At 35.6% G+C, this 144,179-nt stretch overlaps 9 protein-coding genes, 3 long non-coding RNA genes, 2 other non-coding genes and 1 pseudogene across 18 annotated transcripts; 7 read left to right on the top strand and 8 right to left on the bottom strand.

The window, feature by feature from the left end:
• The first annotated feature begins 5,267 nt into the window (after positions 1–5,267).
• On the top strand, positions 5,268–7,931 carry LOC123884249 (protein BPS1, chloroplastic-like). The gene is made up of 2 exons (XM_045933316.1): positions 5,268–5,553; positions 6,632–7,931. The coding sequence occupies exon 2, from the start codon at positions 6,635–6,637 to the stop codon at positions 7,706–7,708; it is 1,074 nt and encodes a 357-aa protein (XP_045789272.1). The 5' UTR covers positions 5,268–5,553; positions 6,632–6,634; the 3' UTR covers positions 7,709–7,931.
• Positions 7,932–35,250: 27,319 nt separating this feature from the next.
• LOC123886338 lies at positions 35,251–41,589 on the bottom strand. The gene is made up of 9 exons (XM_045935666.1): positions 41,580–41,589; positions 40,476–40,759; positions 39,539–39,686; positions 39,319–39,411; positions 38,893–38,967; positions 37,427–37,516; positions 37,199–37,234; positions 37,002–37,096; positions 35,251–35,490 (listed from the first exon to the last, which is right to left on the bottom strand). Exons 1-6 carry the CDS (start codon positions 41,587–41,589, stop codon positions 37,512–37,514), a joined length of 615 nt encoding a protein of 204 aa, XP_045791622.1. The 3' UTR covers positions 35,251–35,490; positions 37,002–37,096; positions 37,199–37,234; positions 37,427–37,511.
• Positions 41,540–46,030, top strand: LOC123884149 (mitogen-activated protein kinase homolog MMK2). Its single transcript, XM_045933169.1, has 6 exons — positions 41,540–41,927; positions 43,072–43,201; positions 43,316–43,453; positions 44,049–44,381; positions 45,075–45,258; positions 45,678–46,030. The coding sequence occupies exons 1-6, from the start codon at positions 41,773–41,775 to the stop codon at positions 45,851–45,853; spliced, it is 1,116 nt and encodes a 371-aa protein (XP_045789125.1). The 5' UTR covers positions 41,540–41,772; the 3' UTR covers positions 45,854–46,030.
• A 239-nt stretch (positions 46,031–46,269) lies between these two features.
• On the bottom strand, positions 46,270–51,954 carry LOC123884148 (probable polygalacturonase). The gene is made up of 6 exons (XM_045933168.1): positions 51,506–51,954; positions 50,839–51,174; positions 49,168–49,288; positions 48,152–48,326; positions 47,599–47,669; positions 46,270–47,167 (listed from the first exon to the last, which is right to left on the bottom strand). The coding sequence occupies exons 1-6, from the start codon at positions 51,539–51,541 to the stop codon at positions 46,467–46,469; spliced, it is 1,440 nt and encodes a 479-aa protein (XP_045789124.1). The 5' UTR covers positions 51,542–51,954; the 3' UTR covers positions 46,270–46,466.
• A 3,852-nt stretch (positions 51,955–55,806) lies between these two features.
• On the bottom strand, positions 55,807–60,951 carry LOC123885426 (mechanosensitive ion channel protein 1, mitochondrial-like). Its single transcript, XM_045934708.1, has 7 exons — positions 60,818–60,951; positions 59,824–60,676; positions 59,244–59,521; positions 58,510–58,610; positions 57,929–58,036; positions 56,736–56,957; positions 55,807–56,121 (listed from the first exon to the last, which is right to left on the bottom strand). Exons 2-7 carry the CDS (start codon positions 60,618–60,620, stop codon positions 56,014–56,016), a joined length of 1,614 nt encoding a protein of 537 aa, XP_045790664.1. The 5' UTR covers positions 60,621–60,676; positions 60,818–60,951; the 3' UTR covers positions 55,807–56,013.
• A 3,166-nt stretch (positions 60,952–64,117) lies between these two features.
• On the top strand, positions 64,118–67,007 carry LOC123887024. Of its 2 annotated transcripts, XR_006801322.1 has the most exons (3): positions 64,118–64,478; positions 65,076–66,097; positions 66,636–67,007. It is a non-coding gene; the product is annotated as an uncharacterized LOC123887024 (long non-coding RNA). The 2 variants fall into 2 exon arrangements; XR_006801321.1 differs by lacking the exon at positions 65,076–66,097.
• A 477-nt stretch (positions 67,008–67,484) lies between these two features.
• TRNAF-GAA lies at positions 67,485–67,557 on the bottom strand. Its single transcript has one exon. It is a non-coding gene; the product is annotated as a tRNA-Phe (tRNA).
• Positions 67,558–69,670: 2,113 nt separating this feature from the next.
• Positions 69,671–73,510, top strand: LOC123887023 (conserved oligomeric Golgi complex subunit 8-like). 3 transcript variants are annotated; one of them, XM_045936295.1, is made up of 2 exons: positions 69,671–70,228; positions 71,320–71,473. In XM_045936295.1, exons 1-2 carry the CDS (start codon positions 69,944–69,946, stop codon positions 71,389–71,391), a joined length of 357 nt encoding a protein of 118 aa, XP_045792251.1. In that variant the 5' UTR covers positions 69,671–69,943; the 3' UTR covers positions 71,392–71,473. The 3 variants fall into 3 exon arrangements, with proteins under 3 accessions (XP_045792251.1, XP_045792252.1, XP_045792253.1); XM_045936296.1 differs by having other exon boundaries at positions 71,336–71,472; XM_045936297.1 differs by lacking the exon at positions 71,320–71,473 and adding an exon at positions 73,197–73,510 and having other exon boundaries at positions 69,672–70,228.
• A 1,479-nt stretch (positions 73,511–74,989) lies between these two features.
• Positions 74,990–75,062, bottom strand: TRNAF-GAA. The gene has a single exon. It is a non-coding gene; the product is annotated as a tRNA-Phe (tRNA).
• A 395-nt stretch (positions 75,063–75,457) lies between these two features.
• LOC123884221 (conserved oligomeric Golgi complex subunit 8-like) lies at positions 75,458–85,663 on the top strand. Its single transcript, XM_045933282.1, has 11 exons — positions 75,458–76,173; positions 78,127–78,275; positions 78,418–78,495; positions 78,647–78,740; positions 78,819–78,893; positions 78,999–79,295; positions 79,851–79,918; positions 80,001–80,055; positions 80,228–80,363; positions 81,023–81,207; positions 85,025–85,663. Exons 1-11 carry the CDS (start codon positions 75,889–75,891, stop codon positions 85,397–85,399), a joined length of 1,797 nt encoding a protein of 598 aa, XP_045789238.1. The 5' UTR covers positions 75,458–75,888; the 3' UTR covers positions 85,400–85,663.
• A 4,365-nt stretch (positions 85,664–90,028) lies between these two features.
• Positions 90,029–92,367, bottom strand: LOC123887214 (GDSL esterase/lipase At4g28780-like). The gene is made up of 5 exons (XM_045936496.1): positions 91,959–92,367; positions 91,706–91,851; positions 91,265–91,498; positions 90,668–90,914; positions 90,029–90,375 (listed from the first exon to the last, which is right to left on the bottom strand). The coding sequence occupies exons 1-5, from the start codon at positions 92,239–92,241 to the stop codon at positions 90,029–90,031; spliced, it is 1,257 nt and encodes a 418-aa protein (XP_045792452.1). The 5' UTR covers positions 92,242–92,367.
• Positions 92,368–99,982: 7,615 nt separating this feature from the next.
• LOC123884831 lies at positions 99,983–106,113 on the top strand. The gene is made up of 3 exons (XM_045934064.1): positions 99,983–100,977; positions 104,972–105,511; positions 105,621–106,113. Exons 1-3 carry the CDS (start codon positions 100,159–100,161, stop codon positions 105,720–105,722), a joined length of 1,461 nt encoding a protein of 486 aa, XP_045790020.1. The 5' UTR covers positions 99,983–100,158; the 3' UTR covers positions 105,723–106,113.
• On the bottom strand, positions 102,776–103,949 carry LOC123883022 (annotated as a pseudogene).
• Positions 106,114–108,808: 2,695 nt separating the features above from the next.
• LOC123885320 lies at positions 108,809–134,272 on the top strand. Of its 2 annotated transcripts, XR_006801129.1 has the most exons (5): positions 108,809–113,991; positions 114,090–116,649; positions 116,745–116,826; positions 131,320–131,443; positions 131,873–134,272. It is a non-coding gene; the product is annotated as an uncharacterized LOC123885320 (long non-coding RNA). The 2 variants fall into 2 exon arrangements; XR_006801128.1 differs by lacking the exon at positions 131,873–134,272 and having other exon boundaries at positions 131,320–131,670.
• An 8,023-nt stretch (positions 134,273–142,295) lies between these two features.
• On the bottom strand, positions 142,296–143,812 carry LOC123885618. The gene is made up of 2 exons (XR_006801198.1): positions 142,902–143,812; positions 142,296–142,549 (listed from the first exon to the last, which is right to left on the bottom strand). It is a non-coding gene; the product is annotated as an uncharacterized LOC123885618 (long non-coding RNA).
• Positions 143,813–144,179: the final 367 nt, after the last annotated feature.

Here is a 144,179-nt window from a genome sequence, read left to right as displayed (position 1 = left end):
ACCGGATTCAATGTGAGTATTCCCTCACCGGATTCAAATTTCAAATTGTGAGTATTCCCTCACCGGATTCAATGTGAGTATTCCCTCACCGGATTCAATGTGAGTATTCCCTCACCGGATTCAAATTTCAAATTGTGAGTATTCCCTCATCGGATTCAATGTGAGTATTCCCTCACCGGATTCAATGTGATTATTCCCTCACCGGATTCAATGTGAGTATTCCCTCACGAGACAGACAGATTGCGAGGAATTGTGAGCTTTCGCTCACCAGACAGACAGATTTTGAGCTTTTGCTCACCATATTCAGATATTCAAACGTAATCAAATATAACAAAACAAAACCAACTTAGTCGGAACCAAATCAAATCAAAAGGAACTGAACTAAACCGATCAAACCAGGACCAAACAAAATGGAATCAAAGAAACACAAGAGCAGCAACACCACCATACACCATGTTAAAGTTCAGATCCCACCTTGCTCACTAACGATTCAAAAGACAGACCCCGTACGAGTGGCAGCGGTAGATACAAAATCACAAAATCAATCTCACTATGTCCGCAATTCAGAAGTTTTTTTTCTTTTTCAATAAACTAACCATCAAAGAAGAAATCCACAAAATCAAATCAAACTAATTTAGACAACTAACCTTAACTCAAAATTCCACAAACTCAATTCACAATTTCGTTCCCAAATTTTTGAGAACTCGACAGCGGAAACCAACAGGTGGTTCAAGGCGGATCGAACCTTGCTCTAGATACCATGTTAAAGTTCAGAGAGAAACACAAAGTGACGGCTAGGGTTTCAATAATATTATAATAGCATTACTTAACAAAATAAGGATTACAATACAATTTATAATAATTTCTAATGGACTACTAAACTACTAACATATAAAGCCCAATACTTAAAGCCCTAATAATATTATTATCTAACAGAAAGAACGGGCGTACATGCTGTCGTGGATGAATGTATAGATGTTGGAGCATCGTGATACTTTTTTCAATGGAGAGTTGCACTTTTGGTTTCAATCGAATACCAAAGGTGTGATTCAGCGGATTGGTGATATTAGGTCGAAAGATTTTTGGGCTACGGCGCATAAGGAAAATAAAATCATATCAGAGGTGCCCTATGTGGTTAGCTGGATTGCGTGGAAGCTGCCAACAGAGGGGTGGGTGAAAATCAATACAAATGTTAAAGATAGCTGCAGCTGAAACTATATATGCTATATGGAGAGCAAGGAATGAAATGATATTTTCTCAAAAGTGCATAGACCCTTGCTTGAAAGACACTATCATATATAGCATAGTCATGAGATGCACTTTGCGCAGGAAACTTAATATCCATGTTAACGTTACTACCTTGTGCCTAGAGTAGCATAGTAAATTTTGATCTTGTAATAGTGGACTAGTTTGATAGAAACTCACCTGGATCCTTTGGATCGGTTGTACTTATTGTTTTTTTGGAAATAAGATAGTAATGCTTTGCTTCAAAAAAAAAGAAAATCAATACAAATGGAGCTTGTAGAAGGGGAGCGGTAGTGCTATTGGTTGTGGTGGTATACTTCGAATCTTGAGATTTGTAGTGCTTTTTGATTGAATGCATATATAATTTTATTTTGTCAACTAATTTAGTGGTTAATAATTCACCCCTTAATAGTTAATACTAGAGCTGTCAAAATGGCTAGTCCGAATGGGCCGGCCCGCCTAGCCCAATTTTTTCCCGGGCTCGGGGTCTTGAAAATTCTAGCCGAATTATTTCTGGGCATTTTAGTCCGGCCCGACAAAGCCCGATTAAAATATGGGCTAGCCCGAACGGGCCGCAAGCTCGAAAAAATTAAAATTAAAAAAATTAAAATTAAAAATAAATATAAATAATTTGTTTTGGATGATTTGAACTTAGTTTGTAATATAAATTATAAAACACCGTCCGCTACTTAAGTAGCAGATGAGTAAAAATAGGGCACCCAAGAAACTCGTAGGTAGCGGATGAGTAAAAATAGGACGCGCGAGAAACTCGTACGTAGCGGATGAATAAAAATAGGGCGCGCGAGAAACTCGTACGTAGCGAATGAGTAAAAATAGGGCGCGCGAGAAAGCCGTAGGTAGCGGATGAGTAAAAATATGACGCGCGAGAAACTCGTAAGTAGCAGATGTGTAAAAATAGGGCGCGAGAAACTCATAGGTAGAGGATGAGTAAAAATAGGGCACGCTAGAAATTCGTAGATAGCGGACGAGTAAAAATACGGCGTGCGAGAATTATTAATCCTATTTATATGGTTGAGTTTGAGCACTAGAAGTAAAAAATAAATAAAAAAATAAAAAACCGGCCCGAAAGCCCGATAACCCGTACCGGGCCGGACTCTGGCACTAATTTTGGTAGCCTGTTTTTTATCCGGGTTTTTTAGTCCGGCCCGACGAAACCCGAAGCCCGACCGGGCCGGCCCGAAATTGGCCGGGTCGCCCGTTTTGACAACTCTAGCTAATACAAGTGAATGGATATCTATAATCTATATCTATAACATTAATAAAGGGAAAACATTTCTTTTGGTGTAGCCTATTTTCTTTCCAATTTTACCCTTCATTTATTGCAAAAATTTCAAAAAAATAAATATAATTAAAGGGTGGAAGTTGAAGTCGGTTATATCATTTCAAAAAGAAAATATAACTACTCTTTGAAATTAAAACACAAAAACAAAAGAAAGGAAAATCTAAGAACCCAAAATATATAGAACAAATTGGTTAAACATATTACATTTTTTTTTATAATGTTTTTGTGTGTTTTCAATTCCGTGGCACATATGTTCTGTTATCAATTATTTGACAGGGCTGGAATCAAGGCATTTGGATTACATAGATCAACATAATTTTAGAGTCTTGCTGAAATTTAATTTCCATTTGGTGAATTGCAATGATATTGCATCATATCGATATATGTAACGGTTTAGAGTAAACAAAATTCTATTATACGACTTATAATGTACATTGTATGGATTGAAATTGTTTGTATTCTTTATTGTTTTTATTTCATCATGTCTTTTCTTTTGAAAAAACTTTTCTTTTGAAAAAAGAAAGATGAACATGTGTTAAATGGTTTTCAACCATGCATATTGTAGTGTTTGTACAAATGAAATGAAAAACTTTTGATGAAAACAAATAAGTTAACGTCTGAAAAATATCACATGCATGAAAATTGTAGTGGTTTTTTAATTTAAACTGTGAACATGTGACTAATAGATTATAATTTGCCCGGTAACAAATTGGATTTTTATGTGTTGTTGATGGTAGAGAGTGCAAGCCATTATGCCAATTGTGGGTTCAATGGTGAAGAAACTTAATCTCACACTGCCACCCGAGAGATGGTCTAGAAAAGGAAATGTGAGAACCCTTTAAAGGTTTGTTGTCTCAATTTTTCATCTTCTATATTTTAAATATTTGAATTGACTTTGAAGCATAATAGTGTTAAATTGCTTCTTCTGTTTTCCATTTAATAGGGTGTAGGATATCCATTATTCTCAATTTTGAAAGAACTATTTGGCATCTAATGATTTCTTAAATTAAATCTCACATCATTTTGATAGCCCAATAAATAATACCAAGGTATGATAAATTATATATGCATGTCATGATATTAATTCTCCTTCCGGAAAAAAAAATGATATTAATTCTCCTAATGCTTTTTTTTTCAATATGGTGAATCACTCTTAAAATATTTGTTAACTCGGTATTGTTTTATTTAATTTTTATTTGTATGTGTTTTATTTAGGTTGAAAAGATTATAACTTAACTCTATTCTTCACCATGACTATTGATGGTTACTAAATTGCTTTTGCCATTGTGACATAATTAAAGAATATCGTGTTTTTATACATAAAGGTTAGATTATATACTTCACTTTTGATGTGTTCAAATTCGGAGTATTTTCACTCAATAGTTAAAAAATTTGACATCCTTTTAATTATTCGAATCTTACCATTTCATTGTTAAAAAATTGTTATATAAGAAAATGATATTGGAAGTTAATTAATCATTAAATAGATATATATTATTAGTGTTGTTTTAATTTTTCTTTCTCTGATGATTTTTTATTTTTTTTCATTTATAATTTGATATGGAAGAGGGGTGGGTGGGGTAGCTCAGTTGGCACTTGCTGACTGAGCGGGTGTAGGCTCTTGGTCAGGGGTTCGATCCTTGGCAGCAGCAATTGTAGTATTTTCTTTGTAAATAAGTTGGTGGTACTTATAAACCATCAACTTTGAAAAAAAAAAAAAAAAAATTTGATATGGAAGATGTGCAGATTAGTGCAAGGAGAATACGGATATGGTGGCACTACATATATGTTTGTTATTGGAGGGGATATTAAAAAATAACATATTTTGTTTCATGTCTCTTCCTCTCCTAGCCTTTTTGATTTTATTCAAAAGGTTGGAAAGATTGTGCTACAATATCAAAATAGAGTGATATTATTTACTGAGATTGGTTGTTTTGATTATCTCTTTTGGTACTTTTTTGCTCAATTTCTTCATCCAAATTTAATCTTCTTCAACATTTTAATGAGTGGAAAAGTTCAATACAGTTTAATTAAGTTATCATGTTAATTTTCATTATTTCATTATTAATCTGTATTTTTTTCTTATTGTTTTTTAATTAGTTTTTCTTTATTTCAATTCATAGATACTCCTATGGAGTATAAACATGGAGAGAAATAATAGTACGAAAATAGAACAAATTGGTTGATAAAGTAATTGCATATTAGAAGAAAAACTAGATTGAAAAAAATAAAAAATAAAAAGTTAGCGCAATAGAAAAAGCGGATTACACCCGTTTGGCCACTAGTATAAATAAAAGGGAAAATCCAAATTGAACGGCATCTTCTGTATGAATAATGTGATGTCCGTCAACTATATTCACAATGACATACATAAAAATATTTTACACTATAAAAATATATTTAACCCTAAAAATATTAAAGTTTGTCAAAAAAATTCTAGAATATAATAATTTGAAGTATGATTTTTTTTTTTTTGCATTTAATTTTATGATAATAAATAAAATGATTTTTTTTTTACGAAAAATCAAATATTTTTTGACAATGGTAAAAGATAATTTTTTTTATTTATAATTCAGAAGAAAAAAAAGTGACTATTTTTGTTATAAATTGAGACGTATGTATATTTAATTACACGTGTTAAATTAAATATTTATTTTTTTACGAAATTGTTAAATATTTATTAATGGTCCGCGTAAAATGAGAATCAGAAAAATGAAGTTTCTCCGAAATGAACCCGGCCGGCTTCATATAATAATTAACGAGTAGTCAAAAAGTAGAAACAATAGGAGACACATAATTTCATAACAGACAAATAACACATCTCCACGTGTCCTCCCGTAACCTAAAATTCCAACAACCACCGTTGATTTATCACAAACCCCCTTTCCTATCTACAAGAAATGAAAAACTTCACCAACCACAAAAACTAAACGTTTCATACAAAGAAAAATTCTTTAGCACTAAATCTCTCTCTAACTTTTTCCCTTTTCATTCTCTCCTCTCAGGTAAATCATCTTCCACTCTTTGATTCTATGTTTCTGTTTATGGAAATTAAATCGAATTTTTGGGGGTTTTATTAATTTTTAATTTTTAAAATTGATTTTTATGTCTTTTTGTGAATTAATTTGATGATCGGTGATGATGTTTCTTTTAATTGGTTAATTATTTGACGATCTAACTATAGTTCATGAGATTTAGATTGTTTGACTTTTTTTTTTTGGTTGAGTAATTTTAATTTTTTTGATGTTTTTTTTTTTTATGTTTGTTTTAATTTGATGATTCTTTATTTTTTGGTGAATATTTAATTTGATGATTCTATGCTTGAATTTGAGTTGTGTTGTTTTAATTTTTGATGTTTTTGTTTTAGATCTGAATAGGATTATAGTAAATTTAAGGTCAACGGTTGTTGTTGTTGTTGTTGTTGTTTTGAAGAAATTAAGGTAGATTTTGGTCTCTGGTTCTAGATGTGTGGTTAATTTATGATTCCCTTGCGAGTTTCAGTTTTTTAGAAGAACCTACTTGAATTGAAATAATTTGCTGAGAACATGGTATCAAAAGCTATGTTGTCAAAGCGGAAAATTGATGCGACGCTGTAACACGGAGAATCGCGGGCGCTATTTTAGTGACGCGACGCTGACTCGGTGACCTCCATTTTTGTCGCGTCGCGCCACTATGGCAGTTGTACCATTTTTGTCGCGTCGCGCCACTATGGCAGTTGTAGTGGCCGCTATTGACAACAGAGATCAAAAGCTGATCTGAACTTGTTTTAATCTTATGACAATAACCAACCTAGACTGGATTTATGGTTTGGAACTGGAAATTTGCATGTACAACAATTAATTAATAGTGTTTATAGGAACATGTATGTACTCGTTTTTATGTTATCGAATGTAATAGCGTGTGTCTCTATGCTCTAGTGAATCAGTTATGGACGATTAAACAAAGGGTTTTGGTTTATAAGTTAAGTTCATTGCGTACAAGTTTCATTGGAAACTGCATTTTGTGATGATTTACTATCAACCTATGGGTTTTCCGGAATATTGTAATTATAAGATATCTTATGTTCTAATCTTGTTGATGCAGTAAATGAGTCGTTCACAGGATCCACACCCATCTCGTTCTATCTTCCCTTTTGGAAACCCTTTTCGGATGAAATCACATAAAGGCTCTCACTTGTCTCCACAATTACTTGGAGTACTACAAGGTTTCGAGACAACATTAGCAGAGAGGCTAAGGAAGCTTATGCCTAAAAGCAAGGATGAAATCCTCAGCTTGTCTTGGATGACTTTTGCTATCAAGTCACTTTGTGAATCTCACAATGACATCCGAACTCTTATAACAGATCTTGATCTACCTGTGAGTGTTTGGGATGACAAATGGGTTGATGTCTACTTTGACATAAGTACAAAGTTACTAGACATTTGCAACGCATTTAGTTCTGAGCTTTCACGTTTGAATCAAGGCAACCTTCCTCTTAAGTGTGCCCTGCACCATTTAGGTCCAGCCTCATCAAAGTCGTTTATTCGGGCCTGTTCTTTGCTCGATGATTGGAGGCGACACATCAATGCTAAGAATCCTAGAATTGAGAAATGTAGCGCCGTTTTAGATGGTCTTGTCGGATCACTTGATCTTCCTAAGGTCAAAAATTCTGCTAAGGGTAAGGTTTTGATGCAAGCTATGTATGGAGTCAAGGTGGAGACTGTATTTGTTTGCAGTGTGTTTTCTGCAGCATTCTCTGGCACTTCAAAGAAATTGTTAGACTTGGATGTGGCTGACGTTTATGCATGGGCACCAGCTTTTAAAAGTTTACAGAATCTTGTAAATGAAGAAATTAGGATTAGGTTTTCCAGTGGGAAATTTTCTGTATTGAACGAGTTGGAAGCAGTTGATGCCGTTGTGAAGGAATTATATCCTACTATCCAAGGTGATGTAAATACCGAAGACAAAGTTGAGCAAGAATCGCATCTGAAGACTGTTGAGGAATTAGGCGTGGCTGCAGAGAAGCTTTCCCAAGGAATGGATCTCCTTGCAAAGGGCGTAGATGAGTTCTTCCAAGCTGTTTTGACTAGTCGTGATACTTTGCTATCGTCTCTGAGGTTCGACAAAACTGTAAATGATCGTGTTGTTGGCCGTAACATGGATCAGCAAGTAGTCTACTGACTATACACTAGTCTAATTCTGTTTCTGGTAGATGTTGATGTGTCGTGGGGTTTTCTGTTTGTATCGGTAGTATTTGGTCCTATTTGGTTTGTTATATTAAATGGTAGTATGGGTTGTAGGTTTTTTTATTATAGTATGGTTGAGCTTAAATGTATATGTGTGAGTGGGGTGTTATCTATTATGTTGAACAATATAAAATATATAAGAAATTTTATTATGGCTAGTGTACCTTGTTAATTAGGCTTTTTTTAATGTGAAAGACCTTCACATGTCTTTCATGGTGCAACACTTGTTAAAATTGTTGGATTAAACCATCCCATAAGATTCTAATCATGGACCCTCAGCACTATAACAACTCTCACATTGTTTTTTAAAAAATAGTAATTTTTATGGCTTTGTCTAGTATGAATAAGTCCATCAAGTTGTGCATGGTGCACTTATATCAATGTTTTAAAAACCGGACCGGATGTCGAACCGTTGTGGCCTCCGGTTCATGGTTCAATCGGTTTGACCGTTTTAGAACCGGATAATAAATAAATATATAATAAAATATAAAATATATATTTCAACATCAAACTCAAATTTCAATAGTAAAAAAAAAAAAAAATACAAATGTCTATTTCACTAGCCCACATTTCAAGAAGACATGGTCCAAGCTCATTACACTAACCCTAGATATAAAAGAAAGTTGCAAACTCACATACATATGCCAAAAGAATGAAAACACAGTGAAAACAGCCAGCACTATCTATCTCTTCTCAAATTCATCTCTTCTTCTTCCTCTCCCTCTTCTCTCTCTAACCATTAACATGAATTAAAAAACAACAACACAAATAAATGGTTTCTTCATCTTCACTTCTATCAAAAACTTCTTTCAATTTCATTCAAAAACATCTTCCAATTTCATTTCTTCTTTCACTTCCATCAAATACTTTTGGGATTCTTGGATCTTATGAGAGAGTGAAAAAGGAATTAAAGATTTCAAATCAATAAATATGAAAAAAGAAAAAAACAATAAAGATTGGAATTTTAGTGGAAAATAGAAAATGAAACAAAGAAAAATATTTCTTTGAAAGGACAAAGATGATGTTTCAGTGTTTTCACGCGTGTTCAGTTTCAGCAAAAAGAAAAATAAAAATGGATTTTTTAATGGAGTTAAAAACCGGCCGGTTTTTCCGGGTTCCCGGTTCATCGGTTTTGCCGGTTCTCATCAGTTCATACCGGTTCACACCGGTTTTTTATCGGTTCCACTGACTAGCGGTTCTGGCTAGTCATCCGGACCGCTGAGGTGCTCGGTTCACGGGCGAACCGGTCGGACCGGCCGGTCCGGTCCGGTTTTAAAAACATTGATTTATATTATAACGAATACGAATTTTACAAAATCTACCGTTGGATTGAAAGTTTATATCATATAGATCATTTATAAAAATTTTGAATTTTTTTAAAAATCATTTCATATGTTATTGAGACCCATCAAAATTAACGGTTTATGGGTTTTTATTGAATACCGTTAATTTTGATGAGTTTCAATAACATAGCAAATGATTTTCAAAAAAATTCAAAATTTTTATAGGTAATCTATATAATATAAACTTTCAATCCAACGGTGAATTTTGTAAAATTCGTATCGATTATAACATAAATCACTACTTGTGACTTATGCATCATGCACAACTTGATGGACTTATTCATATTAGAATTGACCAATTTTTATTCCCACACAAGTGAACTAAAAGTTATACCAAAAAAAAAAGTGAAATCATTTCACACTTCAAAATTTACTATCCCCAATTATCAGATTAGATTTTTTTTCGTACATAGAATGATTCAAAATCTTCAGAGTTAATTTTTCCATCAAATGCATGGTTTGCAATTGAAAATTTGCTTAACCCATTTCACTACTGATTATCTCTTGTTCTCTCTCCCTGTTCAATCTATTTTAAGTTTCACTATACCTTCACCTCTTTGACTTATTGTTATGTAATACAAAGAAACAAGATGTCAGAACTGTTTCCGAACCAGATTAAACTGGTAGCGAAAGCAAAAAGTAATACAAAGATACAAGATTAACACAAAAGAAAAGGAAGTAGAAAGAAATTAGAAACAGAGAATGTAAGATCTGGGAAAAAAGAAAATGAGAAGCAATAATGCGGTGCTGCAAACCTTTTATTGACAGCGAAATATGATTAATTTTTAATTAAAAAACCTTTTATTACAAATTTAATTCAAAATTATCATCAACAAAGGGTGTTACAAAGCATTTTTAGTTGACTTAAAAATTGATAAAAGGACAAATTAAAAATTGGATTTTATATTTCTTCCCCTTTGTTGTTAGATGGTTTCTCTTCCGACCCCGTGTTTCTTTTATACTCCTGAATTTCAAATTTTGCCCTTGCAAAAAAAATTCGGTTTCTAGAAACCGAATTTTACTCTGAATTTACACTAGAAAAAATTCGGTTTCTGCGTGCAATGGCAAAATTGAAATATTGGGGATATAAATGAATCATAGGGTCGGAAGCCATCTTGTTGTTAAATCTCAATATGTTGATGTTTGTTCTTACCAAAAAATTATGTTGTTGTTTGTTGGGTGAAAAATAAAATTGTTTAGCGGTTCATTGTTGAAGACGAGAGAATGATTACGTACAGCCAGACCACTGTATTATTTTATGGAACATTATAATCCAACAATGAAAATAAGTATTTCACCGTGAAAGACATATGGACTGGGCAATGGGCTTAAGGACATATCCAGTAAGCCCAATTAATGTAAGAAGGAGAATAGGCCCAAATCAAGCAAAACCTAAATATCCATTAGGCGACGAGTGGCCAAGGCGTGGCTAAACAACAACGTGGCAACGCCCAGAAGGGTAATCCCATATCGTATAAATATCTTCCTCTTCCCAGTGTTAACTGATTGACTTGAAAAGGAAGAAATTAACTTCTCATAACCGCCATAGCTTGGAGACCAAGGTTACTATCCCTGTTTTCACGCTGTACCACCGAAGAAGGTGCTGAAGACCGAATTTCTAGGAATCCTTGCTTGGAGAAGAAGACTAGAGGCTCTATAAATAGCTCCATACTTTCATTTGGAGGGGTCTCTTCTTAACTGACTAAAAAAAACTCCCAGGGTTGTTGGGATTGAACCAAGTGTAACCATACCATTTAGTCAATAATACAACCCCCTTTGAGTTTTTACCAGAACATTTTGGCGCCCACCGTGGGGCTGCGGTAAAATCATTTGATCCCAGCCTATCACAGCAACTAGACGGAAAATCAAACATCTTCACATGGCTGGAGAGCATGGAAACAACGATAACTCTAGCGTTAACACCTTGCAAGCCGCCGTCGTAGAAATACAGCGCTTACAAACTCAGATTGCGGCCATCGAAGCCGAAAGAACTAATGAGAAAGAAAAAGCGAAATTGATTTCGGAGGAGGAGGAGGGAGAGGGCGTCATGGACGTACAGCCTTTAGCACAACACTTATGGGATTCCCAAGTGGTGGAAACAATCAAGGTTCCCCACCTTCCTACCTTCGACGGAAAGACGGATCCAAGGGAGCACCTGATGGCAATTGGAACACAAACCGCCATAATCAATGCTCCGGAGCATCTAAAGTGCAAACTACTAGCCGGCACCTTCAAGGATGTCGCTCTACGTTGGTACATGAACCTTCCAAAGAATTCAATTGAGAGTTATGCTGACTTTCATAAAAAATTTATCCACCAGTTCGCTGGATCGAAACACGTGAAAGTCACATCAACCAGTCTTTTCTCCATCCGCCAAAACCATGGCGAGTCATTGCGTAGTTTCCTCGCCAGATTTAGCGAAGCCACCATCAAGGTCTCAAATCCAAACCAAGAGATGTTCGTGGCAGCCTTCCACAATGGGCTAAGAGCAGGACATTTCAATGAGTCCTTAGCCCAAAAGCCAGCCTCGTCAATGCAAGAGGTAAACAAGAGGGCGGAATGTTATATAAAGGGCGAAGAAAGTAACGCCGAGAAAAGACAAAGAGACGTTAAGGAGAAGGAATACATGGGCCGCGCCACTAGAACGCCTGAACACCCACGACCAAAAGCGGGAGGCCACCAAGGAGACCCATGGCAGAGGCATCACGGTAAGCCCTACCGCCAACCGCCCAGAAGAGAATTCAGGAATCATCCCGCCAATGAAGACCTCACGCCATTAAATGCCTCAAAAGTTTACGTCTTAAACGAAATTCTGGCCACTGGTTTGGCAAGCCTCCCCCCAAGGAGAACCAATAACATTCCCATGGGGCTTGACGATAACGCCTGGTGCGCATATCACAGGTGTAGAGGTCACTCCACAGAAAAATGCTTCCACTTAAGAGATTTAATCGAAGAGCTAATAAAAAGCGGACACCTCCGCAAATTCATTGACGATGCCGCCCAAGGGCGGGTTGTCGTGCCAAAAGTCCACCGACAGGAGCCACGGGACCCTCCTGGGCCAAATAGAGAGCCTCCCGAGGGGAGAATCTCCGTGAACACAATAGCGGGAGGATTCTCAGGCGGGGGTGAATCAAGCTCAGCAAGGAAAAGGTATGTACGCCGAGCCATCTCGGAAATATACCTCGTAAGACAACCCCAGCCATTAGACGTACCCGACTTGGCGTTCACTGCAAAGGATGGGCTGGAGGTAGCACCTCATGACGATGATCCTTTAGTGATACAAGTCCAAATTTTGAACTGCGATGTAAAAAGAGTACTGATAGACTCAGGGAGTTCAGCGGACATTATGTACTGGGAAGCTTTCAAGGCCATGCAATTAGCAGAAGAGCAATTGCAACCATACTCAGGAACCCTGGTTGGTTTCTCTGGCGAACAAGTGGATGTAATGGGCTATGCCTCTCTTCTTACCACATTTGGAGAAGGCAGCAACGCCAAAACTATCAAGGTGCGATATCTGGTAGTTAAAACTCCTTTTACCTCCTATAATATTATTATAGGTAGGCCCGCCTTTAACACATTGGGGGCGGCCATGTCCACTCTGTACCTAGCAATAAAATACCCCCTTGATAATGGGGGAGTAGGAACAGTAAGGGGCGATCAGATTCTCGCCAAGAAATGCTACGAGTCCAGCTTAAAGATACGGCACCGAACTTCCAGCGCAAGTGGAAAATTCGAAAGAAGACAAGCCGCAGTTCCAGGCGGCATAAACATCATAGAAAACGCAGATATGGATCCAAGGGAAGAATTTCAAGACCGAAGGGTAAGCCCTATAGAAGACCTGGAGCAGGTTCAAATCGGCGATCACCCACACCAGACAACCAGCTTGGGAACAGCGTTGCCCAGCGAGGAGAGGAAACGAATCATCAAAATCTTGAAGGATAACGCTGATCTATTCGCATGGAAACCTTCAGATATGCCAGGGATTGATGAAGGGGTCATAACACATAAACTTTCAATATCACCCAGCACAAAACCAGTCTCCCAAAGAAAAAGGAAGGTGGGAGAAGAAAGACGAGTCGCTATAGCGGAAGAAGTAGAGAAGCTAAAGGAGGCCGGATTCATCGAAGAAATCAAATACCCCTCATGGTTGGCAAATGTCGTCATGGTGAAAAAAGCCAATGGAAAGTGGAGAATGTGCGTGGACTTCACAGATTTAAACAAGGCATGTCCCAAAGATCCATATCCTCTGCCCAACATAGACAGGTTAATTGATGGCGCCTCGGGGTGCAAGATGCTGAGTTTCATGGACGCCTACTCCGGATACAATCAAATAAGGATGAACCCCTCCGACGCCTGCCATACAACTTTTATGTCGAATACCTGCAATTATTTTTACAACGTCATGCCTTTTGGATTGAAGAATGCGGGAGCAACATACCAAAGGTTGATGGACAGGGTTTTTGCCGAGCAAATAGGGAAGAACTTAGAGGTATATATCGATGACATGGTAGTAAAAACTTCCGAGGGAAATCACCATGATGATGATCTGTTGGACATCATGGGATCAGTAAGAAAGTACAACATGAGACTAAACCCAGCAAAGTGTTCCTTTGGAGTACAAGCCGGGAAATTCCTAGGGTTTATGCTCACCAGCAGAGGAATAGAAGCTAACCCCGAAAAATGCCAAGCCATCATAGACATGAGAAGCCCTACATCCGTGAAAGAAGTCCAAACTTTGACAGGTAGAATAGCGGCACTATCCAGATTTCTATCATGTGCGGGCGAAAAGGGTTTCCACTTCTTCGCATCCCTTAGAAAAAATGAGAGGTTCTCCTGGACACCAGAATGTGAAGAAGCCTTCAGACAACTAAAAGAATTCCTAGCATCACCGCCCATCTTGACGCGCCCGTTACCAGGTAACACCCTTTACCTGTATCTCGCAGTCTCGGATAGAGCCTTAAGTTCAGCTCTAGTTCAGGAAATAGAGGGCGAAGAAAAACCTATATATTTTGTAAGTAGAACCCTAAGGGGAGCAGAAACAAGGTATCAAAGGATAGAGAGGTTATCTCTCGCGGTAGTTGTCACAGCCAGAAAATTAAGGCAGTACTTTCAAAGCCACAAGATAGTTGTTAGAACAGATTATCCTATCAAAAACGTCCTCCGAAAGCCAGACTTAGCAGGAAGGATGGTAGCGTGGTCCGTCGAATTATCAGAATTTGACATCACCTTCTCACCAAGAGGGGCCATTAAGTCACAAAGATTAGCTGATTTTATATTGGAAATGTCTACTCCGCCAACAACAGAAAAAACTGCGTCTTGGACACTCTCAGTTGACGGGGCCTCCAACGTACGAGGAAGTGGAGCCGGAATAGTATTGGAAGGACCAGATGGCGTTATGATAGAACAATCACTACGTTTCGCCTTCAAAGCCAGCAACAACCAGGCGGAATACGAAGCTTTGATAGCAGGAATGAAGTTAGCAAAAGATATGGAGGTAAAAGAGTTAAGGGCCATGAGTGATTCCCAACTGGTAACCAACCAAGTATCAGGAAAGTTTCAAACGAAGGAGCCGCAGTTAATCAAATACGTGGAGAAAGTGCAAAACCTAGCTAAGCATTTCGATTCGTTCGAAGTAGTTTACGTTCCCCGCGAACAAAACATGAGAGCAGATCTATTGTCAAAACTGGCGAGCACCAAAAAACCAGGAAGCCATAGAACCGTTATCCAAGAGACTATAAAAACTCCCAGCATCAGCGGGGAAGAGGTGATGATGGTAATAGAAGAAGAAGACTGGAGATCGCCCATTATCCGATACCTCCAAAAAGATGAGCTCCCGAAAGAAAGGGAAAAGGCTTTCAAATTAAAAAAAATGGCGGCATGGTATTCAATGGTAGGGGATAAGCTATACAAAAGAGGATTTGCGTCCCCCCTCCTTTTATGCGTCAGTACCGAAGAAGCAAAGCGCATCATGTCCGAAGTACACGAGGGATCGTGTGGTAGCCATATCGGTTCAAGAGCATTAGCAGGAAAGATATTAAGAGCAGGATTTTATTGGCCAGATATACATGATGATACCGCCATGTATGTAAGAAACTGTGATAAGTGCCAAAGACACGCCAATCTGCATCACGTTCCAGGGGAACCGTTAAAGTCGGTATTATCCCCATGGCCCTTTTTCATGTGGGGTGTAGATATCGTTGGTCCATTTCCGGTTGGCTACAAACAAGCGCGATGGATCATCGTCGCCGTTGACTATTTTACAAAATGGATTGAAGCAGAACCGGTATCCAGCATCTCAGCAGAACAGGTCAAAATCTTTTATTGGAAAAAAATCATCTGCAGATTTGGACTGCCCAAGTATATCGTATCCGACAACGGTACACAGTTCGCCAGCGAAAAGGTCGTAGAGTTCTGTCGAAGAAAAGGAATCAAAAACACCTTTATATCAGTGGAGCATCCGCAAGCTAACGGACAAGTAGAGTCAGCAAATAAGGTGATACTAAGAGCCTTAAAAAGGAGGCTAGATAGCAAAGGCGAGGCTTGGGTAGCCCACATTGAAATTCTGGTATAGCAGAACCAGATGTTGTACAAAATGTCGAGACATCTGGTCTGACATGAATAACACGGCAAGGCATATAACATTAAAACGGATACTGAGGAATAATGTTTGATCAGATGTTCCAACATTCAACTTAAAGAGAATGTCGTACTTAATGTTGGAACATCTTACGAAACATAATAAAATCAACAAGTAAATAAACTGCACAGGAAATTGTTAACCCAGTTCAGCCAATCTGCCTACTCTGGGGGATACCAATCCAGGAAGGAAATTCACTAATAGCTCTAGTCACTAAGACCTCCAGCAAACCCTTTGAATTTACGTCTTACACTAAGACCTCCAGCAAACCCTCGGTTTACGTCTTACACTAAGACCTCCAGCAAATCCTAGGTTTACGCCTTATGACCTCGACACTACTCATGTAACTTCTGCCTAGGAACTCCTAGACATGAGATCCCATCTCACTTCCACACAACCAACACAACCTGTGTTGTTCATATAATGTTGAATAAAATGTGGTGACAATCACCGTGACATATTTTACTCTTGCTTAAAAGCTTCGAGTAAATCACACACAGTTACCTCCGTACTTCAAAGCTTGGGAGTAACCTTAAAACATTACAACTCAATAAAACACCGTCCTACTCAAGTATTAAACCAATACGTGAGAGGCTCACAAACACTATCTCCTTGCTTAAAAGCTTTAGAGATATTACAAAACTCTACTCATTACCTAAAGGTTTCTGAGTGAGGACATAGTGACCATCTCACAACCCGAGTGGTTCACTTACACCAACTCTCCTAGAGAGTGGCTTAAAGACACGAAACCCTAAAGACTACATCTTTGATGAACAATGGTTTCGGTTCCATAAAATCTTGGCCTTGAGTCTTCTTTATATAGACAGAGCTAGCACGCTCCTGATCTTCCAAGATAACCTTCAGAACACAGCTGGTCTTTGAGTCACGTCCAGCTAAGCAAATCAGACCTTAATAAAAACTTTTCTAAAATAGTTTATCCTCTTTAGGAAATAAACAATGTGTTGAATCATTCTATTAAGTCTTGATAAGAACATATCTGCACTAATAACGTCTTGATCAGATCAAATCTTGATATACACGTTCGTAGAGTGGATTTCCATATATAGCAGATACGTGTAATAAATGCGCGAGATTTGGGCAATCTGACTGTCGTACCCAAACATGTTACAACATTTGGTCCAACATCTTTTGTACCTAACATGTTGAAACATTTGGTCCAACATCTTGCTTGTATATTTGTTTTAGCAAAATGAGGCCAACACACAAATATCCAACAATCTCCCCCTTTGGCAATTTTTGGCTAAAACAACTTCAGCCCATTAATTAGCATAGAGAGATTTTAAAAAAAAAAATACAATCCTTCAAGTCAACATGAACACACAAATATGAAGGAAGGTAGAACATCTTCTATGTTACTTCCAAAAGAATTCCTCAAATGAAAATAACGCACAGGGTAAAGAAATAAACTTTACCATAAACCATCAGAGGCATACACAGCAGCGGAATCATAACATACTTAGCTTCATCCTTCAGTAGAGAGAAATAAACTCTCACAAGCACACTTGGGAAAAATAAATTCCCACATCAGCATCAAGATGTTTCAACATTTTGTAGCGCATCATAACATCCATACATTAAGCACACATAGGCAGAGAACTTGATATTGCATTACTCCCACTTAATATCAGATCAGAGAAAAACATACTTTTGCTCCCCCTGAATACATCAGCTCATGCATCTCATCAGGTCATCAGAAAAAAAACGGTTCTTACTCCCCCTGAATTTATGCATGTCACAACACACACTACTACTTCTTCATAGAAAGGCTAGACTAGCATGTCACAACATCAGATACAACATTGTAAAGTAGCAGACAAACACAAACATACTACTCCCCCTTTTTAGCCACAAAATATGCCCAACAAAAACTTCGTGCATTAAGAGCAATAGTAATGAAAATCACAGAAATCCATAGTGCAGAATATCAGAGCATAACAGATCCATATATTAGTATCTAGCAATCCATAGTCTTGAAACAGTAAAAGCATTACATCACGTACCAACAGAATAGGCAAATGTCCTCAACATTATGCTCCACATCATATAATCATCAGATACCATACATCACATACTGCTACCGCACACAAAACACATCACAGATCACAACTCCTTAAGCAAACCACAAAATAGCAGTTGGGAAGAGTAGATTCCCACAAAGCTGAGAAAAATAAGTTCTCATGCAACCAGGATGTTCCAACATATGACAGGACATCATCCAGAGCAAACAAATAGATCATTGCACAACAGAATAGTAACTACTTACTGCATTATGCTACTTCCCTCATCAGATATAAATCAGCAGTGGAGTCATCATCAAATAGCCTAAAGCAGATCACACTTCATCAGCACAAAATTTTCAACATGATGACCAAGATGTTTCACCATCTAGTAGCACATCAGATAGCACAGGTTCCTCCGGTATGGTATCAGAGCATTGACAACAAAGATGTTTCAACACATGTTAGCACAACACATAGCACATGTTAGCAAAGATGTTTCCACATGTTTATCTAGCGTGGTATCAGAGCGAATAGGAGTAATCACAAAATACGTCACATGTTAGCAAAGATGTTGCAACATATGGTAGCACAGCTTCTAGCACAGGTTCTTCCAGCATGGTATCAAAGCACGTGGTCTTCCAATCAGGGCATGGAGCATCCATCTAACAAAAACTCCCCTTGTACACATGATCCCATCTTTGTGCAAAGGAAGCACGATGAAAGGAAACATTGTCACAGAGAGCAACAAGCACATTCTGAGGGATCTTTTTCCCACCAGACTTTTTCTTTGAGGCAAAGGGTGTGATGTCTGGCACATCCTCCTCAACATTATACTTAGAGTCACTTGAAGATGCTTCATTTCTTTTCAGACTTTGTTTCTTCTTAGTAGTAGGCACATTAACCTCATACATATTCTTTTCAGAATCAACCACTTCTTCATTAAGTGGCACAGTTTGATGACTTTCTTTAGACTGAGAGACCCTTCTTCAACCTCAGTAGAATTTTCTTCATCAGATCCTGTTTCTTCATCATATGAGTCAGATGGGTCAACAGATGTCCCAACAACTTTCACCACAACAGTTTCTTGAACAGGTTTCTGGACAATAGTAACATCAGCCTTAGGTTGGACCACAGATGTGTCAACGTCTGGCACAACATCATTTTCAGAGACAGATCCTTTGAGAGACTCATCAACAAACTCACTTGTAACCTTAGTGGAAGCATTAAATACATCAGATGGATTTTCCTTGATCAGTGTGCACCAGACAATGGAGAGAAGGATGCAACATATACTTCCTTTCACTTCAACACAAGCATACATCTTGAAGGGAAGTAAAAACTTCGTCAATCTTAATTCAAAAGATATCTTTAATGCACAAGGTAAAGAATTAACTTCACCAAAAATACCAGAGAACCATAATCCTTTAGTCCCAAAAAAAATAAATCCTCCTTGTTTAATCATGCATTCATGCAACTAGATATTATCACAAGAATATAACATGCATGGTTAAAACATCATATAACACATCAACACTGCACACAACTTTAACTACCACTTACTTGGATCAGACATGAACTAACCCAAGAGGTCAACCATATGTTGATCGTGTCCCAAGAAACTTATCTAAGACATGTTTCTAGCGTAGAAACCATCTCAGACACAGATGCCTCCTCTTCCAGGTCAGGAGAAGGTTCCAAACATATGTAACCAACACACACTTGTTTAGCACCCAAGCATCTGTCATGCCCTACTGTCATCCAACAAAATTCTGTAGAATCTGCTCTTCAGATGTTCCATCAGATGTTCCAACATCTGATAAGACATCAGTTCCCTTCTAACGGAACACACCAAGAAATCCTTTATCAAAGCCAATGGAGGTTAGCTTTTGAGAGTTGGAAGCAAAAATAAATTGCTCATAACTTCCCTTAGATTCCTATTCAACAAACTCATACATGAGTGCCTTTATGAGTGGACTTAAGATCACCCCCAAGTATCTTTGGCATCTCTAACAAGTTAATAAAAAAAAACTCTCCTCGAGCATCACCACACCAGGGCTTACATCATAGAACGGAGTGGTGCATCCTCAACAAACAAAACCACCAGGAGTTTTCCATCAGATATGTATGCAGCGGAATTCAAACCACAAAACTCCTCAACAAACTTCAGGCACACTACAATAACACATGTTTGAAAATAAATCAAACCATACAGCAACTCATCACAAGATCTACACGCCTGAACAACAAAAGATAGGTCTAATACACACCATATCATGAATAGTCCATCCTCCACTTCTAGGGACCATTCAATCAATGTGAACTTCTCCAAGTTCAAACAAATTTTCAGTATTCCTTACTTGCCCATAACCAGAAAGTATCTTCCCTAAGATCTCATCCAGAAAACAGAACAGGATGCCTGCTCTGATACCAATTGAAATTCTGGTATAGCAGAACCAGATGTTGTACAAAATGTCGAGACATCTGGTCTGACATGAATAACACGGCAAGGCATATAACATCAAAACGGATACTGAGGAATAATGTTTGATCAGATGTTCCAACATTCAACTTAAAGAGAATGTCGTACTTAATGTTGGAACATCTTACGAAACATAATAAAATCAACAAGTAAATAAACTGCACATGAAATTGTTAACCCAGTTCAGCCAATCTGCCTACTCTGGGGGATACCAATCCAGGAAGGAAATCCACTAATAGCTCTAGTCACTAAGACCTCCAGCAAACCCTTTGAATTTACGTCTTACACTAAGACCTCCAGCAAACCCTCGGTTTACGTCTTACACTAAGACCTCCAGCAAATCCTAGGTTTACGCCTTATGACCTCGACACTACTCATGTAACTTCTGCCTAGGAACTCCTAGACATGAGATCCCATCTCACTTCCACACAACCAACACAACCTGTGTTGTTCATATAATGTTGAATAAAATGTGGTGACAATCACCGTGACATATTTTACTCTTGCTTAAAAGCTTCGAGTAAATCACACACAGTTACCTCCGTACTTCAAAGCTTGGGAGTAACCTTAAAACATTACAACTCAATAAAACACCGTCCTACTCAAGTATTAAACCAATACGTGAGAGGCTCACAAACACTATCTCCTTGCTTAAAAGCTTTAGAGATATTACAAAACTCTACTCATTACCTAAAGGTTTCTGAGTGAGGACATAGTGACCATCTCACAACCCGAGTGGTTCACTTACACCAACTCTCCTAGAGAGTGGCTTAAAGACACGAAACCCTAAAGACTACATCTTTGATGAACAATGGTTTCGGTTCCATAAAATCTTGGCCTTGAGTCTTCTTTATATAGACAGAGCTAGCACGCTCCTGATCTTCCAAGATAACCTTCAGAACACAGCTGGTCTTTGAGTCACGTCCAGCTAAGCAAATCAGACCTTAATAAAAACTTTCCTAAAATAGTTTATCCTCTTTAGGAAATAAACAATGTGTTGAATCATTCTATTAAGTCTTGATAAGAACATATCTGCACTAATAACGTCTTGATCAGATCAAATCTTGATATACACGTTCGTAGAGTGGATTTCCATATATAGCAGATACGTGTAATAAATGCGCGAGATTTGGGCAATCTGACTGTCGTACCCAAACATGTTACAACATTTGGTCCAACATCTTTTGTACCTAACATGTTGAAACATTTGGTCCAACATCTTGCTTGTATATTTGTTTTAGCAAAATGAGGCCAACACACAAATATCCAACACACATCTCACCCATCCTCTGGTCGTATCACACCACTCCCCAATCCTCGACAGGAGAAGCGCCATTTACAATGGTTTATGGTTCAGACGCGATGATCCCGGTGGAAATAAATCCTCCTAGTTGGCGCAGAGAAACCACAACGCAGGAGGAGAACGACAGAGCTTTGGAAGAAAACCTAGACATGATCGAGGAAAGAAGAGAAAAAGCGCATTTCAGAGAATTCGCCATAAAGCAAAGGGCCGCTAGGCGTTATAATACAAGAGTCAAACAAAGGAGTTTTCAAGAAGGCGATCTAGTGTTGAAAAGACCTATGGGAAAGGATAAAGGAGGAAAGTTCGCGGCAAACTGGGAAGGCCCTTTTCGGGTGCAAGAAGCTTTCGAAGGAGGAGCATATCGTCTAGAGACCATGGAAGGAAGAACCCTCCCAGGACGTGGAACGTAGCAAATTTAAAGTTCTACTACAGCTAGTCGTGGGGCATCACGTTACTGGTGGAAGAATAAGTAAAATCATCCTCTTCTTTTAGCAATATTTTTAATGATGTATAAGAACCATTTTCATAAATGAATAAAAAGACAATGAGACACTCTTTTCCCCTGTTTCAACTGGGGATTTTATCGAGGCTCATTGAATTTCAAAATTCTAGTAGTTTATATCTTCTTGCATATGTCAAAATATTTGCGTCAACCTGATTAAGTTACGGGCTCTGAACCAACAAAAATGGTTATCTCAAACTTGAGCTCTGAATCTTTATTAAAGATCAACTCAGATGTGAGCGCTGAACCATAAAACAAGGTTGCAAGGCCTTGGCGTTACCTGTAAGTCTTACGAGTTGGGTACGTCAGAAAAAGAAAAATTAAACAAGGTTGCAAGGCCTTGGCGTTACCTGTAAGTCTTACGAGTTGGGTACGTCAGAAAAAGAAAAATTAAACAAGGTTGCAAGGCCTTGGCGTTACCTGTAAGTCTTACGAGTTGGGTACGTCAGAAAAAGAAAAATTAAACAAGGTTGCAAGGCCTTGGCGTTACCTGTAAGTCTTACGAGTTGGGTACGTCAGAAAAAGAAAAATTAAACAAGGTTGCAAGGCCTTGGCGTTACCTGTAAGTCTTACGAGTTGGGTACGTCAGAAAAAGAAAAATTAAACAAGGTTGCAAGGCCTTGGCGTTACCTGTAAGTCTTACGAGTTGGGTACGTCAGAAAAAGAAAAATTAAACAAGGTTGCAAGGCCTTGGCGTTACCTGTAAGTCTTACGAGTTGGGTACGTCAGAAAAAGAAAAATTAAACAAGGTTGCAAGGCCTTGGCGTTACCTATAAGTCTTACGAGTTGGGTGCGTCAGAAAAAGATACAGCAAAAAAAGGCGAGATTATCAACACCGCCAGAAGAAGCGTACACACAACCAAAGCAAGGCGATTCATTATAACGCCAAATGACAACAGGTATAAAGTTATTTTCTATCGATTCACAATTATTATAGAATGTTGAAGATATAACTGGTGTAGGGACAAAGTTTCCAAGGTGAGAATGACAGAAGGCGTTACCTCACAACGTAATGCAAAATTCATCCGCAAAATTATGAAGAAAGAGGATCATTGCAAATAAAGGAATTAATAGAAACCCAATAAAGGGTAAATTGTTCAAGCCACGAAGGGGCATACAAATAGCTACAAAAGCCACATAAGGGCAAGATTTAATCTATTACAACAGGAGAATAAAGCATTCATTGGGGAGGAACGTAAGGAACGAGCTTGCCATCAACTATCTGCTTCATTGCATCAGCCTCGCCTAGGCGCTCAGCATCTAAATCAGGAAAGAGCAGCTTAACCTGCTCGATCGCAAAGGCGAAACCCTCATCATATTGATTGGCTGCACAGAGTTGAAGCTCGTTGATGTCGTTCTCCAACCTAACCTTCTCATCAGCCAGGGTCCCAATAGACAGTACCGCCTCATTCTTCTCCTTGGATAGCTTAGAGAGTTTCTCATCCTGGGCAGCAGCATTCTCTTTAAGCTTGGTCTCAGAAGCGGCGTAGCTTTCCTTAATCTTGGCCAGCTTCTCCTCGTACTCTTTCCTCAACCTCTCCGCCTCGCCTTCCTGCTCTTCCTTCAGCTTCTTAATATCTGCCTCCAGCTTAGTCTTGGTCTCAGTATACCTCTTCTCAATATCAGCCAGATTATCATCAACGGTCTTCACCTTTTGCTTCGCCTCTTGGACCTCTTGTTCTTGGTGATTAGTCAGCAAATAGTTGAGAAGAGTGCCCTTAACCTCATACTCCAAAGCCTTTTTCCTCAGGGCCTCAGTAGGAGTGTTGGTGAAGCGAGTCATATCGCCAACCATAGTCACTCCTCTTTCAATGAATTCGAAAGGGTCAAAAGAGCTCCAAGTAAGGGAAGCACCGGCATCGGCGTCTGGAGAGGGAGGCTGAGAAGAACTGGAAGCCACGCCTTTGCCTTTGGAGGCGTCCTTGACAGTTTGAGTAGTACTCTCGACCCTCTGCTTTTTAGGAGGAGGAGGAGCGACACCCTCGGCTTCCTTGGCCCCAGGAGCTGCTTTCCCCGGGATCTCGATACAGATCCGCCCATCATGTTTCTTTTTGCTCCGCCCCTCTTTAATAACAGCTTCCTCCACTTGCAGCTGTTTCAGTGGGTCAATCACGGCGACAGCAGGATTGGCTTTTTGCTGGCGAGCCTTAGCCAAGAATGCCAGTCTCTCCTCATTAGAGATAGTCCTCATTCTCTCTGCAAAAATAAAGAGACAAAAAAAAAAAACACAAGTTAGTAATAAGGCGAGATCAACATTAAACAGAAGTAGAAAAATACCAAATGCATTACTTACGTAAATACTCTGTCAGGGCTTCACTATTACCCTCACACCTAAGAATGTCGGCGGTATCCATAAGAGCATAGGAGTCAAGGAAGTTGACGGTATCTTGTTCAAAATCACTCAAGGCCTCAAAGACGGCTCCCTTGATAAGCCTAGGGTTATCGGTCCAGTAGAAGGGAAATAGAGGATCTTCTACTTCATCATACATCAAATCCGGGAGTTGATCGCCACAGCGAACCCGAAAGAAAGAGTTCTTAAAGTTCTTGAAGTTGGAAGCGTACAAACTCAGGAGGCGGCGATTAGGTTGACTGCTAAGGGAGACTAATGCTTGAGGTTTTAAGTTTTTAATGTGGTAGAAAGAGAAAAAGACGCCAATTGAGGGTTTCAGTTCGAAGCCTAAGCACATCACCTCGAAGGCTTTGACAAAGGCCCAACTATTGGGATGAAGTTGGGTAGGGGCGACGTTGAGAACCTTCAACATCTCCGCCTCAAAAGGGGTAAAGGGCAGCCAAATATTGAGGGGTTGGATCACGCCAGTATAAAGGTAGAAATAATGCGGCGGTGTGTCATTCTTAGAAAATACAAACTCGTCCTCTCTGACAGGCTCGGTAATAATAGAATCTTCATGTCGAGAGTCAGAAAGTTTGACGGCTTTCCTAAAGCTCCTCACCATTTCCACACTAGTATACTTCGAAGGAACTTCCATGGTGACTGGAGTGTAATCAGCAACGACCAGATCTCGACAAGAATTCTTCCGCTTTCCTGTGAAAGAGGAAGGGGAGATTATGACACAATCACTGTCATTACCACTATCACTACTGCTATCACTATCACTATTACTACTCCCAACATCAAAACCCCATAATTCCGAGTAAAACCCTCGGCTATTAAGGACGCCGTTAGCCCTAGTATAGTGGGCGCGAACTTGTTGCGCCCATTCGAGATAACTAGGAGAAGAAATAGGAACCCTCCCCTCATTATCATCTAACTCCCTCAAAATAACCATCTATCCAAACCTAATCAGAAAACTAGGGTTCCTACTCAAGACAGACCAAATCGGCGAAAAGGAGTAAGGTATAAAAGAAAGAATACCTCAAAGAAATTGATAAAGCTTGGAGAAATAAACTGGAAGCGTCCTAACACGAAGCGTTGAACAAAGGCTTGCTGGAAGATCGAAGAAGGATATGCGAAAAAGAATACTGATTCGCGAGAAGAAATAAGTAAAGGGAAAGAAGAAACGGAGATACTACTTATAACGAGGGAAACCTTTTTCGACCGGTTGAAGTCCAGAAGTCGAAGTAAGAAGTATCGCATGCGTCGTCGGATTAAATACGTGTCAAAAAGCGTGTATCCCGAGAGTAAGTTTTGGAAGATTTATCGTCAAATAGTTATTATCCTAAAGGCGAACTTGAAGTCGCCTCGAAGCACAACGCGCCTCTGGAATGACCACGCCAAAAGTACGAGCCTCGCCTTTTTTAGGCATAACAGAAGTTAAAAGGAAAAAAAAAAAACGCCCAAAAGGAAAAAGATTCAAGATTAAGGAGAAAGCAAAACACAGGAACAATAAATTCAGTCCTAGACCAAAAAAGAGATCTTTATTAATTTCGAAAAATAAAGGTACAATGATATAAAACAAAGTTACAAAGAAAAACTAGTCCTAAAAATCCCATCACTCGGACTCCGAATCCCTCTGCACAGGCTCAGGAAGCGTCATCTTGGATTCCACGGTAATCCGGGATCCATCTTCTTCACCCGACGAAGAAGCTCGAGAAGAAAGTTCGGGAGGAACATACGTCTCCAGAAACGAAACATAATCCTCATCACCACTACCAGAATCGGAGGTATCTGAGGAAAGAACGATAACCTCCACCTTTTTGACCTCTTTGGACCTTCGGGAGCGAGTGGAGTTAGAGGTAGGTTCCTCTACCCTTTTCTTCCTTCGCTGAGTTTGAGACTTCTCAGCAGCAGGTATTTTGCCATTGTTCTTTCCCATTGAGAGGATTCAAAACAAGTTAATAGAAATTCGAGTTTTAGCGGGTGATATTTATAGCCAATTTTTTAACATCGTTATTAACGGTAGTCATAAATGCTTGGACGGTTGCAACCACCAAACTTTGACTGTCTCGGGAAATATCACTCTTATGTTTCCAAGGAGTCAAAATTTGACCCACTTAAGTTATCGAGAAACTGCAAAAAAAAGGAGGCGATACGAGCAGAAATAAAAAGAGCAGCGCATAAGGAAAAGAAACTGCTTAAAATTCAAATCTTGATACAACGGAAACGAAAGTACAGAAAGAAAAACAACAAAGATCCCAAAAGGCGAAGCAAATTACAAATACTAGAAAGAAAAGCACAAAACGGAAAGATGAGCAAACAAAAGACTTCATGGCACGGTAGAGCTCCCTAATTCACCAGCATCGGCAACGGCGATACGGTGCATTTCCTCAAATGCCCGTTTCACCCTCTTCGCCTTCACCATGTTTTCTTCAATAGGCTTCAGGTCCTCTCTCAGCTCGCTCTGCTTGTCCAAAAGGTCCACCAAAGAATGGCGCCTGGAAATCAACTTAGCAACATCATCCCTAATCTCGCCTTGAAGAGCCCTCTTCCTCTTCACAAGCGGCTTCATCTCCTTGTTCAGCAGCGCCAAACGATCGTCCACTCTCCGCTCCTCATTAAAGCATATTCCTAAGATCTCCTCCTGCACGCCCATGGTCTCTTTCGTGATTTCTATCTGGCTATCAACAGCTTCAGTAACCTCGGAATGGCATTCCTTGACATTCTCCACAACAATCACGAAAGATGCATTATCCTTCAGCTCTTTCTCCAAACGCAACACACTGTCAAGAAAACGCTTCTCCTCCTTGGTCAGCCTCCAACAGTAATCATTAAGCTCTTTGACAAATTCCGAGAACTCACCAAAATCGTCCATTAAATCCTCCGTACTCAGGGTCAACATACGGCGGAGTCGCTTAATGACGGGGGAAGCAGGAGACTGACCACATTCAAAGGGAAGGTTTTTAGGAGACATATTGTAGAAAGAAAACTTTTATGCAAGCAAGTGAGAATGTGATGAGTTGATCCTATCATCGAATGATCCTTTTTATAGAGAAAATATCCAATCGTGGCATCAGTAAATGGAGAGACGGTTGATAGATATGGTACAGGAGAACGAGAACGTGCATCAGAGAGTGGGAAAGAACGTGATGAAATTTTCCCGCGCCACAAGTTTTAGAGGGAAAATTCGAATCATATTCAAGCACTTCACTCCTTTGGACTTCGTGCTTGGGGGGCTGTGGACTGGGCAATGGGCTTAAGGACATATCCAGTAAGCCCAATTAATGTAAGAAGGAGAATAGGCCCAAATCAAGCAAAACCTAAATATCCATTAGGCGACGAGTGGCCAAGGCGTGGCTAAACAACAACGTGGCAACGCCCAGAAGGGTAATCCCATATCGTATAAATATCTTCCTCTTCCCAGTGTTAACTGATTGACTTGAAAAGGAAGAAATTAACTTCTCATAACCGCCATAGCTTGGAGACCAAGGTTACTATCCCTGTTTTCACGCTGTACCACCGAAGAAGGTGCTGAAGACCGAATTTCTAGGAATCCTTGCTTGGAGAAGAAGACTAGAGGCTCTATAAATAGCTCCATACTTTCATTTGGAGGGGTCTCTTCTTAACTGACTAAAAAAAACTCCCAGGGTTGTTGGGATTGAACCAAGTGTAACCATACCATTTAGTCAATAATACAACCCCCTTTGAGTTTTTACCAGAACAACATAAAAGACTTTTGCACCATAGCATTTGTCTGTTAATTAATTCTGCTCCTATGATCTTCATCATTTAAATGTTGCATAGTGAATGTCAAATAACCAATTATCTCAAAACCTTAAGATGTTAGGATAGAGTCATATCAATGATTTTATATTATTTCTAACACTCCTCCTCACACAAGAGCCCATTTGAGCTTGAAGCGTGGATAATGCATAGACTCATCTACCATATGCTTAAATTCCACTTTTTTTAATTAGAAAGTGAGGGGAGCGGGGATCGAACTCTAGACCACTTAGTCATAGAAGCTCTGATACCATGTCAAATAACCGATTATCCCAAAACCTTAAGATGTTAGGATAGAGCCATATCAATATTATTTCTAACAGTGCATACATATGTTTATCTTGTTATATAATTTGTCATCTCTTTTAATGTGAATTAGATAAAGGAAACTATTGATTTACTTTACTGAAAAGGTCACTGGTTAAGTCCATTCCTCTTATATATCAGGAAAAGTCAATGCATGTTTACACTTCACTATAGAAAAAGTGGAAGGAGTGTATAAAAAAAAAAGAATAACTATTCAAAGTTGATTAAAAAAAATAAAATAAATAATTATTCAAAGTAAATTTTCAATTTGAAGCTTTTATAAAAAGTTTCTTTTGTAATTTTTTTTACACAAAATTATGTAACACTATAAAATCCTCTTTTTTTTTGTCAAGTAGTCTAGTGACAAGAAAATTCACCTTAAACGTGAATAAGTGGAATGTACCGAATTCGAACACGGGCTGCCGTACACTAGTGTGATATCCCTACCAACTGAGCTAAGCTCATGGGAACATAAAATTCATTTTTAAAAAAGCCAAAACAAGCCGTCCTTAAAATTAGCAATAAATGACAATAATTAGTAATTATATGTCCACATAATTTATTTTTTCTACAGTAAAAAGTTTATAGCATTTCATTATTTAGTATGTTAACAATACAATTGGGTATATCAATGAAAAAGTGGAAACTAGCTATAGAAGTGGCCACCCTTGCTAGAGCATGAGCAACCTCATTGGCTTGTCTCATAATAAACTCAACACTAGAGTTTCTAAAACAAGTTTTATGCAAACGACACAATCTCTAATAACATCACAAAGCTGAGACACATTATTGCGCTTATTATGAAAGCTTGTAACAACATTCTTGGAGTCTAGTTCAAAGTCCACATTTTCTAGTTGCAAATCATGAACTCATTTCAGAGCGCTAAGCAAACCAAGAGCTTCACCGATATCAGTATCTGTGATGGGTGACATCCATTCAGTTTTGGCTAGAACAAATTGTCCTTGATCATCTCGTATACACATTCCTATTCCAACTTTATTCTGCCAAACAGAGAACGAAGCATCTATGTTACACTTGTACCGCCCTGTATGTGGCTTTGCCAACGAGTTTCAATTACTTGTTGTTGCTGCATACAGTTCCGTTGCTTGTATTGTTGCGCATTTCTCCAGTCCAATAATAAGTTGGTGGTTCTGTCACAAACTACATGAGTTGGTTTAATTTTATTCCTCCACACCTTATTGTTTTTTTGTGCCAAACGCTCCATAGTGTCACCATGAACAACGTTGAATGCTCCGAGTTAAAGACCTGCAAAAGAGAAAAAATGATCTCTGCTATATGATTGTTAGCATGCAAGTGTTGTTGAATAATATCTCTTCATCCAAGCTTTTGCCATATATTCTTTGCATTATTACATAAGAAAAATAGATGAATATTATCTCCAAGCTCATCATCACAATGAACACAATTACCAGGACAATTAACACCATTTTGGTTCAGTCGAAATCTAGTCGAAATGCAATTACGACATAACCGCCAAATAAAGTTCTTAATTTTTGGTGGAGCCGTCGCTTTCTAGATATAATGCCACTGACCTGGAACCTTTAGATGTTTAGTATCGATGGCCTCGCCAATGCAATAACGATATGCACTCTTAACTGAATAGTGCACATCCTTTTCTAATCTCCAAATAACTTTGTCGACTGGAACTGAGTCTAACAGAGGAGTTTTCAAAATTTTCCTTGCACTACTATCATCAAACGAGGAGCAAATAAGAGGCACATTCTACCTCTTTGAATCAGTCATCAACAAATCTTAGACTGTCATAGTGTCCATCACATGATTCATATGTACAGGTCGTGTAAAAATATCACCATCCAAGCTCCATTTATGATTCCAAACCGGGATATGGTTACCAACCACGAACAATAAATTTAGCACTCCAAATGCTTCGCCAAACATAGCTCGGATTATGCCCAATGCTCGAATCAAGAAAATCACTTTTAGGAAAGTATTTAACTTTGAATAATTTTGTGATTAAATTGCTTGGATCTGATAACAACTTCCAAGCTTGTTTTCCAAGCATTGCATAATTAAAAGCTTCAATGCTTTTAAAACTCAAGCCACCCGCATTTTTGTGCATAGAAAAACGCTCCCAAGAGAGCCATGTATTCCTTTAGATTGATCTCTATTATGGTCCCACCAAAATGAGTTCATCATTTTTTCAATTTCATCACAAAGGGAGGATGAAATTAAAAATATACTCATAACATATGAGGGTATAGATTGAAGAACCGATTTAATCATAATTTCTTGACCTGCTTGAGAGAGGCATCTACTGCTCTAAGAATTAATCTTCTTCCAAATTTTGTCCTTTATAAATCGGAATGTTGATTTTCTACTCCGGCCCACCATAGACGACAATCCGAGATATTTACCAGTCCCAAGAACATGTTGCACTCCTAAAATATTGGTGACAAAATTTTGAATAGCGTTTACCCCTGGTTTTTACCTTCATGAAATGCACCAACTCAATTGCAGACATAGCGTTTATCCAGAATTGATCTTCCAGGTACAAATGCAGATTGATTGTCAGAAATGCATTTGTGAAACACACCTTTTAATCTGTTAGCAAGACCTTTAGCGGTATAATGTTATAAGAGAAAAATGAATATACATTCACACAAATACTCCTTGGCGGTATAATGTTTTTCAATGATAAATTATTACTCCCTCCGGTCCTAAATATAAGAGAAGATATACTTTTTATATTCATTGAGAATCTAATGTATTTAGTCAATATTATAGGCTAGATACATTGAATTCTCAATGTACCTAAAAAATATATGTTCTCTTATATTTATGACCGAAAAGAGTAGTATGTTAATTGATATGTTAGTTTCTTACACCATGACACTTGAATTATGAACCTTCAATTTTTTTAACCTATAACTAATTCAACCAATTAAACTACTGATCCTACCAAATGGTCGAAATTGTCTACCGATCCTACCAATACTGCAGACAATCTTGGTCCTCCAAGAAAGAGGAAATTTGTGTTTATGCATTTGATTGGACTTTCCTAAGAAATCACGAGGAAACCAATGTGGAGATTTTTCAGGAAAGTTGTAGAATGGTTTGTTTATTTTCGCGTTGAAATCTGGTCAAACAAAATTTGTCTCATTTTCATTTATTTTTCTGTAAAAAACCATGTTAAGTTCCACCGAGATAATCTTAGGATATATATCTAGAATTAGGATTAACATAATGCATGGTTGCACCCTAAATAATAAAATGCTTTTTATCTTTTGGAAATTTTGTGGAAATTTTGTTAAGCTTGATTCGACTTATTAAATTCTTGTGGTCATGGTTTAAGTTGTATTTTTGTCAAGTTTGTGATTGAATTTTTATTTGAAAAAACTAAAGTATCTTCACGCGCACTACAGAGGCAAAGTAAAATTGATCATGTTGATTTTTGAGTGAACGACTTGTTGACTCATGTATACATATTTCATCTTTATATAAGAAAAAATATATATGTATTAGAATACATCTGTTATATGTATTTAGAATTCAAAATTCATATGCACTTTAAATTGTATATGCTAATAAAGCGAGTTTGAAAGGTCAAAGACAAGCGTGTCAAATAGAGTTTTTTCATCAAAATTCAAATTAAAACAAAAAATGAAGATTGGAGTGAATGATTTTCGAAGGACATCTTTTCCACACGTCACAGACATGACGGTTATTGAATTTTCAAATTTTCTTCTAAATAGAAATAACTTGGTTGTTTTAGACAGCTAGTTCATTTCCTAAAACAGAAACACGTTACACACTAACACGGAAAAATGTATATGGATAAACTTTTTAGAAAGTTATAAATTCTGGATTGATGTATGAAACTCAATTTACTTTTATGCAATTTACTTTTTTTGTTCATAACATTTAAGATTAGAATTACTCAAAACCGACACCAAATAACCACTAAATTCAAATCAATCGTAAACCTATTAACCGAATAACACACTAATGCAAATCCTAAATTGTCTCGTTGGAGTAAAAATATACCACTTCGTAATAATAAAAAAACCACCGTCAACAACATCATAATCAAATATTAGGAAGTTGAAATTATTTTGGTTTTCTTTGCAAGTTTGAAGGAGAGGGGAGCAGCCACGGGTTAAAAGAAAAAAAAAAAGAAAAGAAGGAATAAATGAAAGAAATAAAGGAGTTTAGGAGGAGAGGACTTTGACCAGATCATTGTTTTTTTTTATAATACAAAATCTTTTTAATTTGGTGGAACTAAAATATTGTACTAGAGATAAATTTTTAAGGTTTTGAAGAGTTTATGTGAATTCTTCATGTGATGTTCTAATACTCTCAAAATTTAAAAAATATTGATCACAAATATTGTTTTATGATTTTCTATAAAATCACTCTCAATTGAGTCAAAAGAAAAATAAAAACACTCTAAAAAAAGAAAAAATTTCCCTATTTTTCTCTCTATTTCTTCCACTAAAGTCCTCTTAACCCCTACAAACTTACAAAGTCTTAGACTTAGAGTTTGGACCGAAAGTGAGTGAAGGGTTTTGGAAAAAAAAATGAATGAGCAAGTGAGAAAAATAGGAGAAGACTTTGGAGTAGAAGAGAATTTCGAGAATGCACTTTTTTTTATGATACAAAATTCTTTTTAATTTGGAGAAACTAAAAAAGTGTATTAGACGAGTTTTTTGGAGTGTTGATAATTTCTTTAAATTAAAAATATATTAATAAAAAATATTTATTTATCATTTTCTATAAAAATACCCTCTCATTTATCAAAAGAAAAAACCCACTAAAAAAATATAGAAGATTTCTCTATTTTTTTTCTTCTCTTCTTTCAATCCTTAAAAATCATTGTATCCTCTTCTTCAAATCTTGGAGTATGATAGCATTTTTTTTGGTTCATTTTTTGTGGGTGTGGTTGGCATTTACATTAAATTTTGTACAACAATAATAATAATTGAATGAATGATGGGGTCAATTATACAAAAGTACTATCATAGAAATTTCAAAGGAGCGTGACACAATTAAGGAGACAACCTATAAATTTCCAAGGCATGATGGAAATTATTTGTATGCATTGTTGGGAGTACATGTGGAAGTTTTTATTCAAAGGTCAATGTTGAGATCATGGATCAAAAGAATTAATTAATATAATTAAGACAAGGAAAGAAATGAAGATTGACTAAGAAACATAAGAAAAACACAGATTTTGATTGAAATGAAAAATGAGTTTTTTTTTTTTTTTTACGAGCTAAAATGATATATATATATTAATAAAATAGTCTCCCCAGTACAAGGTGTACCGAGATCGACCACAAGTATTTACAAAGAGTCAGGGAAAAAAACCATAAACAATCATACAAGGCCCAAAGAAAGTAAAGGATTAGACCACCAGCTATGGTAGTTTGAGACTAAAGTCACACTCGTCGTGTTCAACCACTTATATGAGAACAACTTGATCTTATCCAACAATTGATGAGAAGTACTTGTTGAGCCTCTGAATAATCTATGATTTCTTTCCGTCCACACAACCCAAACACAAGCTAGCCAAATGAGCTGTAGAAAAGACCGACGTGATCGAGAACCATCTGCTGAAGAAGTGAACAGGACAAAATGACCACCTAAAGTAAAGGAGTCCACCATAGGAATGTCAATCCACGAGCGAATCATTGCCCAAAGAGAACCAAAAGTGCTGCAAGAAAGGAACAAGTGATAGGCCGACTCGATCTCTCCACATCCAGAAACACAAAACTGAGTTGTAGACAATAAGATGCCTCGAGTAACCAGGTTAGCCTTTGTGTGCAGCCGATCTCGCAATAAACGCCATGCAAAAAAAAAAAAGAGTATTGACTAGAAAACACCATTTGCCCAAGTAAAAGATAGAACTAATCTCATTGTTCTAATATGAAGAAATTTTTTTGATACTACTATTGCATCGGATTTTTGAACTAATCATGTTCAACTTTGCACATGTTAAGAAATTCAAAATAGTAAATTTGTATCAAAACTTGTGTATTTCATATTAAATATTTGATTTTATAATAAATAATTATTATTTTTCATTAAATAGTTATTATTTTTGGTTACTTTAACATGTGCAATATTGCACATATTAGACAAACCCTTATCTTATTACCACTACAAGAAAAAATGGTATTAGCTACGATGGCGTTTTTAGCTAATGCGTAGCTAATCTCTAGTAAAACAGAGTTAGCTACAGATTTGTTATGAATTAGCTGTCATATGGGCGTAGCATGGATTGGGCGGCAAATCATCTATAAAAACATTTCCTAGCTAACTTGCAACTAATATATTGAGAATCCTAGCTAATTCCCAATAAATACATAGTTAAATATTGTTAAAAAATTTATGTTTCCTAGCGATTTCGAAGCTAAATTCAAGCTTTTTAGAAAAAAAATTATAATTATAAAATGCTACTCCCTCCGTCCCAAAAAGAATGACCCATTTTGAATATATGCACTATTCATATATATTGTTTTGACCATATTTTTCTACTAATAAATAAAAATAAATATTAACATATAAGATGTTGTTAGATTCGTCTCGATGAGTATTTTCAAAATATCAATTTTTTATAATTTTTACTATTATACAATTAAAGATATTAGTCGCCAAAGTTATGCATTGGCATGCGTGTTTCGGTCAACTGGGTCATTCTTTTTGGGACGGAGGGAGTAATTATGAAGCCATGCCCAAAACAGAGCTAATTATAAATTAATTATCATCCGTTACAAATTTGAAAAAAGCTAAATTAAATGAAGCAAATATGCATGTTATACTTGGAAATTTTCAAAGATTTTAAGGGTTAAAGGAAATACCAATATTTCCCCCTTTCCATTAATTGACCCAAGTCATAAATGAACTCCATTGCTGAATACAGACACACACAAAAACATCATAAAGAAACTCCATTGTTGAATATACCTTAACCAAGTGCACAGGGATGTCTATGATTTTGATGTCGTCCTTAACCAAGTCAACTTCCTGCAAATCAAAACAAGGAACATAAGCATTGTTTAAATAGATTTTCAAAAAAAGCACGGAGAAGAAACTCAAGTATTGTGCAAATATATAGTTGTGAAGCATAAGTCAAGATAAGATGTGTTACTTTGAATTTATTAACAGGAAAATCCCAAGATAACTCAACCACATCAAACAAAAACATGAGTGAAGTAATAAAAAGGCTTAAATGTAATTTTGGCCCCCAAAGTTTCACAATTGCTTGATTTTAGCCCCCCACGTTTCAATTGTTTGATTTTAATCCCCTAAGTTTCACAATTGCTTGATTTTAGCCCTCAAAGTTTCAATTGCTCGATTTTGGCCCTCCAAGTTTACCCCTTTTTGCATTTGCTAGCCCCTCGTTGAATTTTTTGATTAAAAATTGGTTATGTGGCATTTTAAAATTAAATAAGTATTTAAAAATATATAAATACATTACAAATTGTTTTTTAAAAACTAAATTATAATTTTTTTTTATTATATGTAGTTTATAAAATAATTTTGTTATATAAAAAAGTAAAAAAAATTATGAACTATTTTTTAAAAACTTTGTAAACTTTTTTTTAAATAAAAAAGAATTATTAAACCTTTTATTAAAAAAACAATTTTTAATACATTTTTATAAAAGCAAATATTATTATTTTTAAATTTTTTTAATTAAAACATATTTAAATTTTTTAAAAAAATGTCACATAAGCAATTTTTAATCAAAAAAGTCAACGGGGGGCTAACAAATGCAAAATGAGGTAAATATGGGGGGCCAAAATCGAGCAATTGAAACTTGGAGGGCTAAAATCAAGCAATTGTGAAACTTAGGGGTTGAAATCAAGCAATTGAAATGTGGGGGGCCAAAATCAAGCAATTGTGAAACTTTGGGGACCAAAACTACATTTAAGCCTAATAAAAAAGACTAGCAGAAAGATAAGAGTGAAAAGAAAAAATTAAATCACAAAGTACCAGACAAAAAATAAATCATTCAGTTGGATCCAATGATCATCCAACAAAAACTAAAACACCAAGTACCAGACGAGTTTTGTGAAAAGAATGTGAAAAGAACTTAAACCTTTGAGTTTTGTGTAGCATGTAAGATTTTCAAGCTAGGGATCAGTCTATATATAGTTACCATATGATGAACTATGTATAGTGCGAGATCAACGAAAAGTAATAAATTCGTTCAATTCAATTGAGTATAATTACAGATCTGAGAACTATACAAGTATGTATAGTTGTATAGTCCCTAGCTAGACTGTATTTTTAAATTGTGTCGTGTTTCATATAAATTTCAATGAGACTATATAATTTTCCCTCATAAGTAAAGAGTGGAACATCAAAATAATTGTTTCCTATAGCTCCATGAAGAATGATAATGACCTCTTCTTCTTGGGTAACTAACAAATATAAACATGGTTGTATGCTTAACTCTACCTTACTTCAAGAAAATAAACCATATTTGCAGATGCAAGTTCCAAGTTTTTTCAATAAATTTAAAACCATACCTTTCTGCGACGTGGAGGCAGAATGGTTCAGTATTATTATGCAGTAGATTGACAATATCCAGAGTCTTTGGAGAAGAATCTTGACGGATTCCTTGCTGACAAACACAATATGCAAAGATGGTTCATAAGTAATATATACACATTAATGAGAAGATTAGTAATTAAATAGTAAACCAAAGCAAGCAAACACTAATTACCTGGATCAATAACAGATACAAATTAAGCAACCTACCCTGTTCAAGAAACAATTAAAAGCGCATGAGTTTTTTTCCTTTTAAAAGCGCACGCGTGCGTGCACACACACACACAATAATTCAACCAGTTAACAAACCAAATTCCAATTATAGGAATCAACAAGCCTAACTGAATCTCAAGGTTAACTAATAATGAATTCATAAAGACCAAGCATGTGTTTGAAGGAGTACCTTGTCAACATCCATATGGCTGGTAAGAGCTGAACCAGAAGTTGGACCAAAACCAGACACAATATTAAGAACCTCCAGTAGAAGGTCAACCTATCACAAAACAAGAATTTTAAGATATCTCCTTGGACCACATTTAGTTTCTCTAACAAGGATAACATTGCATATGTCATGCTAACAACAAAATCTACATTATTATCATAGTGACATTAAGGTAGTAACAACCTGCATATGATATAATCGCATTCCAACAAAATTATGCCACCATTTTGAGTTATTGTAAAGGAAAACATGAAGCCACAATATCTGCTATAGCCATATTTGTAGGCAAGTTGAGCATAAACATTAAAAGCATAAGACACTAACCTTCCCTATAAGCATTTCAAAATAGTCACAAAAATATAGCATTGTGTACTGCGTTTATACAAGGAACCTAAACAAGACAAGGTTGTAGTGTTAAGGTAAACAGAAGTAAACAAACAGAAATAAATTCACTATTGTACTTGATCACACCTATCCTTCCCTAGGTACTAGACATTTTATGTGTTTGCACAGATTCACAAAACCATAAACAAATAAAAGAAGAAACAAGCAATTCAACCGAGTACCATTACATATATATGAAGTGTGACAAATATTACTAGCGTAATCCAAAGGTTGCACAAGATATATCACAGATCCAAAGAGAAGGAAAGTTCATATATAACTTAATCTAATAAAATCTTGACACATAGTACCTTAAAAGTCACAACACATCAATTTCTACTGTGAAAAATCACAACACATCAAGGAGAAACTGATTTCCAGAGTTAACTTTCACACATAGATACACAGATGATCGACATGAAATAAGTATGAGAGAGACCATTAAGTATGACAGATACTACAGAACACCATTAAAAACTGTGATATCCTGATCATCAATTTATAAAGAAAACATGACATCAGCCAAGTATGAGAGAGACCAATTCATCTTTTAAAAGATAAAACAACATGAGCAAACCAGATTGATTGAGGCAGAGGACAGGGATTCATCATCTACAAAGAAAATTAAGGTAAACTTTGTAATATCAATATAGTGATAAAACCTATTAACTTGCTTGGAAGAGATATAAGTATTCAAAACAATATAAAGATAGGACCAGCAGAAAATAAACGAATGACCATAACGGCCATACTACTACTAATATCCCCAGCATGGCAGAAAAAGAAAGGAACTTAATGATTTTATTTTATTTCATGTTACAGTATTACAACCTCTCCTTGTCCAAACATACAATCTACAATATAATGCAAACAAATTATTGTGGAGTATTGTATACAAAACCAGATCTGCATTTTATTCCTGCACCTTAATCATCATCATACTCGACTAACAACCCCTTTATGGAGAACATAGAAGCAGAGTTTTTATAATTTGACAGGCCACTAGCTCATAAAATGATAAGAAATTTCAAAATGTCATTCACCTGAAATCCTCTGAAGAGTCTGCCTGGAAGGATCCATTATGTAGCGAACTGAACCAACACGAAATATACGTTCTCCTACACAATCAACCGCTACTTCCAATGTCAGAGTAACGGACAATAGTAACTAACACAAAAGATGTTTTAATAATAACAAAAACAAAAGATAGTCTTCCGCATTTTGATATGACAAAAACTCATGGAAAGAATTCTTCATACTCTTTGTCTGAGGACCAATACAAGTTATTTTGGAATAATCTGGTCAAACAAGTAAAACAAAAGTAACTTTATCACCTAAATCTAAATTTAGAAGTTAGAAGCAGTCAACTTTCAACAAACATCTTACAATGATTAAACAGATTAAGGAAGCAAATTAGCAGAAGATAAATGTGGCATCCACAATCAAGAAACACCAGTAAATGAACTTACCAGCTTTCTCTACTTTGGTATCTGACCACTGAAGTAAAGTATCTGTCTCTTGTTGTAGACTTACCGGCATCTGGATAGTCCGTTCATCAACCACTGAGGTCAAGTTTGGTTGGAGGAATGGTGATTAGATGCATTCCTTTTGATTTTAGAGAAATTAATTTGGTAGAATTAATACCTAAAATACTAGCAAGAATGTTTAATGGAGCGGATGAAGATATACCAGAGCGTGAAGTAATTGATGTCATTGCCACGTTCCTGAGCCTAGTAATCTCGCTGATAGTAGTAGCCTTCAAATTTTCAGGAAAAACACTTCTTCCAAGCTTTTGAACATCATTATTACCAATGCACCGCAATGCATTTTCACATGCCTATTTGCCAAACAGTAATTAAGCATACAAAAACAAAAGAAACTCAAATTTCAAATTGAAAGTATCAAAGACTACAAGCACCGTACACTACTCATTACAATCCATCAAATATAAATAATCCCTTCACAATAAGTATAGCTATAAAGTAGTTTGCAATGAAGACTTGACTGAAGAAGTGTTATTTTGAACGCTGAAAATTATACATTGGATAGCTATCTATATACTGTCATAAGTTATAACTACATAAGTATATTCATACTAAGGCATGCATACCTCTAAGCTATGTAAGACTTTCGTCTAACTTTCAATTCATTTTTGAAATGGTTCATTGTTAGTGATGAGTTTGAAAACGTGGAGTCCTTCCAAGAGGAGAATCTGCTGCCACCAACTCTTGAGAATCTGCTGCCACCTTGGAAATCATTATGAACACATATAAAGAAAGTGACAATCAATATACAGAGGGATTATTATCTCAACACAAAGTTTTTTTGTAAGAATAAGAATTATGTATCATCTAAATACCAGCCACCGGAAATGTGAATTATAGAACCAATCCAATAAGTATCATCTAATTCTATCGCATAAAGTAAAGTGAATTCAGTAACCTGAATTCAAATTTTGCAAAACCTAATTGTCAATTTGGTGAACAAATTCAGTAACCTAAATTCAATTTTTGCAAAACCTAATGAATTCAATTTATGCAAAACCTAAACATGAAATTCATAGGGTTCAAATCCAAAGCACAATTAGTGAAAAGGAACTAAATTAGAGTGTTGAAATTTAACATACACTACAATCGGAGAAGAAACAGAGGAGAACATCAAATTTCAACGAAGAATAACAACCACGAGAGGGATAGAAAACGAACAACAATTTATAGAGAGAAGGAGAAATAGAACGAAGAGAATCGAGTCCATGTCGGAGCGAGATCGTGAACGGAGCAAGACCGGAGCGAGATTGCAGTGAGAATGAGATCGGAGCGAGGTCGCAGTGTGGAGGAGATCGGAGCGAGATCGGAGCGAGGTCGGGAGCGGTTTCACTTTCACCATAGAGAGTAAAAGCGGTGTCGTGTTCTGAGATAACAATGAGATAAAGCCTTAAAACATAAATAAATAAGAATAGTAATAATTTGTTAAAAAAAGTAATATAAAATAAATTTAAGTCGAATGGTGGCTAATATACTTGAAATTAACTAGTAAAACGTTTCGTAGCAAACTTTTGGTAGCAAATCACGTATTTTCTTGTAGTGTACGATGGTCGGAGCTGGTCGGAGCATAAAGTGGCCAAAACCTTGTTTTAAACACTAAAAAAATACAAATTTTTATAGAGAATTTAGGCCCCAATAGTAACAAAGAGTTTTATCGTCCATTATTGTTCTATCTAACTCGATAAAAGATTAATCCTTGTAATTGCATATTTAATTTCAGAAAGACTAACAAAAATGGAAGAATATATTTCATGAAAAACTAATAAAAAAAGAAAGATGAAAAGAAAAATCCATTGGAATTGGAAGAAGAAATTGAAAGACACAGCACACCAAAGTTGATTAAAAAGTAAACCAAAACCAACAACATTTCTCACAGATAATAATAGATACTTAATTCAATTTCTAATCGATCAATATAAAAAAAATATGCACAATTTTTTTTTGTCTGGTAATCCACTGAAGTGAAATCCGGGTTCAAACCCGGGTCACGACATCCAACCTAATAATTTTGATATTTTTTACAGTTGAACTAACATTTATAAAACACAAAAAAATATTTATTCAAATATGTTAATATTATTCGAAAATCAGGATTAGCCTATTCAGTTGCGATATATAAACAACAAGTGAAAGAGAAAAGTGAATTTGATCACGAGTTGACACAAGTAAGTCCACTTGTACTAAACCCTCATTCATTCATACTATATAATCATAGCCACCTCTCTCTCTCTCTCTCATAGTTGAAATGTCAACAACCTTAAAGTTAGATCCTTTTCTATTCTAAAACATCCTTTCTTTATTGGGTCACTCCCCTTTCTTTCTTTCTTTCTTTCTTTCTTGTTGGTTTTGAATTGAGAACTTCATTTCAACTTTGAAGACATGTCTGTTGAATCAGCTGAGAATAACATCAGAGGAATACCAACTCATGGTGGACACTACTTGCAGTACAATATCTATGGTAACCTCTTTGAGGTTTCTAGGAAATATGTCCCTCCTATTCGTCCTGTCGGTAGAGGTGCTTATGGTATTGTTTGGTAAGCAAAAAATCATTTTTTTGTTGTTTCTTTCAATTTTGCTTAATTAGTTGTTTTGTTTTTGCATTTTTGTGTAAAGGGTAGTCATTAATTAAATTATGTTGTACTTCTTTTCAATTCTGATACTTTTGGATTATCTAAATTTTAAAGCATGAAAGTTGTAATTTTTGTACAAATTAGGCCCTTTTTGTTACTTTGGATTTAGATTTGAAGTGGGATTGCTGCTTCATTTAGGTATTGTTTAGATTGACTTATTTGAGCTTATCTGGTACAAGCAATTACTTGTTAGATTGTTTGAGAGAGCTTATGAAAACAGCTTATGACATGTCGTCCATAAGCTGATTTCGACATAATTCTGTAAGCTTTTCAGATAGCTTATGAAAACAGTTTGACTTTATTTTATCTTTTGTTATAGAGATAGCTTGTACATAAAGACTTATGCAATTTGAGTTTAGAAGCACTTAACTAACCTGTTTATCTAAAAAGGGCCTTAGTGGTTAATTTGTCCATTTGTCTTTTGCCTTTTTGTGAGGATGTTTAGCTTGATTGGCAATATCTGTTTTTTGAGTGAATGAAGATTGAATTGGATGTTTTGGTTTTAGTGTGACAATGAAGAAACTTTTCGCCAGTATTCTTGAGCTTAATCATTGTGTGGTTATTTTGCTAAGTTTATTATCGTGATTTCTGACTCTAAAATGTAAGATCCACTGTTTCTACCATGGTTTCAATTATATTGGGATATCTTAAATGAATGAGAATCAAAATTTAGTCCTGTGTAATTTATATACTCGTAAAAAAAAGTTCATAACTATAAGTTTCTTGGCCAATTATTTTACACATTCATATTTCATTCAATTTTTGTTGTTATCCAATTGAAAGTGGTCATGCTATGATTCTTCTCGAGTCAATGGTGGGTCAATCTTCTGGTATCTCTGAGTGATTAGTGATATTGATACTTTGAAACTGTTGACAGCACATTTCTTTGTATGTTTAGACTCATTAAACCGAGCGCCATGTGTATGTTGCAGATGGTTTCTTATTATTTAGGGTTGAAAGGAAGTTCGGTTTTCTTATCCGCGTAATGTGACATAGATTTATGTTATCAACAATTTAACAGACAATATTAATTTTTCATTTCTTTCAGTGCTGCTGTAAATGCTGAGACACGCGAGGAAGTTGCCATTAAGAAGATTGGCAATGCATTTGACAACAGAATAGATGCTAAAAGGACCTTACGGGAAATCAAACTTCTTCGGCATATGGACCATGAAAATGTAATTTTTGATAAAATTTTGAGCTTGGATTTCGATTCTAATATCTTTGTTGGTGTTCAATTTGCAAAAATGTAGGCTTTTAGTGCTTAATTATCAGTTATTTCTCCAATGCAGGTGATGTCGATTAAAGATATTATAAGACCTCCACAGAAGGAGAACTTCAATGATGTGTACATTGTTTCTGAGTTGATGGATACAGATCTACATCAAATAATACGTTCCAATCAACCAATGACAGATGATCATTGTCGGGTTAGAACTTTAACTATTTATCTTAGCATATGAATTTTAACCTACCTTGTTGACCCTTATAGTTAATGTCATGATTAATGTATTTTCCTTTGGTTTTATTGGAACACAAACCGGTGATAAAGGCAAAAGCATTTGTCAAGCTTTTTCTTGTCAAATCCATAAATGTCTCGGAGTTTGTTATGCCGACAAACATTGTATTTTAAGTGAAGAAAACCACCACCAACACATAAGTAAATGCACTTAAATTTTATTCTTCTTAAAACAAAGTCCTAGGTTTCTTAGAATGTGCCTTCTAAACCACGGGTCTATGTTAACTCGGGTCTGCAGCCTCATCATCACCTACCTTAACTTTTTCTTGTCAAACTAGTTTGTATCGAGTCAAGTTTTACGAGTCTACAGGTTGAGCCCAGACCATTGGAGACCAGATGGAGCTCAATCTGTTTATAGGTGGAGGTTCCACCTCACTTGTGGGGCTCACACCATCCATTACACAGTATGGGCACCATGTGGTCTCCGAGGCTATAGGCACTGTTGCATAATTCTTATACTTTATGTCTTACAGCTGTTAATAATATCTTTATTTTTTTCTTTCCAGTATTTTGTGTATCAGCTGTTACGAGGGCTCAAATACGTACATTCAGCAAATGTTTTGCACCGGGACCTCAAGCCTAGCAATTTGCTACTGAATGCTAACTGTGACCTTAAGATCGGAGACTTTGGTCTCGCTAGAACTACATCAGAAACAGATTTTATGACTGAGTATGTGGTTACTCGGTGGTATCGAGCTCCCGAACTGCTTCTTAATTGTTCAGAATATACAGCAGCCATTGATATTTGGTCTGTTGGTTGCATACTTGGTGAAATCGTAACAAGGCAACCCCTCTTTCCTGGAAGAGATTATGTTCATCAGCTGAGACTGGTCACAGAGGTATTATTAGCTAGATAACTTAAACCAAATTTTCTGCTAGACTCCTTAATTGCTAAAAGTGAACGTAGACTCGTTATATTTTCATTTGTTTGTATTTCTTTTGCTCCTTTAGGTCCATATGTTGTATCTAGGACCGTTCATGGGTTTGGTTCAGGAACTGAAATGTTAATGGCTCGTCCCGAACCATACTGGTATAAAAGTTAGGTGCACTAATTCTGTGTTTCTGAACCAAACCAGAGCTACCTTTACAGAAAAAAGAACTATACCTTTCTGAGCAAAACCGAATTTTTTGTGAACCAAGCTGTACCAAATTATTATTATTATTATTATTATTATTATTATTATTAACTGATATTAGGAATGTTTAAAAAAAAACAAAAAAGAATCGAATATTAGGACTGTTGAAAAAGCCAAAATCAAACTGCACTGAAAAGAACATGAACCAAACTGGTTCAGTTCAGGTCGTGAACTGCCTGTCACAGTTCGGTTCTTTTCGGTACACTTGGATTTATAAGTTCAGTTTGGGTCTACTTGTATTTCTACCTTTGCTCCTTTGGTTTCCTTTTGTTTTGTTGGGAATGTGTAGAGGCCATATATATACATGATAAATTACAACCAGTAAATTAAGAGTGCTTATAGATTCAGATTTTGTGGTTTCTTTATAACATGGAAATTGTCCTTTCTGTTTAACAGCTGATAGGTTCACCTGATGATGCCAGCCTTGGATTCCTACGCAGCGAAAATGCTCGTAGATACGTAAGACAGCTTCCACAATATCCAAAACAGAATTTTTCTGCTAGGTTTCCCAACATGTCTCCAGGTGCTGTTGATTTGCTAGAGAAGATGCTTATCTTTGATCCGAGCAAGCGAATTAAAGGTAAAATAGCTTAAATTTGAACCCTTCACCACTTAGGCCATTGTGTAATAACATTACTGTACGTTATACAACAATGTTTTAAAAACCACCAGAGATCAAACCAGTGCAACCTCCAGGTTATAGTTCAATCGATTGAACGGGATGAATAATAAAGAAAAAAATATTTAGAAAAAAAAAATTGAAGGAAAAATCTGAAAAGTGAACTGGTTGAACCAATTGTGGTTCAACCCAGTTCTAACAGACAGAAACCGGTCGGTTCCCTGTTCAACTTGAACCGACCGATCCCGTCTGTTTCTGAGAACACTGTTGTAAACTTTTTCCATTTTTTTTGTCAATCTATATCGATAGACTTTTATATATATGACAGGATTCGTTATCTTATTTTGATTAATTGTGCCTTACATCATGATGCTTTGCAGTTGATGAGGCGTTGTGCCATCCATACATGGCACCTCTTCATGATATCAATGAGGAACCTGTATGTGCCAGACCTTTCAATTTTGATTTTGAGGAACCAATGTTCACTGAAGAAGATATCAAGGAACTCATCTGGAAAGAAGCTGTGAGATTCAATCCTGATCCACCAATTCACTGAGATTTTTGTATTTACTCTTTGTATATGTTTAGCGAAATATTTGATGACTAATTTATGAGTTTTGACGGTACTCGAGAAGTTGCAGCTCTCCATAAGAGAAGATATGTAACTTATTGGAAATACTAAGTTTGTTGTAAGGTGTCTTTTATTTTAATGTCATTTCTGATTCTTATATTATCTTATGATGAGCATAATTTCTTAAAGGCTTCTGCACTTAGAAAATCCAAGAACTTCCACTTCTTTCTGGTGTACTGAACCGAGGATTAGTCTCATAGCCGGTCCAAAGAGACGATGTTGTCGAAATACCCTGGACTGACTATAGTGCCAAAGATCCTAATTACAGCGAGTTGCAAAGTAAAAGAAACAAACAAAAAAGCCAAATTTGATTAAGATCGGCGTTGTAACGCTTAAGTGTCTTAGCAGCTTAATATCAAGCCATATAATCAACTTATAGAGAAAAAGAAAGCTGTTTCATTTCATAGCTATAATTTGACATTGACATTAACATACAATACATTTCTAAGCTTGAGCAATGATTTGTAAATAACATGATAAAACACTAACAGTAAATAAAGAACTAAATATTACATCTTAATAATTGACTCATGCATGTTTAAATGCTGTAAGTACATTTCTTCAGCTCCAACATATCAATAGGTAGATAATCAGATGGAAAATCACATGATTTGATATTCTCTGATCCTTGATCAGGTAACAAATCACAAGGCTTAGGAGTAACACCACTTGTGATTCCTGCAATATCACTACATGTCCATGGCTGTTTCTTAGCTTTAGCAGCTATACTAATTGTCACATTGGAAATGCATATTCCAGTAAAAGGGTCATTAGAAATTCCTGCTAAATTACCAGCCATGCTGACTTCTTCAGCTACCATATCTCTATAGTTGATGTTTTTGATCTCAGGTAAAGCATTATGATCATATTTTTTATCAGCATGTGAACCATAGTTACCTGTTATCCAAAACGCCCATTTCATTGTATGCATTGTCATTTTCTTTACATATATGTCTTTCACATACCCTCCTCTCCCTACAGCTGTTTTGATTCTGATTCCTGATTCGGTATTGACGGCTGTTATGTCTTCGGCTCTGACGTCTTGTATTCCGCCTGACATTTCGCTTCCCAAGGCAATAGTTGCACTGTATGGTGAAATGCATGTTAACCTTCTGATCACTAGTTGTTTTGTTGGCCATCCAAATTTTATGCCATACTCATCCCATCCACTTTTCACTGCTACACAATCATCTCCAGAAACTATGTAGCAATCTTCAATTTTTGTGTTTGTACATGAATCTAATGCAAAAAACAAAGGATAAATTGTTGTAATCCACTCAATGACAAGATATATATATATAAATGCTTGTTTGTTTCTTTTGGTGGAAGCAAACACAAAAATTTATCTTTTCAATACAACTTTTCTTGAAGCAACATTTTTTTTTGTCCTTCCCTCAACTTGTGTTCATTGAAAAGCCGAGTCACGACAATCTTGTTCAATAAAAATCAGACGATTACATCGTGACTTTGAGATATCAGAAACGCAAAATTTGTTTCCATATGGATTCGGACGGTGCTGATTTTAACGTCATAATTTTCATATTTTAAAAAATGAAACTAAACTAAAATTTGAACTGTCTAATTTTGACATTAAATTAAATTCCTTGTTTGGGTTAACTAGTGTTATGACATTAAATACATTATTCTAAAATTAATCTTCAAATACTGACCTGGGTTGATTCCATCAGTGTTTGGAGATCTTATAGGAGCAATGATGGTTATGCCTTTAATTATAATATTGCTGCATAGTGTTAAAAATTTTGTTATGATCATTAAAATTGAAATTGAATTCACATGTGTAATAATCTAGTGGCAAAATGGTCTAATATGATGTAAAGGCTTTTAGAAACATCAAGATTAAATTAAACTGTAAGTCCCCTAACTTTCACAATTTTATGATTTTAACCTCCTGAACATTTATAATAACATTTTTGGCCCACTTTGCAAAAAGTTGGCCCCGCAATGCTTTGACCAAGTTAACGCAAACGTAGACAGTGACTCAAATGCCAAGTCAGCATGTTATGTGAGTCACTGTCCATATGTGCGATGACTTGATCAAAATTAGTGGAGTCGGCGTTTCACAAAGGGGGCTAAAGTTAGGGGCCAAAAATACTATTATAAAAGTTAGGGACCAAAATCGTAAAGTTGTTTAAAGTTAGAGGCAAAAAAAATACAATTTAGCTAAACATGTATGTAAGTGACATGTGATAAGGTCATGATTACCTGCTATAAACAGGATGAATATTCCATGATGGAGAATCAAGGAGGGTTAGATTGGAGATTTGAATGTTGTCTGAGAACATTAATTCAATCAAGTAAGGACGAGTGTATTTCAACTTTTTGCTGTGAAATTGTTGCCACCAAAATGATCCTTGACCATCTATAGTGCCATTATCCCCTGTTGCCATTACCACAATGTCATAATTTCATTTATATAAAGTTAATCCACAAATACTAACAGATATTCAAATCATCCATCATTAGTCACAAAATAATTAACTGACTTTTTCTAACATGAACAAGTGGTTCACATGGTGCACCATGTACACGTCTCGAATAATATTATAACGAATACGAATTTTACAAAATTGACCGTTGGATTGAAAGACTATATCACATAGATCATTCATAGAAATTTTTAGAAAATTGAAAATCATTTGATATGTTATTGAGATCCATCAAAATTAACGGTTTATGAGTTTTATTAAATACCGTTAATTTTGACGGGTCTCAATAACATATCAAATCATTTTCAATTTTTCTAAAAGTTTCCATGGATGATCTATATGATATAATCTTTCAATCCAACGGTCGATTTTGTAAAATTCGTATTCGTTATAATGTTATCCGAAACTTGTGCATGGTGCACCACATGAACCACTTATTCATGTTAGACTTGGCCATAATTAACTAGATAGATGCATAATAAAATGTAATGATAGAGAAAGTAAACAAAACTTATTTTTAGAGAAGAATCATCGCCAAACATCTCTATTTTGATTTGATCTATATTATAGGCTTATATACCTAAATTATTCAAAAAATCTCAAATGTAGAATTTTGCTCATAATCATGTCCTGATACATAGCTAGAAAGATGCATAATATATTCCACTAGAGTTAGTAAATTTTGGGAATTGAAATTCAAAGTTTTGATGGGTAGCACATGTTTGCTGAAAATGTTACACCAACCCTAAACTACTAGTTTGATAATTGTTCCCTACAACATTTTTTCCATACCTGTGACAATAACATCAGTGAGATTTGTTCCAAAAATGAGGCTGGTGTACCTTCCAGCTGCTGCATCTCTTCCTCTACCATAGGATGGTAGTGGTTTGATCACTGGCCATTCATTTACATCCTAAACAATTATATGTTTTGTCAATACAAAGAAAATATTATGCCACATACATGAAAGTGCCAAAAATGTGTCACACCCCTTAAACAAAAGTTCATTGGACCACATAATGATTACTATTCACAAAGTTAGTGTGTATGGTTTGGTTTTGGTGAATATTTGTCAAACTTGTTTTTTTTTTGAATAAATGTGATTATGTAAAATTTATATGATTGAGTACTATGAATATAGTTCAGTATTTCAGTTGACAGATACATTGTATGTAATATGCAGGGGCTGAAGTTCGAACTCAAACACTCTCACTTGTTCATCTTAAAAAAGTGAAATTCTAGCAACTATGCTACTTGAGATTAAAGTTTAAAATAAAGTGATTCATTTTTTGACGAAAAAATAAAGTGATTCATATTTGTATGGTTTTACTCTAAAAATAAATGTGATGTAAAATTTAATATAAAATTTTCAACTTAGTGTTAAAATAGTTTAGAGTTGATCAAAGGTTTAGGAGTTTGTATATTGCTTTCAATAGTTAATTAACAATTATGCTTTGATAGCTTAGTTTTCTACTCTTGTAAAAGAATAAAGCAATGAACCTTGTGACAAATTTGCATATTATTTATTGGACATGTAGCATGTTACCTCAATTTTAATTCAAGTGAATGAATCCTCTTAAACACTTTCATGAATTCTAGCTAGAGTACTAAACCAGGAATATATTATTAATTTTCCATTAATTAAGTCCACTCATACAAGTTTTCCACAATACATAGAGCATCACTTCATAAAGGAAATGTGCCAAAAAGGGTAAATGAGTCCAATTGATTGGAACAACAAGCATTAGTTAAAACACTACAATCAATGGATTATCTTTATCCAATAGTTTTAATGGTTATGGAGGAACAAGAACATCACTTCCAAAATTAAAAGTAGGATAGTTATGTAAGAAAGTATAGTGAAAATTGTGAAAGATTATAACTTGATTTAAAATATAATTTTTGTCCCTATAAAATTGAAAAGAAATTCATTTTGCTTCCTAAAAAAATTAATTCATTTATATAGTCTCTAAAATATACAAAGTTTGTATGTTAATCTTGATAAGAAACTAAAGAGTGAAAAAAAAAAATTGGTAAGAGTATGGACTGAAAGAATGATTATTTTTTTAAAAAAAATATTTATAGAGAGGTAAAACATAATTAACCATTTTCAATTTAGCCTTCATAAAATAAAAAAAAAAATATTTGAGGATGAAATATTATAATTCTTTGTCTTCGGAGAAAAGGACTATGATATTCGGGTAAATTCTAATATGGTGGACCAGTCATGAATAACATTATAACAAATACGAAATTTACAAAATCCACCGTTGGATTGGAAATTTATATCATATGGATCATCCATAAAAAAATTTAGAAAATTGAAAATCATTTGATAACTAATATTTTGGTAACATATAGTAATCAATAATGAAAGAGTTAACAAAATGAATCATAAAAATCAGTTATTAGATCTCAATTTATGGTTACTTAGTCATCAAAGAACATAAATGAGACAAATACCTGAGAAGCAAGAAGAACAGCATCTTTGTGTAAATATAATGTAAAATGACTTATAAGATTAAAGCTTCCAGTAAGCCATTTTCCAGCAGGAACATACAACTGAGAACCTTCTTCAGAAGCATATTGACTAAAATGACTTATTGCAGATTGAAAAGCTTTTGTGTTTGATGTTTTTCCATCTCCAACACCACCAAAATCCTTTAATGAAACACTATGTGCCCTGCAATTTATAGCATTGTACTCAAAAGAAGTGCTTATAATTTTGTCTTTTCTGCTCTCAGCTACCTTAGAATTCATTAGTGTCACCAAAACAAGAACATAAACCAATTTAATTACCTGCAAAACAAAAACAAAAAAATTGGTCAAAAATTAAGGTATATGTAACTCTAAAATTTTAAGAAATCATAATAAATTTGACGAAATTTCAAAATGTAACTTCTACCAAAATCACAGTGCCACATCGTGACTCTACTAAATCAAAGTGGCACCGTAATTTCGTTGAAACTCTAAAAAGTGTAGTTTATGCTAAAATTACGGTGACACATTATGATTCTGCTAATTCTAATATACCAAATACCAATCCAAACATTGAAGATTTACAAGTATCATACAATATATAATGCTTCTAAGAATAAGTAGAATCACAAAGAAGGGAAAAGGTTCTTACATGTATCTTCATGTGAGATTTCCACAAGAGTTCCATCCTAAGAAAAAGGTACTTTGGTATTTTTGTTTAAGGTATATGTGGAGAATGAAGCAATGTCAAGTATTTATAGGGGAAGGTTTGTAATGGATAATAGGTTTATGGATATTGTTTAACAAATTAAGCAATCTAAATGATTATCTAATATCTATGTATAAATAAATTGGTAAATACTAAATATAGCTATAACCTATACTTTAAAATACCTTTAGTTAGGGGGAAAATATATTGTAAATACTCTGTCTTTTTTGGACATAAAATTAAACATATAAGTCCAAGATTGTTTTGGTTATCTCTAGGAGCCATGAAAAGAATGAACGTATATTTGTTGCTTGCAAGGCTTTATTAATATTTAAGATGCAACTTTGAGTATAAGTTATTTACTTTTTCTCCAATCCATCATTGGCTGTTTTGTTTTGGAGTTTACAAGTACAAGAATTTAAGGAGTAAACTATCAAACAAATATCCGTCGAATAATTTGTGAGGCATAAAGATGAGTTTTTCTCTTTTAATCAAATTTTTTTATGTAGGAGTCAGATATCGGACTCCTAACTACGGGTTTACGAAATCAAAATCTCTTATTATTTAGACCAATAATTTTTGGTATATTTCCAAAATTATCTTTGCCTCTCTCAAAACATGAATTCATCAATACAATTATTCCATTGCTTTCTTATTTTTCTCTTGCCTTTATAACATAATTTATATCTGAATCAGAATATATTCATGTAGTAATAGCATCAGCATGGTGTTGTAATTGATCTCGGTCATTTGATTTTTGATAGGCAATTAAGATCGTTTTATTTTATAAAATTGTATTTTAAATTCGAATCGTGTTAACAGCAGTAAATCTATATCTAAAACAAAAGATTTAAGTTACATATTAATTTTTTTTATATAAAAGTTGCATTATTAATTTATAATAACTTGGAATAGTTGACAAACATTGATATTTGATATTAGTACTTCATATAGTCACATGTCAACAGTGAATTTCTGATTAAAATTCCTATGTTTTTTATGAGTGGAAACATGAAACATATAGTAGATAATTTTTGTCATAGCTGCTGTCACATGACATGAGTCACATAACATAGTGAAATACTATTATTAACTGCACATGAGCACCGAACTATTTCAAATGTCATTTTCTTAACCTTATTGAGCACACATGACATATATGCCAAATGTAAAGTAACTGCTATGTCACATTTTTAAATATACAGGAAAAAGATTTATGTCTTTTGCATAATATGGAGAGAGATAATATGCTTTAGAGTTCATTATTATAGACTATAGTCATTCATTTAAATTAATTAGTTTGGTTGATATTATTAAAAATAAATAAATGATTAAAATTTTACTGGACACTTTCTAATAAAAAATTCATAGGAGAAATCCACTTAGGTTGGCATAACGTACCGGTGTTGGTTTGAAACTTTGAAGTGTGTTCTTCTCAAAGTTTCAAGAATTAATTTGAACATGAACATATTTTGCAAGAACTAAAATCATCGGAATATATAAAAGACCAAAAACAAAATGTTATATATTTGGAAGGACTAAAATAAATAAAATATTTTACAAGGACAATTCTTATATTTAAGCCTCATATTAAATATTACATAAGATTACATATTTAATAATTTATTTATACATGTATCACAGTCACCACACTGACCCTTTTGCATTAGTAACATTCAACCACTTGTGATCCGATATAGTACAAGACAATCCAGTAACACTAGCACCAATAACATTTACCTCACTAGTGGAAATCAATTTATTGTTGCTATTAAACCATGTCTTCGGTCCCGTGATCGGGTGGGTTTGCAATTACTTGATGTCAGAACTGACCTCAAAGTTAGGTTATATTGTCCAATAGGCTGGATACTGGTCGTGAAAATAAAAAATAAAACATGTCTTTGGTTCGTCATGTAGGGATCCGAGTTCGAACTCTAATACACTCACTTATTTACTTTAAAAAATGAATTTTTAGCCATTAAACTTCTTAAAAAAATGTTGTGGGTTCTAATAATAAAGTAGACAATGAAAGAATGTTAAAATGATGCCAATCTTCACATCTATAATTAGATTAAGAAGTGAAATAAGCCAAAGTATCATGAACCTAAGTATTTCATAATCCACAATCTTTGTATCCAAGAAAACCCAACGTTTATTAAATGCATTGAAACATGTGACTATGTGAGTACAATAATTTTTATTTAAAGTCCAACATTGCAACAATTTTTGACATTATATAATCCATTTTCAATTTCAAGTGAAGATATTTTTGTTGTTTTATAAAATGTGAGTTAGTGAAAAAGTTGAGAAGGGTAGGTAGGTAATTGAGTTAGTTAGTGTGGTTCCTACTTTGGACTATTGTTGTGTTGTGTTGGAATATAAAGGGCCCTACCCTACACAATGAAACTTTACCCTTCACGTTCACGCCATTACCGCACCATTGCCGACCCACTTCACATTCACATAACTTTTGTCGTGGTCTCATTACCTTACCTATGAATTGTTTAATTACCTAGTAATTACAATTAAAACTTTTCTCACTAATTTATGAGTTCCTTACTTTGTAAAAATATTTTTTATTTTTTTAAAATGTGTTTATTATAAGATTCATGACAACAAAATAATTGTGATGAAATAAGAAAAACATACTAGTTAAAGATAGTGCATTTTTAGAAATATTTTAGCATTTTTGTTTTTTGTTTCTTAAAATTGTTCACTTTAGCCAAATGTAATTAGGTGATCTTTAAGTTTCATGTTTTTTTGTTGTAGTTAAGTCTTTTAAGTTTTTCAAATAGCAGATAAGTCGTTTAAGTTTATAATTTGTTACATCGTTACTTTTATAGTTATCATGTTTATGATTATAAAAACACTAACGTGAACCATAAGAAATTTAAAGCTCAATCTCATGTGAACCATGGGACTCAATCAGTTGAGGACCAACTTAAAAGAAGTATTACTGAAAGAAAAGTAATGGTGCAAAAGTTAAAAACTTAAATACCTATTTGTTAAAGATCTTCCGGATGTATTTGACCTATATTTATTTTTATCGCTCATTAAGAGCACAAGTGGAATTTGAATAAAGGCTTTGTCTAACATGGAAGACTTCATCAAGTCTTTCATGATGCACAAGTTGTCAATATTATTATTATAACAAATATGAATTTTACAATATCCATCGGTTGGATCGAAAGTTTATATCATATAGATCATCCATAATTTTTTTTAATGAAATCGAAAATCATTTGATATGTCATTGTAATCAATCAAGATTAATTATATTCGATAAAACTCATAAACTGTTAATTTTGACGAGTTTCAATAACATATCAAATCATTTTTTATATTTTTTAAAAATATTATGGATGATCTAAAAATATAAACTTTCAATCTAACATTAAATTTTGTAACATTCATATCCGTTATAATAATATTGAAAACTTGTGCACCGGAAAAGGCTTCAAGACTTATGAAGTCTTCATGTTAGACTTGGCCTTGAACAAAACCTCTAAAATTCATATCATTTGGAATTTACTCACTAATTTTCAATTAAGTAATGGCGATTATAATATACTTTTATAGAAACTACACATTGTAATCTACTATAATAATCTAATGAACTCATCCCACTCTCGTCTTGATCATGGTATAAATAATAAACAAGGTTGAACAAAAATTGTTGTCTACAAGTGACAATTATTTTTAAATAAACTTTAGAATAATATTTTAATTTGAGCATATATTATATATAAATGTTTTTTTTTCTTTCATCACCAATTTAATCTGATTCGGAATCAATTCTGGCAATATAGATTTTTTTAAAATACTATCGTTGTCGTGCATTACTTCTTTTTTTTTTGTTGAATAAATTGTTCTAAAATTGACGAATTTCCATGCTCAAAATCCATGCAGATTTGCGTCTCATCAAGATTATAGAGAGGATGAAGTTCCTTCATCAAGTTCTACAACTTACATTGTCCTGACTATTACAGTGCTCCTCATGTCTTTAAGAATAAGTTCAACTTTGTTTTTCAAATACTTATCCAACTATAATAAAATATTTTTTAAACTATGTTTTTAAATTTTAAAAAATAAAGAAATTTTATGGGAAAAAAAAACCATTTTGTCCAAAATTACACATCTGGATATGAGGAAAAAAAAAACCATATCTTCCATGTTAAAAATCAAAGGCTTCCTAAACTTCCTTCAACTTTTTAACCCATTTGGTAGATTTTGTTGCTCACACATAATGACATAACTCATGTAAAACTTTTTATAACATTCAGTAAATCAAAATTTAAAATTTCAAGTCAAACTATACATATCCAACTAATGTTAGAAAATTGCTTTGGTTGCAAATGATGACTACTTAGTATAGCTGAAAACTTTGTACTTGTAAATATTTAAGTTTATCACATCTTGAAATAGAGCATCCCAAAATTGTCTTGAGTACGCTACTTAGCATCATTCCATGTACTGCCAAGAGCAACACCGTGATTCTTAATGATCTGAACTGCTTGCAGGAGAATATCTTGTTCTGCAGAGTAGAACTCATGTTTGCGCTGCAAGAAAGAATAATATATGAGATAAACAAGAGTTAAAAAGATGTACAACCAAGTATGGTAGAATTTGAGCATAAAGATGCATCACATTACAAAAATAATGCAATTTGTGCTTCTAATAATGCAATTGGTGGAATTTGATCTCCCTCAACCTCGAACTATCAGACTATGTTTCATCTAATAGTCTTTTATATACATGTCTAAACTGTGCTTCTATGCCTTATTGGTCAGTTACTAATTCAGATTATCTAAATTTGATTATTGCAGTTAAGGTACAGTGAGATATCTTTTGCATACTCCTTGTTCAATACACAAAAAAAATAAAAAAGCATAACAAGCCGAAAACATAACAAATGCAGTATAAGATGAAATAAAGAAAATCAAAAGATAATATATCAATTGTTTACTTCCTGCCTAGCACACCCGGAGGAGATAGATTGGCATTTCATATTTCAATATGCTTGTATGTAATTGTCACACCTCTCATAAAGTCATTTGAGAATAATTCTTCCAAAAGCATTGTACAGAGGATTAATTGAGTCATTCAGTGTAAAGCAAACATAATATCGAATTGTTGATAAATATTAATTCAGAGATTCAGATGAGTTATGTACCATGTTCTTGAGGTTGTATCCAAGAGTCAGTTCTGCAAATGAATTTTCTATACGTGACAAGAAACAGTAGGGAACATCTTTTCCTAAAAATACTTTTGCATTTGATGTTAACATGTTGTTTACATCATTTGATATCTGGGGAATCTTACTCAAATCCTCGACTTGCAGAGGAATTTTGGTAATAATGGCACGATAATCGGCACGGGACTTGTTCACAATTACCTACAAAGGTAGCATGGAAAAGAGAGTTGTAAGTCGTAACCATGATGACTGAAGCAGCAAGTTGTCATAATCTTAAGATCAAAAGCTTAAGCTAGTAACATCTTATTGAGATTATAAGGCAACAACTTGTGCATCAGTTTGTCCACACAGATGTGTAAATGTGAAGTGTGAGCTTCAAAATTGATATATCCTCTAGAGAAGTTTCCTCGCATATATATATTCAGATCCAAAATAAAGTAATTTAAAATACAGGTGCAATCAAGTAAACCAATCAGATAACTTGGCCTCAGTTTGGAAACTGATGAGAAGAACATTCAGAGATAAATGTAAAGACAGCAGCAAAATCAAACCATGAAGGAGAAAACGTGGTAATGCGTTGTTAAATCATTTGACCAACGTTTTTCCTCTACACAATAAGTAACAAACATATATTGTTTGAAATACATACACATACATGATACATCACGTCTTTCTTCCATGATGTATTCATATTTATCTATTTACTAACATACACATTATGATTTAAAAAATACAAAGGAGAAGGAGGCATGCAATCTTTCTAATAAGATAGAATCATAGAACAACATATTTATACATAAATAAATTACAGGATTATAAGAACCCTGCTCATACTATTGCTTGAAAGCCAAACAACATAACTATAACTCAATGAGGAGTTAGAGAATAGAGAATAATTAGATTCAACTATGCACAACGGACATGCGGTGGGCATTTCACAACAAGTTGCATTGCATATTTTTCTATGATAAATTTGTACCAAAGAACAACATGATTGATTAGGAATGTTTGAGCATTCAGAACAGATTAGGCTCTTTCAAAGTCAATGCATATATGCAGTCAGAGAAAGAAAGGAACAAAGCAGTAAAGTAGGACCGACTAATTTTAAAATGTGGCACCTACTTCTCTACTTTGCTAAAGGGACTGCAGGAAAGGGGAAAAGGAAGGTTTACCTGGCTAGAAAAAAATGAGTTGGGCACAATGACTGGAAACTTCTCTGGACTCAGCAATGATGTGCTAGTAAGACCAATTTCCACCACTTGACCCTCTATTGATCCAGCCTGCAGTTTGCACAATCTCTCAGACACATTCAAGAAATATCACATCTTTGCATTTCACTGATAATCTTATCTCGTAAAAAATGTTAGGGTCCTCCAAATTTCATTTTATTTTTTCTTAGAAATCCTTCCCTAATTTTGTTTTAGTTTTGGCCCCTCCAGTGTTTTAACCCTTACTCTACCCTTGGATGTATATGCGACATTTATATATGCACTACATACTAGTACTACGTAATATAAATAATGGAAAATTAGAATAAGGCACCAGTAATGAGTATAATATTATTACTTCCCCTGGGTGTAAAAAATGATTGACATTCCTCACCAAAAAATCATAATTGCAAATAGGGCATACAGGTGTAAAACAGATAGCAAGTATGCCGTTCATAAAATCGTATGGGAATGAACACTAGTTTGCATCAATAAAAAGACATCTAATTTTGTTTTATTGTATCTAGTCTTTTAAATCCACGTACTTTTATTGTATCTCCAATTGAAAAAGGCTTTGAAAACTGCATAGATAAACCACTGAACACATTGCCAAGTACATCTCTGGCAGCAAAAGCAGTAGCAACTCCTGTATAAAAATTAAGAGAGAAATACAGAACCATGAAAAACTTCACCAATAGGAACACAAACAAATAAAGTGTTCTATTCTATTTTTCTTACTTCTTTTACAGCTCTAAAACTATTTATCTCTTCAAAGTTGAAGGTATTATTTTCATGAAACCAAGTTATACAGTATTATTTACCCTCAATTCAATTCATTTTGTGAATCAAAACATTATCGTCACATTCTCATTCAATCCTTCAATAGGATAATACCAATATATTCCATAAAAGTAGTATGCTCCAGGATTTTATTTTTAATTTTTTTTTTTTTTAAAAAAGCAAGGTGAGCCTAGCAAGCTGAGGCACCACCAAAGGATAGATAAAAAAGACTAGCAACCCACCATACATAGTTTTGCAAAGATAGACCAAGATTGGCTAATTTGTCTGCACCAGGATTATAATTTATTAAAAAAAACTTTAACCCAACACAGTGGATATCAATTTCTATATAATGGTGTCAACTTCCAACCAGATTGATATTCTTATAAGAAACTTTTCTTTCCTAAAACCTATAATCTAACTAAGAGTTTTCATACCTCCGTCAACCTTATAACAATGTAAAATCAAACTGACAAGATTCAATAAATTTAATGCTTACCTCCTACACCACCAACAGTTAAAATAGATTGCACAGCCACACCACATGCCTCAGCCAAAGCCATTATACCAATACCAAATAGACCAATAGATGAGATTTTGTCTAGAGCAAGCATTTTCTCCCTATCAAGTCCAAGTACACTTTGACTAGATAGTGTCCGTGCAAAAACATTTGTTTTCCATCTATGCAAAAACCATACAAATGAAAGTATCACTGCACCCCTCCAAGTGGGTGCAAGATATTGTGTGGCTATAGCTGTTGGAGCTACCATTGCAGCACTGCAGTAAATTAAAGTCAAATGTCACACAACCAAATACGTAATAAAAAAATGACACATACAAGGTTTTAAATAACGGTCTGCAACGGCAATATGGGCCGCGGCATAACAATTTCTGGTGCTGCCAAAACCGCAATGCAACAGTGATTAAGGCCACATCGGCCACAATTCCCCACAATATCAAAGATTATGACGTGACCGCAACCGTTGCCGCAACAGCTATTTAAAACCTTGGACACATACTATTAAAACGAGAGAAAAAAACGGACTAAGAATATCCTTGAATTTAAGTAACGCACTAACATTTGTGAGAATGCTAAGAAGGTAACTAGATATCGCGCTGGGTCTTCCATAGCACCCCAAAAGCTTTTCTCATACGGAACCGTCTCCCCAGACACGCTTCTTTGAAATAGAGAAACAGGACTTTGCATTCCATATTTGTGAAATTTCCTTAAAATCCTCGGCAAGATGAACCAACCTACTAGAGTAGCAGTTAAAGTACCACCAACCGGAACAACCACCATGTTTAGATAAGGATGTGAATCAAGAAACTGTTGAGCATATGGAGTAAGACCATCAGAACCTTCTTTAACCTTTTCCCCAACATATGAAGATGCCTCTACAACACTCTTCCACGTATCTTTCATCCTCTCAACCAAATCACCCGAAACAACCGAATCACCACCACCATTAACATCACTCACACCAGACCCAGTAGCCACTTCTGTTACACCATCACTACTTCCTTTCCCACCCAAAGACGACGAATACATTCGCAAACTCATCGCACTACTGGCAAAAGGAACATTAACAACACTCCTCTGAAAACATACCCTCGAGAATCTAGAATCAAATGCAGCATTTAAACCCCTGCATCCCACATTGCTAAACTGGTTTTGAGCAAACATTTTATTCTTATCTAACTTTGACTCTCTTTTGGAATAGTGACGGTTCGACAAATCAATACAAGAACTTGACATTTTTGCAAAGCTCAAAGTCCTATTAGGGTTACAGTGGTAATTATGAACATTTTGGAAATTGAAATAACCCTTGATTGAACTATGTAGACATTTTACATGAGAAAACCTAACAGCAGCCATTGTTAAGCAAAGTAAGAACTCAGAAATTGAAAGAATACAGTAATGACGTTGTTAATCTGCAAAGTAAAGAACAGTAATCAGTAATCAGAATGCAATTGTGAGATTAGATTAATTAATTTGAAAGTTTAAGATTAATTGAATGAATTGATAAACCCTAAGAATGTATGAAGAAAAGAGAGGTAAAAGATTGGTCTTACTGGGACAACCGGAGTAGTTGATGGCCGGAAAATTGCCGTCGACGGCTAACAGAGAAGACGGTTCTTAACTTCCATTTTTGAGGCTTACTATGGTTTTATTAAGTTAGGATTTTTTTTGTATTTTTTAAACAAAACCTTTTTTAAAATATTATACGTTTTTTTATATTCATTTTTATAAATTGGAATATTAATTTTGACATTATATATAAGATAAATATACATTATTGAATATCAAAACATAGTTAAAATTGTTATAAGTCCTGGGGTTCGATCCTCAGTTCATTGTAAAAAAAAAAACATAGTTAAAATTATAGTTTTTTAAAATTGATTTTTATGAAAATCTATTTGAAATAGGTTTTTGAAATTTTGATATTCAAAAAAAGTTTTAATAAAATGATATTTTTTTTTAAATTCTGAAATGGCTAAAATAACATTTTAAGAATAACTATACAAACCAAATTTTTATTTGAAGCTTTTATAAAAAGTTTCTTTGTAAAAAATTTTTACACAAAATTATGTAACACTATAAAAATTATTTTTAAAAAGTCAAAACAAACGGGCCCATAATAATATATTAAACGTAATTATTACTAAACCACCTAATTTATTCTCATCAATTTTAATAGTATTTCAAATCTTCTACTCATAAATATAATTGTAGTGCTAAAGATAAATATAACATAGGCTTAATTAGTAAAATGGTCCCTTAAAGACATTTTTGGTTTCACATTGGTCCTTAAAGAAAAAAAGGTCCGAATAGGTCCCTTAAAGACATATCCGCTAATCAGTTTGGTCCTATTCAGATCTCTTTTTAGGGACCAAACTGATTAACGGAGATGTCTTTAAGGGACCTATTCGGACCCTTTTTTTTTTAAGGGATCTATTTGGACCTTTTTTTCTTTAAGGGACCAATCTGAAACAAAAAATGTCTTGGACCATTTTACTAATTAAGCCTATAACATATGTAACAACTTTTTTTAAGAAAAAAACTTTAAAGAAGATTATGCCAACGATCAAAGATTAATATGAAGAAAAAAAAATTAATCTACTGACAATATATTAAAGTAATTACTACTCTTAACCAAAATAAAAATAAAAATTACCTGAATTACCTAATTTGTCCTCATCAATTTTAATAATATTTTAAATTTTTTACCATTAAATGTAATTTCAGCTCTAAAAAAAAAAACACCATTGTTGGCAATTTGGACGCTGTGTTGTTGGATCCTTTCAAAGAAAGGAATAACATGTTGTTCTTTTAGAAGACATTATCGATTGAGAATGCTATAATTAAGAATCTTGTTTGGTGGTGGTTGAGGTCAAAGAAAAAATGTTTCATGTATGATTTAAATATTTGGTGGTTTAATCTATTACATTTTTTAGAGATTAAAACTACTTGATATGTTTGGCTCATATGTGTAATGTTCTTTCTTTTGGGTGGGGGTGATTTACTCTTTCTTTTTTTTTTCCCCCTTTTTTTAGATTTTTTTACTTTTTCCCAAATTTTTTTAAACAACAAAGTAAAGCTAAAATGGCTATAACATCTAGAAACTTAATATAAAAAGGTATATACCTTCCCCAAGATTAAGAAAAACGAAAATTAGGCAGAGAAACCTATTACTAACAAGTTCGCTCCTAAAAACCATAGGGTGACTATCAAACCATAAGATATCATTAATGTCAAGGCCTAAATTAGCTAGCTTATCTACAACATGGTTCCCTTTCCTATGGATATGAGAGACTACAAAATACATATTTGACAGCAAAAGCAAGCTATTGTTCCAACAGTTTGTGAGCTTCCAAGGAATAGCCAACCGAGACTTGAAAGCGGGAGTAACAAGCTTGGGATCACACTCAAAGCCAAAGATAATTCCAACCTCTTCTTTTTGCAATCTCAATAGAAGTAATTGTATCAATAAGCTCAACAGAGAAAGCATCACCAACCCCAAATTTTGTGGCACAACAACCTATATCATTAGCCTGATTATCTCTAAAGATGCCTCCACAAGTTGAAGGACCGAGGTTACCTTTAGAAGTAATATTTGAGTTACACTTAACCCAACCCAACAGAGAGGGGGAGACTGCCAAATAATCTCTGTAATGACCGGTGCTTTAGGCAGGTGGATACTCACATTGAAAACTTTTAAAATGTAAAAATCAGTCATTGCATGACCAGATGACAATGTAGTGATATTACCATATGACAATGTAGGTTTTTTTGACTTCTTAAAAAAAGTATATCATTAGATCATGCGTCTTAACATTAAAATATATTAAATCATTATTTTTAAATATAAAAATTGATGAAGAGGCCAAAACTGAATAATTTTAAAATAAAATCATCAATTTCATAAATAAAAATATGTTAAAATTTTATCTCCATATCTTTCTCTATAATCACCCCAGATCAAGGGATTGACCAACTTTCTCCTTATTTAGAGCTCTCTGATATAGAGATTAACTCCTAATTTGTATTTGTAGTATAAATACAAGTTGTATGTACTCATCTGAATCAATTGAGAGAGTATCAATAATAATATGAAAATGTTAAACAGTGTCCCGGGCACTAGTTAAGATTATAAATAAGGAAATTTTATCTCATAATTTGTGAATTCAATGTTTTAATTTAATGATTTAAAAATGTATTCTCTCTCATCATTAATTTTTTTATTTGTTTCTTTTTATAGAATGTTTAACTAATACTCCAAGGGCATAATAATATACTTTCTTCTTTCAAATAAATAGAGGAAGAAAAACTGTAGTTAAACTTAACAAAAAAAAAAGTGATTACAATTACAATATGATTATGAACTGAAAAATAAAGATGGTGTATTTTTGTGTAGAAAATCGAAAGGAATATACACACGTCAATGTTTCCTATGGGGGTGTTTGTTTCATGGATTATAAATTTATTCCCAGGAATGTGACTTTGGGAATCTTTAATTCCTATGTTTGTTTCAAGTTTTAAAAAATTATGCCTAGGAACTTTTTATTCCTTGGAATATAAATTACACATGACTTTCCCACTTTTTATTCTCATGTTAAATGGTGGGAATCTTACATTCCCATGGGAATAAGAGGTAACCACCCATAACTCCCCACTCTCCCATTATTTTTAACTCATTTATTTTTTCATTTTAATATTTTAAAATATTAATTGAATTTATTTTAAAAATGTTCCAAGGAACCTTATTTATTTACCAAACATATTGATAGGAATAATGTTCCCAGCAATAATATTCCAAGGAATAATAATCCTAGGATTATAATTTTAATCCCCGAAACAAACACACCCTATGAAAGTAATGAAGACATGAGAAGGAACTATGTCGGAAGACGCCACAATCGCCACGATCAAGATGCTGTTGTTGAATGTTTCAAAGTTTATAAGCTGGATGAAGAATGGGGAAAATGGGTTGATGTGAAAAATTTGAAAGATAGAGCTTTCATTTTGAGCAAAAGCTGTAACTTTTCTGTTTCAACTAAAGAATTGATTGGATATCAAGGGAATTGCATCTACTTTAGGGATGCTTTTGATGTGAGAATGTATAATCTGGATGATCATAGTGTCACTACTGTTGATTTTAATCCTTGCATTGACAAGACTTTGTGGTCTCGTTCACCTTGGATAAGATGTTAGAGGACAAAAACAGTTTCAAAGGTACACTGTGATTTCTCTTCTTATCTCTTTATTTGTCTTAATAATGTTATTAGGATAGCACCATGACTTACTGAGGTGATTCTTCAAGGGACTTTATTTATTAGTTGAGTTATTTTGACACAATTTGTTGACAATGTACAAACATCGTACGACACTATATATAAATACCCTATTTATAAATGTCATGTGAACTTTATTATATGGTTGATGCGGTAAAAATACATGGTCAATTACGTTCAATGGATTGTTAACGAGTTACCGCATTATGTTGTAACTAATTAAACACATATTTGAACTTTGTTAACCATGTAATGAAGAAATTAACAATGTTGTGTCAAAAAATCAGTGTGTTCAAATACACATGATATGCATTAACCTTCGACTACACGTAATTAACCATGTATTTGAAATCCATTAACAGTGTGATAAAAGACAAACAATGCATACAGTGTTTGTGTCAAAATAACATTTTTCTGTATTTTTGCTTTTTGAGATGCAAGAATGTGAGTTTATTCAATCAAAAGATTAGAGAATACTTGCTTTTGGCAATTGAGTATTTTATCAAAGCTGATATGTAGAGCCTACTAATATGAAGAGTGAAGAGTGTCAATATGAAGAAGAATGTCTCTACCTAAAGAAATGCAGAATGTAGAGCCTACTAATATTTGCTAATTGATGTTTGTTCTGCTAGCTAGAAATGCAGAGTGTAGAAATATATATAATGAGATTAAATTAAACAAACCTACACAGTATTAAACTGTGTAAGTTAAGGATGGAAGGCTATGTGATATGCATATAGTTATTATTCCCTAGTGCTGGAACAATATAGCAAATAATGTATATATGGATTTTGAAGGATTAATATGTTTCATACCAAACTTGATTGTTGTCCTCAGTCTCAATTCAAAAGCGTTCTTCTCCTGCCGGTTGCCTAAATCACAACAAATTTGAACTAATCAGTGTATTTACATTTTCAATAGATTTGTTTGTGAAAAGGTCAATGACAAGATAATATGAAAATAACATACCATTCTAAATCCTGCAAGTTTACCTAAGGCTGAGTGTAGAGGGCAGACACAACATTTTGGCATAAAAAATGGAACGTTGGCTAAATTTTTTGTTTATTTGCTAGATGATCAAGTTTGTTGACTCACCTATTTTTCTTTGTAACAACTAACAAGACAAGAATCAATCACATACAAGTAATCATTGTTCGACTATAAGCAAAAAATGAGATTAAATTATGTAGTTTGAGGATTGAATCCTACCAACATGGCATCTTCTGCATATTCTCTTACTATAATCTAGCTTGTTTCTGTCATTTTCCTTTTTGACAAGAAGCTTGTTTCTGTCTTGATTCATTATCAGTTAAGAATTTATGGTCAAAACATGAAATTATAACTCTACACTATTCGGTCATTACATGATCATGGTTTTCCTGATAAAAAGGATTGATACTTAGATTTTCTAGTTTGAATGTGTCAAAACAGTTTTAGGTATCAGCCAGATGCTTGCTCATTCATCCACCTGAATGATATTTCACAAGAACATCTATGATAAACTATGAAGAACACACACCGACACAGACATTGACACGTCAACACCAATAATAATTAAGAGTAAGACAAATTTGAACTGATCAGGGATCAATGGTTTGCAATAGTTTTGTTTGTGAAAAGTTCATATTAAAGATACTAATCAAGAGTAAGACAAACTCAGAAATCCATTTGCACAAAGATTAATATTCAACACACACCACTTAGGTTTCAACTTATTTAAGTAGTTTTCCATGTTAAATTACTAAAAGAAACCTTAGTAATGAATCATTCGTAATTTCCATCATGCTAGAAAAGAGGAAAGTATAAATTTCAACCAAACACATAATAAAAACTGGAAAGTATAAACGAAAATAAAGAAGAGAGAGAAAAATAGTAAAACAGTACATAAATTGGATGAGCGTGGATCGAACACGCGACCTTCAGATCTTCAGTATGACGCTCTCCCAACAGAGCTATCCCCACAATATGTTTAATCAATACTTCTTCTTGATGGCTTTCCTTAAATTGTGCATTTTTATGGTTTGAAACAAGAATTCAGTTTCGTCGTTTTTAATTGAATGTTTTATCAAATCTGATATGTTCTTTGTCATTTCAACAGCGAAGAGTGTCAATATGAAGAAGAATGCCTCTCCCTAAAGAAATGCAGAATGTAGAGACTGGAGACTATTATTTGCTTATTTATGTTTGTTCTGCTACAAGTATATAATGAGATTAAATTAAACAAACCTACACAGTTGATTAAACTGTGTAGGTTAAGGATGGAAGGCTATGTTATGTACATCCGAATGAAATCTTCTACATGTCGTCTTTATTGTCAATGCATCTGCATATAGTTATTATTCCATAGTGCTGGAACAATATAGCAAATAATGTATACATGGAGTTTGAAGGATTAATGTGTTTCATACCAAACTTGATTGTTGTCCTTGGTCTTAATTCAAAAGCGTTCTTCTCCTGCCGATTGCCAAAATCACAACAAATTTGAACTAATCAGTATATTTACTTTTTCAATAGATTTGTTGTCTGAAATGGTCAATTACAAGATAATATGAAAATAACACACCGATCCAGCGGTTTTCACAAAAGGACATCCAAACACATCCAAAAATATTCGGTTTTTCGGTTTTTTTGGATCGGTTTGCGGTTATTTTTTGGGTTGGTTTGGATTTGAGCACCCCTACTCATAATTCATTACCCTATGACACATTTTAATGATGGAAGATTTCGGAAAAAAAATTTACAAAAGGGAAAAAGTTCATAAGATACTAATCAAAACACAGAAATCATTTTCACAAAGATTAACAATCAACACTTGGTTTCATCTTATTAGTAAAAGCCTAATTTCCATCTTGGTAGAAAAGAGGAGAGTAAAAATTGCAACCAAACACGCAATACAAAAAGGAAAGTAATTAACGAAAATAAGCAAAAGGAGATTAAAAACATACTGTGCGGTGAGCGTGGATCGAACACGCGACCTTCAGATCTTCAGTCTGACGCTCTCCCAACTGAGCTATCCCCGCAAGATGAATAATTTGTACGGTACGTCTTACTTGTTTTGATTCTTCTTTTGTCTTTTAGAAATTTTGCATTTTTCGTGTTGGAACGGAAGCATGATTGGACAGAATTTCACGTTGTACTAAATTTAGTTGGTATACTTTTTTAAGTTTAATATTTAAAGATCATTAAATTATTTTTGAAACACGGATTTCGACACTGACATTTAATACGATACGGACACATTGTTAATGTAAAATATATAGAACACCGACATTGTGACATATTTATAAAAAATCTAAGTTGAAAATCAAAATGTATACATGTGCTTCTAAGTTGAACAAGTTATTTCATTAAAAAAATTTAAATCATTTCTTAAGAGATGCCAATCACTTAAATCTATCACAATTATCTCGATGGTGTTAGTTTTTATAGTTGCGCGCAGAAGATACTTTTGATTTACAAAAAATTAACATAAAACAATATACAATAATATTTGACCTTAATTTATCCATCTACTATAAAAAAAATTAAAAATATTGTAATCAAATGTAGGGTCCGTTTGTTTGAGATTTAAAAAAATGATTTTTTTTCAAGAAAAACATTTTTTTGTAGAGATTTTGAAAAAAAATCTAAAGCTATTTGCCGTTTGTTTACAATCACTAAAATCTATTTTTTTAAGATGGTGAGGGATGATGAATGATAAAAAAAAATGAATTTTGATAAAAGCTATTGAAAATAGATTCTCATTTTTGATGAAAAAATTGATTTTTTTACTAAAATGATTTTTGAAAAAATCTGAAACAAACACAAGTAAGATAAAAAAAATAGATTTTTTTTTGGCAAAAATAGATTTTTTGGTGAAAAATCTGAAACAAACAGGCCCGTAATCTTTTTGATTCCTTAGTTTCGAGACATCTTTAGTCCTTGTGAATATGTGTAACATGTGTCAAAGTAGAGTAGAAGCAAAGAAAAAAATTGGGGCACTTGTCCTACACGTGTTGTACGAGTATCTTATAGGCGTCGGATACCGATCTAAGGAGTTCCAGAGTAAAGGAAAAATGTTTTTTTTTTAAACAGCTGTCTTAACTATCTAACACATGTCGTACGAGAGTCATACAAGAATCGAAACCATATGATAAAACAAAAATGCAAAGCTTTAGTAGAGCAAGTATGAAAAATGGAAATGTAGTTTTTTCGTGTTCAAGATATTTTTAACTCTATGGCTGATAATGACCCGAGCCAACTCACAAATAGATTGAAGCTCGATTCGACAATTGCCTCGTTGAATTTGGTTCATGAACCAAATAAGTTGAACTTGAGTCAAAAGTTAAGTTCGTTAAATAAATGAGTTGAACGTAAATTATATATTGTTCTGGATTGACTAAAGCCCAATACACATCAAGGCCCATCTTAATGGGATAAGAATAGCAAGTGGCACGAGCGACCACAATATCAATACACGAGCACGTATAAGGGCTATACGCTCCCAATATCCAAACATGCTCCCAAAACAAAGGATAATCATGTGTTATATGTGGCAGATCCTCTACACATGGGGACCTCACTATACTGTAAACCCTAATATTCTACTATATATAAACATTCATACATCAATCTCTAAGTATGGCCTCCGCGCCTTCAATTTACACTCTCTTTTACCACATTCAAATACAAACTTGAGCGTTGACGCACTAACATTGTCGCAGGTACATTTTCCCCCATAAAGACCAAGAAATCACCTCAGTATCACCACACACAACTCCTACCAGCTGAATCATCATCATCATCTAAGACAATCATTTTTGAACAACCCGTTGATATATAGTTTGACCCGTGAACTAATTCAGTTATTTAATATATTTCTAAACTTTGTTACTTCTATCGGTTTTTGGTTGGTTTTATACATTTTTCTGCATATTTATGCCGATCTGAATTTCGTACACATTTATAATGACGTTTATTTTATTTTATTTTAATATTTGATTTTTTTTATAAAAAAAATAGTTTAAAAAATTAAAGATTTGAAATTTTGACCAACAAATTTACTGATTCACTCAACGAGTTGAACCGACCTAGCCAAACCGAGTTGTTCCTAAACTTAAAACGAGTCAAGTTTGAAAAAAATAAAATAGATAACAATCTATTCGGTCATTTTTCCCAATAACATCATAGCATCACCGCCGTTACTGCTCACTGCTCCTCCATCTTCTCATTTAGTCTTTCTCTGGTTCTTTTCATTGTTAATCTAACAAACAACCCAACCTTGCTCCGCCATTTTCATTCTCAACCTCATCATCTACTCAAATCTATTAAAAAAGGTTTCCAGCCAAAAAAGAATCACCACCTGAGAACAAACAAACCTCTTTCCGTTTAACCCGATCCAGATCTATCTACACCAACAACATAATAATGGAGTGGGAAGGTGCAGTTTCAGGATCATCGGATATGGAGGAGATTCCCATTCCTCTTCCTTTAGCTTCTGAATCTGAACAACCTTATGTCTCTGAACTTCTCTCCTTCACTCTCGATCGTCTTCACAAGGAACCTGAACTTCTTCGCGTCGATGCCGAACGGATCCGTCGCCAAATGCAAGAGGTTGCAGTTGGTAATTATCGTTCCTTCATTGCCGCTGCTGATGCTTTGTTTGCTATTCGCCATGAAGTTTCTTCTATTGATAATCATCTTGAATCTATGGTATTCTTTTTTTTCTTCCTAATAATATTTCACTTTTCTATTTCAATGGAACTGATTTACTTACTATCTATTGCAAATATTATTATTATCATGTTTTTTGTGTATTAAGGCTTGAATTGGTTTAGATTGAGTTTATTTTTAGCTGAATTGGGGAATTAAATGATTCAAGTGAGTTCAAGCATTGCAATTCATTTGTTGCAATTAGAAAATAAAATAAAATTATAGATACATCTTTATGCAGATGTTGCAAGTAATACATAATACATATATAGCACTGTGTAATATTATGTACTTTATTTCATTGGGTTTCAATTCATAGAATATATCAAGATATTAAAATTTGAAGTGAGAATTACGAGAACAATAATATTTCTGTACCATTTTGTGAAGTTGATTAATAGAATTGAACTTGAAAAGTTAAGGACAAGTAGAAAAGAAAAGGATTTGGATAGAAGAATATTACAGAACGAGAGCTTTACTATAAGTTTACTCTAACCTGGATTATATCTATCCCACTGTTTATCCTCTACCATCTCTCTCTATTTCGGATATCTTGATATATTTAGAAGGAAAGAGAGGAGTAAATTTGTGTGGGTGAAAAAGAGAGTCTCCCTTGTTTGGAGAGATAAAATCCGGTCTCACATTTTGCAATATCTGCATTTTATGAATAAAAGCAGTGGAGAAAATGGGCACTTTTTGGCTCTTCTGGTAATATCCTCACACTTTCGTGCCCTTTGCTCCGAGAAGCATCTTCTTTGCAGTAACTGTCTTCACCTCACTAACAAGCATCGTCTTATCTACCCCTACACCATTGTGCATTGTTGATGTGAGCTCAGTTTGGGGTGCAGCGGCTGGTCACTGGTCAATGTATTTTGAAGTGATGGCCGGTGGTATGTGGATTTGGGTGGTAGGGTCTTGGGATTACCTAGGGGGATGTCACGGCTTAGGTCAATGTGTATAGGAAGCAGTGTTTTTGCAATGGAGCTGGGTGATTTGGTAGAATTTCTGACGATGCATGATGAGTACCATGACCTTTTTTTTGTGGTTTCCCGATTTGATTTTTGTTGGGGTTCCTGTTTAATGTTTATCAGGATCTTAATTTGACAGAAGAAGAGCTTCAAGATGAGGGATGCATGAGTTTACTATGGCTCTATTTTGCTTAGTTAAAGTTTCACAAGAGTAGACTATTGTTTGTGGTCTTAACCCTCCGGTTCCCAATCAAGAGTAAACTCTGATTTTAAGGCAGTGTTTGTGTTTTGTGTTAATCTATAACAATATATAAAGGGGATAAGGGAGTTTGGGCTGGATTTTTTTTGGTCCATTTTGCCCTTAACTTCCTTTATGGTTTTTTAATTATTCCATAATTGCCCTTAACTTCCTTTTTTTTTTTTATGGTTTTTTCATCTATATCTATTCTATACTATATCTATAACAATATATAAAGGGGATAAGGGAGTTTGGGCTGGATTTTTTTTGGTCCATTGTGCCCTTAACTTCCTTTATGGTTTTTTTTATTATTCCATAATTGCCCTTAACTTCCTCTTTTTTTTTTTTTTATGGTTTTTTCATCTATATCTATTCTATACTATAATATATAAAAAGAATACATGAGTTTTGGGGTAGAATTTTCATAATACCAACATTACCCTTGCTTTTTTTTAGTAGCAACAAAAATCTTTTATTAACAAACTCACCATAACATAAGGCGTATTTTTTTTTTTGGGTACATAAGTTAGACACAGGCAGGCGCGGAATGCGCCTGCCTGGCCCGCTAGTAATAATAATAATAATAATAATAATAATAATAATAATAATAATAATAATAATAATAATAATAATAATAATAATAATAATAATATTGTATATCTAGTGCAGCACTGAAAACAATGCATTTCCTGGCAGCTAACCGTTCTCAAAGGATAATAAGCACAACCATTTGTAGTGTAATTTGTTGATTCTGTACCACAATACTAATAATAAATTATTGCATTTATTATTAGACTTATGTCATTCTGACTTGGGAGGGTAAATTTGTTATCATGTATACACTACAGGTAATCAATTGCTACAAGTATTAATCATTCTGGTATACCACTCTAAATTCGTAATAGATCATTTTAAACTGGCACATCAATTTAATGGCCAACAATTCCATGTCTTTTGCTTTCTAATTATATGGGTGTATGGGTGTTTTGTACTTTAAGTAAACAATGTTTTCCTTATTTCTTATTTTTCAATCAAAGCAAACAAGCGGAGAGGACTCAATATTAATTTCTTCTTGTTTTCACTCATGCTAAATGCTAAATATTATTATAAAAATCTACTCTTTTTCACTTTTTTCTTTCTTCCCATTTTCCTTTTCACTATTACCTTTCTCCCCATTTTCTTCTCCACAACCAAGCAATGGTAAATTCTTTATAATCTCCTTCCTATCTCTTTATTTGTCCTAATATAATGTTATTTTAGGATAGCACCATAACTTAATGAGGTGATTCTTCAAGGGACTTTATTTATCAGTTGAGTTATTTTGACACACAATTTGTTGACAATGTACGACACTATATATAAATGCCACGTGAACTTTATTATAGGGTTGACACTTGACACAGTAAAAGTACAGGTTCAATTACGTTCAATGGATGGTTAACGAATTACAGCATCCTGTTACAGCATCCTGTTATATTCATCTAGTGATCTTTGGCACAATATTGTGTCAAAAAATCACTGTGTTCAAATACACATAACACATGATATGCATTAACCGTCGACTACACATAATTAACCATGTATTTGAAATCCATTAATCATGTTCGTGTAACATGATGCATACAGTGTTTGTGTCAAAATAACATTTTTCTATATTTATGTTTTTTGAGATGCAAGAATGTGAGTTTATTCAATCAAAAGATATAGAATACTTGCTTTGAATGTTTTATCAAATCTGATATGTTCTTTGTCATTTCAACAGCGAAGAGTGTCAATATGAAGAAGAATGCCTCTCCCTAAAGAAATGCAGAATGTAGAGACTAGAGAATACTATTTGCTAATTTATGTTTGTTCTGCTACAAGTATATAATGAGATTAAATTAAACAAACCTACACAGTTGATTAAACTGTGTAGGTTAAGGATGGAAGGCTATGTTATGTACATCCGAATGAAATCTTCTACATGTCGTCTTTATTGTCAATGCATATGCATATAGTTATTATTCCATAGTGCTAGAACAATATAGCAGATAATGTATACATGGAGTTTGAAGGATTAATGTGTTTCATACCAAACTTGATTGTTGTCCTTGGTCTTAATTCGAAAGCGTTCTTCTCCTGCCGGTTGCCAAAATCACAACAAATTTGAACTAATCAGTATATTTACTTTTTCAATAGATTTGTTGTCTGAAAAGGTCAATTGCAAGATAATATACAAAATAACACATCATTCTAAATCCTGCAAGTTTACCTAAGGTTGAGAGCAAAGTTGTGTTCTATCCAAACTCTCCTTGCATCGGTGTTAAGAAGATTGGCTCGCCCTGAGTGCAGAGCCAGACACAACATTTTGGCATAAAAAAATGGAATGTTGGCTTAATTTTTACTTAGTTTATTTGCTAAATGATCAAGTTTGTTGACTCTCCCATTCCACTTTGTAACAAGACGAGAATCAAGAACATACAAGTGATCGTTGTTCGACTATAAGCATAAAATGAGATTAAATTATGTGGTTTGAGGATTGAATCCTATCAGCATGACAGCCATCTTTTGCATATTCTCTTACTACAATCTAGCTTGTTTCTGTATTGATTCATTATCAGTTAAGAATTTATTGTTAAAACATAAAATTAATACTCTACTCATGATAAAAAAAATTGGTATTAGATTTTCTAGTTTGAATGTGTCAAAATAGTTTTAGGTATCAGCCATGTGCTTGCTCATTCATCCACCTGAATGATATTCCACAAGTAACATATGTGATAGACTATGAAGCATGGGCATATTGGACACAACACAGGCGCTTACACGTCGACACTGATAATTTAAGAAAATGACATAATCCGGTTAATTTTTGGAGAGTAACTATTTTACCAATGTTTCTTTTATTTCTTTCAGCTAATTGCCTCATTGCTCACATTAAGTCACCAGTTTAATCATGATTTCAAACAAAACTGATGTATCTTACTCCTACCAACAATGCTCAACACCTCCAAAAACTAAGAATATCCACTCCATTTGAACTTGTACTAAATATGAAGTACTCATAATTCATTACCCTATGACACATTTTAATGATGGAAGATTTCGGAGAAAAAATTTACAAAAGGGAAAAAGTTCATAAGATACTAATCAAAACTCAGAAATCATTTTCACAAAACAAAAATTAACAATCAACACCATTTGGTTTCATCTTAACAATGCTCAACACCCCCAAAAACTAAGAATATCCACTCCATTTGAACTTGTACTAAATATGAAGTACTCATAATTCATTACCCTATGACACATTTTAATGATGGAAGATTTCGGAGAAAAATTTTACAGAAGGGAAAAAGTTCATAAGATACTAATCAAAACTCAGAAATCATTTTCACAAAACAAAAATTAACAATCAACACCATTTGATTTCATCTTATTTTAGTAAAAGAATCCAGCATGAGTCAAACTAACAGCTGACCGAAAGAAACAATGAATTTGTGGAGAGTATAAATTGCAACCAAACACAAAGGAAAGTAATCAAAGAAAATAAGCAAAAAAGAGAGAAAAGCTATATTATGCGGTGAGCGTGGATCGAACACGCGACCTTCAGATCTTCAGTCTGACGCTCTCCCAACTGAGCTATCCCCGCAAGATGTATAATTTGTAGGCTTAATTAGTAAAATGGTCCCTTAAAGATATTTTTGGTTTCAGATTGGTCCCTTAAAGAAAAAAATGTCCAAATAGATCCCTTAAAGAAAAAAAAGTCCGAATAGGTCCCTTAAAGACATCTCCGTTAATCAGTTTGGTCCTATTTAGACCTATTTTTAGAGACCAAACTGATTAACGGAGATGTCTTTAAGGGACTTATTCGGACTTTTTTTTTCTTTAAGAGACCTATTTGGACTTTTTTTTCTTTAAGAGACCAATTTAAAACCAAAAATATCTTTAAGGGACCATTTTACTAATTAAGCCTAATTTGTACGGTACGGCCTACTTGTTTTCCATCTTGTTTTGTTTTTGAGAAATTTTGCATTTTTTTAAAACGGATTGGAAGCTTAGTTTGGGAGTTCAGATCTGCTCTATTTGGCTATCCTCCAGTTTTTTCAGTTCCTTGCTCTGATGTGTGACACGTGGATATAAAACTAATCAACGGTTTAGATTAGATTAAAAAATCAGGATTCTTCTTCTTTCTTTCACGATAACTCCATCGTACTTCTCTCTCAAAACAAAACACCTACTACGTCGCATCTCCATCACCGTCGCTGATATGACGCCTTCGTTCCTCGCCGCCGCGGTGTCTCCTTTGTGCCGCCATCAAATGGAGCAGATCTGAGAACAAACAGACCTCTTTCTGTTTAACTCTATCAGGAAAGCTATAGTATTAACTACCACACCTGAGAACAAACAAACCTCTTTCCGTTTAACCCGATCCAGATCGGAGTTGAAGCATTGCGATCTACACCAACAACATAATAATGGAGTGGGAAGGTGCAGTTTCAGGATCATCGGATATGGAGGAAATTCCCATTCCTCTTCCTTTAGCATCTGAATCTCAACAACCTTATGTCTCTGAACTTCTCTCCTTCACTCTCGATCGTCTTCACAAGGAACCTGAACTTCTTCGCGTCGATGCCGAACGGATCCGTCGCCAAATGCAAGAGGTTGCAGTTGGTAATTATCGTTCCTTCATTGCCGCTGCTGATGCTTTGCTTGCTATTCGCCATGAAGTTTCTTCTATTGATAATCATCTTGAATCTATGGTATTCTTTTTTTCTTCCTAATAATATTTCACTTTTCTATTGCAAATATTATTATCATGTTTTTTGTGTATTAAGGCTTGAATTGGTTTAGATTGAGTTTATTTTATGAATTGTTTTTAGCTGAATTGGGGAATTAAATGATTCAAATGAGTTCAAGCATTGCAATTCATTTGTTGCAATTAGAAAATAAAATAAAATTATAGATACATCTTTATGCAGCACATGTTGCAAGTAATACATAATACATATATAGCACTGTGTAATATTATGTACTTTATTTCATTGGGTTTCAATTCATAGAATATATCAAGATATTAAAATTTGAAGTGAGAATTACGAGAACAATAATATTTCTGTACCATTTTGTGAAGTTGATTAATAGAATTGAACTTGAAAAGTTAAGGACAAGTAGAAAAGAAAAGGATTTGGATAGAAGAATATTACAGAACGAGAGCTTTACTATAAGTTTACTCTAACCTGGATTATATCTATCCCACTGTTTATCCTCTACCATCTCTCCCTCTATTTCGGATATCTTGATATATTTAGAAGGAAAGAGAGGAGTAAATTTGTGTGGGTGAAAAAGAGAGTCTCCCTTGTTTGGAGAGATAAAATCCGGTCTCACATTTTGCAATATCTGCATTTTATGAATAAAAGCAGTGGAGAAAATGGGCACTTTTTGGCTCTTCTGGTAATATCCTCACACTTTCGTGCCCTTTGCCCCGAGAAGCATCTTCTTTGCAGTAACTGTCTTCACCTCACTAACAAGCATCGTCTTATCTACCCCTACACCATTGTGCATTGTTGATATGAGCTCAGTTTGGGGTGCAGCGGCTGGTCACTGGTCAACGTATTTTGAAGTGATGGCCGGTGGTATGTGGATTTGGGTGGTAGGGTCTTGGGATTACCTAGGGGGATGTCACGGCCTAGGTCAATGTGTATAGGAAGCAGTGTTTTTGCAATGGAGCTGGGTGATTTGGTAGAATTTCTGATGGTGCATGATGAGTACCATGACCTTTTTTTTGTGGTTTCCTGATTTGATTTTTGTTGGGGTTCCAGTTTAATGTTGATCAGGATATTAATTTGACAGAAGAAGAGCTTCAAGACGATGGATGCATGAGTTTACTATGGCTCTATTTTGCTTAGTTAAAGTTTCACAAGAGTAGACTATTGTTTGTGGTCTTAACCCTCCGGTTCCCAATCAAGAGTAGACTCTGATTTTAAGGCAGTGTTTGTGTTTTGTGTTAATAATAATAATAATAATAATAATAATAATAATAATAATAATAATACTAATAATAATAATAATAATATTGTATATCTAGTGCAGCACTGAAAACAATGCATTTTCTGGCAGCTAACCGTTCTCAAAGGATAATAAGCACAACCATTTGTAGTGTAATTTGTTGATTCTGTACCACAATACTAATAATACATTATTGCATTTATTATTAGACTTATGTCATTCTGACTTGGGAGGGTAAATTTGTTATCATGTATACACTACAGGTAATCAATTGCTACAAGTATTAATCATTCTGGTATACCACTCTAAATTCGTAATAGATCACTTTAAACTGGCACATCAATTTAATGGCCAACAATTCCATGTCTTTTGCTTTCTAATTATATGGGTGTTTGGGTGTTTTGTACTTTAAGTAAACAATGTTTTCCTTATTTCTTATTTTTCAATCAAAGCAAACAAGCGGAGAGGACTCAATATTAATTTCTTCTTGTTTTCACTCATGCTAAATGCTAAATATTATTATAAAAATCTACTCTTTTTCACTTTTTTCTTTCTTCCCATTTTCCTTTTCACTATTACCTTTCTCCCCATTTTCTTCTCCACAACCAAGCAATGGTAAATTCTTTATAATCTCCTTCACCTGGTCGTAATGTACTTCTTTTGTGTGTCTGTGTATGTGATTTGGGCATTTGTCTTATTTGTCACAGATAAATGAAATCCCAAAACTGACATCTGGATGCACTGAGTTCATAGAATCCGCAGAACAGATTTTAGAGAAGAGGAAGATGAACCAAACAATGCTAGCCAATCACAGTACTTTGCTTGACTTGCTAGAAATTCCTCAACTTATGGACACGTATGTTAATATGATAAATTATGTAGTTACACTTGTTGAATTCCCAGTTATTAATTGTCCCACTTGCTGTATGTATGTCAAAACAAATGTTACATATCCTTTTCAAAAATTGTAAGAAACCTCGGAAACATTGGTTTTGCAGGTGTGTAAGGAATGGAAATTATGACGAAGCCCTAGATTTGGAAGCATTTGTTGGTAAACTTTCAACCATGCATCCAAAGTAAGTGTTTATGCTTCTTCCATGATGTTTGACTGTGGATGTGATCCCCCCCCCCCCCCCCACACACACACACACACACACAAGTTATCTGAGGAATGGTTTTGTATAGTTTCTTCCTCCGTTTTTACTAAATATCACCCTCACTTCCAAGGTTACCCATTATTCAAGCATTGGCTGCAGAAGTTAGACTGACTACCCAATCACTTCTTTCTCAACTTCTTCAGAAACTCCGCTCAAATATTCAGGTAGATGTAGTGATTATATTTAATATGTGAACAAATATTCTATATATAGTTTCTTATTAATCTATCTTCCATTATTAGTTGCCTGAATGCCTGCGCATTATTGGATATTTACGGAGAATAGGAGTATTTAGTGAGTATGGAATGCGTTTGCTGGTAAGGATTTTCTATGCAGTCTTCCTTTGCTGTCGTTGATTTCTTTTTAGCTTGAAATTTTCAGTTTGGTTGCATCCTCTTGATCCCTCTTTTTTTTATTGTCAGTTCTTAAGATGTCGAGAAGCATGGCTTAATGGTATTCTTGAGGATCTGGACCAGGCAAATCCGTATGAGTACTTAAAAGGAATGATCAACTGTCACAGACTGCATCTTTTTGATGTTGTGAATCAATATCGTGCAATATTTGCTGATGATACATCAGGAAGTGAGGAAAACTATGATGGCGGCCTACTTTTTAGTTGGGCAATGCACCAAATTACTTCACACCTGCAAACTCTGAAAGTTATGCTTCCAAAGATAACTGAAGGTGGATCACTGTCAAATATTTTGGATCAGTGCATGGTGAGCTTCTTCCATCATACCCCTAGAGATCTTGAAAGGAATTATTATTTTGTAAATAATGAAGACAGGGATATAGACATTATGGATTATATAAAGACTAAAGGTCAAAACAGCTCTTTTGCAAAAAAAATGGAGACCTATTTGGTCCTTAGAAATGAAAAATACGAATTTGGTCCTCTAAAATCTCAAACGTCAGGCAAATTAGTCATATTTAGGATTATTTTAGGGACATTTTAGTCCTTTCAGGAACTATATTTACAATATTTGAGGTTTATGAGGACTAAATTTGATACTTCTCATTTCTTTAGGATCAAATAAGTCTTGCACATTTTTTCTCAAGGACTAATTTCAGTATTTTACTCTTACATAAATTTTGATGCACAATAAATTTTTAGCAAACACTTCCTTGTGGAAAATATGGATAACACACAAAGAAAATAAACTCAAGCTTGGTCTGCTTACTGCTCTGGTTAAAATGTGTGTATGACGAAAGAAAGTTATGTTGCATGAAAAAATTACATTAACATTTTTCTATTTTCTTACTATTTTTTACAGTACTGTGCCATCGGACTTGGTTGGGTTGGATTGGATTTTCGAGGCTTGCTCCCACCACTTTTTGAAGAGTAAAACAAGTTCTCTTTTCTGGTTTATTGGGCTAAATCATACTTGAAGCATTTAATAATATATAGGATGGTTTCTTTTCAGGGCAGTTCTCAACTTATTCTCTAAAAATATGAGTACTGCAGTAGAGAATTTTCAGGTAAATGCAGTGAAGTTGAAATGTTTTGCATACTAGCTGAAATTGATTTTATATAAATTGATCACATTCATTTATGCAAAAAAATCAATACCTCGGTACCTCATTTTTCTTATTTCCTCTGCAAGTTGCCTACTTCTATATTGGTACTAAGAAATTGATGATTTGTTCTCAGTTGGTCTTGGATTCACATCGGTGGGTTCCCCTGCCCGCAGTCGGCTTTCGTTCAAATACTGCTGAAGAAAGTAAGGAAGATGTAACTCCTCCCTCTTATTTGATGGAGCATCCACCTCTTGCCGTTTTTATAAATGGTAATTCTAGTCAATGTCCTCCACTAAGTTTCTTTTGGAACTATATTAGTTATTGTCTCTTGCATCTCTGTGTTATTGCAATTTTGTAGGATTCAGTCTCAATCATCAACATCATTAAACTATCCGCCTTTTTTTCTCCCCAAATTTCCTGCCATCCCTACAACTTATCTTATCTATTGTAATCCACACTAATCTCTTCAAATATGATAATTTTTGGGGTCTCTTCAACTTACTACTCGACTTCTATGTTGTGGGTACTAACGTCACTTTCCGACCATTCCTACTTACATTGTTGTAATTTGGTCTGTCCCATACGAGTGAGAGGGTCATTTTCATGAGTGATAAATAAATATTGACTATTAGATCTAACAACGGATCATCCAGGTTAGATCATTTAACATTTTAAGTGGTCTTATCACCATTAAATAGTTTTTAATTTGACTATCTTTACATGGTTTATAGTCTAATTTACTCCTCCGGCTTGCATATAAAAATATTACTCTACCTATTTACATCATCTACTCCCATGCTTAAGAAAATCACAAAATGGAAACATTCATAGTCAGTCATGCTTGTAGTGTTATTAACCTATGCTGCATTTTCTTCCTCCATTCTAAATCCATTATCCATTTGCATTGGTATCACTTTGGTGACTGCAGGTGTATCAGCAGCATTGAATGAGCTACGTCCGTGTGCCCCGTTAAGTTTAAAACATGTCCTTGCCCAAGAATTGATAAAGGGATTACAGGCTGTTTCTGATTCATTATTGCTGTACAACACAACACGGGTTCTTAGGGCTAATGAATCAGGACTTTTCCTCTCACTTTGCCGGGCATTTATTGAGGTATTTTATAAATCGGTCACTGTTTCTAATTTGAGGCTATTTGCATTTGTCAATTAATTACTCTAAATACCGATTACATTTTTTTGATACAATGGTGGTATTGGAAGTTTGTGCTCAAGCTCTTCACCACTAGTACAATTCATGTGGCTTTCCGTTGGAAACCCGACAAAGAACAAGCAGAAATAATAAGAAACTAAGACAGCAAGCAAGTACAGAAGAATGATTGTGTTATTAATTTGATGAAAATTGGGAATACAGAGAGGAAAATGACCATGGATCTGACACAGAGCAAAGCTCCTATAGGCGGCTAGAGCCTCCTACTCATGACTAACAAATAGAATATATTCCAAGATAATCCTCTCAACCTCTCATTCATTCCTTTTATTGTGGAATGGTACAATCATTCTCTCTCTGCACATTCTAACGGAATTACTACTCTTTGTCCTTTTTGCCCCTTCTAGTGTAAACTCTCCATGCCTTAGGCCCATTGGGCTGATGATAAATCATAACATCTTTTGTTTTATTCACAGCCATGTGGTTTCTATCAATGCTCCCTTCTGAAACTTCAGCCTTGTCCTCAAGGTGGAGTGTTGGGAATTGACTTCTAATTGTTACCACATCTTCCCAAGTTGCTTCATTTGCTGTCTGACCTTTCCACTGCACTAACCACTACTGCACCTCTTCACCTTGTTTATTAATCTTCCTGGATACCAACACCTTGTCAGGTTCGGGCATAACTGATTCTTCACCTTCCAACTGGTCAGGCAAGTGATCTTCACCCTGATAATTCCCTACAGCTTTCTTAAGCAAAGACACGTGGAAAACTGGGTGAATTTTTTACCCTTCAGGCAGTTTTAATTTGTTTGCTACAGCACCAACTCTGTCAATCAAGGACCAAAATATCTTGCTGCTAACTTGGCATGAATACGAGAAACCACCGACGGTTGTCTATGTGCCCTTAATTTAACAAAGACCCACCCATTCTCCAATCTCAAACGATTTATCTACTCTGTTAGCATCTGCCTGTGCCTTCATTCTGTTTTGAGCCTTCAGTAATTGATCTCGCAATTGACGCAGTGCCTCATCTCTGTCCTGTAGCTCCCTTTGAACAGCTTCAACACGTGTCTCTCCAATTCTCCAATGAACCAAATCAGGTGCTTTTCTCCCATATACAATCTCAAAAGGGGTTTGTTGAGTTGCAGAGTGATAAGTGGTATTGAACCAATACTCGGCCCACGAAATCCAATTCATCCACACTCTGGGTTGATCAGCAGCAGAGCAACGGAGATAGGTTTCGAGACAACGGTTAACTACCTCGGGGTGATAGGCTGAGCTAAACTTCAAATAAGTATCCTGCAATTTGAAGAGCTCTCTCCAAAAATGACTCATGAATATTGGGTCCCGATCGCTCACAATTGACATAGGAATTCCGTGCAATCGAACGATTTCTTTGACAAATATCTCAGCAAGATTTCTGGCTGTGTATGGATGTTTGAGTGGCACAAATTGGCAGTACTTAGATAATCTGTCGACAATCACCATGGCAGCTTCATAACCCTTGGATTTCGGCAAACCTGTTATGAAGTCCATCGATAAATCTTCCCACACATTCATTGGAACTGGTAAAGGTTGAAGAAGACCTCCTGGAGATGCTGCCAAATATTTATGTCTCTGACAAGTATCGCATTCCTTAACAAAATTCTGCACAGTATTTTTCATTCCAGGCCAATATACATTCGCCGCTATTCTTCTGTAGGTTCTTAGGAAACCGGAGTGCCCTCCTTGAGGTGGACTATGAAATTCCTGCAACATTTAATCTTCCTTTGTACAGCAACGTGTTCTGTTGTATACTGAACTCAGGATGTGTTGTTGGATCCACAGATAAATCTTGCCAAATCTTCTGTAACTTTTCATCACTTTGTATCTCCTGATGCACCTGCTGAAACTCTTCCCAGAACGGCTAGGATACAAAATTATTATATTCACCTCCCTCTTGAATTCGGGATAGAGGATCTGCTCCTTGATTCAATCTACCAGGCTTGTAATGGTTAACAAAATTGAAGCCCAATAACTTAGCTACCCAATTTTGTTGCTCTCCAGTTATGATTTTTTGTTGTAACAAATCCTTGAGACTCCTTTGATCAGTAGACACCACAAATTTTCTTCCCAATAAGTAGGGCCTCCAATGCTGGATAGCTAAAACACAAGCCATCAATTCCTTCTCATATGCTGATTTTGTCAAATTCCTCACACCTAAAGCCTTACTAAAGTAAGCTATAGGATTTTTATCTTGTCTCGAAATAGCTCCGATGCCCGTACCGGATGCATCACATTCAATAACAAATTCCTTCTCAAAGTTGGGCAAAGCAAGCACCGGTGCTTCTACCAATTTCTTCAACAAATCAAAAGCTTGTTGTGCTTCCTCTCTCCCCAACAGAAAGCATCCTTTTTGGTCAAACCAGTTAAAGGCTTGGCTATTCTTCCATAATCCCGAATGAATTTTCTATAATAGCCGGTTAGTCCCAAAAATCCTCTCACACCCTTCACATTTTTGGGTTTAGGCCACTGCATCACGCTACTATACTTGTTGGAATCCACAGCAACTCCTTCAGTTATCATGTGACCCAAATATTCTACCTTGTTTTGTCCAAATTGACACTACTTCTTATTAGCCTTCAACTCATGTGCTTGCAGGGTATGTAATACTTGGCCCAAATGATTCATATGCTGCTGCCAATTCTTACTATATATTAGAATGTCATAAAAAAACACCAACACCCCTTTTCTTAACATTGTTCTAAATACTTCGTTCATAAGCCCTTGAAAAGTGGACGGAGCGTTCATCAATCCGAACAGCATAACCAAAAATTCATAGTGCCCTTCATGTGTTCGCAATGCCGTTTTATGCTCATCTTCACTCTTAACTCTAACTTGATGATACCCGGATTTCAAATCCAATTTGGAAAAATATTTTGCACCATGTAACTCATCTAACAACTCTTCAATCACGGGGATAGGGAATTTATCCGGGATTGTCACTTTGTTAAGAGCACGATAATCCACACACATACGCCATGTGTTATCTTTCTTCTTCACAAGTATGACCGGGCTGGAATAAGCACTTGTGCTATGCCTAATGATTCCGGTTTCCAACATCTCTTGAACCTGCCGCTCTATTTCATTTTTATGAAGGTGGGGGTAACGGTATGCCTAATGATTCCGGCATGACTCTGACAGTGTTTTCCATGGTGGTGAGTGTATTACGAACCTCAGAAAGTTCACTCTCTAGCGCGACAACCTTAGCTTCCATCGTTCGAAGTGTGGCTTTCTGTTTCGGCATTCATTGATCCCTCAAAGGAATCCGGCAGGTCGGACCAATTTGTTGGAAACCCAACAAACAACAAGCAGAAATAATAAAAATTAAGACAGCAAACAAGCACAGAAGAATGATTGTGTTATTAATTTGATGAAAATTGGGAATACAGAGAGGGAAATGACCCTGGATCTGACACAGCAAAGCTCCTATAGGCGGCTAGAGCCTCCTACTCATGACTAACAAATAGAATATATTCCAAGATAATCCTCTCAACCTCTCATTCATTCCTTTTATTGTGGAATGGTACAATCATTCTCTCTCTGCACATTCTAACGGAATTACTACTCTTTGTCCTTTTTGCCCCTTCTAGTGTAAACTCTCCATGCCTTAGGCCCATTGGGCTGATGAAAAATCATAACATCTTTTGTCTTATTCACAGCAATGTGGTCTCTATCACTTTCTATATACTAATTACTGAATTTCTGCAAATTCAATGTACAGGTTGCTTATCCTCACTGTGCTACATGTTTTGGGCGTTGCTATACCGGTGGATCAGCTATTGTCATGGATGCAAAGAACGTTTATGATGGAATTGGCCGTCTAGTAGAGGCTTCCGCCGCAAGAGAACTCCCAAAACCAGTAAATAATGGAGAAGCCAGCAGCATAGCTGAGAACGGCGAAGTACCAAAAATGGATAATGGAGAAACACCTGATGCCAAAGAATCTGAAGCCATCAATACTGAATCTGAAGCGATCAAGACTGAATCTGAATCCATCAATAATGAATCTGAAGCCATCAATACTGACGAAGCGAACAAAAGCTCTACTTCTCAGACAAGTCAGGAAGACACTAATCTTGAAAAGACCGATGAATAAGTGACATTCTAGTAATGGAAAAAGGTGTATTTTTTATCTTATAAATTTTTTAATACCTTTCTTTGTTAGTGTTTTCCCCCAGTTTTGGGTCTGTTCATTTCTTTATATGGCATTGTCAGCTGTAATTATATTGTCAAGTGAAATAACATGAATAGGCTGTAGAAAGTATTGATTGTTAGAAGAGCTGAAAGGGAATTTTGACACAGATTACATGTAAGGAACAATATTTTTTTTCTTTCTTTCATTGGATAATATTTTCATCTATGAGCCTCATGGAGGGCTATCGATTACTAATAAAATATTATTATCTACTAATTAACTCTTAAAACTGCCCTAAAACCTGTTATTTTATGAGATTTGGTTGGAACCTTACAAGAATTAAGGATATTCTCGAGTTTATGCTCCTTAAGCTCTATATGGGTGTTCTCATTTTCTGATTACTCTACCGTATCTTTATTACTCTAAAATCTGACAAGAACAACTAACTAATTCATTTAAAAAAAACATCTCTAATTGCGAGCCATCCATATAATGTGAACCGAATGGATAATACAAGCTAACAAAACATCTCTAAAATGTTTGAGCTCAATAATAATAATAATAATAATAATAATAATAATAATAATAATAATAATAATAATAATAATAATAATAATAAAAATAAAACCGATGTGATTATACACTGTCAAATATATCCATCAAGTAATTCAATTATTCACTGGCAATTTGTTAATCCACCCTTCTGTATCAATAAAAGAGATATTCAAGAATTGATCAATCTCAGTTCCACTCAAATGCTTCATCCATTTCACTCGCTTCGATTGATTTGCTCCTAGTCCACTATTTCCTGCCTCCACAAATGTGATGGTTTCTCTACAGTTAAGTTGTACTTGTACACCACAAATATGTAAGATATATAGGATTAAGTAGCCATTCAAATCACACTTATGTGATGTGATTGACTCTTTGCAAGTGTACAAATGTTGTCAATTGAGTAATAAAAAGATATCGATCCTTAGGGATTGTGTTGCTCAATCAAGGTGATTGTGTCTATGAACATACTAAAATTAAAACACATTTTTGGAGGTTTGTTTGAGTAATTGGTTTGTAAGAAAACATTTGGAAATCAAATGATAAACGAGTGAGGTTGGATCATTGAAACTCCCTAAACTATAGCAATCGCATGCAATCAATCATATCGTATTGAACCACTCAAGTGTCACAACTAGATCAACAATATGGTGGATCTCAATCTCTTGATAAATCCACCCTATCCTTTACCGATACTTCTCCAATCTCTTGGATGGAAGCTACCTGCAACGGAGTAATAGAAAACGCGTTGATCGTGTGTTACAATCTATGTTTCAATCTCTCGACCGGAAACATTCAAGTGCTCCATGAATTCATGTCGGATTCTAACTCATATTCTCATACATAATCAGAATCTAAAATCAGTGCAAAGTTGATCAGAAATTGAAAAGCATTAAGTATTGATATTCATGGAATAACACTATTAGAGAGAGATTCAGTACAGATAAGATGATTACATGCAATTACACAAGTTTAGTTCATCTCTAGATCCAACCTCTATGAGGGGTTTAGCTCCTCATGGTTAAGTGCACAAATCCAAGCTTCAACTTCACAAGAATGGCTCCCATGCTGTTGAACTTCTTGAATCTAGCCACTGGAATGCAGGATCTTACTCCAATTGATGCACAAGATCTCAGAAAATCAAGTATGAACTCCAAAATTTCGAACCCTTTTTCAGAAAATGAGATTTCTATATAAACAGATCGCAACCACGTCGCGCGCCAGATCTATCACGCCGCGCGTGAATGCTTCTCTTGCACTACGCCGCGCGTCAAACTGCCTCACGCCACGCGTGATCAAGGCAGAGGAGAAACTGATCTTCAACATACGTATTACGCCGCGCAAAGGTGCCTTCACACCCCCGGCGTAGTTGCTTTCTTCCTTCATGCCGTGCGTGATGCATCTCACGCCGCGCGTGATCAAGGCAGTGGCAAATCCATCTTCTGATCAGGGTATTTCGCCGCGCGTGGACAGGTCCCCACGCCGCGCGTAATAGAAGCAGGGGAAATTCTTCTTTGTTTCAAGCTATTATGTTGCGCGTGATGTTCCACGCCCCCAGCATAGTACAATTTCATCTTTTTCGGCATAATTTCCTACTTTTCTTGTAATCCAAGTAATCTCACTTATGAGTTGATTTCTCTTGTTTATTCACTAGAAAACCTCTAAAAAGAGTCTAATGTCCCTTAAATAAGCATGGATTTAAGAGTGTGACGATAAGTCATCATGATGGACCATCATATTAAGATTAGATAGCTTAGTAGTGATTTGCATCTTAGTGATTGTTTAATCAGTTTTGATTGCAAAAAGATAGTTTCTAAGAGACCGACACCCGTTTATATATTACCATTTATGATTGATTTTTCATAATTATTGGCCCGAGACCGGACTCACATCCGGTTGGATACTTCCATAAGTTAGCAATTATGACAGTTTTGAGTCGGATTACGGGTCTGTGCCGAGACTAACAAACAAGTTTAACATGTAAGTAAATATCTTACTCATGGCCAACATAGGTCCTAGCATACCAAACCTCTGGTGAAACCACATTTGTTAGGTATGAATTGGCTATAATAACTCTTGAATAAGCATCCAATGATCTCCCAAGTATAGTAGTTTCTTTTGTCTCGGTGAATGTACAATTTTTAAACACAAATCCACTACTATCATTTGCTGACGCTCTTCTTTGTGCTGTGAATACCCCACCTAGTTTGGGACCATATAACCCCAAGGTTAGCGAAAAAAAAAGAAAGAAGATAATTTCAAATAATTGGATGTTATGAAAAATGTTATTTAAACACAAATTTTTAATAAAAATACAACAAAACTACACTTTTTGTTTTTTTTTAATATTTGTTGCACGCCTCGATATTCGTGCTGTGAGTGGAGAAAAGATGTATTGTATTTTTGTCCAACTTTTTTGTGTTTATATAACACACCTCATATTATATACTCCCTCCGTCCCAAAATATAAGCAAAAAATGGTCAACTAAAATGGATGTATTTAGACTAAATTTTTAACCAAATACATCCACTTTAGTTGACCAGTTTTTGCTTATATTTTGGGACGGATGGAGTATCTCTTAAACACATGATCAAATCAAGAAACTAAATGACTGAAATTCTTTGGAAATACAAACTCAAATTTTTCATGAAGTACATGACTAGTCCAAATTCTAAAAGCCAAAACCAAAAAAAAAAAAAATTCAAATCTATATCTATATATAAAGAGGATACTAAAAAATTTGGTGTGGACTATACCAACAATACCTTTGTTTTTTTTAGCATCAAAAACCTTTTATTAAAATAATCACCAGACATATTTTTTATTTCAGCAGCAAAAATCTTTTATTAACAAACTCACCATAACATAAGACATATCTTTTCTTTTTTTTTTATAATTTTTTTAACATAAATTTACATAATAGACACAGACATACGCGGAACGCGCCCTGTCTGGCCGCTAGTTGTTAATAAAATCCTTGTGAGGGACACTTTTGTCGAATCCCTAATAATTTTCATCTCAAAATCTATTTTCAAGAATATCAAACGTTCGTCAAACCTTCTTTCACAAACCTTCTTTCACAACAATGAAAACGAGTCTTGCTCATCTTCTTACTCACAAACCCTATAAACCCTATTTTCCACCATTTCTCATCCGAAGCCGTTCCCTCAAATGTTGATCGGTCGTTATCTGCTTCTGCTTTTTCAACTCAGCATCTTACCAAAAGAAACTACCGATATCGTTTTTGTTGTTTTCCCGAGGACGATGAAATTGAGGTACTAACTACTAACCCTAATCATTTTTTTTAACGAAACCCTAATCATGTCTATTCAATTTTTGTTTTAATTAAATATTGTTGTTGGATGATTATGAATTTATGATAGCGTTGTTGATGAACATTGCATTGATTTCGAAGAACACGAATAAGTTCATTGATGGTAGTTTTCCAAAATCTTCGATAACTGATCCATTTTATGGTCCATGGATTCGCTGCAACACTATGATTTTGGCTTGGATTCATCGATCTATCTCTGATTCTATTGCGTGCTCGGTTTTATGGATTGATACGCCCGCCGGAGTTTGGAAATGCTCTTTACCATTGAAAATGCATATTAACAACATCAAAATCAAGCAAAATAAACCTTTCTCAAAGGGTTTTCCACCAGAAGTGTCTATGATGAGATTTATACATTCTATTGGTTATTTCTTGGAAATGAATTCGAAATTTTAGCCAGACTTTACTTATCTTGTTGTCGAACTCTGAATTACCGAACACCTTCTCCTAAAAACCAGAAGGTTAGCGCAAAAAATAAATAAATAGATAATATCTTTCACTTTTAGATGCCAAATTCTCATCATATCCTCCACCAAAACACCAATTTTGTTGCAAAGTTTGTTTAAACATCACTTCGTCGAATATGACATGATTGTTTTTTAAAATCTTCACAACCATTTAACAAAAACATTGTTAATTAATTTCAAATAATTGGATACTATATATCTCTTAAACACATGATCAAATCAAACACATGATAAAATCAAGAAACTAATTGACTCAAATTCTTTGGAAATACAAACTCAACCCCTCCTTCAAACACCATTTTAGCTATCAACTTTGAAGCTTTCTCAGTGATATGTAACCAATCCCAAAATAAGTGATTATCACGATTCACACAAAGACTGATGTTCAAGGGTTTCTTACAAGGATCTTCTCTATAGAACTTTTTTATACCCGAAAAAATATTTTTATTTAAGGATTTCAAGATTGGATCATCTTCATCGAAAATTCCAATTCCGCAACGATTTTGTTTCAAGGTTTTCAAACATGGACCTTCTCCATTCAACTTCCCGATTCCACAACATGCTGACTTCGTATCATTCAACCCTACAACAATATGGCTAAAATTATTAAAATTTCAAGCACTTATTAAATAATGTCTACACACACACAAATATATAAAAATATAGTAAGAGATATTTAAATGATCAAATTACGCTGATATAATACTTAGTCTCAGTAGTGTTACACTGCTAAACAACTTTTTACAGAATACATGTCATGTAAAATTGAACGTCAGAAACAAAAATTCTATTATATAGATCATTTATATAAATTTTACGAAAATAAAAAATTATTCAATATGTTATAAACGTTGCATTACTATTTTGTTGCTTACCGAATACCAATGGATCTTTTAGCATGGTTGTGAACATCGCATAAGTGTTGCCAAGAGAATACTCAAATCCTTCCAATTCCAAGCTTAACTTTTCCAGAAGAGTCTGAATTGCTTTGTAGAATGCAACAGAGAAATCATTAAGTGGTTTCACACAATTCCCTTCATTGGTAGAAGTTACAGCAGGATAACACCCTATGGGTGGAATGCTTAAGATGCCAAATTTCCTAGCTCCTAATTCATATAGTTTCTGCAGTTTGCAATATTATCCCAATAAATCAATATAAGGTATAGTTCTACAAGGACCTGGATTGACGGCAGTCAACAAAACTACGCATTCATGCATTGGTGGCCGTTTGTTCATCTTTTGAGTGGTCCAAATTCGAGCTTAATATTTTTGAATTATAAAGTAAAAAACTAAAATTTGTATTTTCAGACCGTCCTATTAAGATCAGACGTCCACCAACGTCTTGACTGTGTTATTACAGAAAATTATTGACTTTAGGGAATCCAATTTCGTTCACCGAAGTTCAATGCAAGTGATTAGTGTATTTAGTGTGTGAGTGATCGATTCAAACTTATAGAAAATTATGCACTTACCCTTACATAAGTGTAATAGTTTAGCTGTAAAACAGCCAAATTTTCTTCCTTGCCCAAATGATAAACACCACTTTCACTGCGTTCATAATCTAAGAGGTCGTTGATACCAATGCTAATGAGAAACAAAGCCTTAGAAACAAAACTAGCAGCTTTTTCTGCCCCCAATGTGTTAGTGATATTTTCGCGGACTAACGCGAATTGGTCCACTTGCTTTTCAAGGAAAATCACTTCACCCTGCAAAGTTTTGCAACACAAACAAGTTATTTTCACCATTGGATCAATAAGTCTCATCGTATATCATTTGATATTTGATATATAACAGTAAAAACAAACGTGTGCATGATGTAAAATTTATCACACATATATATACACGTTGAAATTGGTCCGAAAAGCATACTTATTATAATAATAATAAAGTAAAACCAAATTAAAGTTAATTACCCATTGTTTGTATCCTGTATATCTAAGAATTCCAGATCCCCCTGATGCAAAATTCACACCAACCATAATGTTCACCTTGAAACTGTATTCAAGTGTCTCCAAATCCAAAAATGAAGGTGGACTTTTCTTATAACCAAATTGCCTAGCTAGTTTTCACAAAAAAAAAAAAATAAAAACACATAAACATATATACAATTTCATACTAATTAATATTTTATTTATTTGAACATTAAATTTGTCTAAATGTATTTACCAATTTGGTCAGCAATGTTTAGACCATTGCTAAACCTTCCAGTGGGAAATGAATTATGGAAATCAATCCCATAATAGGGGCTGTTTGCCTTTCTTTTAGAGTTGAGGAAATTGTTTGTTCCAACATCAAATGTTGAGTCTCCAAATATGTATAATGTTGGTGGAACCTTAATCGCATGAGCTACAAACACATCAAGCATGGCTACAAAATAGAGAAGAAAGAAAAATACCCAAGGATATTTATTTACAATAATAGAACATTTATTGGCATAAAATGATTTCATTTTTGTGCCTTATAAATAAATACTCTTTTGCATCTCATATGAGTTAGTCAATTTGCCTCATGGCTCATATATATCATAGACAGAACATCTCTAATTACAAATGAAAAATCTATATTGTTTTACTTATTTATTTTTTATAACCAAAGTAGATAACTAAGTTGGAAGACTCATTCATAAAACAAAAGACTTATACCATCCCGCCCTTGTTATCATCGGCAACAACCGCTTTGAGAATAACTTGAGGTATATATATAGTAATGCTAGTTTATTCATACTACGAATATTATTTTAGAATATTTGTCATATTGATACTTGGCCGTTTGTTTATTTATATGTTAAATCAATTGAAATTTGAATATGCAAAAAAAATTGATTAGTGGTGACACCTGCAAATTAATTTTTAATACTTGAAAGGTGCATTTGATATGCTAAAAAATAAGAAATTCGACATTACAATTTTAGCTATACTGTGTTTGATTTTAAAATAGTTTCTGGTACTATGCAAACTGAGGGTCAAGGTACAAGACAAATACTGAAATTTTTGTTTTCTACTGAACCACGGGACAACTTTTTGTCCTATGCACAAGTTGTTTAAAATATCAAAATAATTTTTTGTCTATCAAACATCGTACTACACCTTAAATGTTTGTACTGTAACGTTCTGTCGTGTACTGTCCTATCATATACTCTATTGTTCTATAAGTTCCCTCAACGTCAACTTCCAGCTGAAGTAATATACGACTATCTTAAAAAAGAGTAAATTTCTTAAAAAGTTAGAAATGAGAAAGAAGTTAAGCCCAACAAAAGCCAGAAAAAAAATCATTTCTCTCCCGACCCCCCACATTTCTTTTATACCCCCTGAAAATCTCATTTTGCCCCTTAAAGTTTGAAAATTTTTTGCCAAAAAACTTCGGTTTATATTCACCGAAGCCAAATATTTGATCATTTTGGTAACTGCGAACCGAACATTAGCATTTTCGGTACCCAGAAACCGAACGTCAGCTTGTTCGGTACCTGCGAACCGAAATGTCCTAAATTTCATTGGGTCGCTGAAATTAGGCAATTTTCGGCAGAAGTTTACCGAAATAATTGTTTAGATACCTGCGAACCAAAATGTCCCAGATTTCGGTAAGTGGTTACCGAAGTTTATCAGCATGTCAAATTCCTTTGATTCGTATAAACCGCAGTACTCCAAGGGCAAAAACGGAAGTTCAGGGGGTAGAAAAGAAATGAGGTGGGTCAGGAGAGAAATAATCAGAAAAAAATATTGAAGGACAACAAATTGGGCCCAATTAATTATTATATAGGGTTTTCCATCTCCATTTTTCTTTTCGTACCCCTTTCATATTTTATGTTTCTTTGTCCTAGATAAAACCTTATCTACACCACCCCTCCCTATCCCGCTACTCCACTCCCCACAAGTCACAACCAAGCTGTCAATATGGCCGGTCCAAAGGTCAAACAAGGCTTCAAAATTTTGGGTAAAAAAATGATAATTTTTTATAATTTAGCTATAAGTATAAAATATGACAGTTTAATTTCAATTGGTTGAGATGAAGATCTCATATTCTAAGACATGAATTCAAACCTTAAATTCAACATAAAAGGCCTCACTATAAATCTTATAATCTACTATATAAGATATTTTCTCTTCGGGCCCCCCGTGTTTCTTTTATACCCCCTGAATTTATAATTTTGCCCTTGCAAAAAACTTCGGTTTATAGAAACCGAAGTTTTTTTTTGCCTTGTAAACAAATTTCGGTTTATAAAAACCGAATTTTACTCTGAATTTGTACTAAAAAAAATTCGGTTTCTGCGAACCGAAGCTTTTATTAAGGGCAAAATTGGAATATTTGGGGGTATAAAAGAAACACGGGGGGGCCCGAAGAGAAAACATCACTATATAATGTCTAGTCAATTTGCATATTGTATCCATTCATTGGATCTGGGCTTTGATTTCTGTCCATACTATCAGAGTCTGGTGTGGTGAGCATAGGAATATCAAACACAGTAGCTTTGCAATATATAATTTTCACCTGTAGATCACAGCTCATCTTTAAATCAGGCAGTAGCTTTGCAATATATAATTTTCACCTGTAGATCACAACTCATCTTTAAATCATTTTGCTAAGTATTTAGTTTAACATACATAGTAGCTCAATTGTAATTTGATGCAAACGAATGTTGTGTTATTGCAGGTTATTCCTCGCCAATTATGTGACAATGCTGGATTTGATGCAACTGATGTGCTGAACAAACTAAGACAGAAACATGCGCTTCCTTCTGGTTGGTTGACACATAATCGATTCAGGGTTATTTTGTGTCTTTATCAAAAAAAGTTAGTAGAAAAATGCTAAAAAATTTCTTAGTAGGATTCGAACCATTAACCTTTTAGTTACACAACTTATTACATTAACCATTAAGCCATATGAATTAATTTGTTATATTTTTGGAACCAACATATAATCAATAACCTTTTAGTTACACATCTTATTACATTAACCACTAAGCCATATGAATTAATTTGTTATATTTTTGGAACCAACATATAATCAATATGAGTTAAGTTAAAAGAAGAAAGGGAAGTGTTTATTTTTTTCTTTTTTATAATAGGAGAGTAAAATTCATGTACAAATAAAAGGAGAGATTCAATGGAATTCTTTATTCTACTATATAAGAAAACAACATACATATGAAATTCCCAATTTGCCTCTTTTTCATTTGTTGACACATAATCAATTCAGGGTTATTTTGTGTCTTTATCAAAAAAAATTAGTAGAAAAATGCTAAAAAATTTCTTAGTAGGATTCGAACCATTAACCTTTTAGTTACACATCTTATTATATTAACCACTAAACCATATGAATTAATTTGTTATATTTTTGGAACCAAATAAGACAACAAAACCATATGAATTAATTTGTTATATTTTTGGAACCAAATAAGACAACAAATGTATGGTTTTTTTTTTTTTACAATATAGAGGTATATGGTGTTGTTTCCATTTATTTATGATATTTTTTTTGAGTCCAACCTTTTCTTTAGTGTAATTTTATCATTTATTGTTTATGTTTTGTTATTTTAGATTCACTCAATTTGATTTATGAACTTCAATCCAATATTTAATTAAGTTAATTTTCAATTTGTAGTTCAACTTAATAAATTTAATTAATTTAATACAAGAATATGGTGAGAGAAAAATTGAAAAAGTCCCGTAAAAAATGGTGAGACAAAAACAATAAAAATTGTCAGTTACATCAAGAGGATTATTCTCTACAGTTGCGCGTGAATGATATATTTAGTTAAAAAAAACAGTAAAAATTAAATACAAAGTTGAAAATAGTTGAAAAATAAATGACATTTTTTAGATTTTTTTTTTTTGAAAGATTTTTGGTTGTTGATATAAGGACTAATATTTTTTTTAACAAACCAAAATGAGATATATTAACATAGACAACCTCCCCAACACAAGACGTACCGAGGTAGACTACAAAAGTTTACAAAGAGTTAGAGAAACAAAACCATAAACAAATCACACAAGAAAGATATAACAAGAAAGATATGACTTTCGTTCTTATGAGATTTTTTATGCGGAAGAAAATTATTGGATAAAAAAAAGGACTAAAATATTATGTTGCCTATTTTTTTTAATAATTTTACGGGTTATATTCATATTAATACGGGAACCTAATTTTTTTGGATATATCTACGGGTCTTATATTTTTACTCTTATATTAGTAAAATTGTTTATTTTTTTTATAATTTTACTAGTTATAGTCATATATTAATACGGGGACATAATCTTTCATGTGAATTCTACGGGACCTATGTTTTTCCTTCTTTTTTTTTAGACTAACAACAAACAATATTCATTTATTCAAGTAAGTAGAGTACGTGTGAATCTGCACTGAATCTGAATCGAAGCAAATCTGCAAATCTGAACAAAACAAACATCGTACTACAACAGAATTAAACCGAACACCGTACCAAGACGCGAACTCAAGACAAAAAACTCTGTACTAAGACGGGATTAAAACAACATCAGACAAGAACAACAAAAGAAAACTCAAATAAAACATAAGAATGTGTGAAAATCACTTATTTAAATAAAAAAAAATATAAAACAATCAAAAGGGGGTGATTTCGGATAAAAATTGATCCAAAATCACTCCTCTTTGGAAGATGAACAAGAATAAAAAGCAAAAAGTAGGGTTTACTATGTTATTTTTGTGGGACGGCTATGAAAAAGCAAAAAGTGGCATATATTTTTTCTCTTATTAATAAGATTTCATGTTCTTTAATAATTTATGTAGGACCTATATATATATATATTTATACTTATGAATTAATAAGATAAACTTTTTTTTTTATTTCTACGAGACTTATAATTTTAATCATATATTAATAAAGTTGTTTATTTTTTTATAATTTTGCGGGTTATACTAGATCAAATATTAATACAAGGACCTAATTATTTTGTTCATTTTTACGAGACATATATTTTTTTATTAATATATTAATAAGATTGCTCATTCTTGACATATATTTATACTCATGCATTAACAGAATGATATAATCTTTTGTGTGATTTCTGCGGTGCCTGTTTTTTTTTTTTTGGAACAAACTAAAATGAATTTTATTATTAATAATGAGTCCTCATTGTCACAAGGTGTGCCAAACAAAACAACAACGGTTTATATCATACACGTACGCAAGACCTATGTTTTTACACTTATTAATAAAATTTCCAATTCTTAACTATTTTTTGTGAACTTATATTTATACTCATATATTAATATACAATAACCTGATCTTTTGTGTGGTTTATGCGGGACCTATATTTTTTCATATTAATATGTTTGTCCGTTCTTTTATAACATCCACGGAACCTATAAAATACTCATATATTAATATGGAAACTTTTTTTTTGTTTGTGATTTCTACGGGGCTTATACTTTTATTTATATATTAATTAAGTTGTCTATTTTGTTTTACAATTTTACGGGTTATGCTCATATTTAATACAGTGACCTAATTATTTTGATGATTTTTGTGAGACCTATATTTTCACTAATGTTGGTGTTTTATGTTGGCCTCATTTTGCTAAAACAAATATTCAAGCAAGATGTTGGATAGAATGCTTCAACATTGGATACAACATTCATGCTTCAACATAGGATACCACATCCAGTGCGCTCTGTTTTCGCGAATGATATATTTTTGCGTAAGATCTTTGAAAGATTTGATTGAAGAATTAATCCACGCCTTTTAATTTGTGTGCCAACACACAGGTGTTTCCAGAATCTTCAGTAAGCGATTTATGTGTTATTTGTTCATCAATATTAAGAGATAAAAGATTTGATTCTAAAATATATTTATGGACAATAAATATATTTATGGAAGGAATAAATATTTGGTGAAAATATATTTGTGGTTCAAGGAGATTATTATTGAAAATATATTCAAGGAGATTGCTACTGAAAATATATTTATGGACAATAAATATATTTATGGAAGGAATAAATATTTGGTGAAAATATATTTGTGGAAAATATATTTTTCTTCTACAAGGTTGCTTTGACCTGAAGTATTGTGCACTAAGTAGCGCCTTTCCTGATGTTCTAGAAGGCGGCCATGACCTAGTTTTGTTTCTAAACAAATCAACTATTTTAGGAAACAAAACATTTGATACAAGAATATTCCTTGAAGTAACTTCTGGACCTGCTGCATTTTTGAAGCCCAATTCAAGACCCAGCTCGTGCTATATAAAGGAAGATTGAACCCTTGTGCAACTACTGAAGCCGTAATTGAGTTTTACAAAGCGTGTGTTTAGGGTTTTAGTGTTGTTAATTGTGTTCCTCTTCTTGTATTACCCTGATGCAAGATTAAGGACTGTGTGTTACTGTGTTGTAATATCTTCAGAGCTTATAAGCAAGGAGATAGTGTGTATGAACCATTCCTAAGCTTTGAAGTATGGAATTGGTGGATGTTTTAAGAAGTGTGTCTTCATCTGTAAACTGTAACGTGTACGATCACAATGGCTGTGATTAAGAGGAGTTGAGCGGAGGTTCTCATACCTAGGTGTGACTTAGGTAGAATATAGCACGGGTGGTGATTAGGTGAGAAGTCATAAACGGGGCGTTTATTGAGGGCTTTGAACTAATACTATCATAGTGGATTCACTCCTGGATTGGTATCCCCCAGAGTAGGCTGTTATGCTGAACTGGGTTAACAAATAACTGTGTTATTCTGTTTCGTGCATTTTATATTTCCTTATTGTTCGTCTAGTTCAGTGTTGAACACAGTGTTGGATCATCGGATCAAACATACAGTGTTGGAGCATCGTGTTCAACATCGTGTTACTAGTGTGCCAGAATTTCAACTAACATATATATTAACAAAATTACCTATTTTTTAATAATTTTAAAAGGATAAATTTAGACTCATATATTTAATATAGGGACCTAATTTTTTGGTGCTTTTTACAAGGCCTATGTTTTTACTAATATATTAATAAGGTAGCCTATTTTTCCATAATTTCTACATTATCATTTATATTCAAATATTAATACGGAGACATAAGATTTTTTTATGATAGTTTTACCATTGTTCTTTCTCTATTTTTTTACCAAATATTATGTCTTTCTATTTTTTTAATCTTTTAATCTACTTCCCAATAAATTACTATTTTATCTTATCAAGTGAGGAGCGGCAACGCCGCGACTCCCGTGCGGACGCACTGGTGTCCTGCTAGTGACCTCTAAAGATATTGGGTCAACTTTGCATCCAATCCCAAGTGCCGGACAATAGAGTAGTTACCTAGGCAAATAAATGAACAATAATATAAGATACTAGTACTGAGTTCGAACTAAGTTCAAGTTAACAATATCAATATTGACCGTTGAATTAGGATTTATGGACAATATTATTTAATTTTTCATCGATTAATAAATAAAAACGTTGTGAAACTTGCATGATGTACGCTCAGTTATTCAAAACAATAACAATTTCTTAGTGGGGACTTAAAATAAGAGTCTAACATATTTATGAAAATAATATATTTTAAACTTTTACAAAATAAACAAAATTATGAATAAAATCAACAAAAAAAAAAGTGTATAATATACATGACAATATTGCCATTTTAAATTATGATATATGGTGTATCATTGTGTGTTCTTAGTTTTTTTTTGTTAATGGTTAATTCACTCCTTAAAATGAATAAGAGGAAAATTTCAATTTCAACTCTTGACCCATACATTGGTGTTCTTAATGAATAAGAGGAAAATTTCAATTTCAACTCTTGACCCATACATTGGTGTTCTTACCAATTTAAGGTTTGTAATGTTATTCCTGGGAATATGAGATCTGGAATGTAACATTGCTATGTTTGTTTCAAGTTTTGAAAATTTGTTCCCAGACATTTTTTAATCCCATGAATGTTAATTACACATAACTTCTACCCTTATTATTCCCATGCTAATAGGGTGGGAATATAACATTGCCATGGGAATAAAACTCAATTTCCTATAACTTCTCATAACTTCCCACTACCACTCACATTTATTTGCATTTTTATTTTTTCAATTTTTTATTTTATATAAATTTTAAAAACATTCTCAGGAAATCTAAATTTTAACCAAACACATGAATAGGAATGTTATTCCTGAAAATAATATTCCTAAAAATATCATTTTAAGGAATGCAATTTCATAGCTTAAAACAAACACACCCAGCTAGCACATAGTTGTACCGCCACACACAGAAACAAACACGGTTCCTTTTCACTACTCAAAAACATTTTTCTTATTAATTTCAAAGACTTTCTCGTATGTATCCCATGTTCCTTTATTCGGTGTGTCTCTATTCAATCTTCAAACTTTACCAAATCTCACTCAAACCCTTTTCTTCTAAACCATGAAAACCAATTTCAAAGATCCAGATTACTCTTCATTCACTTTCTCAAAACTCATCACTTTCTTTTTCCTTTTAATCACTGTTTCTTACCTTTTTTATTCCCTTAGATTTGTCACTCATAACTATCATTGTGATGAAAATCACCACAACCCCATCATTCTTAGCCACACAAAGTTCCAACCTTTTGTTGAAGAATTTGAAGAATCAAAATCAATACCAACTAACATTTCTCATATAGTGTTTGGAATAGGTGCATCAGCAAAACTATGGAAAAAAAGAAAAGAATACATAAAACTATGGTGGAAACCAAATCAAATGCGAGGCATTGTTTGGTTAGAACAAAAAGTGAAAATTGATTCTAATGATGAAAATCTCTTACCCCTTTTAAAGATCTCTGAAGAAACAACAAATTTCAAGTACAAAAATCCAAAGGGTCATAGGTCAGCTATAAGGATATCAAGGATAGTATCAGAAACAGTTAGACTTGGTATGGAAAATGTGAGATGGTTTGTTATGGGTGATGATGATACATTTTTTGTTGCTGAGAATTTGATTAATGTTTTGAAGAAATATGATCATAATCAATTTTATTATATTGGTAGTAGTTCAGAAAGTCATTTGCAGAATATTTATTTTTCTTATAATATGGCTTATGGTGGTGGTGGATTTGCTATAAGTTATCCTTTAGCTGTTGCTTTGGAGAAAATGCAAGATAGGTGTATTCAAAGATATCCTGGATTGTATGGTTCTGATGATAGGATTCAAGCTTGTATGGCTGAGCTTGGTGTTCCACTTACTAAGGAAAAAGGGTTTCATCAGGTTAGTACTATTTTACATTCTACGCCCTGTTTCGATAAACAACTTATTTGCAGCTTATAGTTTAAGCGTTTATTATGATAAGAACTTAGGTATATGTTTACATAAGCTATTTTTATAAGATTAGGTTAATTAAATTGAATTGCTTTTGTATATATGCTATATAAGCTGTTTTCATAGGTTTACTTGGAGAACTTATTAAAATAAGCTAAAAAAAACTTATGAAAAATGACCTAAGCTATTTTTATAAGTTAGTCTTACAAAATTTATGTTAGTAGATAAACTGAAATAAGTCAATCCGAACATGCACTTACTATTTTTGTGTTTGTTAGTTTCTTGAATTTTCTCTCTTTTGTCCTTTGTGGTGATGATAATGTTTATGCTTAGTTGATTGATTAGAAAAGGTTGGAAATTAGGGGTGATAAAGTTGAGTAAATTTTAAGCTGTGACTTTTTTGGTTGTGTTAGGGAACAATTTCTAGTAGTCTAGAGTTCGGTCGATAATTGTTTTAGTTAGGATTCGTGCTCAATTCTTCCGAATAATTTGTTCAAAATCGTTTCAGTTAGGATTCGTGCTTAATTCGTCCGAATAATTCGTTCAAAATTGTAGTTCATTAAGCCACTTGAGCTCAAGTTGAATGTTTTTGAGGTTGTTGTGTGACTTTACATGCTGATTGATTTGGTTAAGTGTTTTCGGTATGAGTGGAATTGGGAAAATTAGTTATTGGAAGATGTGGAAAAAATTGAACTCAATTAAAGAAAAATAAAGTGGGTGACATTTTTTTAATATCATTGATTGTAAAATAACCAGAATTAGAAAAGAAAAATTAGGTTCAGTTTTTAGTTAACAGAATTAAGTTGACTTTTTTGACAAATTAGGTTGACTGTTAATAACATAATTTAGAAAATTACAAGTTTTACATTTTAATATTTGAAAATTACAAGTTTGACAAATATATTTGAAAAAAAAAAACTGTTTTGAGATTTTTCTATTTATTTAATATTTTAATTTTAATAGAAGTGATGTATTGCTTTCTCATTATTGAGACAAGGAAAATAAAATGGTCAATTTGTGAAGAATTTTTATATATTTATTTATGCAATGAACTTTCCTAGGACAATTTCTTTGTCAATGATATTAGTGAAAAATATATGCTACGTGGCAATGGATGCAACAAGATGCAAAAAATAGAAAAAGTCACTACCGTTAGATTAGATGAAGTAATAATAATAGAAAAAGACACAAAGTAGATGCTAGAAGTTAGGAGTAGATGAGTAGCATTAAATGAAACATTTTTCTCTTGGATGCCATTGCCCTTGACCCTGAGGCTGAGAGAACAGAGAAGAGAAGGTTCAAATAATTGTTTATGGTAAATAATATATGGCCTAGATCATTTATTGCTATTTACTGAATACATTGAATTTTTAAGTCATGATAATTCACATAAAAAAGTGTGCTAATTTGACCAAATCTTCAATTTACTAAGGTTAATTTGACCTATCTTTGGTTGTTTAGGTGATTTTTAGGCTATGTGTTGTTGCTAGAAGAAATAGTGAAGAGGTCCCTGTGAGCTTAGCTCAGTTGGTAGGGACATCGCGTTATAAACACAAGAGTCGGGGTTCTAACCCCAGACACCCCACTTATCCACATTTAAGGTGAAATTTTTAGGCGAAGAGAGAAATAGAATAGATTTAAAGGATTGTTTTAGCCTAAGAGAAAGAAGAAAAGAAATGAGTTTTCTTTGCGGTTGGATACCTTGGTTTCGCGTAGTCAATACATCAACGGTTGGATCAAGATCAGACTATTTAAATTTTAATGTCAGTATTTTGGATTTTAAAAACTTATCCAAATATGCATATTTTGTAAAAGCCTTCACAATATGACCGGAGTTTGAGATGCCACCATCAGCAATCACAGGAACTCCACTTTTATAAGCAATGGATGAGACCTTGTAAACAGCAGTTCCCTGAGCATGGCCGACAGCACAAACTTCTTGAGTAGTACATATAGAACCAGAACCCATACCAACTCTCAACCCATCAACACCGGCTTGAATTAAATTCTTAGCTTGATCCATATTTACAACATTCCCCCGTTCCAATCGCGGCTCCCACCAACCACTCCCCATCAGCCCCAACCGATCCTCCGGTCACCAATTTCGGATAACCTCTAACCCTCTCAACCTCCTCCTTTGTCACTAAATCCACAACCTCATCACCCTTCACCAAAGCAACAGCATTTCCATTTTTCTTCTCAAATTCCTCCTCAATTTTCGCGAGGTCAGAGCTCCACGGAAGAGCTTACGGTGGAGCCTCCATATAATCGGAAACCCTAACGCCCTTATCGTTTCGATTCGACCAAATTAATTTTAGATACAAAACCGAGAAACTTCCCGGTGGAAGTACCAGATTTTGTTACTAAAATGAAAGGCGAAGCAGCGAAATCCTCTTCAGACTCAGATTACATCGGAGGGAGAGGCGAAAACAGGTTCAGAGAGGATAGGTACACGGCGAGACTTGGCAGCGCGAATGATGGAAGCTTGACGTGAGGGAGTGTTGTTAGGATGAACAATAGCGATGCCACCGAGTGCCGCCATAGCAGAAGCCATGGCGGATTCAGAGACGGTGTCCATGGGAGAAGCAACGAAGGGAGTTGAAAGGGGGATGCTACGGCTGAGACTGGAGGAGAGGTTGACATCATCAGCTGCAAAGTCGATGTAATGAGGGAGAAAGATTAGGTCATCGTAGGTGTAAGAGAAACCGCTGTTGAAAAGTTTCTCCGCCGTGTAACCGTCTTCCATGGTGTTGGGATAGGTTTGCCGGAGAAGAGAGAGTGAAGTAGGTTTTTTTTTAACTACGGTGGCTGCTGCCAATTTTTTTTTTTTTTTTCACCACAAATTTAAGTGGTTCGGGTCAGTTCTGCCATCAAATGACAGCCAAACCTTTTATTTCAATACTCTAACGCATAAGCCCCATAAGTTAACGTTAAAAAAAAACCCCATAAGTTACTTCACTTTTTATTGATTCGTCATTGCAAAAAAAAAAATAGGTAGTAATTTTTATTCACCAAGTTTAATTTTCTGTGTCAAAAAAAAGTTTAATTTTCTGTCAAAAAAAATTCACCAAGTTTAATTATTAGGTCTATAAGTTACTTCACTTTTTATTCATTCACCATTGCAAAAAATAGGTAATAATTTTTATTCACAATAGTACCGTCACTCCTTTGCATTGATGAATTCTTGAAGGGTAGGTACTTAAAGTTAAGGCCTCGCACAACTAGTTGTTCTTAAGATTCTCATTTACATTTTTGTATATTTTAAAATTTAAAAAATAAAAGAAGGTTCATTGTGTGGGGAATATCTAATAGTACAAACATTTACGTGTCACTCAATGCTAATTCAATTTTCATGTGGGTTGTGTTTGGTGTAATTGAACTGACACCACTCAAATTATAAATCACACACACAAGAGACAAATTTAATGAGCAACACATTTTTGTGTTTGAATATAATTAATTTAATAATAGTAACACTTAGTCACACCATAAAGCACGTCCCAATCCCACCATGAATATCTATGCCACAATCACCTCCATGATTGGCTAACTCTTGTCAATTGTCGGTAATACTATATAATTAGGACCCTTTGTCCCTTTTCCACTTCACCTAAAATCTTACTAATGTTGTCTATACTTAATTTAATCAAGTTGTCACCCACCATTACTTTGTTTTCTCTTGAGTATTGGTTTGGTTGGTTTAGCATTCACATTTTTTAAGCCGTTATGTTTAGTCTAGTGGTGAGAGATTTTGGTAGTATGCTGAAGGTTGTAGGTTCGATCATTAGAAAAAGAAAGAAAAAAAAATTCACATTTTCTAGTTTACTCATTACTTATCAATTATTAAACTTGCACATAATTTGACATTACTATCTATGACTATTAAAAAAGGTTGCACATTATTTGACATTGATTTGTTATTTTTTGTGTTGAATTTTGCTAGTTTGATGTGTATGGGAATCTCTTTGGGCTTCTAGCAGCCCATCCCATTACACCGTTGGTAACCCTCCACCACTTGGATGTCGTGGAGCCCATATTTCCGAATGTTAGTCGGGTCCAAGCCCTAAAGCGGCTTACATTGCCAATGAATTTAGACCCGGCTGGACTCATCCAACAATCCATTTGCTATGACAAAACACGGACTTGGACCATATCTGTGTCATGGGGCTATGCGGTTCAAATATTTCGGGGTACTTTCTCTGCCCGGGAGATGGAGATGCCGGCGAGGACCTTCCTAAATTGGTACAAGCGAGCTGATTACACTGCCTATCCGTTCAATACACGCCCCGTCAGCCGAAATGTTTGTCAAAATCCATTTATTTATTACTTGTCTAATGTGGTATATGATGAGAATACAAATGAGACTGCAAGTCGATATGTTCGGGTTCAATCAAATCCGGATTGCAAGTGGAAAATGGAGGATCCGTCTCAAATCAAAATGGTAGTGGTTTATAAAAAACCCAACCCGCATTTGTGGGACAAGGTAATATCTAATATCTCCAATTCAAAAACCTAAATGTTGTCGCTTTCTTTTGTGTGTGTGCCCGCACATGTTTTTTTATATGACATATGGTTTTGGTGTTTTTGAGCAGTCTCCAAGAAGAAATTGTTGCAAGGTTCGAAATGCAAAGAGGAAAGGAACTATGGTGATTGATGTGGGGGAATGCAGAGAGGATGAAGTTGTTGAATTGTAGTTATAGCTTCTTTGTTGAAAATTCTTGATTCAATCGTTTAATATATATATATATATATACAAAATTATTTATTTCTTTGCGGCAAATGCAGACTAAGGATGAGTGGTAGAAGCCCAAATTATTTTACTTTCTACTTTAGAAAAAATGTAATTGTTTTGACCAAAATTTCTGAAAGAGACTAAGAGGGATGTTTATAGCAACATTAAGGTTCACAACTTTTAGGAGGATACTGCATCTTAGATTGTTTAACAGCATCTAGATGTTAGGGTAAACTAAACTTACAAACCTCTTCAGTAGTTTAGGCATTCTGCTTTGTATGTAAAGTTATCAATTTATATGGTCCATATACTTGTGGGAACAAAAAGTTTTCAAAGTAAAAGAGCCCATTCAACTATGTAAATTTCTATTCTCTCTAAGCCTCTTGAGCTCGTCGTAAATTTTCATAAATACTACTTTGTTCGGATTCTATAATCTAAAGTGTGTTTTTGTTTATTTTGGATTATAAAATCCGAACTCTTTTTATACGTAGTTTGACCGCTGGCTGGTGGTCGGCAAGGTTGTCAGAACCGGATCGGTCATCGAACCGGCGAGCTCATCGGTTCAAGGTTCAATTAGTTGGACCGGGTTCAATCGGGGTCGAACCGTTTTTAATTAAATATATATTTTAATTAATATATAAATAAATATATATGAATAATTGCTCAATATTTCATAATTTCACACATTAAAAAGATAAAATATCACAAGTCAACATAAAATAAAATTTATAATTCAAACCAAAAACCTTTCCTATTCCTACGACGTCGTTGTTTTGTTTCAGATTTTTTTTAAAAAAAAAAAATTAAAACGACGTCGTTTTGCCCTTTTTTTTAAAAAAAAAAAAACTGCAAAACCGCTTGAACCGCCCGGCCGGTTCGCCGGTCCGACCCGGTTCGACCCCGGTTCACACGTTTTTTTGCCGGTCGGTTTCCTATCCGTTTTTTGCTCAAAACCGAACCGTTTTCATGACCGGTTCACGGTCCGACCGGTCCGACCGGCTAGTCCGATCCGGTTTTGATAACCTTGGTGGTCGGTGGTCAAGTAGTCTTGGTTGGTGTCTTCTTTGATTGGTCTTTGCGGAGGTGCTGCCTCTTATTTGGCGAATCGGTTGCCTTGGTCAAGTCTATAAATATTGTCTTTCATTCTTTCCCTAATTTGCATAATTTATTCTCTTCTCTCAACTAAATTTTTATCATTTGTTTATCTTCTCTCAACTAAACAATTATTGTTGTTCTTTAACTATGATTGAGAACATTATATATGTTGATCAACAAGGAACTATTAGACCATGATAATTAAGAATGTTATGATTGATCAAATGAAAACTTCATAATTGCTTCAAAATCTATAATTCTAAAAACCTATATCTATAAATTAAATCTATATCTATAATCTATAAATCTCATAGGGTTCACAAACTCAGTCGATCTCACATTGGTATTTCTCATTCCCCAAATTCATTTCCTTCTAAATCTCATAGGGTTCACTCAACCGACTTGAGATTTTAGGTTTTTTTTTACAGGTTTGAAATTTTCAAAATCTATTACTATTCTCAGTTTCTTCTACTTTTTTATTATTTCTCTGCTTTTATTATCATTGTTCATATTCTCTCGACTGCAAGGTGAGAACATTTTATCCATCTACACTAATGGAAGATTGTATGACATCTGCCTTTTCCATTCTATTGTTGAGATCATATTGGTTCCTATTATTTCTCTTTTATTTGACTTTGAACTTTAATAGAATCTCTTTTTCATCCCTTAATATTGGCACATGTTGCAGGACACAACTTGATTTTTTTTCCTAACGTAAAAAAAGGTCTATAATATCATGTTTGATTTGATTTTAATCCCAAAATGAGTTACTTATATCATTTAGAAGTGGTATATATTTGTCACTTCAATCATTGGAAAAACTCATATTGTTGTTAGGGTGATATTTAGAGTTTAATCGTTGTGCACCATCGGTGTAAAGATTTTTTACACATACATTCAATGATGCGTTGCCACATAATTTAATGAATGTGACACATCATGTGTTTTTAAATACCATACATGATGTATCAGTATATTATTGGATGCATGTGTAAAATAACTTTATACTGACGGTGCATATAAATTAAATTCTTATATTTATGTGTGTTTGTTTCTTTTCCCCTTTTTCTTTTATTTTGTATCAAAAATCAAAATCATGTGGAGTGGAAATTGGTTTTTTGGATTTGGTTTGTGTAGTAAAGAATTTAATTTATATGCATCGTCAGTGTAAAATTATTTTACACATGCATCCATTAATATACTGACACATCATGTATGGTATTTAAAAACATATGATGTATCACATTTATTAAATGATGATGCGGCAACACATCATTAGATATATGTGTAAAGAATCTTTACACCGACAGTGCACAACAATAAACTCTCGAGTAAATGGCATAACTATAAATCTTCCATTAGTGTAGATTTATAAGCCTAACTATATTAAACACTATAAATACAACAAGATTGATCTTTGATTTTATTTTTTGGTATTAATCTTTTAATGATTTTTGTTTTGAAACTATGTCTACCAAACAATAGTATACGTAATATCATAATTATTTGAGCATTTTTTTTGACAAAAATAATTATTTGAGCATTATAAATTCACTATAATATAGTACTAAACATGATCCCATAATTTTTTTTCAATTTTTTTTGAATATGTACGAGTTGAATGAAAAATAAGGACTAAAAACACAGACGAAAAAAATTTCATTGACTAAAAAATGCGAAACAAATCTTCAGGAATTAAAACCAAAATTATGGAAAATTATATGGACAAAAAACATATAATTATTTTTTAATTTAATCCCCTTGAAAATTTTATTTATTTATCAAAATTACTAAATCATGATTAGCGCTTATAAAAAAAATAAAAATTAAAGCATGATTAACTAGGTTTTGGGCCGAATCTCTTAGCCCATAAGTAGTCTACACAAAGTCACAAACACATAAATCACTCGTTTTCACTCTTTCTAACAATCATTTGAACAAATACTTCAAGAAAAGAATCAAAACACATACTTTGTTTCATTGTTGGTCTGGTTCTTTTTTCTTCAAGTAAAGAATGAAACTTTTTGTGCGTTTGGTTTGAGGGAAGGAAATGAGAAAGGAAGAAAAAGAATGAATCAATGTTGGGTCGTCTTCAATCTTCTGCGTTTGGGTCCTTCAACGATCTCAAAGATAAACTCTTTCTCGTTTTCAACGGTAATGTTTTTCCAATTCTTCATTATTCATTCAATCTTCTGCTTGTTTGAAGAAAACAAAACAACAAAAGAACGTTAATTGAGCAAAGATGTCCTTTCCCAAGACCCTGTTTGGTAGTACTTATATACCCATTTTTTCATTTTTGATTATTCAAAAACATTCAATCTTCTGCTTAAAGAAAGGTACAATCTTTTACCCATTTTTCTCATTTGTTGAATATTCAAGAACATTCAATCTAGTGCTTGAGAATAAAGTTTGAATCTTTTACCCATTTTTCTCATTCTTGAATATTCAAGAACATTCAATCTTCTGCTTGAGAAAAAAGTTAGATTTTTACTATTTTTCTCATTCTTGAATTTTTCTCTGCTTTCTGGCTCAGAAGTAAAAATAAAAAACCTTAAATTGAGCAACTGTGTGCTATGTCGCTGAGACTCTATTCGGCATCAATGTTTTGAAATCATATGATTAAGGGATGGTATCTAATGTCGGCCGAGATGGAATATTTTTATGACCCTAATAGTGAAATTGTCGCTGAGATGAAATATTTTTATGACCCTAATTGTGAAATTGTCGCTGCCATGGAATATTATTCATGACCCTAATAGTGCAATTGTCGCTGAGATGAAATTGTCATCATATGATTATAGGATGACATCTAATGTCGCTGAAATGGAATATTTTTAATACCCTAATAGTGAAATTGTCGCTGCGATGGAATATTATTCATGACCCTAATAGTGAAATTGTCACTGAGATGAAATTGTAATCATATGATTATGGGATGGTATCTAATGTCGCTGAGATGAATATTTTAATGACCCTAATAGTGAAATTGTCGCTGAGATGAAATTGTAATCATATGATTACAGGATGGTATCTAATGTCACTGAGATGGAATATTTTTATGACCCTAATAGTGAAATTGTCGCTGAGATGAAATATTTTTATGACCCTAATAGTGAAATTGTCGCTGCGATGGAATATTTTTCATGACCCTAATAGTGCAATTGTTGCTGAGATGAAATTGTCATCATATGATTATAGGATGGTATCTAATGTCGCTGAAATGGAATATTTTTAATACCCTATAGTGAAATTGTCGCTGAGATGAGATATTTTTATGACCCTAATAGTGAAATTGTCACTGAGATGAAATTGTAATCATATGATTACAGGATGGAATCTAATGTCACTGAGATGGAATATTTTTATGACCCTAATAGTGAAATTGTCGCTGAGATGAAATATTTTTATGACCTTAATAGTGAAATTGTCGCTGAGATGGAATATTTTTCATGACCCTAATAGTGTGGTATACATGAGCCCAAAAACGTTGGATGATGCCTTAATGCGAAAGTTAGTTGTTGCCTAAAATGCAATTTTAATATGAAATTTTATTCATAATTTAAGGCTTGGACGTTATCTATTGTGCTTTGATGACCTTAGTCCCTAAATGCAATTTTGCAAATGCAAAATGGATTGTGACTTTTGTTGGATTACCCTACTGGTAAGGGTTTCAAAGGAATTCTCCAAGGAAGGAACAAGTCAGGTGAAGCAAAGTACAAAGAAACCAACTCTTTGGAATCTGAACTATTTCTAATAGTTTCTGTCTGGTATATATTGCATTATGCCATTATGCAGACCAACTTTTTTGATGCTTGCATTGTGATCAATGGATGAAAGAAACCATAATGAGGTTGTATCGGTCCATATTTTGACTGCAGACTTTTTATGAAAATTCGATAAAATTTGGTGGGTGCTGGTATAAGAATTAGATAGCACTAGATTTGTGTTGATAATTATAAATGCAAGTCTTTGATTTAGTAATTGAATACATGTGATCTCTTATAAGTGCGGTACAAAAATTGCAATTGATGAACCGAATCACTTGATCATGTAGGCAGCACAACCTCTTGGTTATGTAGCATATACACTTGTTGCGATGACCCATGACAGTTCTTTTAGAAAATTATGTAGTTGGCGTTTCTTATATATTATTAAAATTAAAATATTGTTGCAATTCAGTCTAGTATGAACTTTGGCTTATGGTAGATATATCAGGTGTTTTTTGGAATCTTCTTAAATTTGCCTGAGGTTACTTTGCTAGATTTTGGCACATCATATGAAAGTTCTTGCAATTGTTTTGTAGTTATTGCATAATTACTGGAAAATCTCACATTCTTTTATGCGCTTGGGTTTTGGATGTCACATATGTGCTTTTTTTTTTGTTGTCTGATTCCATGTCTCAAGTTTACGATAGAGTTGTATGCTGATTCTTTTAAATCACTGTGTGAAGATTTTCTGCATAGCTTGATCATGAGAATGTGAGAGTAGTAGTGTACTATGTTTTCAGTTTCCCCTTTTGATTATTTCTGCATAGCTTGAATGTATAATGTGTTATGAGCATAGACTCACTGTGCACCTATCTGTGACTGTGTCTTTGAGCTCGTGCTGAGCCTATCACTAGTGAAAGTGAAAACTGTGTGCTGTGCTAACAGTATTTGCTTCGTCTGGTTTATAATCGATACCTATTGGGAACAATGATGGGCTGCCGATTTTCTCATTCTTGATTAATCTTGAATCTAGGTCTTTCAATGTTCTACTTTGAAAAAAAGTGAACCTTCAATTTTGTAAATCAAAATTTAACACGGTATACAAACCTTACAAGACTGAATCATTGTGAGATGGTATGTTTTTTTATTATTTGAAAAAGGGGTAGAGTATATGGCCCCAGCAACACCAAATCTGATCATTGGAATCCATGGATATATTAAGTTTCTTAAATTTTTTAAGGGATAGTTGCCTCATTGTCCTTCGAGTAATTTGCATTATGAACTCTTTATTCATAATATAAAATTGTATTCATGACCCTGACTGTGAAACTGTCACTGAGGTGAAATATTTGTTTCATTATCTATGAAGGATGGTATAGTATACATGAGCCCACTAACTCCAAATTGGGCAATAAGATGGATATACTTTTTGTTCCATGATTTTTGTTAGGGTTTGTCTTTATTGCCCAAAAATGTTGGATGATAACAATTAGATAGCACTAGATTGGTGCTGATAATTGTAAATGCAAGTCTTGGATTGATGAACTGATTATGTAGTTGGTGTAGCATATAAACTTATGATGACCTTTCTTTTGGACAATTTTTAGTACGACAATTCTTGCAATTGTACTGTGACTTTATGGCCAAGCTAGCCACATATTATATTGTCCATATTGTGGAATCAGCTCTATAGATTCAGTTCGTTGGCTCACGTTTCAAGCTTGTTCTTTTAGAGGCCATGACGAATCAGAAGGATCTAAAAATAGAGGTAAATTTCTTGAAATGATTAAACTCTTAGCATCATACAATGATGAACTTGCAAAAGTAGTGCTAGAGAATGCTCCATATAATTCAAAGTATACTTCTCATGCAATTCAAAAGGAACTTTTGCATATCATGTCTAGTAAAGTGAGAAATATTTAAGGGAGCAAAGATTGGGGATTCTAAATTTTGCATATTTGTTGATGAATCACGTGATGAATCTTTAAGGGAGCAAATGGCTATTATTTTGAGGTGTGTTGATAAAAATGGTTGTATACAAGAACGGTTTTTTGTCTTGTGCATGTTAAGGATATTGTGGCTATCACTCTTAAAAACACAGTTTTTGATGTTCTTTCTCGTCATGGTCTTGATGTTTTAGATATCCGTGGGCAAGGGTATGATGGTGCTCGTAATATGAGAGGGGAGTGGAATGGATTGCAAGCATTATTTCTCAAAGATTGTCCTTATGCTTATTACATACATTGTTTCGTGCATAGATTACAACTTGCTTTGGTTGCCGCTTCAAAAGAAGTTTTCTCTACATGAATTTCTTTTCACACTCTACTTTTATTGTCAATGTTGTCTGTTCTTCTAGTAAGCGTCATGGTGAATTGCAAGATGCCATATCAGATGAAATTTCACATTTGCTAGAGAATGGTGAACTTGATAGTGGTAAAGGAAAAAATCAGATTGGCACTTCGAAACGAGCCGGAGATACTCGTTGGAGCTCACTTTTTTTTTTTCTTTTTCTGTTTGTAGTTTGATTGGTTCTTAAAGATATTAGGAAAAATGGATCAAGTTATGGTACACCTGAGGATGCTAGTGCTGCTTATAAATTTGTGAAATCATTTGAGTTCATATTGATTTTACACATGATGAAAGAGGTTATGGGAATTACAGATTGTCTTTCTCAAGCTTTACAACAGAAATATCAAGATATACTTAATGCTATGCAGTTAGTTGCCACTACAAAAACATTAATTCAGAAATTGAGAGATGATGGTTGGGATGATTTATTGAAAGATGTAATATTATTTTGTGAAGAACATGATATTGATTCCCCCAATTGTAATGCTGTTTATATAGAGCGCGAAGGGCGTGCTCGTCATCAAATGGATCACATCACAGTGGATCAGCAATTGCAGGAATTGAATCACAGGTTTTGCACAAACAATGGAGTTGTTAAGTCTAAGCAATAGTTTGGTGCCTAAGGATATTTACAAATCATTTAATAAGGACAATATATGTGCTCTTTTAAACAAATTCTATCCTCTGGATTTTAGTGATCAAGTAAAAATTAATTTGAGATATCTACTTCAACACCATCATCTTGATGTTGTTAGTCATCCAGATTTGAATAGCTTGTCAACTATGTCTGAATTGTGTGAAGCTCTAAAAAAAACAGGGAAGTCGGTTACATATTACTTGATTGATCGGCTAATCCGCTTTAATCTTAACTCTTCCGGTTTCTACAACTACTATAGAAAGATCATTTTCCGCAATGAAGATAATCAAAACAAGATTTCGCAATAAGATGGAGGATGAATTTCTTGCTGACAATATGATGCTTTATATTGAAAAAGAAATAGCTGAAGAGTTTAGTACTGATTCAATTATCGATGAATTCAAGTCTGTAAAAGAATGAAGGGCAACACTTTAATTCGAGATGTACGTGTCTCGTTTTATATATTTTATATTTATTTTGTGTTGATGTTATTTTAAATCTTGCATCAGGGAGACTTTTAATTAGTTTAAACTTGCTTCAGGGAGCATTTGTAGCAGTCTGGTGTGGGAATTTTTTAGCATTCAGCTGGTTTGCTTATCATTGGGGGAGACTTTTGCTTTGGACAGGCTATCATTGGTGGTTTTGTGCCGGAAATGCTATGCAGTTGTAGATACAGCTAGTATATTTGGAGCTTTAGTACTACTAAATTTGGATCTTTAGTAGGATGTGTTTTTAAATCTATTATACAATAGTATATGACTTATTAATTTCAATTTCAATTATAATATTTTAGTTAGTACTTGTCGCTCCCCCCAATATTTTGGGCAAGATCCACTACTGGTGGAATGTATGTTCTAAAGCAAGTTTCAGCCTACAAGTGGTAACACCAGATATGATTGAAATTCGTAGTAAAAATCATACTTATCAAACTTGTGTGAATGGGTAGTTGTGTCTAAATTGTGGGATAGTAGTCTCAAAGAATGTGGATAGAAGAACGCATAATAGTCTTATTCAAATTTCTGGATTCCGGGAGACGATGGACATGGGTAAATATCTGGGGGTACCTCTGATAGGGCGATCACCTAAGCTTGCAGACTTTTAGTACCTTATTGATCAAGTTTGTTCCAAACTCGTTGCTTGGAAGGCAAAGCAGTTGTCTTTTGCGGGTAGAATTACACTTGCTAAATCTGTTATTGAACTATTCCGATGTTTCCGATGATGTCTGCATAATCCGTTATTGGAGAACCTTACTGTCACAAATGTGTGCTACAGGTTGAAGCTATTCTACATGTGATGAGAGATTTCCCTTTGGCAATGGTTCTTTGGATGCATATGCCTATGAATTTAAGGACCAGTCTTTTAATAGTAATTTGCATCAATGGATTGAGCTCAATCTAAATTGCAGTACAGAAGTTGACAACATTATCAATTGGAATGCTTTGTGGTCTTTAGCTTGTCACTATTTGTGGATGTGGAGAAATAGAGTGTCATGATGAGAATATTTCGAGGCCTCCTGCTCCTTGGTTGCACATTCGTAAGTTAGCTGAAGAATATTGGCAAGCTGCAAAAAATTCTGCTATCTTACATAACAGAAGTAGAGGTCAGGTTCAAGTATGGTGGATTCCTCCTTTGACGGTTGGGTCATACTTAACACTGACGGGGTGAGTAAGTATAGTGGTAGTGCCGGTTTCGGAGGTCTGATACACGGAACTGATGGCAAATGGCTTGGTGGATTCTCTAAAAATATTGGTTTTGCAATGCTTTTGTAGCCGAGTTGTGGGGTATTTTGGAAGGTTTGAGACTGGCGAGAGCTAGAGGATTCAGTAATATTGAGTTGTGTGTTGATTTGGAAGCAGTTATTTATATAACCATTTTTTCATTTTTGATTATTCAAAGAACATTCAATTTTCTGCTTAAAAAAAGGTACAATCTTTTACCCATTTTTCTCATTTCTTGAATATTCTAGAACATTCAATCTTCTTCTTGAGAAAAAAAGTTAGAATCTTTTACCTATTTTTCTCATTCTTGAACATTCAAGAACATTCAATCTTCTGCTTGAGAAAAACACACATTAATTCTTGCAAATATGTGCTATGTCTGAGACCTTATTTGGCATCAATGTTTTAAAAGTCGATGTTTTTAGATACATGTTGTGATACTGATTTTTTTTTTTCATTCTTGATAATTGAAGAACATTCAATCTTCTGCATGAAAAAAATAACCATAATTGAGTAAACATGTGTCCCAAGACCCTAAATATTTTGAACTCTTTATTCATAATGCAAAAGTTGGATGGAATCTATTGTCCTTTTATGACCCTAATTGTGAAACTGTCACCGAGATGAAATATTTTTAATGAAGGGTGGTGTGGTATACATGAGTCCACTATTTCGAGAATAAGATGAATATGCGTTTTGTTCCATGATTTTTGTAGGGATTGACTTGATGGCCCAAAACGTTGGATGATGCCTTAATGTGAAAGCTACTTTGTTGCCTAAAATGTATTTTTAATATGAAATTTTATTCATAATTTAAGGCTTGGATGTTATCTATTAGTCCCTAAATGCATAAATGTTGGATGATGCCATATTGCGAAAGCTAGTTGTTGCCTAAAATGCAATTTTAATATGAAATTTTATTCATTATTTATGGCTTGGATGGTATCTATTAGTCCCTAAATGCGAAAACGATAGATGATGCCTTAATGCGAAAGCTAGTTGTTGCCTAAAATGCAATTTTAATATGAAATTTTATTCATAATTTAAGGTTTGGATGTTATCTATTGTGCTTTGATGACATTAGTCCCTAAATGCGATTTTGCAAATGCAAAATGGATCGTGACTTGTGTTGAATTACCCTACTGGTAAGGGTTTCAATGGAATTCTCAAAGGAAGGAACAAGTCAACTGAGGCAAAGTACTAAGAAACCAACTTTTTGGAGTCTAAACTATTAAGTATCTATCTGGTACATATTGCATTATGCAGACCAACTCTTTGTGATCAATGGAGGAAACCATAATGAGGTTGTATCTGTCCATATTTTTACTGCAGACCTTTTATGAAAATTCGATAAAATTTGGTGGGTGCTGGTATAAGAATCAGGTAGCATTAGATTTGTGTTCATAATTATACATGTGATCTCTTATATATGTGGTACAAAAATTGCAATTGATGAACTGAATCACTTGATCATGTAGGCAGTATACCCTCTTGGTTATGTAGCATATAAACTTGTTGCGATGACCGATGGCAGTTCTTTCAGACAAAATTATGTAGTAGGTACGTGTTTCTTGTATAAGTACTGTGACTTTTGTGGCCATTCTTGAGACTCCTTGTTCTAAATGTGGCATATTTTTTTTTTGACAAAAGTGTGGCATTTTATATATTATTAAAATTAAAATATTGGCCTTTTCAAAAGAAGAACAAGAAATAAGAGGCTGTTTGGAAGTTGTTCTGGACTGGGCCAAAAGCTGACCCAATCACTTCCTGCCCGACATTCGGGGCAGAGCCCAATAAGGGGAGGTTTCCCCGACACGTCAGCCAATGACGTGTCCTGCTCGACATAACGGATAAGCAGCACGTTAAACACGTGCTCATCTATCCACGCGTGTTGATCCATTCAACCATGACTTTATCCAGCAAGCCTATCCATTACCCGCAAATAGCGGAATGGCTCCAACCAAGATAGAGGCGAATAACCGCCTCCCCTACGATACAGGGACTATCTTGGCAGTTGAGTCTATTGGGCCGGTAATCCCGGCATTACCGGCCCAATAGACCAACCTTTGGCCCAGCGCCGGGGGCAACTATATAAGCTCTCCTAGACAGGAGAGCCAGGTATTCTAAACCATTCTACTTTCTACTTTCTCTCTCTTCTCTCTTGTATCTCTCTCATTCTCTTGCTGACTTAAGCATCAGAGTGCCTGCAGGTACAAACCCTCCCTCCGGTGGACGATTTGCTCAACGGACCAGCCATCAACCTTTTCTGATCATCAGGTTAGATCAGTGGCGCCGTTTGTCGTAACTGAGTTCCTCCCCTTCTTTTGTCTTCATTCAAGACTCTAAAGATTAAAACCAATTCCGTTTCAACAAACAATTCTCTCCATGGCTAGTTCATCACAGCAATTCAACACCAATACCGGCGATGAAAACGTTCCCAACGTTCCAGGCTCTCCACCGCCAGAGCACAATACTGTTTTGTCACCGGTGCGTGACAATACCACAACACGTGGTCCAGAAAACGACTCCCGTGATGGACGGGAAACCTCCATCTCGTCCGATGAAGAAGACGTTGAGGTCTTGACCGAACGTCAAACGGGCAAACGCCCTCAGCTTAAACAGGAGATTCCGGTAGACAACGCCGGGCAGGTCACCACCTTGGCCAATTCTGAGATCGCAGCCTTAATCGCTGCCTTGAAACAAACAACTGAGTCTGTGCAGGCTCAAGGTCGTCGACTGGACGAGCAGAATGAAAGACTCGCCGCGCTGGAGAGGAGCCGGCGCCGCAGAAAGACCAACTCTCCCCCGCGGAGACACCATGCTACTCCTTCCCCTCCCCGTCAGGCGGCTGTCAAACATCGACGCCCTAATCTAGAGAGGGTCGAACAACCTCCTCGGAAAAGAGAGCGTACTCCTCCTCATCGCGAGGGTAGGCTCTCCCCGGGCAAGAAAGGGAAACAAGAGGTTCTGCGCTGCCATTCACCTCAAGGGTTGGCGCTGATGACCAAGCAAGGCGCGTCGGGCAGTTACCACCCTCGCAACTACAGGTCTCGTAGTCCAACGCCTATGCCTGACGATTATTCTCCCTAGTCACCCGATGACCATTCTCCCAACGGGAGTGACGAGGGCGATCCCCGGTGCCCCCTTACCAAAGGCATCCTAAAGGCACCTATTCCTAAGGGCTTCGAGAGACCTCCTACGCTTCCCGCGTATGATGGCTTGACCGACCCCGACGATCACATAGCTAATGTCAACGCTAATTTGGATTTCAGGTAGGGGTGATCGTATCCGAACCAATCCAAAAGTAAAACCGCAAATCGAACCAAACCAAACCGAAAACCGCAAAAACCGCATTTGGTTTGGATGTATTTGGATGACTTTCTTATTGAACCGCAAACCGCAAAACCGCAAACCGCAAAAACCGCAAAAACCGCGGATAACCGCAAAAACCGCATTAAGTTACTATTATATATTTATATTCCAATATCGTAAAAGAAAATATATTTATAATCCAATATACATGCCCAATTACCAAGTCAGTCGACCAAATTAATCGAACTTCAAGTTGTTTTTATTTTTTGTACTGAAATTTTATTTTGGTGTTGTAATGTTATTTTAAATAAACAAATTTTATCGGTACCGTGATGTTATTTTGAAAATTCAATTTTTTTATATATTTAAAATTGTAAGTTACTATAATGTTATTTTGGATAAATAATTTTTGTTGGTACTACAATGTTATTTTGGAACTTCAATTTTTTATTTTTTTTTTATGCTTAAAATTGTTCGGTACAATCGTTATGTTTTAAACCGCACCAACCGAACCGATCCAAACCGCATTGGTTTGGTTTGGTTTGGTTTGGATGACTTTTTAAAAATCAACCGAACCAAACCGAACCGCATGCATTTTTATCTCGCGGTTAGGATGACTTTTATGCTCAAAACCGAACCAAACCGCACCGCGATCACCCCTAATTTCAGGAATATTAGCGGTGCCATTAGATGCAGACTTTTCCCGACCACGCTGAGGAAGGGAGCAATGGCATGGTACAAAAGTCTGCCCCCTCAATCTATTCACTCGTGGAGGGACCTTACAGACCAGTTTTGTAGACACTTTACAGCTTCCCGCAAGCATCCAAAGACTGTGCTTGCCTTGGAGGCCATATATCAAGCTGAGGAAGAGTCTCTCCGCAACTTTGTCGAGAGGTTCAATAAGGAAGCCGTGCAGGTCGATACGACCGACGACATGAAGAAGTACTTGCTGTAGAGGGGCCTTCGCCCGAACAGTGATTTTACCAAAGCTGTTGGCATTGAAAAGCCACCCACCTGGGACGACCTCCTCGTTAAAGCTCAAGCGTACATTCAGTACGAGGAAATCGATCTTTAGGGCAAATTTTATTTCTGAAGCCAGATATACTACCTGGTTGTCCAACGTTGTACTAGTTAAAAAATCTAATGGAAAATGGAGAATGTGTGTTGACTATACCGATCTCAATAGGGCTTGCCCTAAAGATTCCTATCCTTTACCTTGCATTGATAAATTAGTTGATAATTTCTCTGGTTTTAAATTATTGTCTTTTATGGATGCATATCCAGGATACAATAAAATCCCAATGGCTATGGCCGACAGGGAAAAAACAGCTTTTATGACTGAGTCGGGCAACTATTACTACAACGTAATGCCCTTTGGTCTGAAAAACGCTGGTGCTACTTACCAACGAATGATGAACAAAATATTCCGGGGATAAATTGGCGACATGCTCGAAGTCTACATGGACGACATGATCGTCAAATCCTACGAGGAAATCGATCACACCGCCCACCTACGCAAGGTCTTCGAGCAGGCCAGAAAGCACAACATGAGATTCAATCCGGAGAAGTGCACCTTCGGGGTTCGAGCAGGAAAGTTCCTCGGATTCTACCTAACAGAACGAGGAATCGAAGCCAACCCCGACAAGTGTCTTGCCTTTACCGAGCTCCCAACTCCGAGCAACAAAATATCGATACAAACCCTGAACGGAATGCTGACCTCATTATCTCGCCTCTTAGCAAAATCTCGCTTCATTAGCTCTTGTCCGTGAAACAACGGAAGGACAAAAACCAGTATACTTTACGAGCAAGGCTCTCCAGGGGCCCGAACTCAGATATCAATAAATCAAGAAGGTGGCCCTTGCCTTGATCAACGCAGTAAGAAGACTACGCCACTACTTTCTAGCACACACAATCGTAGTCCGAACCGACCAACCCATCAAGTCACTGCTTGGTCGACCAGACATGGCGGACAGGATGCTTAAATGGTCCCTCGAGCTTTCCGAATTCGACATTCGTTACGAAAGCAGAAAAGCACTAAAATCACAAGTCCTAGCAGACTTCGTGGCCGAAATGACGAGTCCATCCTCCACGACAAGCGAGGCAGACAAATGGACAATATTCGTCGACGGAGCATCAAGTGCCACAGGAGCAGGAGCAGGAATTATCCTGGAAAACGAGAACGGGATCATAATCGAAGTATCCCTAGCACTATCCTTCCCGACATCAAACAACCAGGCAGAATACGAGGCCTTCCTAGCAGGACTACGGTTGACCGAGGACATGGAAGCAAAAGAGATAAAAATCTACACAGATTCACAACTCGTTGCTTCACAAGTGTTGGGGGAATATCAGGCCAAAAACAATAATCTCTCTGAATATTTAGCGTTAGTGAAAGACAAAATCACCAAGTTCGAGTCCGTGGAGGTGCAACACGTTCCACGCGAGCACAACAAACAAGCAGATATCCTGTCCAAACTAGCGAGCACGAAAAAGAAAGGCGGGAACAAATCCGTCATTCAGGAAATACTCCCTCGACCAAGCATCGAGAAGCCGACCAACGTCCTCGACATAAATGTCATTGGCGACAAAAACTGCTGGATGACCCCCGTTTATAACTTCCTCGCGCATGGAACCCTTCCTGCCGACCAGAAAGAAGCTGCAATCGTTAGACGTCGAGCATGCGCATATGTTATCCTCGACGGAAAATTATACAGGAGAGGATTCTCAATCCCGCTACTAAAATGCGTCGACGAGGAAACAGTCGACTACATCCTGCGCGAGGTTCAGGAGGGGATCAACGCCCAACACTTGGGAGGAAGATCGTTGGCCATAAAAGCTCTCCGAGCAGGATACTATTGGCCCACCATGCAGCAGGACGCCAAAGACCAAGTGAAAAAATGCGACAAATGTCAACGACATGGGGATATGCACTTAGATCCTCCCCGCGAGCTCAAATCTTTGTCGTCGCTATGGCCCTTCGCTTGGTGGGGCATGGATATACTTGGCCCCTTTACAAAGGGACTCCACCAAAACAAATTCTTAATAGTCGCTGTGGATTACTTCACCAAATGGGTAGAGGCTGAATCTCTCTCCGACATAACGTCGTTCAGAATACTCCGTTTCTTCAAACGAGACGTACTTTGCCGATTTGGGATACCACAAGCCGTTGTTACGGACAACGAAACACAATTCACAGACAAAGGATTCCAAGACTTCCTTGCTGCCCTGGGAACCAAGCAACATTTCACTTCAGTTGAGAGGTGGGAATAGGCTAGGCCGAGCTAGGCTTTGCCAAGCCTGAGCCTGGCCTGTCAAAAAATCGAAGGTCTGAGCCTGGCCTGTGGCCTATCATAGGCTTAAATTCTAGGCCTGAGCCTGGCCTTTTGAAAGTCTGATGTGGCCTGTTAGCCTGTTTAAAAGCCTATTTCATATGAACATATTTAAATAAATAATTATATTTATTTTGAAATATACTTATGAACTAATAAAATAATGTTCCATTTGATATTTTAGAGAATTTGACTATATATGTCATCATATTTCAATTCTAGTTTATAATAATACATTTATATATGTTAAAAACTAATGTAGATTAATAAACTTAAATTACTTAAAAAGTTAATAGATTTATAATTTAATCAAAGTATAAATTTTAATATATAAATAATAATCGTAATAAAAATATTATTCATGTTAACTTAAATAGGCCGGCCTAGTAGGCCTCAAAGGCTTTTTTAATGGCCTGCGGCCTGGCCTTTTTAGCTAAATAGGCTTATAAAAAAGCATTGGTCTGCTCTATTTAAAGAAATAGGCTGGCCTGGCCTGAGCCTATGTAGGCTAGGCCTTAAGGCCATGTAGGCCGGCCTGGCCTGTTCCCACCTCTAAGCATCCCCAAACTAACGGGCAAGCCGAAGCCGCCAACAGAGTAATCCTGCGCGGCCTACGACGAAGATTGGATCAAAACAAAAAGAAATGGGTCGAGGAGCTTGAAAGCGTCCTGTGGGCCTATCGCACAACACCACACTCCAAAACCGGGGAGACTCCATTCCGAATGGTATATGGAACGGAAGCAGTCATCCCCGTGGAGGTTGGAGAGCCATCCCGTCGAACCGAGCAACCGCTCGAAGAAGAAATGAACGACGAAGCTCTCCGCGAAGAACTTGATCTCGTCGAAGAGATTCGTACGGGGGCATCCCTTCAGGAAGCCACCCTTAAGCAAAAAATAGCTGCCCGACATGACGTAAAAGTCATCAAAAGAGAATTTGAGGTAGGCAGCCTCGTCCTAAGACGAAATGCTAAGGATTCCCAGGATGGTAAGCTGGCGGCCAACTGGGAAGGACCGTATCGCGTCATCGACAAAACAAAAAATGGCGCGTATTATCTCGAGGACCTTCGAGAAAAGAAACTTCCTCGACCTTGGAACGCCCAAAAATTAAAACAATATTATAGCTAAGTTATTGCCGAATTAAAATCATTACTAAAAGGATGCCCGGATCCTCTAGCAACGAGCCCGGCTCCTCGACAACGGAAAGCACGCGGGCACACGTGCTCGATCCAATAGTTGAAAAAGAGATACTCTGGCTCAGGAAGGGCAGAGCGTCTCCCCGACGAGGATGACCTCTCCGACAAGCTCCATCGTCTTCGTGCCAAGGCTTAACGCCCAGCTCGCGATGGGAAGTTCAAGCCGCGGGGGGCGGGCACACCAACGTGTCGGCATCCGTATTAGCCTTAGAAACAACGCTAGGCGCTTAGACAGTTCCCTAAACTATCTAAGTTAAAACCGAGGACGACCTCCTCGACGAAACGCGCTCGAAACAAATACTTGCAAATAAGAAAAATGGTGTTGTCAAGCAGGCATTTAACAATGTCGAGCAAGCGTACAAATATCCATTCAAAACCAAAAATTTGTTAAGTTAAAAACGAGCAAGCATATAGACATGCATAATAATTACGTATAACGAGCAGGCATAACTTAGCAGAAACAACAATAATTTAAACATACACATGAGCAGGATGAAATAAACGAGCAGGATTAATAAAACGGGCATTGTCATAAATACCGGGCATAAAAACCCACTTGATCAAATATTACATAACCGGGCACGCAGGCACCCAAAAATTGTCAAAAAAGCTAAAAGACAAATAAATTACAAAGCAATGGCACGTAGGCCCAAAGAGAAGCGTCGGGGAAGATCAGCGGCTCTCATCATGACCCTCCTCGTCACCATCAGGGCCCTTCTCCTCAGCATCCTCCTCCTCCTCCTCAGCATCCTCCTCCTCGTCATCATCATCATTCTCCTCCTCTTCCTCTTCCAAGGCTATTTGCCTATACTCCTCCGGGATAACAATCTGGCCCTTCTCAACCCTTTTCAACTTGTGGATTCCCTCGGTAACCAACCCGTGCTCGGAATTCACAACCTTCAGCTAAGCCACCGCGTTCTTCCACCCATATACCATGCTCTCCAACATCTTACCGCCGAGCCTCTTAATTTCCTTAACTAGATCTGCTCGGCTGACAAGCCGGGAGGTTTCAACTGTCTCATCGGCAGCAGGAGCAAGCTTGGACTGCAGGTCGGCTATCACCTCCTCCAGTCTCTTCTTCTCCTCGACACTACCAGCCTTCACCTCCTCGGGCTCCTTCTTAGTTTTTTCCAGCTCCTCTCGGGTCAGTCGAGCATCCTCCAGCAGGTTGCTATAATTCTCCTGTTTCCCCCGAAGGTCAAGGAGCTCACTCTCCAGCTCCGACACATGACCCTCCAACTTGCTGTTCCGAGCAGCCAGCTTTTCAGCCTCATGTGTTGGTCCTCCCTCATTCAACACCAAGGCCGTCTCCGCCAGCCGGATGACAGCAGCAATGTCTTGCGTAAGCTGGTTTTGTCGAGCAGCTGAGGAAACGCCCAGGACATAGTTCCTCTCTGATACCGGCACCTGGGGGGGATTGTTGTCGAAGAAATTTTTGTTGCTTAAGCATGCGGGGAGGACAAATCCACCGTCCCCCTCAGACAAGTCGACGATGGTCGTCATCTGCTCGTCCCTCTGCCTCTTCGCTCGACCAAGCACGGTCCCCACTGAACTTTCCCCAGGCGAGCATTGACTGATACTTCTTGAAGCAGCTTGCTCGGAAAGTAGGATGTTGCTCACCCCAGGCTTAGACTTCCTCGCCTTTTTCTTTGACTTCTCCCCCTTATGCTCAGCAGCTATCCTGATTAGCTCGGAAGCAAGATCAGCCATTGTACTTGCAAAGTCAAAAATGTGGTCAGAAACACGGGGAGAAACTCAAACATCAAAATTGTTAAATATAACACAAGTAAAAAACGAGAAGAAATCAAAATAAAATACCCAACAAGGTGCTCTCAGCTGTAGCAGTCTTGCACGACAACAATAGTTTGGTATTCACAAAACGTGGTTCGATCCTCGGTTTACCATACTTGTCTAAAGCAACCTCCCCTAAACTATTCAGAACCTTACAAGGCTTAAAGCCATCCACGTAAACCTTCAGCTTCTCGAAGCCTGCCATCTCTGTCGGGGTCAGGTCCTCGCCAACCGTTAGATATTCGTCGGTTCGCAATACGAAGTGCTACGACGACCACGACAGTGGGAAATGAAGGGCCCACTCGGTTACCGACTCCCCTTCCGCGTCCAGCTGGGGAGATCCATCCTCAAGGGTTACCACTAGAGCCGGGTATACGGACCAAGGTCCGCGGGCCGACCCGTTTAACCCGCAGCCCGCACGGACTTAAGACCAATTTTTTTGGCCCGTTTACTTTTTTATATAATTAATTACAAAATTTATCAGATATAAATAACTTGGTCCATGTCCAAATTCTACTTTTTTAACCACAAAAAAAAAAAAAACTAGTCTAAACCCTAATTATAAAAAGCAACAACACACTCTAATTTTAATCAAGTAGACAACAACACAAAACATCAGGATTCAGGCATGTTCTTCTACTTATAATCTTTGGTTCTTTTTCACTATATTATACTTTGTCTTAGCTGTATATACATTTGCTAGTATTTAAAAGATACATATTCAAATGGGTAGTTATTTTTCTTGGGGGTATTTTCCACTATTATGTTTTGAATAATTTGGTTACTTTAATGTGATTTAGTTAAGTTGAATCTGTTAATATTTTTATGTTTTTTTGGGTACATGTCGAAAGTTTTTCTCACTAAAATGAACGGTACAAAATGACGATAAGAATCAGTTGAATTTGATTTTAGTTGCATTACTTACAAAAAGAAGATAGATAAACTCAGTGATATCACAAACTTTATTTATTTTTATTTGTTAGTTACAATTTATATGTTATAACATAAAATTATTAATAATATATTTTTTTAAGCTTTCATTATATCAATATTTTACTAATTTAGTTTATTTTTTTGAAAAAAAGTGATTTTTTATTTTTTTTGGTAATAGTCCGCGGGTTAACCGTTTAACCCACGGGCTTATGCGGACCGGACTCGGGCTTAATAATATAACTCGTTTATATTTGCCGACGGGCTTGTTCGCTCCGTTTAATATGCGGCTTTATGTGAGGCGGGTTAAACGGGGCGGGCTAGCCCGCATACCCAACTCTAGTTACCACCCTATCCATATAAAGAGAGTTCAAAGCGAACTCTGTCACCGGCTTCACCACATAGTACCTCTCCTTGAACCCCCGGGCAGACTCCACGAACATCTTGAAGATCTTGCTCGACGCATGCTTCAAGGAGACCCAACCTTGCTGGTCCCCGACCGTCTGTCGTTGGATTTTAAAAATATAAAAGTACAAGGAGACGATGGCTTCCACCTCCAGATACCGACAAAGGACCTGGTATGCCCGGATGAACGCCAGCGCGTTTGGATGGAGCTGGGAAGGAGCCACTTTTAACCGACCAAAAATTTCAGCTTCAAGGTTGTTAAAGGGCAGCCGATACCCCATCTCCTTGAACGCCATCTCGTACATGGTAAATCCACCTTCAGTGTACGACGAGCAAATTCGCTCCCCTTCAGCAAGCATGTGAACCTCCCAGTTAACCGGGTCATCCCCCTCGACAATAGTAAAGAGCCGGGGATCCTGGGCGGTAATTGTTGAAGCAATACCTCGCGGCTCGGGCGCAACCCAAGCCAACTCGAGGTCAGTAATAGTGTCGACCAGTTTATGTTTCGACGTCGCTTGGCTCCCCGTTACCTCCTCCGTGTCCGACATTCTGAAAACCTGAAAGCAGCGAAAATAAAGTGAATTCGACAAATCATCAAATCCACCCTTTCACCGTAATTCAAGTAAAAGAGCGTAAAATAGGGCGAGGACGCTGTCCCCGACCAAAAGCCCTTATCAGATGGCAGAACAAAATCAAATACGGAGGAAACGGCAAAACACCTAGCGAAACCCAAAAACAGGGAGAAGCTCCCCGACATAGAGTTTTTACAAACTCATTTATCTACACATTTCTCAACGAAATAACGGGGAGAAGGTCCCCAACATAAACCTTCTACTCATTCAAGGGACAAACGGGGAGAAGCTCCCCGACACAGAGTTTTTGCTAACTCATTTGTTTGCTAATTTCCTCAAGGAAATAACGGGGGAAAGGTCCCTGACATTCACACAAATCGCGAAGACATGCAGGATTCGCAAAGTCAAAAACGGGGAGAAGCTCCCTGATACAAGGTTAAACTAACTTATCTTCTGCTACAATTAACGGGGAGAAATAACGACTCGATTCCCCCCCGACAAAATGATAGCTGTAACGGGGAGAGAAAACAACATTCTCCTCCCCGACACAAAACGCATAGATTTCCAGAAATTTATGAACGTTCTTCGCAAAACCCAGAAAACTCACTAAAGTTCATCAATGTTCTTCGTTTTTCCAGAAAAGGGCAGAGATACAGTGAAACGATAGGTACTTAAACTAAAAACAACCAATGAGTACCAAACCCACCAAATAGAGGAGGCGTTTGGCAGTGAATCTACCACCACCAAACGCTAAAACTACTCACAAACACACAGAAGAAATGGGTCATGAAAAACCCAGGAATCTAAACTCAAAGCTACAACAATCATAACATACTTAATATCACATGCAATGGCTGGTTTGAAACGCAGAACACCAGCGTAAACGTGTTTTAAGGCAAAAATAATGTTCAAAATCCAAAACATACTAAAACCCAAACACATTCAAAGTAAACACAAAGGGAAAGAAATCAAATCAAAGAAAAAACTTTGTTACCTTGTGTTGAAAGAGGATTCGAACGTGAAGTTTGAAAAGCCAAAAGATTGGAACTTGAAGGATGCTCAAGCTTGTAGATCGCAGGAAGCAGCAGCAAAAACTCAGAGGAAACAAAGAGCAAAGGAGAAGGAAGAACAAAAAGTTCCAAATGATTCTCCTTCTCTCTATTTATAGGCCTAGTGAGCCCATACGCCATACATCACGAAGCAACGCGCACGATCGCGTGACAGCCGTTGATCAGATCCAATGGCCCTGATTAAAAGCCATCAAATGGCTAAGATTTGATCTCGCAAAAAATGAAAAGACATGATGGATCCAACGGCCGAGAAACATCCTCGTAAAACGAGGCTACTAGCGCAAGCTCCCAAGGCAATTATTGCGCCTTTTCATTAGCTCACACACGTGTCAAGATCAGACGAAACGTCTGTCTTTTCACATCCCATCCAGCAGAACCACGCGCCTCTCGAGGGATTCGTCGCTATCCCCAACGTAAATATCTCCCCGAAGTTGCGGACAAGCGCGAATTACGGGCAAGCGAAACAAACATAAATAAATGTGCCCGCAAAAACAGGCAGCATCAACAAGATGCAATTTACGCAACACTTCCTCGACAATTCGTCGAAGAACTAAAAAGCCAATGACTTTCAAAAGGCAAAATCCCTTCCCCGTAAGTTCCTCCACGAACATCGTGGCACGCGTTACGAGCAAAAGGAAACTTCCTCCTTGGAAAATTCTCCTCGTCGTGCCACAGAGGAATTTACGAGCAACATATAAACTCTCCTCGCACAAACGCGCAACAATCATAATCAATAAGTTATGAACTCCTCCTAGGATTGACGGGGAGAACATTTCCTCGACATGCGGGCCTGGACCTTAAGTCATTACTCCTATGCCTAGGAGCAACGACTTGGGGGGCTCCTGTTCTGGACTGGGCCAAAAGCTGGCCCAATCACTTCTTGCCCGACATTCGGGGCAGAGCCCAATAAGGGGAGGTTTCCCCGACACGTCAGCCAATGACGTGTCCTGCTCGACATAATGGATAAGCAGCACGTTAAACATGTGCTCATCTATCCACGCGTGTTGATCCATTCAACCATGACTTTATCCAGCGAGCCTATCCATTACCCGCAAGTAGCGGAACGGCTCCAACCAAGATAGAGGCGAATAACCGCCTCCCCTACGATACAGGGACTATCTTGGCAGTTGAGTCTATTGGGCCGGTAATCTCGGCCCAATAGATCAACCTTTGGCCCAGCGCCGGGGGCAACTATATAAGCTCTTCTAGACAGGAGAGCTAGGTATTCTAAACCATTCTACTTTCTACTTTCTCTCTCTTCTCTCTTGTATCTCTCTCATTCTCTTGCTGACTTAAGCATCGGAGTGCCTGCAGGTACAAACCCCCCCTCCGGTGGACGAATTGCTCAACGGACCAGCCATCAACCTTTTCTGATCATCAGGTTAGATCAGAAGTGTTATATGCAATTCTTACATAAATACTGGTGCAATTCAGTCTCTTATAAGTTTTGGCTTATGGTAGATATATCAGGTGTTTTTTGGGAATCTTCTTTAATTAGCCTGAGGTTACTTTGCTAAATTTTGGCACATCATATGAAATTTGTTGGAATTGTTTTGTAGTTATCGCATAATTACCAGAAAAACTCACATTCTTTTATGAGCTTGGGATTTTTTTGGATATATGACATATTTGCCTTTTTTTTGTTGTTGTCTGATTCCATGTCTCAAATTTACGATACAGTTGTATGCCGATTCTTTTAAATCACTGTGTCAAGATTTTCTGCATAGCTTGACCATGAGAATGTGAGTGTAGTAGTGTACTATGTTTTCAGTTTCCCCTTTTGATTATTTCTGGATAGCTTGAAAGTAGAATGTGTTGTGAGCATAGGCTCACTGTGCGCCTATTTGTGACTGTGTCTTTGAGCTTGTGCTGCACCTATTTTGAGCGTGCGTTGGTGAGCTCGTGCTGAGCCTATCACTAGTGAAAGTGAAAACTGTGTGCTGCGCTAACAGTATTTGCCTCGTCTGATTTATGATCGATGCCTATTATTGGGAACAAGAGGAGTGTTAGGGTCACACTCTCTAACACACTCCTCTAACACACTCCTATTATAAGTAGACATGACATGGCATCCCATTCTTTTATTCCTTTTTTCGGGAAACCGCTTGTACAAGTTGAGTTATAATTGATGTGCAGTGTTCACAAAAATATAAAAATTATAACAGCAATATTGTGTTCTCTCTACATACTCCATCGTCTGCCACTGTCGCAAGCTTTTATAGGTGTTTTATGAAACTCCTCCAGCCACATCGTTGATTTCAAACAAACTCATTAGTTTACAGTCATGTCAAATTTGTAATTCCAAACAAAACCCATTTACAATCATATCAAATTGGAAGCAAAGATTTAAACTTTACCAAAACCCATATGCAAACAGATCGGAACCCTTTAACGGGTTAAATAAAAAAAATTCAAACTTTGATGTATGAATTGATAGGAAGATTGTGGGGATTGAACTGTAAAAATGGGGATGTGAATTTGTGATTTTGTTCATTACAACTTTGTATCAAAATAAAAGAATTGTTTTTCATGGACATGTTTTCGATGGTAATTTTTGTTTTTACAGATTCCGTTGTTGAATCTTGACTTGAAGAGAGATGGTGGTGGGTGAAAGTGAGACGTTGAAGTGCAGAGGAGATGAAAGTTTTCTTCTTCTTTTTTTTTAGTTAAAATCTAAAAAATAAAAATAATATTAATAATAAATGGTTACACTCTTCAAACCGGTAGCAGGTTAAAGGTATAAAAGAAGGGGATGATGTGTCTTATTATGATTGGAGTGTGTTAGAGGGTGTGACCCTAGCACTCCTCTTGGGAACAATGATGGGTTGCCGATTTTCTCATTCTTGATTATTCTTGAATCTAGATCTTTCAATGTTCTACTTAAAAGTGAACCTTCAATTTTGTAAATCAAAATATAACAGTATACAAACCTTACAAGACTAAATCATTGTGAGATGGTATGTTTTTTCATTTTTTGAAAAAGGGGTAGAGTATATGGCCCTAGTAACCCCTAGCAACACCAAATCTGACCGTTGGAATCAATGGATATATTAAGTTTCTTAAATTTTTTAAGGGATGGTTGTCTCAATGTCCTTCTGAAATTACACAATGTCGTATTGCTTCATTAGCTCAACTTGTAGCTGGACTTGCAATGCCTTCTGGTTCTAATACAATGGAAAATAAATACAGCACATTCCTACAACTCATGTGTCAATTACCTCATATGACACACATGAGAATAGAGTTAGGGGTATCGTTGAACAATACGAATGCTAGCTCCTACCTCATATGACAGTTATAAAGCATGGGAATTGAACTGTAAATAGCTACTTGTAAACGTGAATACAGAGAATCAAAATCCAAAATTTAAATGCAAATGTTTGATAAACAAAAATTAAATGCAGTAATGTACATGGATTGAACTCATTGTTTGCTTCCCTCTCACTGGACAGACTATCCTGGTTTACTTAATCAATAACTTTATGTCCGCTGTTGCTAGTCACTGTGGTAATCTTCAGCTTACTGCTACTAACCTTGGCAGTAGTGGAATTCAGCTCTTTCCTTATTGGCCAAATGGTAATGCTAGCTACCATTAATTACTACTATACACATATTGCATGGGAATTGAATTGTAAATATCTACTTGCAAATTTGTTAAGTACTCAGTGCTAACTTTTCCAATTGGGTCTAGACATGAGGAATTACCCTATTTAGGCGGTATTAAATTTTCAGTGGGATAAAAAAGGTAGGTTGATTTTGGAAAGCATTATATGGTGGAAAATGTATCTGTCAAAGTTTTTTGATTGCAGACTTATTATGACAATTTAATCTGATTAATCTTTTCTGTTTTACTTATTATGAAAATCAAATAAAACGATGGTGTGTGATTGACGGATAAAATTTGATGGATGTTGGTATAACAATTAGATAGCACTAGATTGGTGCTGATAATTGTAAATGCAAGTCTTGGATTAGTTACTGATAATTGATGAATTGATTATGTAGGTGGTGTAGCATATAAACTTATGATGACCTTTCTTTTGGACAATTTTTAGTACCACAATCCTTGCAATTGTACTGTGACTTTATGGCCAAGCTAAGCAGGCCTTGAAAGATCGGAACCGGAATGTCTTTGGTAATATGTTGATGGTAATATCCAATTAGCTCTTGATGAAGGCATGCAGATTCAATTGCTTGTGTATGTAAATGATGTGACAGCGTATCTTCAGAACCAAGATTATCATGCTCAACTTGTTCTTACTAAGGCCCTTCTTAGTCAAGACCAATTTTGGAGAGAAAAGGCTAGAGTTTCTCACTTTCGGAATATCTTTTGCGGCAACAACCAGGGAATTGATAATTAAATTATTGAGCATTGCATTCCGAATCTTGTTACTTCGGACGATAATTCGGCATTGGTTTGTCTACCATCTGCTCTAGAGGTTAAAGTTGCGGTCTTTGCTATGAATGGAGATGGGGCTCCAGGTCCGGATGGTTTCAGTGGTTATTTTTATCAGCATTTTTGGGATACCATCTCGATGGATGTTATTGCTTCGGTTCGGAGCTTCTTTTTGACTACCAAGCTTCTCCCTAATCTTAACTCTAATTTATTGATTCTTATACCAAAGTGTGTTGGGGCTGACACGATTGACAACTTCCGTCCTATTGCGCTCGCCAATTTTCAATTTAAAATCATTGCTAAAATTATGGCAGACAGATTGTCTTCGATTGCTTCGCGTATTATTTCTAGCAACCAGCGGGGTTTCATCCCTGACAGGCACATTCGGAATGCGTTCTTGTAACATCTGAAGCAATCAATGTGCTTTCTAAGAAGAGTTTTGGGGGCAATATCGCATTAAAGGTAGACATTAAAAAGGCGTTCGACTCCCTGGATTGGAATTTTTTATTAGGTGTTCTTCGCCAATTTGGCTTCCATAGCCAGTTTTGTCGATGGATTGAAGAAATACTCCACTCAGCTAGGCTCTCAATTCTAATTAATGGTCACTAGGTGGGATTTTTTGAATGTGCGCGAGGTCTCCGTCAAGCAGACCCTTTATCTCCGCTTCTTTTTTGTCTTGCTGAAGAGGTTCTGAGCAGGGGTATTTCTCTAGCGGTAGAAGAGGAGCAACTTATTCCAATGTCTATTTGTCGTGGGGTTCCTCTGCCTACTCATGTTCTTTATGCTGATGATGTTATGGATTTTTGTAAAGCTTCCAAAAAGAACATCCGCTGTCTCATTATAATTTTCCAGGATTATGACGCTTCTGGCCAGCATGTTAATCAAAATAAAAGTAAAGTTCTATGCAGGATCTGTCTCCAATGCAAGAATGACTATGATTTCCTCTCTTCTTCTTTTTCAAGCTGGTAGCATTCCATTTACTTACCTGGGCTGTCCCATTTTCATTGGCTCGCCTCAGAGGATTTATTTCCAGGCTATTGCTGAAAGAATTAAAACAAAGCTGGTATGTGGAAGTGTGTTTTATTATCCATTATGGGTCGTGTTCAACTGGTTAGATCCATCATTCACGGTATGCTAATTTACTCATTTCATGTCTATTCACGGATCCGTAATTTTATTTGGAGTGGTGATGTCAGTACCCGCAAAATTTGCACAGTTGCCTGGCGCAAGGTTTGCTTACCATATGAGGAGGGTGGGCTGGACTTGCGCTCCCTTAGTGCAATTAATTCCTCTTTGATGTTGCACTCTGGAAATTCTATTCTAGCATGGATCAATGGGTGGTTCTTTGTAGAGCCCGTTTCTTAAGACAGGGTTTGCCGATTCATTATTATAGATGCTCCTCTATTTGGCCTGGTATTCGAGAACATGTTACCACAGTTCGAATTAATTCAATTTGGTTTATTGTTGACTGTGATAGCATTTCTTACTGGTCTGATAACTGGTTAGCTCTCCGCTTCGGGAGCTTTTGAATATTCCGCCTAGTGCTATATTGCATGCCTGAAAGCTACAGTTGCGACATTCATTAACAACGGTGATTGGGTTGTTCCTTCGTGTATCACTGATCATGATCTGGCATTGGCTTTGCGTATTAAGAACCTCTCTATTCCTCGGATTCCTTTGAAAGATAAGCTAGTTTGGCGTCTGTCGACGGATGGCGAGCTGACGGCAAAACAAGCTTTCTCCTTCTTGTTCTCGTCCCAAGCAACTTGTGTTGCGCTCCCTTCTTGGCTTTGGACCAAGGTTGTTCCCCCTTCATGTTCTTTTGTGGTCTGGCGATGCATTCATAACCGCATGCCAACCGACGAGATTTTGATCAAGCGGGGATGTATCATTGTTTCCGGCGGCTCCTTATGTCGTGGTAATTTTGAAACTACTAGCCATCTATTTCTTCATTGTAATTTTGCACAACAATTATGGCTTTGGTTGAAGTCTTTATTACTTTTCTCATTGGACTGTGTAGAAAATAATAAGTGAATACTGTTGTGTGTTATTCCTCAGCTCAAGGCTGGTTTAAATAGGAAGAGTACAAACATAAAAGGAAATAATAGATAAGCTTAGAATCTCCTAGAAATAACAAACTAGGAAACTAAATATTTTCCAACACCCCTCCTCAAGTTGGTGCATAGATATCTATCATGCCCAACTTGCCGATCAAATGCTCAAAGGTGGGTCTTGCTAAGCTTTTGGTCAAGATATCTGCAGTTTGCTGACTCGAAGTTACAAAAGGTAGACATATGATTCCGGCATCTAACTTCTCTTTTATGAAATGTCGATCGATCTCAATATGCTTGGTTCTGTCATGTTGAACTGGGTTATGAGCTATGCTAATAGCGGCTTTACTGTCAGAGTATAATTTCAATGGAAGCTCAATTTTCATCTTAAGCTCTTCTAGGACTCTGTGGATCCATAATCCTTCACAAATACCTTGAGTCATAGCTCTAAACTCAGCTTCTGCACTACTTCTTGCTACAACTCCTTGTTTCTTGCTCCTCCATGTCACAAGATTACCCCAAACATAGGTACAATATCCGGAGGTTGATCTTCTGTCAGTGACTGAACCTGCCCAATCAACATCGGTAAAGATAGACACATTTCTTTCATTAGTCTTCTTAAAAAATAATCCCTTTTCAGGATTTGCTTTCAAATATCGCAGTATCCTATAGACTGCCTCAAGATGTTCCTCAAAAGGAGAATGCATAAACTGACTTACTACACTAACCGAGAAAGCAATGTCAGGTCTAGTGTGTGACAAATAAATCAGTTTCCCAACCAATCTCTGGTACCTTCCAGTATCAACAGGAACACTACCTTCTTCCCAAAGTTTTGCATTAGGATCCATGGGAGTATCTGCTGGTCGACATCCACTCATTCCTGTTTCTTTCAATAAATCTAGAATGTATTTTTGCTGGGAAACTACAATACCATCTTTTGATCGAGCAACCTCCATACCAAGAAAATATCTCATGGATCCCAAGTCCTTGATTTCAAAGTCTAATGCTAATTTCTCTTTTACTCTTGCCATTTCAACTATATCATCTCCAGTAAGGACGATATCATCAACATAAACAATTAGGACAACAATTTTTCCATCTTGGGAGAACTTTGTGAACAAGGTGTGGTCAGCTTGTCCTTGAATGTACCCTTGTTTCTTCATGGAATAAGTGAACTTTTCAAACCAAGCTCTAGGAGACTGCTTTAATCCATACAAAGACTTATTTAGTTTGCATACATTTGATCCAAACTTGTCTTCAAAGCCAGGAGGAATGTCCATATATACTTCTTCTTCTAAATCACCATTGAGAAAAGCATTCTTAACATCCAACTGATGTAGGGGCCAATCTAAGTTAGCAGCAAGAGACAAGAGAATTCTGACAGTGTTCAATTTTGCAACAGGAGCAAAAGTCTCTGAGTAGTCTATACCATAGGTTTGAGTAAAACCCTTAGCCACCAATCGAGCCTTGTACCTTTCGATTGACCCATCTGAATTATACTTCACAGTAAACACCCATTTGCATCCAACCGTCTTCTTGCCATCCGGTAGTGTCATAACACTCCAGGTTTTGTTCTTTTCAAGAGCTTTCATCTCCTCAAGTACAGCTTCCCTCCACTTTGGAACTTCTAGAGCAACCTGTACATTTTTTGGAATCTCTACACTAGACAATTTTGAGGTAAAAGCAGAAAAAGACGAAGACAAGTTTGAATATGATATAAAATTGGACAATGGGTATTTAGTGCAAGATCTAACAGGTTTTCTAACAGCCACAGGATCATCGATATCAGGATACAAAATACGACTCTCAGAAACAGAGATAGACTTACCTTTTCCTTTTTTAGGAAGTTGATCATCCCCCGGTTCAGATTCATGACAGTGTTGAGATGTGGACTCATCACTTTCTTTGTGATTCTTTCTCACAAAAACCTTTCCTTTCCAAGTCTTGTTTCCTGCTTCAAACCTATTATCTTTATATGACTCATTATTTTGTGGCATTTCAATTAGATCATCATTATCATTGTTTTCAAGATTCTCATTGTTTTCTTCATGAGAAAATGTAGGCTCGGATTCACCAAGCTCACTACTCATAACAGGAGTAGGATTAGATAAAGAATCATGGCCATTTTTCGTTGGTGCAGAAGTATAAGTCTTAGAACTTTGTGATACCGGCAAAGATAAATTATTAAAAAAACTCATGTCCTCAGTTTGAAACGAGTTAAAAAAACTCATGTCCTCAGTTTGAGACGAATCTTCATTTAAATTTCCCCCCTGAAGATGCGTGTCAAAAAAAGGTTTGTTTTCAAAGAATGTAACATCCATGGTGACAAACATTTTCTGGTTTTTTGGATCAAAACATTTATATCCCTTCTGGGTTGGAGAATACCCAACAAAAACACATTTTATAGCACGCGGTTCGAGTTTGCTAATATTCTTATGTTCATGAACAAATGCAGTGCAACCAAAAATTTTTAAGGTCAAATCGTTTGAAACACGATCATTAGGAAAACATTCTTTGAAAATATGAATTGGAGTTTTAAAATTAAGAACTTTGGAGGGCACTCTGTTAATTAAGTATGCAGCAGTTAAAACTGCTTCACCCCACAAATAATTTGGTACTTTACTTGCGAAAAGTAAAGCTCTAGCCACCTCCAACAAGTGCCTATTTTTTCTTTCTGCAACTCCATTTTGTTGGGGAGTGTTAGGGCATGAACTTTGATGCACAATTCCATTTTCACGAAAAAAATCACTCAACATTGTGTTAAAATATTCTTTGCCGTTATCACTTCTAAATACTTGAATATTTGTTTGAAATTGATTTTGCACCATTTTAACAAAATCTTTTACGGCCTGACAAACGTCAGATTTCCCCTTTAACAAATACACCCAACAAACTCTTGAGTGATCATCTATAAATGTGATAAACCATTTTTTATGAGAAAGTGTACTCGTTCGGTTAGGGCCCCAAACATCACTGTGAATAACAGAAAAAGGTTTTGATGGTTTGTAGGGCTGTAATGGAAAATGAGAACGATGATGTTTTGCAAATTCACATGCTTCACATTTAAACAAAGATAAATCCTTATTACGAAATAACTCAGGAAATAAGTGTTTTAAATAAGGAAAACTAGGATGACCTAATCGTGAATGCCATAACATAACATCATCATTATTATTATTCAGAACTAAAAAAGATTCAAAGCATGAACTTATTGGTTTGGAAGGTAGTTGTGATTCAGGTTCAATGTCGAAGTAGTACAGTCCTCCACTCTCCTTAGCACTACCAATAATCTTCCCCGAGTTCAAATCCTGAAAAACACAATGAGTACGAAAAAAATTAGTTTGACAATTTCTATCTTGGGCTAATTTACTGACAGACATGAGACTACAAGATAGATTTGGGACATGAAGAACATCTTTAAGGGTTAGACTTGGAGACAACACAACCGAACCTTTACCCGCAATGGCTGAAAAGGATCCATCTGCAATTTTTATTTTATGGTTACCTGCACATGGACTATAAGAAGAAAACATAGTAGAATCACCTGTCATGTGATCACTTGCACCTGAATCTACTATCCAAGCACGACTGGGACTGACACTAAAAAGGGCAGAAGTACCTTTTGGGGCAACAGTGCCAGAAAGAGTGTTAGATTCAAGAATTTTGTACAGTCTGTCTAGTTGTTCCATCGTGAATGAAAGCTGAATTGAAGAAGACCGTTGCGCTTGATCAGAATTACTGGCTTGGAATGTATGACCCCCACCTCCACCTTTGTTCTTCTGATTTGAAGTTCGCGGAAGACCATGTAATTTCCAACATTGGAAAATAGTATGTCCCAAACGATGACAATATTTGCATTCACGACGATATTTGAAAGTGAATGATCGTCGTCGAGAATAAAAAAACGGCATAATTAATAATCTTAGCCAACTAGCACCGGAAGCAGCAAAGAAAAAGTAACGATGGTGAACAGTGTACGTGAACAGTGCGCATGAATAGTTTTGTGAACAGTGCGAACGTGAACAGTGCCTTCGATGAACAGTGTTGTCGAATGAACAGTAGCGTATGAACAGTACCACGTGAACAGTGCCGCACACAAAATCGGTTGTCGTGATCAGACCGTAAACACGACGGCGGCTAGGGTTTTGCGGAAGCGAGACCCCCAAAATCGGGAGCTCTCGATACCATGTAGAAAATAATAAGTGAATACTGTTGTGTGTTATTCCTCAGCTCAAGGCTGGTTTAAATAGGAAGAGTACAAACATAAAAGGAAATAATAGATAAGCTTAGAATCTCCTAGAAATAACAAACTAGGAAACTAAATATTTTCCAACAGACTGCACTTCCTTCCTATCTTTATTTGAGAGCTTCCCATCATCATGGAGCGTTTATGTCAGGAAGCTTGCAACCATCTCTATCATTCATGTGTGCCACACAATTTGGATGGCGTGTAACGGTATCCGCTTTAATAACACAGTCATTAGTTTACACACGACAATTACCACTAGTGCACCGCTGCTGTCCGGAAATTCCAGCCCACAGGAAAACATGATTCTGCAGAATTTAAAGCTCATGCCGCGACCTCAGCTCCAGCACAGTCCGGTCATGGTACTGTGGAAAACGCTGGTTGTTCCTTGGTTGAAAGTCAATACTTTGGTTCAGTTCGTGGCACTAATATAGCAGCAGCTTGCGGAGGAATTTTTCGGGATTTCCCCGCTTGTTTTCGGGGCTGTTTTGCTTGTAATCTAGGAGTTGTTTCCGTTCTTCACGCAGAGATCATGGTTATCATTTTAGCCATGGAATTGGCTCATAGCTTTGGTTGGTTTCATCTTTGGGTGGAGAGTGATTCCAAATTACCTCTCGGTGCATTTGAGAATTCTAGCATTGTGCCTTGGGACTTGGGTAACCGTTGGAGTAATTGTTTGGCGCTCGGTTTGAACATTGTGAGTTCACATATTTTTCGGGAAGGTAATGGTTGTCCAGACAAACTCGCAAATTATGGTCATTCAATTGTCGATTCCATGTGGTGGGACTCTTTGCCTCCATTTCTCCGGGATGATTTTTTACATGACAAGTTGGGTCTTCCTTGTTATCGTTTAGCTTAGCTTCTGGTGACTTTTGTTTCTCTCTGGGGTAAGGCCTAGTTCCCCCCTTCTGATGATCAGCAAGTCAAGCTTATTCATTATTTAGACTTACATATTACCATATTCTTATATATGCAGAGAAGCTTTGTTCAACGGTAGCACACTTGTGCACTGCTGTAATATAGAGGAGCTATGTATTTCCAAGGGTTTTCTGAAGTTGACCTGTTCAGCCACATATTATATTGTCCATATTGTGGAATGTATGTTCTAAAGCAAGTTTAAGACTACAAGTGGTAATATCAGATATGATTGAAATTCGTAGCAAAAATCATACTTATCAAACTTGTGTGAATGGGTAGTTCTGTCTAAATTGTGGGATAATAGTCTCAAAGAACGTGGATAGAAGAACGCGTAATCGTCTTATTCAAATTTCTGGATTCCGGGAGACGATGGACTCAGGTAAGTATCTGAGGGTACCTCTGATAGGGCAATCACCTAAGCGTGTGCAGAGTTTCAGTACCTTATTGATCAAGTTTGTTCCAAACTCGTTGCTTGGAAGGAAAAGCAGTTTTCTTTTGCGGGTAGAATTACACTTGCTAAATCCGTTATTGAAGCTATTCCGGTGTTTCCAAAGATGTCTTCAGTAATTCCAAAAGCATGTCTAAATGATATCCATAAGATTCTGAGGGGATTTATTTGGGGTGATGAGGAAGGTAAGCGAAAATTGCATGCAGTTAATTGGAATACAATGACTCAACCTAAAGATGTAGGTGGTTTAGGTAGGCTTAAGGAATCTTGCTGATAAGAACTCTGCGTGTCTTATGAAGTTGGGTTTGGAACTCTGATCCGGGAAGAACTCGCTTTGGTGTTCTGTTCTGCGTGGAAATCATGGTAGGGTGTAATGTGACAACAGACGAGGTGATTACGAAAGTTAGTGATTCAGCACTTTGGAAAGCATTGGTGAAGTTGTGGCCAAAATTTGCAAGATATCAATATTGGTCTATTGGTGATGGATTATCTGTACATGCATGGGAAAGTTGTTGGCTTGGAGAAAATATGCATATCAGTGAGATAGTACATGATATTCTGCATTATTTACAGCACGCTAGAGTGGCAGACTTGGTGGAGGTGAATGGTAATTGGAATGAGATATAGAATGAGATGAGACCTGGTGAAGAATGGGAAAGATAACTCTAACTTTCTATATTCTAACAATTTAGTTTCCTTTCCATTTCTCTACATAATGAGGATTGTGTGTGACTTGATTCTCTATTTGAATGGACAAAATTCAAGTATCATGGCCAACAGGTGAATTCACGAGTAAAAGGTATGTGAATGATGAACATGATTGAGATTACATACTTTGGTTTTGTGCATCAAAGATTTGTTATGCCTTATAAGTAACCACAAATAAATATGATTATTCTTGTTTGTAAATTGATTAATTACATGATACTTAGACGTATGACACGAAGGTTGATTTTAGATTTTGAAAGGGGGTTGTAAGGATTAACACCTCATACTTTAATCGCTTCATGCTCTGATAAGACTAAAAATGAATCATTTCAAGAATGACAAGCTGTTTAGATCATCATAGAAGTATATGGATAGTTAGCAAAACCATAGGTGTTGATGCAAGATGGCTTAGAGTTTCAAAACTTAAACTTTCAGATCGTGTCTTTTAGTACACAAACATTTTCTGCATAAATATGGTCGTAGTGCTACATATATAGTTACCTTAAATAACTGATAATACTAACTAAAATTAGTATATGCATATTTGAGGCTTCATTAAAAAAACTGTTTAATATTTTTTATTTATTTCAATGTAAGGCATGAATGGTATCTATTGTGTGCTTTCAATGTAAAATATGAAATGATTTTGCAAATGCAAAGTGGAGTGTGCTTGTGTTCGATTAGCTTACTGATAAGGTTTCTGGTAGGTCCATGCATGTAGAGACATTCAAAGAGGAAAATTTGAGAGGGGGAAAGTTTGTTATATAGTACAGAGAATAGAATTATGGGGTATGTTGAATAATATAAATGCTAGCTCTTACCTCATATGACAGAGTTATAAAGCATGAGAATTGAACTGTAAATGTCTACTTGTAAATGTGAATGCAGATAATCAAAATCCAAAATTTAAATGCAAATGTTTGATAAACAAAAATTAAATGCAGAAGTATATTGTTACTTTTTTATTGAACAACATGAACCTTATTACAAATACCTACATATTATACTGGCAAGTAAGAATAGTTACAAATTGCACCCGAAGTACAAATAATTTTTGCAAAAATATGCACGATTGATATATGCTTTGCATATATATATAGTATATGATTATGATGGTTTATGCTCTGATAAGTCATGAGTCATTTCAAAAATTAGAAGTGGTTTAGGTCATCATAGAAGTGTATAGATAATTAGTTAGAAAAATCATAGGTGAAAGGTGATGATGATACAATATGACTTAGAATTTCAAGACCTAAACTCTGAGATTTTATCTACTTTAGTATACAATATCTTCTGACTTCTGCATAATTATGCAAATATCATACTTATCAAACTTGCAATATATCCTGCGAACTGGGTTCACATTTTAAAATGCAAACTTGTCGGCTTAATAGGTGACCACTTTTGATTGATCACCTGTAGTACGGCTGCGACATAGTTTCAACCAATCAGACGCGTTGTTGAAGTCTATAAATTAAAACCCTTCATATTCTTTTTACTCATCATTCTCCTCTCATTCTCTTTATTTTTTACTTCTTTTGTTATTTTAATCATTTCGTTTGTAAACGACCGCATAGTCCAAATTTCAATTAGTCATGACGATTTCATCGATGTTCTTTGTTGATGATATTTGAGAGCATTATGCTAATCGACGAGGTACGTTTTGGGACTATTAACATTGTGAACATTGTGTCTAATCGAGATGTCTACAACACAAATGGGGTTGTCCCAGACCCTCACTATGGTTTGAGGTTTTGCCATTTCTTTTATCTCAGACCCTCACTATGTTTCAAACAATGAGGTATCTCCTAAATGAATCTTTCTATACAGTTCTATTACTGTGAGAACAAGTTGAATGAAGATGATGATAGTGAAAATATCCCAACCAAAAGAATCACTTGAAGCCAAATATTACCTGTTACAAAACAATTTGTTAGTAACATTTATAAAAAGATCAAGCTTAAACGAATATTAGACGATCACAAGTAATTTGTCTGTAAGTCCTATTTCAACCGACAAATATCAATATTGATAAGTTAAACGCCTTCATCTGGATTCAAACTCAGAACCTCGGAGTTGTGTGGGTGAGTTTCAAGTGATAATTGTCACTTCATTAATAAAAACAAAATTCCCTGACATGGGCATGCAAGCAACATTAAAACTCTTAGGAAGAGTTTGTCGGATTAGTCTCTGCAGTTGCACGCAGAAGATACCTAGTTTACACCAAAGACAAAATACTAATAATTTCTTGAGTGCCTTAACATTACCTTTGTTAACAAAACCACTATTCGTTGCTCCAGCTCCGGCTCCAGCTTCATGACCACCAGTAGGATCAAGAGGATTAGTATTAGGCTTTTAGCATCCAAAGGACCAAAGTGCATAACGAACCTCAGATTTCACAATCCAAAAATCCTTATCAGATGAGTTAGCAAGCTCAAAGAATTTTCCAGGGTAATAAGCAGCTGCTTCAGTAGCTTTAATAGTCTTAACACCAGGCCATTTAACTCTCTTTCTTTGATGTATCAGCACCAGCACCTTTGTTATTATACTCAGAAAGTACATGTATCAGTAAAAGCACTTCCCAATCCCATCCATGGTAAGTAACCTTCAGGGTTGAAAATGTCATCAATGTCTGAATCCATGATAACAACTTTAGAATAAATAAGATTAGAGACACATTATTAACTGCACAACCATTCAGTTTTTCTGAAGAAAAACATTAAACTAAATGCTTCTGAGTTTTGGAAGGCATGTGTAATTCAGATAAAAAAAACGATATACTAAAGTAACCACTTTTTGCATATATGTGAATTGCTGAAACAACTGAATGTTTCCATGTTTCCATGTGTTGAATATTGCCTTGAAATAATGTAAAAATCAGAAAATCATGTTTTGGTAGTCTCTGCCTGCTCACGCCCAGGCGTGGGAGTTGGCGCCCAAGCGTGAAAAACTGGGCTGAACTCAGGTTGCTCACGCCCAGGCGTGGGAGGCTGCGCCCAGGTGTAGTGTCTGCGGGCCTATATATATGTTATGCGTTTTCTGACTTTTTTAAGGGGATTTTAGGGTTTCAAAGGCTAACAAAAAGGCTAGGGTTGAGAGATTTCATCTTGGGAAGACTCTAGGGTTAGGGAAACATTCTATCACCTTGGGAAACACTTTCATATTGAATTTCTTGGTCACGGGAAGAAATTCGTGCTTAGGGTAGATTTAGGAAAAACTCTAAATCTTGTAACTCTTGTGGTGAATTTCATTGTAATCAAGGAACAAGTTTGATAGTGGATCGGAGAGCTGCTCTCTCCCCCAGAGTAGGTCACATTGACTGAACTGGGTAAACAATTCTCTTGTGTTCTTTTCTTTTATCGTTTTATCTTTTGATTTGTGATTTTTATTGCCGATCTCATTATTTGATTGCTTAATCGTTATTTGCTCCACATATCAATTATTTTATTGGTGTGATTCAATCCGAATTCACAACAATTGTCGCCCACCGTGGGGCAAAGGATCAAACGATTTAAGTATCATGGGTTCTAAGTGGGACATTGAGA

This window comes from Trifolium pratense, linkage group LG5 (genome assembly GCF_020283565.1).
Source record: "Trifolium pratense cultivar HEN17-A07 linkage group LG5, ARS_RC_1.1, whole genome shotgun sequence".
NCBI classification, from domain to species: domain Eukaryota; kingdom Viridiplantae; phylum Streptophyta; class Magnoliopsida; order Fabales; family Fabaceae; genus Trifolium; species Trifolium pratense.
Note: the sequence above shows the minus strand (reverse complement) of the source record. Positions and strands in the feature narration are given on the sequence as shown.

Coding starts and splice junctions, on each gene's coding strand:
- LOC123887214 (XM_045936496.1), bottom strand. CDS start 92,241: ATGAAATCATTTTATGCCAATAAATGTTCTATTATTGTAAATAAATAT. Junction 91,499..91,705: donor ATACAGGATACAAACAATGG/GTAATTAACTTT, acceptor AAAACTTTGCAG/GGTGAAGTGATTTTCCTTGA. Junction 90,376..90,667: donor AAAAGATCCATTGGTATTCG/GTAAGCAACAAA, acceptor ATATTGTTGTAG/GGTTGAATGATACGAAGTCA.
- LOC123884148 (XM_045933168.1), bottom strand. CDS start 51,541: ATGGAACTCTTGTGGAAATCTCACATGAAGATACAT. Junction 48,327..49,167: donor CACTGATGTTATTGTCACAG/GTATGGAAAAAA, acceptor TAATGGCAACAG/GGGATAATGGCACTATAGAT. Junction 47,168..47,598: donor CACTGATGGAATCAACCCAG/GTCAGTATTTGA, acceptor TTTTTGCATTAG/ATTCATGTACAAACACAAAA.
- LOC123884149 (XM_045933169.1), top strand. CDS start 41,773: ATGTCTGTTGAATCAGCTGAGAATAACATCAGAGGAATACCAACTCAT. Junction 41,928..43,071: donor GGTGCTTATGGTATTGTTTG/GTAAGCAAAAAA, acceptor CATTTCTTTCAG/TGCTGCTGTAAATGCTGAGA. Junction 43,202..43,315: donor GGCATATGGACCATGAAAAT/GTAATTTTTGAT, acceptor TCTCCAATGCAG/GTGATGTCGATTAAAGATAT.
- LOC123886338 (XM_045935666.1), bottom strand. Junction 39,412..39,538: donor ATCAATTACTTCACGCTCTG/GTATATCTTCAT, acceptor ACTTGACCTCAG/TGGTTGATGAACGGACTATC. Junction 38,968..39,318: donor TACCAAAGTAGAGAAAGCTG/GTAAGTTCATTT, acceptor TTGATTGTGTAG/GAGAACGTATATTTCGTGTT.
- LOC123884831 (XM_045934064.1), top strand. CDS start 100,159: ATGAAAACCAATTTCAAAGATCCAGATTACTCTTCATTCACTTTCTCA. Junction 100,978..104,971: donor AGGAAAAAGGGTTTCATCAG/GTTAGTACTATT, acceptor GAATTTTGCTAG/TTTGATGTGTATGGGAATCT. Junction 105,512..105,620: donor ACCCGCATTTGTGGGACAAG/GTAATATCTAAT, acceptor GTTTTTGAGCAG/TCTCCAAGAAGAAATTGTTG.
- LOC123885426 (XM_045934708.1), bottom strand. CDS start 60,620: ATGGCTGCTGTTAGGTTTTCTCATGTAAAATGTCTACATAGTTCAATC. Junction 59,522..59,823: donor TTCTTAGCATTCTCACAAAT/GTTAGTGCGTTA, acceptor AATTTACTGCAG/TGCTGCAATGGTAGCTCCAA. Junction 56,122..56,735: donor GATACAACCTCAAGAACATG/GTACATAACTCA, acceptor TCTTTCTTGCAG/CGCAAACATGAGTTCTACTC.
- LOC123887023 (XM_045936295.1), top strand. CDS start 69,944: ATGGAGTGGGAAGGTGCAGTTTCAGGATCATCGGATATGGAGGAGATT. Junction 70,229..71,319: donor ATAATCATCTTGAATCTATG/GTATTCTTTTTT, acceptor AATGTTTATCAG/GATCTTAATTTGACAGAAGA.
- LOC123884221 (XM_045933282.1), top strand. CDS start 75,889: ATGGAGTGGGAAGGTGCAGTTTCAGGATCATCGGATATGGAGGAAATT. Junction 78,741..78,818: donor AACTCCGCTCAAATATTCAG/GTAGATGTAGTG, acceptor TTCCATTATTAG/TTGCCTGAATGCCTGCGCAT. Junction 80,056..80,227: donor CTGCAGTAGAGAATTTTCAG/GTAAATGCAGTG, acceptor ATTTGTTCTCAG/TTGGTCTTGGATTCACATCG.
- LOC123884249 (XM_045933316.1), top strand. CDS start 6,635: ATGAGTCGTTCACAGGATCCACACCCATCTCGTTCTATCTTCCCTTTT.